We start from the raw sequence: 133,381 nt of genomic DNA, 5'->3' as shown, positions 1-133,381 counted from the left end.
AGGTGTGACTCTGCACCATGTACAATCAGAGGAAGGAGAAGTTGTGCTCTATTTGTGTACAATGTGTCAAAATGCATTATACTGTCATATATAACTAATTAGAATTAATTTAGAAATTTTTAAATATTAAAATAAAAAGCGAAAAAGATTAAATGACAGTAAATCACTTAGAGAGCTCTATGTTTTTGTTTGTTTGTTTTTCTGAAACAGAGTCTCACAAAGTTGCTGAGGCTCTCCTCCAAATTGCAACCTTCCTGCCTCAGCCTCCTGAGTTGCTGGGATTACTGGCATGTACCACCATGTCTGATCACTATTGCGATATTTTGTAGTTTTCCTTCTTTTTTTATAATATATATATATATATATATATATATATATATATATATATATATATATATTCTTATAAATTCATACACTCAGTATCCTCTGCAATATCTGAAACATCTTACATGTGCTTAATAAAATTCAATGAATAAATGAACAAATAAGTGGATGGCTATAATTTGATGTTTACACATTTCAATTTATACATACAATATGGAATTTTACTCTTTAAAATACTACTCAATAGTCTATGAGTATTGGGCTGGGAATATAGCTTAGTTGTAGAGTCTAGCATGCATGAGGTCAAGAGTTCAATCCCCAGTATCTCTCTCTCTCTCTCTCTCTCTCTCTCTCTCTCTCTCTCTCTCACACACACACACACACACACACACACACACTTTTTTTATATTATATAGATTTGCAAAGCATTGCACAAAAATGTTATGGTGTGTGATAATGTTGACCTGAGTGAACACCAAGTACATAAATCCTATATTTGCATCTCTGAAGATTTCCTTAGGATAGATTCCAATCCATAAAATTAATCAATAAAAGAAAATAAACTTTTCAAATTTTTATTTTGCAGTGCTAGGGATCAAACCCAGGGCCCTACACATGCTAGGAAGTGTTCCACTGTGGGGCCGAAAACTAGGAAGGTGCCTGGCTAAATGCCAGTAGGAGGACACTGAAGTTGTTTTGAAACCTCCCTGATTGGCTTACTTCTCTTCCTTGCTCATGCACAGCTCATGCTCTTTAATTCCTCCTGCTGACTTGACCTTTATGTTGATTGGTTCCCGCTTTTCCATGTTTTAAAATGATTGGCTTTTACTTCTTATATAAGTTGTGTGTGCTTCCTCAATAAACGAGATCCTGCTTTGACTGGTCTCCCCGGTGGATCTGATTGTCCTCCGGTGGGGAGGGCTGGGTGGGCGGCCAGCCGACACTCACCTTTCTTGATCCGTCTGGGTTGGGGCGTGCTCTCCTAAGCCTCTCTGCAGGACGGAGTGGAGAGAAGAAGCTAAAAACCCCAACATTCCACCACTGAGCTGCACCCCCAACTCAAGAATAAACTATTTAAGCCAAGCCCAGCAGCTTGGGAGGCTGAGGCAGGTGGATCATGAGTTCAAAGCCAGCCTCAGCAATTTAGCAAGACACTAAGCAACTCTGTGAGACCCTGTCTCTAAATAAAATACAAAAAGGGCTGGGGATATGGCTCAGTGGTTAAGTGCCCCTGGGTTCAATTCCCTATACCAAAAAAAGAATAAACTATTAAAGGTTCAGTAAATGTTCACAGACTTGAAGTTGAAATGATGCTTCATGTGGAAACCCAAGCAGACCTCTGAGAGCTCCCTGGCAGCTTGCAGGCAGTTGTTTTCCATCTGCTAGGTGATCCCCTTTGATGACCTCCTTCTCCTTTGGGCCATCCCTGGATGAGCTCCAATTCAACTGTTTTCGTCCTCCATAGGGCTCCAAGGAGAGGTCTCCTCCTTACCGTTGCTTTCCATTTAATTTCCCTTCACCGTGGTCTTCAATGTCTTTCTACTTTCTCTAACCGTATCTATTACAAACAAAGACTGTGTCCCAAAGTTATTTCTCTGCTCATTTATTTATTTTTCCATATTGTATGTAGTTGGGAATGGGATTTAAATGGGTATCTTTGTCTTTCCTCTAAACATAACTTCTTTGAACATAATTTGAATGTCATTGTGTGGTTTTGGTGACACCATGATATACATGCCATTTCAGGTGCTTTCATCAATCACATGTGAGTGTATAATGGAAAGGCTTTTTGTTGTGGGTTTTTGTTTTGTTTGGCAGTGCTGGATCTCAAATTCAGGGCTTTGCACATGCTAGGCAAGCACCTACCACTGCACCACATCTCCAGCCTTTTTCATTTTTTATCTTGAGACAGGTGGTTGCCCAGACTGGCTTTGAACTGGTAATCCTCCCACCTCCCACCTTGACCTCCCAAGTTGCTGGGATTGCAGGCATGCGTCACTGTTACTGGCTTCCTATTTGTTTTGTTTTGTTGTTATTATTTTTGGTTGGGGTCTGAGGATTGAACTCAGAGATGCTTTACCATTGAGCTACATCCCCAGTCCTTTTTATTTTTTATTTTAAGACAGGGTCTAAGTTACAAGTTGCTTCAGGGCCTCACTAAGTTGTTGAGGCTGGCCTCAAATTTGCAATCTTCCTGCCTCAGCCTCCCAAGCCACTAGGATAATACTGTTTGTTTTTGAATGATTATAATCCTGCCTTACAGAATGCAGATTTAACATGATGATGTCTTTACCCAAATGTTACTTCCTGGGAAGCCTATCCTGACCATCCTATTTATAGTTGCCAACACCCCATCTCTTCTTGCCTATTTTCATAGGAATTGTCATCTCCTCACCTACTATATATTTTACTTATTTATCTACTGTGTCGCACACTTGTCAAAGCATAACCCTGACATAGTTGTTCATTCATTCATTTATTCATTTGGTCTTCCAGTATTTAATGAACCCAGCCAGATGCCAAGAATTATGCTTAGCCTGGAACGGGAAACTACAAAATAAAAAAAAAAAAGTCTAAGAGTGATCTCCAGGAGATTGTAATTCAATTAGAAACATCAAACAGTTAAGCAAAGACATTGAGCAGGGTGTAATTTTTAAACATGAAAATAAGTGGGGCAGGACAAAGTAGGTGTGTTCCAGAAGAAGTGAGCAGAGGAGACAGTCTTGAATGAGGGCAAAGCTGTTAAGAAGTAGATGAAGCTTAAAGGCAGGTTGGAACTTGATGGAGGAGTTCAAGGAAGCAGCATCTGGCTCATCATCCTGTAAGCGTTGCAGATTTCAGAGCAAGAAAACGGCAGAATAGAAATAATTCATTCAAGCTGAGCACAGTGGCACATACCTGTAATCCCAGAGGTTTGGGAGGCTAAGGCAGGAGGATCATGGGTTCAAAGTCAGGCTCAGCAACTTAGTGAGGGCTGAATCGACTTAGGGAAACCCTGTCTCTAAATAAAATATAAAAAAAAGGGCTGGGGATGTGGCTCAGTGGTTAAGTTCCCCTGGGTTCAACCCTTGGTACAAAAAATAAAAAATTACTCAGACAAATCTGGTAGTCAAAGAATAATCAGGACAGAGGAAACTGGTCTGAGAATTCGTGGAGGTTGAGGGACTAAAGGAAGGTGATAAATGAGAAGGGAGGGTGCCGGTGGGAGGCATAGCTAAAGAACACAGCTCAAAAGGCATTCGCTTCACATCAGGCAATTTGCTAAAGAAAATGTTTAAGATCATCAACCTTCAAGAGGACCATGAGTGACTCACAGGAGACTCTGAGGTTGGCCCTTGAATAAGAAGAAAAGGAGTAGGGGACAGAGAAAGTCCAGGCTGGGTTGGGTTAATTTATGCAATGTTCAACCAACGCAAAGAGCCACATAAAGAGGGATAAAAATGAGAAGAGGGGGGAAAAACGAGAATTGCTATTTTAGATAAATCCCATATGCGTTAGGCTCTTAATTTACCTAAACCAGATGGCTAGGCCCAGGATGACTAATTTATTACACGCCTGCCATTCAGAGCCAGAGCTTTCCTTAGGTTCCTAAGCAACCCTGAAGGGAAATGTCAGCTGGCATGAGATTTCCTAAGCAGGTCACATGACCCAAGTAGGTCCCACGGAAAATGCATCCTTTCCTCAAAATCACATATTCCAGCCCACACCTGCCAGTCTGCCTCGCCTTGCTGGGGCAGGCACATGGCCCTCCCCTCTCTGCAGGCAGGGTAGTTGGGAGTTCTAGGAATAAGAGAGACCAGAATAAAGGGTGGGGAAAGACTTAGAACAAAGCTTTAGAGTTTGGGTTTCAGATTTTCTCTCATTGTGCTGTGTGCTCCTCAAATTTTTCTCTAAAGAAAGGAAAGTGTAGGGCTGGGATTGTGGCTCTGCAGTAGAGCACTTGCCTAGCATGGGCAGGACCCGGGTTCGATTCTCAGCACAACATAAAAATAAAGGCATTGTGTTGTGTCCATCTACAAAAAAGATTCTCTCTCTCTCTCTTTAAAAAAAAAAAAAGGAAAGTGGCCATGCACTTATAAAGGAAGCATTTTAAAAAACTATTTATTTAGTTGTAGATAAACACAAAGTATCTTTATTTATTTTTATGTGGTGCTGAGGATCGAACCCAGTGCCTCAACATATGCAAGGCAAGCACTTTACCACAGAGCTACAGCCCCAGCCCCATACATGGCAGCCTCCAGGGACAATTAATCGTGCCTCCAGGGACAATTAATTGTCCCAGGGACAATTAAGTGGCAGTCAAGTCCACCCAGCAAACTCAATAAGGGTTGAGATAAAAAGAGAGGATTGTAGCCAATCCCAAAAAAACCAAATGCCGAATGTTTTCTCTGATATAAGGGAGGTGACTCAAAGTGGGGTAGGGAGGGAGAGCATGGGAGGAAAATTACCTCTAGATAGGGAATAGGGTGGGAGGAGAAGGGAGGGAGAAGGGGACAGCTAGGATGGTGGAAGGAGACGGTCATCATTATGCAAAATACATGTATGAAGATGTGAATTTGGTGTCAACATACCTTATATACAAACAGAGATATAGATAAATGATGGTATAAAGGTGTATTAAGAATTGTATGTGGGCTGGGGATGTGGCTCAAGCGGTAGGGTGCTCGCTTGGCATGCGCGGGGTGCTGGGTTCGATCCTCAGCACCACATAAAATAAAATAAAGATGTTGTGTCCACCGAAAACTGAAAAATAAATATTAAAAATTCTCTCTCTAAAAAAAAAAAAAGAATTGTATGTGAAAAAAATAAGAGAGCTCATGTATAATAGCATAATTTGGAGTGAATATACTTTATACACAGAGTTACGAAAAATTGCGCTGTGAATGGATAATTATAAATGTAATGCACTCCACTATTGTCATGTTTGTAAGAAATAATTTTTTTTAAAAAATGAAAAAAAAAAAAAAAAGAGAGGATTGGACGGGCTGTGGCTGGGGCTCAGTGGTAGAGCATGCTTCCCATGTGTGAGGCACTGGGTTCCATTCTCAGCACCGCATATAAATAAATGAATAAAATAAAAGTCTATCAACAACTAAAAAAAATATATTTTTAAAAAAGAGAGAGGATTGGAAACACGGGAGGCTGTTTTAAAATCTGAAGAGAAAAGCATCACAATACAACAGAGCAATCCTAACAGTTATTGAGGAGAAACATATGTAGCAGGCCATGTAGGAACTATATTCTTCACCCATTTTGTAGATGAGCAAACGGAGGGAATACTAAGGATTTAAGTTAGGTCTAGCAGGTAGTAACACTGTCATAGCCCAGTTTGTTGATCTATCCCATAGTAAGAAAATTATTTGTCAGCCGGACACAATGGCACACACCTGCAATCCCAGTGACTCAGGAAACTAAGACAGGAGGATCACAAGTTTGAGCCAGCCTCAGCAATTTGGTGAGGTCCTCAGCAATTTAGTGGACCCAGTCTCAAGATAAAAAAAAAAAAGGGCTGGGGATGTAGCTCAGTGGTCAATAGCCCCTGGGTTCAATCCCTGGTACCAAAAAAAATAATAATAATAATTTAAAAAAATTAAAAAACAAAAAGGACTGCAGATGTGGCTCAGCAGTATAGCACCCTGTATTTAGTACTGTATCCCCAGTACTAAAACCAACAAGTCAACCAAAAAGGTGGGGAGGAGGAGCAGAGAACTGAGCATGCCAGGTTCCCTGGGGCGTGTCCTATGGGCAGAGCACAGAGAGGAAGCTAGCGGGAAATGTGGTTGCCAAGTAAGGAATGGAGCTGGTAGGTTTGGATACAGTCTGAGTGTGACCCCCAGGGTTTCCAATGGAGGGAGAGTGGCAAGGTTGAGAGGTAGTGAACTCTGATGAGGGAGGACTCAGCCAGGCACAGTGGTACACACCTATAAGCCCAGCTTCTCAGGAGGCAGAAGGATCACAAGTTGGTGATCAGCCTGGGCAATTTGTCTCAAAATAAAAAATAAAAAGGACTGGGGATGTAGCCTAGTGGTAAAGTATCCCCGGCATCATCATCATGATGAATGGATGGATTCATGCTGGTCTCAGAGTTGAGTTTAGAGGAAAGGAATTCTCACTCTCTAAAAAGTTCTCCCACAGCAAGTGGTTCTATGTGAACCTGGTCCCTCCTGGGAATCTGTCTTGCTTCCTACCTATCTTCCACATGTGCTTCCATTATTGTGATGCCATCTGCCATGAAGCCCTCACCAGAGTAACAGGAGTCACAATTCAAATCCCAACTCTAAAAGGCTTTCAAATCCCAGCCTCGCCACTTACTAACTTTGTCCTTGGGCAAGTTTCTAAACCAAAACAAGCCTAGTGTCATGGAGTGGATTCCAAAAGTTTGTTTAAAGTTACAATGATTTAAATTTTTAAAAGACAATTATTAGGACTACTGTTTGATAATTATATATGTAATTACACTTTAGCCAAGCATTAAATTAATTTTTAAATACAAAAAAAGGGACAATTCTTTATTAAATATCTCAAAACAGTTGAATTGAGTTGAATACCTTGAAAATACCCAGGCTGTTTAGTGCTGTATTGGGGATCCATAAAAAAGGACTGAAAAGAATAACCGTTTTTAAGAGTCCTTGGCTACGCACTTGGGTGCCCAATTGCCAAATAAGAACAAGCAGAGACAACAGGGGAAACTGTTAACTCTGTTAACCATGGAAGCCACAGGAGAAAACAGTTACGGACCCCCCTGGAATTGAATGTCTATAGCTCAAAGGACCAGGCAGACTCCCCCAGTGAGACGACTGCCTTAAGAGGGGAAGGTGGATTGCGGGGTGCAGTGGCACAATCCTGACATCTCAGTAACTCCAGAGGCTGAGGCAGGAGGATCCCAAGTTCACAGCCAGCCTCAGCAACTTAATGAGGCCCTGAACAACTTAATGAGACCCTGTCTCAAAATAAAAAATAAAATGGACTAAGGATGTGCCTCAGTTGTAGAGTACCCCTGGGTTTAATCCCCACTGTCATAAAAGAAGAAAGGAAGGAAGGAAGGGAGGGAGGGAGGGAGGGAGGGAGGGAGACTGTCTAGTGGATGCCTGGGGAGGATCATGAAAAATCAGACAATTGGAGGCAGAAAGAAAGGAGAGAAAGAAAATAGAATTCTATAAATAATTAAAATGCTTCTCATAAGGCAGTCAGTTTTTGCACAAATGGACCAAAAGTTGAAAACGTTGTATAATATGTATATCCACATTATTTGAATAGTCTTTGGTCTACAAGAGTGAGATTTATTGCTTTTGGCTGAAGAACTCTGCAAGATTTGCACAGCACAGGGTGAGCATATTATCTTCAATAGACGTTGTAAAATTCTAAATAGATGTAAGTTAAGGATTTTCTGAATCTAACAGTCTAATACTTCCTTATCCCTCATTGTCTGAAATTTCTGAAATTACCTCCTGTATTTGGGGTGATGGCTAAAGAGAGTTCAATCTGTGGAATTTTCCCTGACTCCACATGTCAACATTTACCAAATGCCCAAATGAATGTCTTATAATCCTCATAACAAACTTCGAGGTAACAATTTCCATTTTGCAGACCAGAAATCTAAAGCTCAGAAACATAGAATAACTACCTAAGATCGCAGAGCTAGTAAATGACTGAAGCAGGATTCACATGGGTCTGTTAAAGACCACAATGTAATCATATATTCAAGAGCTTTTTTGTTTTTGGCAGTACTAGAGATCAAACCCAGGGCCTCATACATGCTAAGCAAGGGCTCTATTCATGAGCTATACCTCCAGCCCAAGAGTTTTTAAAATCCACCCACTCGCCAACATGGTGGTATATGCCTGGAATCCCAGTGGATTGGGAGGCTGAGGCAGGAGGATCAAAAATTCAAGGCCAGGGCTGGGGTTATGGCTCAGCGGAAGAGTGCTCACCTACCATGTGCAAGGCCCTGGGTTCAATCCTTAGTACCACATAAAAATAATAAATAAATTAAATAAAGATATTTTGTCCAACTACAACTAAAAAATAAATATTAAAAAAAAGAAAATTCAAGCAAAAAATTTATTGAGGTCTTAAGCAATTTAGTGATACCCTGTCTCAAAAAAAAGGGGGGGGCTGAGGATGTAGCTCAGTAGTAAAGCACCCTTGGGTTCAATCCCCATCACCAAAAAGAAAAAAGAAAAAAAAAATGCAGAGACACACATAAAGCTATTTGTGTTGTCTATACCAGACAGTAATCCATATACCACTGTGAGTTGTTTCCAAGAAGAACACTAGCTGATATTAAACCCATGCTTTTTCACATTTTGTTGATACACAAAGCAGGCTAAAATAAAATGTGGAAAGACCTCTTTCTCAGGAATTCCACAGATTACCAGCTAGTTCATCAAGGTTGAGGTTAGTAAATGGAATAGATTAGACATAAATTAAGGCTGGCCAGCCAGAGAACCTAATGCCATTGTTCCTTAGACCATAACCAGACAGGTAGTGTCAAAAATGCATTTAATCTACAATGGACCCTCATTTTAAAAACATACAAAAGGCATCCATAAACCCATAGAAATGGACAACCCTTCATATGTAGAGCATTTACTTGGCCTAAAATAAATCCATGGGAACATGTTTTGTTTTGAAGCAAGGATTGAACACAGGGGCACTTACCCACTGCCCCACATTCCTAGTCCTTTTTATTTTTTTATTTTGAGACATGATCTCACTGTTGCTTAGGGTCTCAGTAAGTTGCTAAGGCTGGCCTCAAACTTGCAATCCTCCTGCCTCAGTCTCCCAAACCACTAGGATTACAGGTGTGCGCCACCATCCTTGGCTGAGAGCAAATTTTATAAAACAGAAAGGTTAAGTCAGAACTCACTGAAAACACCATATTCTTGTATCAGTCTCAATCAGCATATATGATACTCAAAAAAAAAAAAAAACAATCTGAGGAACCCCTAAGACATGTTAGATGAGCTCCAGGGCTTTGTGAAATGCAATTTAAAAACCCAAATCAAGTAAGCAATATTAATCAGCATTCCTTTGCATAAACTATCATTTAAATAATCTCCTAGGTGGGAACATTTGGTTAGGTTTTTTTTTTTTTTCACTTTTCTCCAGTTTAAATAATGCTGCAATTAATACCCTGCATATTCATTTTGGCATAATTCTTTATTTTCTTAAAATAAATTCCTAGAAATTGCTAGGTCATTGTATAGATACATTCTTGAAGCATTTGGTAGGTGTTGCCAAAATGCCTTCCCAAGATTCAAAGACAGGGTTGAGATTAATATCTCTACAGGAGTTTCTAGGATTCTTCTCAGAATAATTTAGAGGAAAAGGAATAGATTTAGATCCAGAAATCTGGGTTTGAGCCCCAGCTTTACCATTATTAGCCCTGCAACATTGGGCAAGTCACTGCACCCTTCCATTCCTCCATTTCCTTATCTACAAATCGGGTAAGCAGGGTGTGGTGGGGCACGCCAGATAATCCCAGCAACTCAGGAGGCTAAAACAGGAGGATCCCAAATTTGAGGTCAGCCTCAACAATTTAGCAAGGCTCTGTCACAAAATAAAAAACAAAAAGGACCGCTGGGTTCAATCCCCAGTATTACAAATTACAGAAAAAGAAAAAAGAAACCAATTTTAAATTATAAATCAGGTACGATATCAGTGCTCACCTCAGGGCTACTATAAGGATTTGATGGATTAATATTTCTTAAGCTCTTACAATGGAATCTGGATCACAGTAAGCCTTTCTTAAGTGTTCATGATTACAAATAATTGTGGTTCTTAGACTTGGAGACTTAAATAATTAGTTTGGGGATTTTTTTTTTTTCAGTACTGGGAATTGAACCCAGGGCCTCATGCATGCCAGGCAAGTGTTCAATCACTGAGATACACCCCACCCTTTTTTAAATTTTGAGACAAGGTCTTGCTAAATTGTTGAGGTTGGCCTCAGATTTTCAATCCTCCTGCCTCAGCCTCTTGAATAACTAGGACTACAGACATGCAGGACCATGCCCAACTTCAAAAATAAGTTAAAAAAAGAATTAAGGACCAGGCATGGTGGCACATGCCTGCAATCCCAGCAGCTCAAGAGGCTGAGACAGGAGGATCACGAGTTCAAAGCCAGCCTCAGCAAAAGCGAGGTATTAAGCAACTCATTGAGATCCTGTCTCTAAATAAAATACAATATAGGGCTGGGGATGTGGCTTAGTGGTCAAGTGCTCCTGAGTTCAATCACACCCCCCGACCAAAAAAAAAAAAAAGAATGAAGGAATTGTTTGATTTTTTTTTTTTACTTTTCCCAAATTTGGGGCTGGGGATGTGGCTCAAGCGGTAGCGCGCTCGCCTGGCATGCGTGCGGCCCGGGTTCGATCCTCAGCACCACATACAAACAAAGATGTTGTGTCTACCAAATAAAAGCATTTTTTAAACCCAGTACTTTCTATCATAGAAAAATATATATTTCAGTTACAACAAAAAATGAAAGGCAAATAATGTCAGAATAAAAATTTTATTATTATATTTAGCTTTGAGAGAATTTTTATCTTATACTTATTTTTCTCATTTCTCCTTGGATAGTGAACATGTTATCTGTTCACTGTATTTGAGAACCACTTGTCCCATATTTTCCAAGACCCTTACATTTCTATTTTTAATTAATTAATAGTTAAATACCTTTGATCTTTTAAAAATTAGTCATAGAATTTGGACAGTAGCTTTTGTGAGCTATGTGAACAAAAGATAATAGGATCATAAAGTGAGCTTACTGGCTTTGCCTGAGCCAATAATAAAGGAAACACACACATTCTTTTATAGGGCTCTGGAAGAAAATAAAAGTGAAGCCAAAATTGATTCTTTGGCCAGGAAATTTGGCATCCCTGCCTTAATTAAGATAAAGGAGTTTCTAAAAGCTGTTGAAGTAGAAGTGAAATTTCTGAGCACCTAAGGGGCAAATCATTCCTAGAAGAGCCAGGAATATAATTAACTCAAAGCAAGACCTGAAAAGAACACAGAGATGCTCAGAGAAACCACACAGACACCATTCTCGGTTGATCCATCTGTGACTGTGTCCATTTTGAAACAAATTTTTTAGATGAAGGAATATTGCTATCGCATTACTTACTGAGTGGTTCTCTAAGTGATTTGCTATTGGGCAGGCATCTCTATAACATCTCATAATCATAACTAGCATGTAATGAGAGCTTACACTCTTCCCTGCACTGTATTATCTCATTACACATCCCAGCCATTCTTAGTGATAAGAGAGTATTATAATTTCAATATTAAGAAACCAAGACCTAGACAAGTTAAATAATTTACTTAAAGTTTACACAGATGAAGCCAGAACACCAAGTCAGTCTGGTTGATTTCAAAGTTCTTATTCTGTGGATTTTCTTTCTTTTTTCAGTGCTATGGATTGAATCTAGAATATCACACATGCTAGGTAAGTGCTCTACCACTGAGCTACTTCCAGTCCTTTCTTATTTATTTTATTTTCAGACAGGTGTCAATAAATTGCTGAGGCTGGCCTCAAACTTGCAATCCTCCTGCCTCAGTCTCATGAGTAGCTGGGCTTACCGGCTTGTGCCACTATGCCCAGTACTAGACCCTATTCTTCCTCCCCTGCCCCATTGTGCTAGGGATTGAATCCAGGGGTGCTTTACATCACCAAGCTCTTTTAAGTTGGTTTTTTTTTTTTTGGAGGGTGGGGGGGGTTGTTGGGTTTTTTGTTTTGTTTTGTTTGGGGGGGGGGGTACCAGGGATTGAACTCAGGGACACTTGACCACTGAGCCATATCCCTAGCCCTTTTTGTATTTTATTTAGAGACAGGGTCTCACTGAGTTACTTAGTGCCTTGCTTTTTTGCTGAGGCTGGCTTTGAATTCAATATCCTCCTGCCTCAGCCTCCCAAGCCGCTGGGATTACTGGTGTGCACCACCATGCCTGGCGCCCTTTTAAGTTTTTATTTTGAAAGAGGGTCTTAACGAGTGGCTCAAGGCCTTGCTAAATTGCTGAACTTGGCCTCAAATTTGTGATCCTCTTGCCTCAACCTCCCAAGACACAGGGATTACATGCTTGAGCTATCACACCCAGCCTATTTTTTCCTATGGCACATGGGATTTTTTTTGCAATTACAATAAACTGCACTCTCAGACAAAAAGACCATTTATACCATTGAACCCAGGGGTGCTTAACCACTGAGCCATATCCCCAGTCCTTTTTTTTTTTTTTTAATTTTAAATCAGGGTCTTGCTAAGTTGCTTAGGGCCTCACTAAATTGCTGGCTTTGAATTTATGATCCTTCTGCTTCAGCCTCCAGTCACTGGGATTACAGGCAAGGGCCACCATGTCCAGCATTTTCTTTGTCTTTCCCCTAGATCCTTTAAATGTTAATTGCCTAAGGCATAGTTCTCCACTTACTCCCACACTCCAATTCCATGCACCATTCATAAAATGACACAATAGCGAAGGTTGGCTGCTTCACCATGAAGACAGTGACTTTTCCCAAACTTCTTTCACCCAGGTGCAAACACCAAACACTGATCAAAGGACATGGGCAAATGCAGTATGACTGAGAACTATATCTCACATATTGTTTTATAATGTCTGTGACAGAGTGAGCTATATCTGTGTCCCTGTGGTTTTGGAAACATAGCTCTAGGGAACATGAAATATAAAATGATGTCGCCTGATTTCAGTGAGGCTTGTTTGGGTGTGATTGAATGTGTGATTGAAAGCCAATTTTTGCCATTTTAAAAAACATAACAGGGCTGGGGTTGTGGCTCAGTGGCAGAGCCTTACACATGTGAGGCACTGGGTTCCATCCTCAACACCACATAAAACAAATGAATAAACAAAATAAAGATAAAAAATTCAATCAAATCACAGGTTGGATTCAAAAGAGATGTCATTCTCCTACTTAGAATCTCATTTTAAAAAACCACTAAAATATACCCTCTGGAGAACACTTAACAAGACCTAGGCTCTAAAGAAATTAAAGAATCTATAGAAACTACAATGGTGCACCTGAAAATAGTTTTTATCCTCTCCTTTGTGTGAAACTCAATTACATAGCAAGCAAACAAATGGAGCAAACAATGAAAATGGCACATGGGATTTTTTTTGCAATTACAATAAATTGCACTCTCAGACAAAAAGACCATTTATACAGCAATTGCATCTAATGATTTGCCTTGTTCTCCCATCAGGCTATTTCTGATTTTTAAAATGCTTTCCTTGGAGCCTCACACCACTAAACCCAGTCATTAACTCTGTTATAACAAAAAAATTCTTTTTCCCCATAAATGCAAACCAAACAATAATCTTGTTCTTATCTTGCTCATTCGACCAAAACCTTAAAAACTTTGACAATACTAAGAAAGATAATACAGTATTTGCATCTTTTAGAAATATGTCATTGAACCTACAGTGACTTTTCTCTTTGGTTTAATTTAACCACTACTAATATGTTGTTTTAGAATAAGAAAACAAGCTACTATACAGGTACAAACCTCCTAAAAAATACCAAACATACATCAACCAGGTTACACTTCAATACTTTAAAATACTGGCAGGGCGCAGTGTTGCACACCTATAATCCCAGAGTCTCAGGACGCTGAGGTAGGAGGATTACAAATTCAAAGCCAGTCTCAGCCATTTAGTGAGACCCTAAGCAACTCAGTGACATCCTATTTTTAAATAAAATATTAAAAAGGGCTGGGGATGTGGCTCAGTGGTTAAGCATCTCTGGGTTTAATCCCTGGTACAAAAAAAATAAATTAATTAAAATAAAAATTTTAAATACTAAACTTGGAATGGTGACACATGCCTGTAATCCCAGAGATTCAGAAAGCTGAGGCAAGAAAATGGTAAGTTCAGGGTCACTCTGGACAATTTAGGAAGATTCTGTCTGAAAATAAAAAGTAAAAAGGATATAACTCAGTGGTAGAGCACCCCTGGGTTCAATCCTCAGTACTATAGAAAATATATAAGTAAATAAATAGTAATCTCCTTTTATATTTAAAATATGACTCTTGAACAATTAGCCTCCAAAAGACAAAAAAAAAAAAAGGAAAAGAAAAAATTTTTAAACGTCTCTGTGAATTATACATGCTCAGAAGAATGATACAATGAGAAGTTGACTTCATTTAGAGGTATAATATATATTAGAATGAATATATATATATATGTATTCTAGCAAAATTTTGGGATGATCTATAAATAAAAGATAGTATAACCTTGTGTCCTACATTTTATTTTATTTATGTATTTACTTTTAATTATTATACATATTTTGGGTAGGGGGGACCAGGTATTGAAACCAGGGGCACTTAACCACTGAGCCACACCCCCAATTAAAAAAATTATTTTGAAACAGGTCTAAGTTGCTTAGGGCCTCACTAAGTTGCTGAGGCTGGCTTTGAACTTGCAATTCTCCTGCCTCAGACTCCCGAGCCACTGGAATTACAGGTGTACACTACTCTACCTGGCCTTGCATGTTATTTTTAAACATACTTTTGATGCTTTACTATAACAGCTCATGCATGAGGCATCCTGGAATTCTATGGAGCCTTTCTTTTCTGTGTGCTCCAGGTGGAGTAGGAACTTGTTACTATCAGAGTAGGAGGTGCGAAGTGAGAGTCACAAATATGGAAAGCACTGAGGTAGATCCTTAGTGCCTAATCTGATTTCATCAGAAAAGAAAAAAAATGCCTAAGGTTATACTTGAGATAGTAAAACAGGACCCGAGAAAAGTAAATACCATAGAAGTTGATGCTGAAAGGTATTTCAAGTTGCCTCAGGGGCGTTTTTCCTCCCTCTTATCTTGCTGCATGCTGCTTTTCTTTTTCTTTTTTTTTTTTTTTTTTTTTTTGTTTTTATGTTTGGTGCTAGACATGCAGCCCAGGGTCTTACACATGCTAAACGCTTGCTCTACCATGGAGCAAGCCCCTTTCTGCCAACTCTTTGATGTCCAGACCCAGCCTCTCTTCTGAACACATTGAATAAAACCATTCCTTTCTCTTTTGACTCTTCTGTCTCTAGGATCCATCCATCTTACTTGTAACTGAACTTTCTTCCTCTCATTGTTTGGGCTTAGACTCAGAAGATACCGTGTTAGGTAGCTTGCCATGAACTGTAACAAATACTTGAGATGATCAACTTATAAAGATAAAAGGTTTATTCTGGCTCACCGTTTTGGAAGTTTCAGTACATGATCAATAGGCCTTGTTGGTTTTAGGTCTGTGGCAGCACATCATAGTCAGGGAGCATGATGGAACAAAACCCTTCACCTCATGGCCTGGAAACTTAAGAGAGGAAGAGGAAGGGGTCGGGGTCCCATTATCTCCTTCAAGTTCACAATTGAATGACCTGAAGCTCTCCACTAGGCCCACAATTTAAAAGTTTCTACCATCTCTCAATAGCACCAAGCTGGGGGCCAAGCCCTTAGCACCTCAGCCTCTGAAGGATAGTTAAGATCCGAACTATAGGTGAAGTCTATGTATGTGAAGTGTAAATGGCTTGTCACCAATGCTCTACACCTCCAAGGTAGATTTATTGGTTTAATATGGAACAATTTCTTAAGCAAAAGGATACTAAATATCAATGAAAAATTGGTGGGACTTCCTCACCCTTTCCCACCCCCAATACTAGGGTTGAATTTAGGAGCACCCTATCAATGAACTACATCCCAGCCCTTTTTATTTTCTATTTTGAGATAGGGTCTCACTAAGTTGCCTGGGCTGGCCTCCAACTGGGAATCCCCCTGCCTCAGCCTCATGAGTAGCTGGGATTATAGGCATATGCTGCCTCACCTAGCTTGATGGTGAGATGTGAAGCTCTTCTGCCACATTCAAAATAGATTCTGCCATTTACTTTCTTCCATGCCTACTTTTTGGTGAAAGCTTTGGAGTAATATCTATACGATTAGATGGTAAAGTATAAGAGGCCTCATCCCCTGACAATCCTTTTTCAGGAGACAATGCAGTATGGTGGAAAGAGCACTGGGATTTGGAGTCAGACAAACCTGCAATCCATGGCATTTGCCAATATCGAGTCTTGGGCTAGTTACTTTATATTTCTCTGGGCTTCAAGAGCCTTCATCTGTCAAATGGACAAATGATGCCAGCTTCCAGGGTTACAGTGAAGATAAGATAACATGGAGAATCCCAGGCAGACTACAAGACCAAAAAGCAGGCATGAAGGAAGTTTTCTGGAGGAAAAAGTATGACAGGTTCTGAAGTTTGAAGGAACAAGAGGAAATATTTATGAGATCTCTGAAAACTTCATCTTGAGCCAGGTATGAACATAAGGACAGGAATCATTTGGTTGGTGCATTCTTTTGTACACTGGGTTAGCACAATTGAACTGCTCTTCTAGACCAGCAAGGGAGAGAGAGAGGCCCATACCTGACTGACCCCAATGCAGGGACATGATGTGGGTGCTCTTATTGTTGGGTAAGAGAGAAGGGAAAGCTGGAGATAAGAGAAGCTCACAAAACAGAAGCTTGTGTTTTGTGTTTCTTGTTTCAGGTTGAGTCACAATAGCCAGAGAGGGGATTAGAGAAGGACATTGCAGAGGAGTCTCAGAGCCACATAGGGTGGTTATGCAGTGAGGAGTAACTGCACTTGCTCTGGAAACTGGTGGAGTGGCGATCTGCATAGTCATTGTGGAAAGGGCTCAGAATGGCAGGGATCTGGGAAGAGGGTGCTTTCAGGTCACAAGACATTCCAGACCTTCAAGACTGGCTGGACCATCTCAATGTGAATGGCTTAAAAGACTGCCAACTTGAGAGAGTGGTTTAGTTAGAGGAAAGAATCTACAAGATTGTAGAGAAAGTATTTAGTTACTAAGTCCTCCCTGAGATGGAATAAGGAAATCATATTTATGGTATATTCGGCAATGCACATAACTAGTCTCCATGGGCATGAAAGTCTCTTCCTGTAGTCCCAGCATTTGGGAGGCAGAGAAGCAGGATTTCAAATACTTGAGCCAGGAGTTCAAGACCAGTCTGGACAATACACCAACCCCATCCCAAAAGAAAAAAAAAAGTTTTGGGGACTCTTTGTTTTGTTTTTGCAGTTCTGGGGATTGTACCAAGGGGCTTGCGCACACTAGGCAAATATTCTACCACTGAGCTATATCCCCAGCCCTCACTAAAAATTTATTTTTAACTTATGGATTTTTATTATATATGACAACAGAATGCATTAGAATTCATAATACACATATAGAGCACATTTTTTCATATCTTTGGTTGAATATAAAGTATATTCACACCAATTTGTGTCTTCATACATGTATTTTGGATAATGATGTTCATCACATTCCACCATCATTTCTAACCCTCTGCCCCCTCCCTTCCCTCCCACCCCTCCAAAAAAAAATTTTAATAATAATTTTGATGTTTCAAATATAAATATTTTTAAATATAGGTTATAGCAAGTACCATGTACTGGATATTTCCTGTGTGTAAGTAATGATTTAAGTGCTTTACAATAACCCTATAAGACAGACAGTGTTATTATCCCCACTTTACAAATGAAGAAACAGAAAGAGAGAGGCTAAATAACTAGCTGATGGCCGCACAGCCAGTATATGGTGGAGCTGCACTTTGGATCCAGTCTACAACTCCAGAACCTGAATTCTTACTTTGCAGCCTAAGTGCCTATTGAAGCTCTACATGGTTCTGTGAACATTCCAAAACATTTGCTATACAATGATAAACTTGGACATTTAACAATTTTAGCCAGTCACAGTGGCACACACCTGTAATCCCAGCAATTTGGAAAGTTAAGGTAGGAGGATTGCCAAATTTGAGGCCAGCTTCAGCAACTTAGGGAGATCCTCCCTCAAAAAAAAAAAAAAGGAGGCTGAGGATATAGCCAGCGGTAAAATGCCCCTGAGTTCAATCTTCTATACAAAAAAAAAGAAAGAAAAAAGAAAAAGAGTGTTAGGGCTGGATTTGTGACTCAGTGGAAGAGCACTTTCCTAGCATGTATGAGGCACTGGGTACAGTCTTCAGCACCACATTAAAAAAAAAAAAAAGTAAGAGTTTAGGTTTTGAAGGGAACTTTGAGATATTTATCAATTCCAATAATTCTACAAATAAGAAACTGAGCTATCCCAAGACATTGACTAAGCCATAACTCAAACACCAGTAGTTCTCTTAAAAACTGCAGATGTTTTGAAATAGACCTCGATGTGTGTGTGCTATTGTTGATGATGATGTTCTATGATATGTGTGTGTGTGTGTGTGTGTGTGTGTTTCTGTGTTTCTGCACGTTACATTCCTAGAAGTGGGGATTGAACCCAGGGTCACTTTATCAATGAGCTATATCCCCAGTACTTCTTAGTTTTTGTTGTTGCTTTGTTATTGTTTTGGTTTTTTTGAGACAGAGTTGTTAAATTGCTAAGGCTGGCTTTGAACTTTAGATCCTCTCACCTCAGCCTCCCAAGTTGCTGGCATGACAGGCATGTACCAGCACACCCAGTCAATGATGTCTTAATTTAAAGATATCCCTGGCAAATAAATTTCTATTTTAAAGCCTGGTCATCCAAAACTGAATTTATTTTTCTTCTTATGCAGAAGCAAAGCCTTTTTTAAAGTAATTAAAAATAAAAGCATTTGCAAAACTATTCAAAAATCAAGATTATAGAATAAGGCTATTGGCTGAAAATAATAGCAACATAAAGTTTAGCTTGTGACTTTTTGTGTTGTTTTATTTTTATCCTCATACCCTTAATGAGATCACTTTTTTCGTGATTAGTTTAATGATCATTTGTAAAGTTTACTTTTGTAAGAAAAGACCATTTATTTTTGCTGTACAATGACGAAATTTTCTTCATTAATAATTAAACAAATACAGATTAAAATTAGGTATCATGTTTAAACTATGAAGTTGACCAAGAGCAAAGATTTCCCCCTCTCCAGTTCTCAATGTTGGTCATAGTGTGAAAAAACAAGCTTATATATCCTTCCAGATAGAATGAGAAGATCAGATGGTATATTTGCTTGAGTGGTTCTTTGACAATTAAGAAACGAACTAAGGCAGGTTTTCTAGGTACCATTTGGCAACATTCCTTAAAATGTGCATTTATTTGACACAGCAATTCCACTTCTAGGAATGTAACCTGCAGAAACAATAAATCCTTACATGCAGAGACTTCTTATAATGATATTGATAACAGAGTTGTTTGTATTAAGAAGGAAGGAAGATAGGAAGGGAATAGATGAAATAAAAATCTCCATCAATAAGAACTGGTTAAATGAATAAATATGGGGCAGTGCCTGCATAAACAGCAATATTACTTTTCCAATGAAAGGGGTATTATAGTCGAATATAGTGTGGCATGGCTGTAATCCCAGCAATTTGGGAGGCTGAGGCAGGAGGATCACAAGTTTGAGGCCTCAAGCAACTTAGCAAGACTCTGTCTCAAAATAAAAAAATAAAAAGGGCTGGGATATAGCTTAGTAGTAAAACAAATCTGGGTTCAATCCCTAGTACAAAAAAAAAACTCATCAAGGACTAAGGTTATAATTTATGGTATAGTCTTTGCCTAGCCCACACAAGGCCCTGCGTTCAATCCCTAGCACTACAAAATGAACAGAAAACATAAAAATTGTTTGCTTAAAATATATACATTCCATTTTATGTAAATTATCTCAATTTAAATAAGAAATAAAAATCTTCAAATGTACAGCAAGACTTCAGTTTCATAATAAAAATTATATGAACATGCAGAAAAGGATTTGGACATTTTGAGTTGGTGGGATTGGGCCACTTTTTTTAAACATTGTCCCCCAAATTTTTCTTAACCAGCAAAATAACAATTAAGATAAAACAATGATAGAGATGTATCCAATGTGCTAAAATAACAATTAAGATAAAACAATGATAGAGATGTATCCAATGTGCTTCAGTGAGCCTCTCTTACCCTGACTAGATGTTCCTTCACCACCCCAAAGTTAGTGTGCAGTTACCCAGAGCATCATGGAGCCTCCCGGGATTTCATGGAGAAATACCAGTGGAGTCCTAGACCTTGTGGAGGTTCCTTATGGTGTACACTTGCAGGTCTTTTTTTTTGAAAATACAGTTCCAAATGCCAATGTCAATCCAAGAATTAGAGCATTTTGAAGCAACCCTGAAATAGATTTTATTTCTACAGCCCAAACCCCTTCCAGGTCCAGATGAAAAAGTTTCACATTCTTGAATGAGAATGTTTTATAGTCTGAAAAGTAGCTATTCCTTTGCGTGTGTCCTGTCAGGCTTCTAAGAATGGTTTTACCACTAGTTCCAACCCCACAAACAACCGCGCCTATCACTCCAGCAGGCTTCTTGCAGATAAGTCAGCTGGTTTTCATGTGACAGGGAAATCTTCTATGCCAGGTGCACTCACAGCCAAGGCTGGGTGTCCCTACCTCATGCAGGTGGCTGCTCATATTCACATGCCATCCACAAATCTCAGCACAGGCTTTTGGGTAAACTGTGCTGGCACAATTACAATTAACAATAACTGTGCAAACAAACATGGGACAGTTAGTTGAAAAGTCAGGGAGAGAGGGAACAGTCACAATAAAATAAGACACAAGTGTACTCCTCCTCCTCAAAACCCTTGCAGGATAGATAAGAATGGAGAGAAGGTGGGAACAGGTGAGAAGACAAATCTAGCTTTTCCTTGGGATGCAGACAAAGAAGCTGTTAAACAGTGCTAAGAGAAGCTCACCCCCAACAACCTGAACTGGGTCTGGACCTGGAGTGAAACCAAATGTCCGTGGGATTCAAATCTCTGACCCACAGTTTAATAAAAACTGTCCCACGGGGTCATCAGAATTATTTGACCTAAACTGCATTCAACTTCCATTTCCCACCCACCCTACTGCTTCTTTTGCAAAGTCCTGTCCCAGGGAATGTTCACCCACCAACCTCTTTACCAGAGCAGCAGCCTAGAAGGCTTTCAGACTTACTCTTCCTTCACATCGCATGCCACCAGGTGACAGGACTGGTGGATTCTGTCTTCTAATTATCTCCTTGATCAGCCCTCCCTGCTGGGTCATGCTGCCAACTGTCACAAGATCCATTCTCCACTTTGGTGATCCACCTTTCTATTTATTTCCTGGGGGGTAGGGTATTGATGATGAATCCAAGGATACTTTACCACTGAGCTACATCCCCAATCCTCTTTATTTTGAGATGGGGTCTTGATAAATTGCTGACAGTCTCATTAAATTGCCCAGGCTGGCCTTCTGGCCTTGAATTTGCACTCTTTCTGCATCAGGCTCCAGAGTAGCTGGGATTACAGGCATGTATCATGGGGCCCGGCCAACCTTTTTTAATTGTAAATCTGATCGGCCCACACCCCTATTTCCATGGCTCTCCATTAACCTCTCCCAGAAGTTTCTTTTTTGCAGAGCTGAGGATTGAACCCGGGCCTTGCTCCACCACTGAACTACATGCCCAACCCTCTCCTAAAGGTTTCTTTTTTTTGGTACGGGGAATTGAATTCAGGGGCACTGAACCACTGAGCCACATCCCCAGCCCTTTTTTGTATTTTATTTAGAGACAGGGTCTCACTGAGTTGCTTAGCCCCTTCACCATGGCTGAGGCTGGCTTTGAACTTTTGATTCTCCTGTCTCAGCCTCCCGAGCTGCTGGAATTACAGGCATGCACCACCTGAAGTTTCTTGACACAATCTCAAATGTTTGTGTGACCAGGCAGTTAAGTGTGTGAAGTCATGGGGTTCAGTATAGCAAAAGGAGGCTGTGTGGATCTGGAGAAGAGCTATACCCACGTAAAAGCATTCAATTCTAAAACTATATAAAAGCAGCTGCGCTGGCATGGGAAAATTCTTTTCTGATGTCATTCCGGTACTCCTGTCGACACTTCAGTACTAACATCCAAACTCCCCACTCTGCTATAAGGGAGGCCAGCTTCTCTGACTTTCTCTTCAGTTGCTTTCTCCACAAGCAACTTTCATTTTCCTGAAGCTTCTTTTTCACATAGCGGTGCCTGTGAACCTGATCTTCTCTGTCTGGGTCCCTCTCTCTCTTTCCCAGCCTTGTTTGGAAATTTTCATTTCAAGACCTCCTCTGCCAGTCTTTGCGGAGCCCCAGGGAGAGCTGAACCCTGGACATACATCTATCATTTTTCTTCTTTCCCAGCTTTCAAATATTTATTTTTCTTTCCTGCAAGTAGTATTTAGGAGACTTGTCTTATAATTGCACAAATTGTATGTTATGAAATAAACAGAGAAGGCAAAATTTCCTAGAGACAGTATTCCTTTCCAACATTTTAATAAGATTGAGAAAACATCATTTGCATCACAAGACATAATCTTTATTTTTAAAAAAATTTTGGTGTAGTTGGGGAGCTAATAGAGATTTCAAGGGCCTTTATGTCCTCAACTAAGCTTTACCCCCTAAGCTATTGTTGAATATTGTTACAATAAGCTATTGCCAGAAAAAGCTGCTTTAAGCCTTGATCAATTCACAAAGAAATATTAAGGAGGTAATATTAATCATTATGTAATTTTTGTCTTAAAAATAGAGAAAAGAGCTGAGTGTGGTGGCTTGGGAGACTGAGACAGGAGGATTGCGAGTTCAAAACCAGCCTCAGCAAAAAATGAGATGCTAAGCAACTCAGTAAAACGCTGTCTCTAAATAAAATACAAAACAGGGCTGGGGATGTCCATGGTCGAGGGCCCCTGAGTTCAATCCCTGGTACCAAAAATAATAAGGAAGAAAGAAAGAAAAGAAAAAGGAAAAAAAAAGAAGAGGTTACGCCAGGCACAGTGACACATGCCTATAATTCCACCTACTGTGGAGGCTGAGGCAGGAGGATCACAAGTTGGAGGCCAGCTTCCACAATTTAGCAAGACCCCATCTCAAAATAAAAAATAAAAAGGGCTAGAGATATAACTCAGTGTTAGAGCACCCCTGGGTTTAATACCCAGTTTGTGTGTGTGTGTGTGTGTGTGTGTGTGTGTGTGTGTGAGAGAGAGAGAGAGAGAGAGAGAGAGAAAGAGAAAGAGAGAGAGGAAGAAAGCAATTACATGCTCCAGTCCTTTTTAAAACTCACTCTAAGAAATAAAAGGGAGCTTAACTCCACTCCTACAACTGGGTTACCAGCTCCACTGGCTTAAGTACCTGAGTGCTTAGCCACATGAAATAGTTCTCTGTCTCAGAACTTGTCCAAAGGATCTCTCCTACCTGCAGAGATGGAAGTAAGGAAAAAAGAATCTTTCCTGTACCTTTAGGTTTGACCTGCCCTATTTTTTCCTTCCTTCCTGTTGATTGATTTAGGCTCTCAGGAAGGTAAAGAAATAAAATAGAAGTTGGAAAGGGAGGAGATAGTGAAGGATGAAGGGGAGGGCATTAATGGGTACTTCTGAGCCATAAATGCCTGTTGGAGGCTGAGGTTAAAGGAAGTTAACTGCAAAGCTGCAGTCACAGCGCCTCTTCTTGCTTTGCACACTAACACACTGAGCTCCTGGTTTAACTTGAGTGGTCTGCAGTGAACTCATTCAATGCACATCAGTTCCTCCAAGAATAGTATATATATTTTTTATCATTGTTAGGAGTATAAGTGTTTGTATTTTTATCAACCAATGTGAAAACACACACACACATACACATACACACACATACAAGAACCATTGGTATTCTGTTTTGCAGTACTGGGGATTGAAACCAGGGGCACTTTTACCACTAAGCTACACCCTCAGCCTTTTTAATTTGTTTGTTCATTCATTCATTCATTTTGGGTACCTGGGATTGAACTCAAGGTCACTTGGCCACTGAGCCACACCCCCAGCCCTACTTTGTCTTTTATTTAGAGACAGGGTCTCACTGAGTTGCCTAGAGCCGAACTTTTGCTGAAGCTGGCTTTGAACTTGCAGTCCTCCTGTCTCAGCCTCCCAAGCCACTGCGTTTACAGGCATGCCCCACTGTGCTTGGCTTTTATTGTTTATTTTGAGACAGTCTCTGCCTAAATTGCCCAAGCTCAGCTTGAACTTTTTTTTTTTTGTACCAGGGATTGAACCAAGAGGTACTTAACCACTGAGCCACATCCCCAGCCCTTTTTATTTTTTATTTTGAGACAGGTCTTGCTAAGCTGCTTAGGGCCTTGCTAAATTGCTGAAACTAGCCTTGAACTTTTGGTCCTCCTGCCTCAGCCTCTGGAGTAGGTGGTATTATACCACAGCTGACTAGAGGATTTTATTTTAATAAAGATGAACATGTTTATGATAGAAAGTTTGAAAAGTACAATAAAGTGTAAAGAAAAAAAATCCACCCAAAGAAAATAATATTAACAACTTTTTTTTTTTTAAACTGGGCACATACCTATAATCCCAGCAGCCAAGGAATGCTAGGGCAGGAGGATTGCAAATTTGAAGCTAGCCTCAGCAATTTAAGAGGTGTGCTAGGAATGTAGCTCAATGGTAAAACATCTCTGGATTCAATGCCCAATACCCACCACTGCAAAAAATAAGTAAATAAGTTCTTACATTGGAATCTTTACACGGATGTGAGTGTATTATGTTAACAATCTTTTATGCTTAAAAAACTTTGTAACAAATTTTGCCTTGTTTTTAGGAACTACTTAAACATTGTTTTATATAACTACATGGTACTCCTTAAAGTAGATATATCATAATTTTTTCAACTAGGCATTTAATCTTTAACCAAACATTCTGGAATAATAATATACAGTTTCAACTTTGTAAAGCCTCTCAATACAAGCAATGAGTAAATAAGAACTCTTGAAAGGTGCTGCAGGCTGCAGTAGTTAGGAAGTATATAAGTCACTGGTTTCCTTTAGCCAAGAAAAACAGGTACAATATCACTAAACTATGGACAAATGCAGAAAATACCCTGAAACTTCCTCAAGAATAATGTATGTCTTAAGCTTGTGTTGTGGTGAAGATCGGACTAGTCCTAGGAAGGCCTTGGGGGAAGAGAGGAGCCTTAAATAAGGAGAATAAATATTCTAAATATTCAAGAGATGGTCTAACTACAGCAACTTGGGGAAAAGTGGGAAAACCACAGGCTGTTACGTGGCACCTGAAGTTTCCCTTCCCATGGATGCCTTGGGTGGTAACTGGACCTGATAACCTTGCTGCAAATCCTTACATTTGGTGGGACATCTTTATTTTTTATGTATTTAATTTTTATACTGAGGATTAAACCCAGCAGCACTTTGCCACCGAGCTTATTTGTTTTTACATTTATTTTTTTGAGACAGGGTCTTACTAAGTTGCTAAGGCTGTCCTTTGTAACCGAAAGCTGTCCTTGTTCTCAACACCAATCCAATAAGGAAGACAGGTCTTAAAAAAAAAAAGAAGGTTTATTGCTTTGCAGGCAAAGGAGAAACACGGAGGACTCTTGCGCCAAAGGCTGTGATTCTGCCCATCTGTGGGAACAGGGGGGCTTTTATAGAGGTGATTCAGAGAAAATGAGATTAGGGAGGAGAGATCAGGGAAGAGAAGTTTAGGGTAAAGAAGAACAGGGAGGAGAAGTTTAGGGAAAAGAAGATTGGGAAGAAGAAAAAAATATATGTAGATTTCGAAGCCACAAGGGATATAGTCAAAGCACCAAGTGAACCTACCTTGTTATACCCTGAACTTGCAATCCTCCTGCCTCAGCCTCCTGAGTTGCTGGGATTGCAGACATTGTTCCACTATGCCCAGCTAGGCAGAATACTTTTAAATAAATAACTGAAACAACCATTTGCTGACATAATCTCCTGCCTACCCTAATTTTTTTTTCACAAAATCATTCACATTCTTCTATACTGTTTAGACTACAAGCAGCCAGATGTTACTACACAGAATCCATATGGCTGGTCATCATTACAGTGGAAATCCTTTCAAAGTGATTATAGGGTTTAGGCTTTTTTTTTTTTTTTTTAAGTATTTGGGATTGAGCCAAAGAGGGCTCTACCTCTGAGCTACATCCTCGGCCCTTTCTTAATTTTCTCTTTTTTAAGATGCCAAACTGGCCTTGAACTTGCAATCCCTCAGTCTGGATTACAGGCATGTGCCACCACACTCCTCTGGAGTCACCTTGTTCTAACTGGTAATAACTAATCTAGACTTTTATTGTCCTTGTTTGGGATTTACAAGTGGGTCCACTTAAGGTATCTTAATCCCTATGAGGAGTTCCTTGAAAATATTATGGAAGCTATAATTTCATCCTTCAAAAAAAAAAAAAAACAGGTATACTTACACAAACACAATTTGCACCCAGTTTCAAGAGGTTCATGATCTTTTTAGAGGCCCCATTTGAGGAATTTCTGCTGGGGGTTACCTATAGTGTTAAAAAAAAAAAATACAAAAACATTGCATATTCTATGATCAATTTTTATACCTGCCAATGAAGACTTTCCCTTTAGCTTTTAGATAGAAGGGAGAAAAAGATAAACTCAGACATCCAGAACCATAATAATAAACTTGTATGACTCTTCTATTTCTGATCAAATAAGCTTCTAAACAACCATTCTAGACTTTAATGCTTATACCATAGTATTTGAATTTACGTTTTAACAGTATAAAAATTTATTTCCATGACTATATGAAATAAAAAATAGGTTCTTCTTTTTTCTCCCTTCCTCCTCTCTGATTTTTCTAGTAGCATACAACCTAATTCCTGCCCCTGCCGGGTACTGGGGATAGAACCCAAGGATATTCTACCACTAATCTCTATCCCTAACCCTTCTTATTTTTAAATTTTGAGATAGGGTCTCACTTACTGGCCCAGGTTGGCCTCAAACTTACAATTCTCCTACCTCAGCCTCCCAAGTAGCTGGGATTATAGCACTTAACACAGTCCCTGGCTATAATGTAATATTTTAAAAATTATTTTATTATAAAAATTCAAAGATATGATATATATTATATTTATCTACCTATCTATGTATATCATATAAATCACCCCTTATGTACCTTTATCTCAAGTTCAATAATCAGTTCAATGGGTAATCTAGCTTCCTCCATAGTCTCACCCATTTTCCATGTTCCCAATAACCTATATTATTTTGAATCAAAGATATCATGTTATTCCAGTAAGTATTTTTAGTATATATCTCTAAAGAATAAGCAGTCCCCCTTTAAACATTACACTCCCCAAAAACAGTAACACTTGCTTAATCTCACCAAATATTTGGTCAGTAATTCCAGATATCCAGAACCAAATGATTATCCAATAAATGCCCTTTTGAATATTTTTAGTTTGTTAGAATCCAGATTAAAACAAAGTCTTTGTATTACAATTGATTAACATCTTATACACAAATATTCTTTTTTTTGTTTGTTTGGGAGTTTTTGTGTTTTAGTTTTGCCTTTATTCTAAAATGAAGAATTCCATCTCCAAATGAAGCAGTAGGTCAAAATGCTGGCCTGAAGAAGTTTGTGAAAATGTCAAGTCATGCCTTTGCAGAGAGATAACTCCTTGGCATACACCTTTCCCTGAATGATAAAGAAGGAAAGAACTGCTCTTCCTAGTAAACATTTTCAGCAGCCACAGAAAACTGCTTATAAACATAATGCTTGTGAAACAAAGTGTTCTGCAGTAAGTAGGAATTGATAAAAATAACAAATAAATTGTAAATCTGAAGATCATTTCTGTATTCTGAGAGTTTATAAACAGTCAAAACAAAAAGTCTTCATTTAAATTTTAAATGTTGGTTGGATTTTTTTTAAACGTTATAATTTAAGGCTTTTATTTTACCTATTTATTTGTTTTGTGATATACTGGGATTGAACCCAGATGTGCTCTACCACTGAGCTATACCCCCTGCCCCTTTTTATTTTATTTATTTGGAGGAGGTACTGGGATTGAACCCCAGGGTTGCTTTGCCACTGAGATACATCCCCAGTACTATTTATTTATTTATTTATTTATTTGCAGGGGGTGGGGGAGTTCCAGTGATTGAACTCAGGGGCACGTTGTCGTCATTACAGTGGAAAATATTTTGTATTTTATTTAGAGACAGGGTCTCACTGAGTTGCTTAGCACCTTGCAGTTGCTGAGGCTGGCTTTCAACTTTCGATTTTCTCAGAATCCCAAGCAGCTGGGATTACCGGCCTGCGCCAACACACCCAGCAGTTGTTTTTATTTTGAGACAGGGTCTCAGTAAATTGCTGAGGGTTTCACAAAATTGCTAAGGCTGACCTTGAAATTGACCCTCCTGCTTCAGCCTCCAGAGTAGCTGGGATTACAGACCTGTGCTGTCACATCCAGTTTAAGGATTTTTAATTTTTTAAATTTATCTATTTCATTCTCATTTGTGCCTTTGTAAAAGGGGGGGAAATCACTTCAGAGTAAATGAAATTGTAATCTAGATTTCCACTTCCATTCCCCACCTCATGAGCTTCTCTAAATCCCCATTAGATTCTTTTTTCACTTTAAAAAAATCAAAGACAATCCCTCCCCACCTGATGTTAGAATTTAACACATACAAATAATCACCATGGAACAGAAACGGTAGAACAAGTGCACAGTAATACAATGCAGGGGTTAAGAACTTGAGCTGTGAAGAAATATTGCCCCTGCGTTCCTCAGCCTGTAAAATGGGGACCATAAAAAGTAGCAGCCTCATAGGGCTACTGTTGGCATCATTCAAATGAGGTCATGTAAATCACCCAGGCACTGACTAACACTCAGTAAAGAATAGCTATTATTACCATTAGCAAGACATAGGAAGGGATTATTTGTCATTATCACAGGTTTTTTGTTTGTTTGTTTTGATACTGGGGATTGAACGGGGCACTTTTCCACTGACCTACATCTCCAACACTTTTTATTTTGTTCTATTTTATTTGTTAGGTACTGGGGATTTGAACCCACTTTATCAGTGAGCTACAGCCACAGCACCCTCACCCCGCTTTTTAAAGTATTTTCTTAGTTGTCAATGGACTTTATTTATATATATGTGGTGCTAAGAATCAAGCTCAGTGCCTCACGCATGCTAGGCAAGTGCTCTACCACTGAACCACAACCCCAGCCCATCCCCAGCCCTTTTTATTTTTATTTGGGACAGGGCTTGCTAAATTGCTAAGTCTGGCCTCAAATATGTGATCCTCCTGCCTCAACCTCCTGAGTTACATGTGTACACCATCATGAAGCCTCATATCACAGTGTTACTAACAGAAGGAACTTGTGTAACTTTCTGATACAAGAGAAGGCAGCAAGCCTTTGTGTTGGTCACTCTTCATTGAATACAGTCTTAAAAGGACTTGGGAAAAAATGTCCCCTATACAGCCAATGTTAAACTGTGTCTCTTTCTGAAAGCTCAGAAAATTTAAAAATAGTGGAAAAAAATAGCTCTGGGATAAAAAGTTTCAGGTAAGACAATACTGTGGTAAATGAACTAAACAGAAATTAATTTGAAACTGGACTTTGATCTCAAGTGAACCAGCCAGTGCAGCCCAGTCCTTACTGGCCCCGCAGAGAAAAAACAGGCCTGTGTCTTATCTCAACTGTGATCTGACTAGATATGATCTCAGCTTTGAACACTGCCTAAGCTCATTTCAGATGCATAATACATATTAAACAATACTTAGCAGGGAGCTTTGGTTTGGGGTATGCACCCCAACACTGAGGAGCTGACATAGGAAAATGAAGACTTTCATTTCTCTATTCTCTCATTTTAAAAAGTCATATGAGTTTCCTTTTCTGTCAGGTCTAGCTCAAATAACTGTAATATACAGATAAATAAATATTGTCTATGTGTGGAGGGCCACGGTTAATTATATTATCAAAGCATTCTTCGGTTTAAATAATTCACTGTAGCCAGGTACAGTGAGGCATGTAATCCCAGCAACTCAGGAAGCTAAAGCAGAATGGTCACAAATTCAAATCCAGCCTCAGTAATTTGGAGAGGCCCTAAATAATTTGGCAAGACAATTTTTCAAAATTAAAAAAATAAATAAGTAAACGCAGTGGTAGAGAGCCCCAGAGTTCAATCTCCAGTAACAAAAACAAACTCAGTGCAGCATTTCTTTTATATTAAGTCCCCTCCCTCATCAGGTATTGTGGCTCACACCTATAATACAAGCTACTTGGAGGCTAGAGCAAGAGGATCACAAGTTCAAGGCCAGCCTGGGTAATTTAGTAAGACCCTGTAAAAAAAATAAATAAGTAAATAAAGGGGAGTGGAGTTGAGGTTGTAGTTCAGTACTGCAAACAAAGTAAAACTAAAAAAAAAAAAAACCCTCTCTCCACATGGTCAAAATTTTGAGCCTTCTCCAAATGTCAGTCCATTACTCTTCTGGTCTTTAAGAAAAAGGAAAAGGAGGAGAGAGTGCTAATGAAACTTTTCTTGTTAATAACACGTGTTTGTCTAAATGTATTACAGTTCCAAAGCCCTTTTAGACTCACTGTGTTATCTTGGGTAAGCCTTGTACAAGGTGAGAAAAGCTGAGACTCAGAGATGAAGCAACCAAGCCCAGTGGCCTGGAAGCTGGAGAAAGCAGCCCCAGGGCTCCACTTAACTGGTTCTGTGCTGCTGCTGCTGCTGCTGCTGCTGCTTTTCCTCCCTTTAGCAATTTGGTTCCAGACATCCTCTCCTTTCCTTCTCAGTTAATTCTGTCTCTTTGTTCTTTGTTTTACAGTACTGGGAATTGAATCCAAGACATTCTAATACTGAGCTCCATACCCAAATGTAAAAATAAAATATTTACATTTTATTTTTAAAATTTTTTTATTTATGTATTTTTGGTGCCAGGGATTGAACCCAAGGATGCTTAACCACTCAGCCACATTCCCGGTCCTTTTCATTTTTTATTTTGAAACAGGGCCTCTCTAAATTGCTTAGGGCCTCACAAAATTGCTGAGGCTGGCCTTGAATTTGTGATCCTCATGCCTCAACCTCCCAAGTCTCTGAGATTATAGGCACACACCACCCTGCCCGGCTTTTACTGTTTATTTTGAGACAGGATTTTGCTAAATTGCCCAGGCTGATCTTGAGTTTACTGTCCTCCTGCCTCAGCCTCTCTAGCTGTAATCCCAGCAATTTGGGAGACTGAGGCAGGAAGATAAGGTCAGTCTGGACAATTGAAAGAGACTATCTCAAAAACAACAACAACAAAGGACTAGGGATGTGGCTCAGTGGCAAAGCACCCCTATTTCAATCCCCAGAACCTTCCCCCCAAAATTAGGTTAATCACTTTATCAATGTGAACCAATTATCTAAGAATAATATTTGCATATTAGCTGTACTGGAATCCCCAGTTAGATGTGTTCTGCTTCTGCTTGTAAATTCCGGAAATAGTTAAACTTCACATGACTTCAATAAGAAAGCTAAGGCTTAGAAAATGTCTCTGTACAGACTTGATTTTTAATTGTGGTGAAGCCCCATTCCTCAAACCACTTATTCAACATTAACTCATTCTATAAACTTGCATCTGTTAGGTTCAGTAGGTAAGATGAGTTAGATGCAGGAGTCTCAAAAAGAAAGTCAGAGTTTAAAAGGGGAAGGTCAGTACTCTGATCCAGTTCTCCAAGGGTCCCCCAGCTTTCAGGGGTAGGGCCTTGTCTGAGATGGAACCAGCTTCCCTCCCTCTCTTCAGCCACACTGGCTTTTTCTTTCTTTTCTTTTTTGGTCCTGGGGATTGAACCCAGAGGTGCTTTACCACTGAGCTAAATCCCCAGTCCTTTTTACTTTATATTTTGAGAGAGGGTCTTCCTAAATTGCAGGGGCTGACTTTGAACTAGTGCTCCTCCTGCCTCAGCCTCCCAAACTACTGAAATTACAGGTGTGCACCACTGCTCCCAGCTTTCTTTCTTTCTTTTTTTTCTTTAATTTCTTAGAGCTCTTCTCACTCCCTCCCCCACTAGCTTTTGCATAAATCCCAGTTCCCTTTACCTTGAAAGTTCATCACCTCTGGCTCCTCTCAGGTCCTTCTTCTCCTCCTCCCCCTCCACCTCCTGCAGGGCTCCCCACTACCTCAGGAAGTTTTTTGTTTTCCAGATTTGGCTAAATCTCCCTCCCTCTACCACCTGCCACCTCAGCACATTGGTGTTTTATAGGAACCCTTGTGATTAACATTTGACTGTCTGCTCTAAAGTCCCTAAGTACCTGGAAAGGCAGAGGCTGACTTGTTTTGTTAGATGCCAGCGCCTGGCACACAGGAGGCTCCAAGAATGAAAAAGAAACAGATGTGCATAGACCTAAGCATGGAAGGCCTCTGTGGAAGGAGGGGTAGGGGTGGGTTAAGGGGTTCTTTAATACCAGGCCTCTTGGCTTCTTTCTCCGGGCTTCTATGACACTGAAATTTTGAAGTTGTTTGCCTCAAGTCCCTAAGACTGCAAGTTGCCAGATAGCAACAAATTCCAGTTATTTAGTGTTTGTGGCCTCTGCACCCAACTGTGCCTGTTACTTAGCAGAAGACACACAGGAAAAACAGTAAACGATAGCCATTAACTAGAATTAACAGATACATTCTGGAGGGTAAGACAAAGTGGGGGGATCAGAACAATTTTCAAAACTATGATTAGGCTTGAGCTGACTCTAAAAGAGAACGCGAACCATCCCCAAGCAAAGAGAAGGAGACGAAAGAAAGAAGAAAAACAGTTAATGAGGAAATTTGCCCTTCTTCTCCCGTTTCGGGGGAAATAAAAAAGAAGAAGAAAAGAAACCCTTAATGAAAGTCTCAACCTTTCTAGGCCTTCACGACTCTATGGTCACCGCGGAGCCTCTACAGTCGCTGCGGTGCCTCTGGCATTTCCTGACCAGTGTGCAACTTTGCAGGGGCTCAATGTACTTAGCTCCCCTCTTGAGGAGAAAATATTTAGGGTCCTCAGAGGAAAGTCGCGGGAGGACCCTTGTAAATAGGGAGGGAGGGACGGGGGTCTTGGCTTCCTTCCATTCACTGTCATTGCACGGAGGCACGGTCACTCCACGCTCGATCTAGCCCCAGCCGCGAGGCCCCTCAGAACCCGAGTCCGCGAGCGCGCAGCCCCGCCCCCGGGAGGACGAGGCCCCGCCCCGCCGCAACGGTCCGGACACGCAGGCGCGGTGGCGCGCGCAGGATGGCGCGCGCGGGGGGCGGTGGCGCGCAGGGCCGCTTAAATAGTGGTGGAGGGGGCGGCGCGCAGCCGCCGCAGCGCTGCTGCTCTGTCCGCGCGAGTCCTCGCAACTGTCTCCGCGTGGCGCGAGCCTCGAGCCTCGAGCCTCGCTCTTCCCCCTGACGGCGGCGACAGGAGGAGCGCAGGCGAGAGGCGGCGGGCTCCATGGAGAAAGGCGGACGCCGGGGCAGAGGCGGCGCTTCCATCCCGGCACCCGGGCTCCAGTGACCCGCGCTCGCGTCCTGCACCGCGTCGGAGCGGCCGTCGGCCCCGGGACTAACCGGCCTCGCTGCCACTCCCCGCGCCGCCGCCTTTCTACCGGCGCGCCGAGCCACCGACTCGCCCTCGCCCCTACTCCCCGGCGGGGTGGCGGCGGCTGGGCCCCCTCGGCGGCGGCCGGAGCAGCCTCGGCAGCAAGAGCCCGCCTCTATGATGAAGTTCAAGCCCAACCAGACGCGGACCTATGACCGCGAGGGCTTCAAGAAGCGGGCGGCGTGCCTGTGCTTCCGGAGCGAGCAGGAGGACGAGGTGAGCGGCCGGCGCACGCTGCGCTCCGCGGGGCCTCGGGGGCAGCGGGCGGGTGGTCCTTCGCCGGGTCCCCGCCGACCCTCGGTCTGCGCCGCGCCGCGCCGGGGCGATTGGAGCCTCTCGCTGCTCCCTCCCACCCTCCTTCCTTCCTTTCTCCCGGCTGATCGCGGAGACAAAGGGGCTCGCCCAGTCCGGCCCTCTCCGTCGGGGCCAGCGTGAGGACGGGAGGCCGAGGCGCCTCCTGGCCCCCGGGAAGGTCTCACCTAGCGCGAGTCACCATCTTAACGTGCGAGTTGAGCTTAAAGCTGGATAAACCTCCGGTGCTAACGGAGGGCAGAAATGGCGTGTTGCAGCCGGGCCCTTCCTTTTATATTTCCTTTCCACGTTACTGCAGCTTGCGGTTTCGGATTAAATCTAGGTTGGTTTGTGGAACAAGTAGCAGGTCCTCCCCGGGCTTTAAAGCGAAATCGCCTTCGGTCTAGTCAAGTGGACCCATGAGCTCAGATACAGTTGGCATAATTATACTTCGTTTTAAAAAATGGCCTCTTAAAAGTTTTTCTGACTGCAGAAAGGTGGGTACTGAAAGATGTCGGATGTCACCCAAAGGACTAAAATAAACTAGAAATGGGGAAAGTTGCCATTTTCAGACAATAACTGCTAGTCTTAGCATATTTATCAAGGCTTCTTTACTTTGCTTTTTGGCTTGACATCTGGAAAAGAGCGGTCTTCTCCAAAAGCAAGCAGTCAATCTGCTACATAACTCCTCAGCTTTGGGTTCATAGGCTGGGGCGAGGTGGGGGGGTTTCCCAGAAGAGCGGTTTTTACTTATTTCACTTACGTTTACTTAATTTTAAAATAGCTCACTGTTTTGAATTTGCTTAGGGCAATAAGCCACTTGGTAGCTGATGAAAATTTTTAACACTGTCGTTCCTAAAATGATTTGATAGGAGAAAAGTTAACATTCAGATTTATGTTTCCATAATTGTGACCAATAAAATACCAGGCTAAAGCTGGAGATGGGAATTTAATGGCTTCCTTATTACTAGTCTCTATAGTTCTGGTAGGTACGACTTATAGTATACACTCAGTGGTTAGTTCTTGCTAACAAAAAAATCACGTGCCTGAAAATTGTACTCTCTAAACTTTTGCCACCCACCCCACTCCCCCTTTTTTTTTTATTTTAAAGACACTATTGCCTTTAGGGCTAATCAACCTTTGGGTTGGTTCATCAGTGCTCTTTTGGAGTCCTTTAAATGTTAAACCTAAGTTCTGAAGGTGTTTCTAGAGAAAACCAGTGTCTTTCAGATGAATCTACATAGAATTAGAAACTACCAGGAGTAGGATCTCTAACATTTGCAGAATGAACAAAGCCAACAAGCATCAACTGTGTACTACCAAAAAAAAAAAATTAGGTTTTTGAAGGAAGGATCATATTGGAGGAACACATACTTTGTAGAAGAATATAGCTAACAGTGATCACAGTAAGAATCAAGGATCTTGTCTGACTTATTTTATGATCATATTCTTAGTTGAGAGTTTACAATGTGCTAGGTACAGCCAGAGGAAAGTTTGTTACATGTAATCCCTTTAACACTTGGAGGTAGTACTGGTTTTTCCTGTTAGAGGTGAGGAAGACAGTACAGAGCATAAATGCTTTGCCCAAATGACACAGTTAGAAAGTGGTGGAGTCAGAATTCGGTGCCCAATCCGTACTTCTGATGCTGGGCTCCTAGGAGGGACTGGCCAATAGCAATTAGATGCACACATTTGTTGAATGAGTGAGATTTTGTGAGACCGAGCTTCAAAGTCTTTCTGAAAGTATTACCTTTGAAGTCTTGCCATAATGTGAACTTGGAAATTCAGACTTTGTTAATTTTTTTTTTAAGTCCCTAAGGGAATATATAGGAGATGGAGGAAGTCAAAGTGATCCATATTGCATATGGTAACTTAGTCTGACAAGAGCTTCAAGAATTACCTTAGCAGATAAGTGGGTTGTTTTTATGCTTGGAAATTGTTTATCCTTGGTCCAGGGGTATATCTCGGTGGTAGAGATCTTTCCTACCTGGAAAGAGGCCTTGGGTTTGATCCCCATCACTGCCAGGGTGGGAGGGGGGGATTATTTTTTTTTGTAAAATAACTACCAAATTCATAGCCTGTAGTTGAGTAAATAGTCTAGCTCTGTTAAATAAAATGAAGTAAGGGATAAGATTTGGTTAATATATTAGAGATGCCATTGTGTAAAACTTTGTAAGTAATAATTGATTTTTTTTTGTAAGTAATAATTGATTTTTTTTGTAAGTAATAATTGATTGAGAAACCAGTGAATCAGCTTGTTAGAGGATATACAGAGGGAAGACTCTGAAATTCTCTGAAGTAAAATGTACAGCCAACTTTAACATCTGTTGTAGCTCTTCAAAATCTTCATTTCTTTGGTTGTGTACAGTTGAGGCTCTGTTACATGGTAATTATAGAATAAACTCTAGCAAAACTTTTAGTAAGATGTCCAGGAACACTGAATTTGCTTCCACTCTGTTGAAATTACATTGCTAGCCTTCCAAGAGTAGGATGCAAACCAGCTTATACCCACCTCTCTAACTGATGTTTCCTTGTGCTGGATTAAGAACACCTAGATCTGGTGAGGACATTTAAATGCATATTTTGAGGATGAGTATAAGTTGAAATAAAAGTAATTGCTATTTGACCATAAAAAGCTGTGTAGAGCTCACATCTGGCTCTCCTGGTACTGAGTGAGTTCTCAGTAAGTTCTTTAGAACAGGTGGTTCTGGAAAGAAGATTGTTCTGATAGCAGAGTCTGTTTTCTTTTGAGGGTGGCTTTATATATATTTTTTCTCATTTTTATCTTTATTCTGCCCTATGAGGGAAATAAGTATTAGAATTTATACAGGAAGAAAATAGGTAACTTGTCCCAAGGTCACAGATGCCTTTAGAGCCAACTAGTGTAATCCCAACAACTTGGGAGGGTGAAGCAGGAGGATTCCAAATTCATGACCAGCCTTAGCAATTTAGCAAGACTGTCTCAAAAAAGGTCATGATGTAGGTCAGTAAGTAGTAAACTGCCCCTGGGTTAAATCCTCAGTACCAAAAAATTTAAAAAAATATATACATTTAGAGGCCAGATGTTTTGCTTTAAAGTCTTAGATTTATTCAATCAGCCTCTCCAGAAAATTATTTCTGTGGAGAACCACCTTCAGTTTTGGCAGTTGGGCTTTGAAACAAGCTCACAAAATAATTTTCCTGTAGACTGTGCTTGTTTAGTGAAAGATGCCAACACCTTTACAAATAGGTAACTGAAAATTGGTTAACTTTGAGCATATTTGCATATATATAGTTTGAACAGTGCAAAGATGAAGTCTCAATTCATATCCTGTAGTGGCAGGTTAGACAAATGACTGATTAAAAGGGAAGTACAGTAAGATAAAAGTGCTTTCAGGTGCTCTGGGATTCACATCCAAAGTGAGTCATTTCAGAATGCAGGAAAAGGACCAAGCATCCCAAACAGAGTAAGACTTGGGACTGTGGTCTATAATGCTACAGCTTGGGATACCAAAAAACAAGGAATAGTTAAAACATAGAGTGCCTTAAAATAAGGCTAAGGACTTGTTAGACAGGAAAGGAACTCTTAGTTTTGAACAAAGGACATTTAGAGTTTAGATTTATTTAAGCATGAATACACTAGCAAAATGCCAGCAAAATAGGAATACTGCCAAGATGAGAAATAGAAATGACTTGATCCTGGATGGAATCTAGGCACAGTTGCAAGAGAGACATTATCGGTCCTAAAATCTGACTACTACTCTGCCATTGGACTTGGTGCTGTAATTAGCTTTTAACCTCCCAGAGCCAGTGGCTGCATCTTCTGCAGATGGTCTGCTGTAATACTGAGTATATATTCATGGAAAATCTGAATTCTACAAAATCATAAAACAAAGACAAGGTAGTCTCAGAAAGCACTAATAAATAGTAACAGTACTAATTAGAATTATTAGTACAATTAAGCCTCCACTAGTACAATTAAAGTCTCCGTCTTTACACTTTAAATCAGTAGTTAGTCCACCCCTTTCATATATATACTCTGGGGCTAATGTTTCATTAAGATTAAATACTGTCCAAAGATAGCTTCCTCACACCCCTGCATCCCTTTATTGGTCTTGGGAATTGAACCCAGGTCCTCATACATGCTAGGTAAGTGCTCTACCACTGAGCAACCTCCCCACGCCTTTTTATTTTGAGAATTATTTTCTCACTGAATTGCTGAAGCTGGTTTCAAATTTGAGATCCTCCTGCCTCAGCCTTCCAAGTAGTTGGGATGACAGGCATGAGCCACCACACATGGCTAGTAACTTTTTTTTTTTTTTTTTGGTACCAGGGATTGAACCCAGGGGCACTTAATCACTGAGCCACATCCCTACCCCTTTTTTATATTTAGAGACAGGGTCTTGCTGAGTTGCTTAGGGCCTTACTAAGTTGCTGAGGCTGCCTTTGAACTCACCATCCTCTTGCCGATAGCCCTCCCAGACCTAAAAAAGGGCTGCTGTATAAGTCACTAACCAACTACCTTGTTTGAGGAAATGCACTTCTATAACATTTTCATCTCTTTTTTCCTTAGGGTCTTAGGTGTATCCTAGCCATTGTTAAACCTACAATCTTTTCAAATGACCGTTTGTGCATGGTGGATGTTCATCCCCTGCTGCTCACCTAATTTTGGTTAAATTCCTTTGAAATGGCTAACAATGATAGAAGTAGATTGTGTCAGAGTTTTTGTTTTTTGTTTTAATTGTTGTTGTTGTTTGGGGCTTTGCAGTGCTGGGGATTGAAACAGTGCTGCCGGGAGCACTATACCACTGCACCATATCCCTAGTCCTTTTTATTTTTGAGACAGGGACTTGTAAATAGCTGGGATTACAGGCATGTGCCATCATTACATTTCGAATGATGTTTTTCTGGTATTTGTCCAGGGCATGCAAAACAGGGTAAAGTAAAGAAGCAGCAGTGTAGTGTAGGTGGAGGAATGCTTATGTGAAGGTAGTCAGGTTGAATGGGGTAAGAGGAAATGTCTTGGTGTCCACCACTCTGGACAGTTTTGGCTTTGAGGTTTGAATGTGATTAAAGTCTGGTTCTGTATCTTGGTGGAATGAGTAGTCTTTAAATCTGTTTGGTCTCAGCCCTGGTTTATATGGAAGGTTGGATGTCTACTTTCATCTGTCATCTTATCAACGTGACATATCTCCTGACAGTGGATATGGAAAATAAATTTAAAACCTTAGTGACCACGTATAGCTCTGATAGCTGTTAGTCTTAATGAGATTTTACATGAGCTTTGTTAGGTCAGTTGTACCATTTTTAGAACATAATTAACATGCTAACTATCTTTTCAGTAGATTGAGGATATTATAGAAATGTTTATTTGCCTGTTAGTGTGCTTTGGGGGGATAGCAAATGATAATACTTTACGATGATTCTGTGGGGTTTAAATGCTTCCAGTACTTATGAGAAGGACTCATGAGCATCTGCCCTTTTTTAAAAAAAAATTAATGTAATTGTAGGAAACAGTATGTTGTGATTAGGTAATTGTCTTCACCAAAACAAACCAAAAAAGGCCTTTAAAATAAATTGTGTAGTGGGACTGGAGTGTGTAGCTAAATACAGTGCTTGCTAAGCACATGAAAGGTCCTGGGCTGAGTCCTCAGTACTTCAAAAGAAAAAAAATTAAAAAAAATCAATTGTGGAACTCTACATGTATATAAATAACTAGCTATTAATATTTTACTTTTCCCACTGACCTGTATTAGAAAAAGAATAATGAAGCTGAGAATGTGAATTCATACCTAGTAAAACAATCTGTGGTCAGTATAGTACTAGCATCCCAAAGGTTTATCTAGGAAACAAAGTTTCAGTTGTTCATTATACTAGACATCAATCTTGAAAGAAAATTGCAAAGAAGATTTTAAATTTGTACTAACAGAAAGGTGTGATGCTTTTTTTGAGACAGGGTCTCAGTTGCCCTGGCTGAGCTGGAACTTGGATCCTCCTGCTTCAGTCTCCTGAGTTGATGGGATTACAGGGTTCTGGTAATCCTAGGCTTTTTTTTTTTTTAAAGCCCTTTGTGTTATTTTTATGTGGTGCTGAGAATCTAATGCAGAGCCTTGCCTCTCACTGGGAAGCACTCTATCACTGAGCTACAACCCCAGCCCCAAAACTAGGCTTTTTAATTTAGTGAACCCTTTCTCTTGAAAGAGAAGTGGAGAAAACTCTAAGATGAAGTATAAACAAACTGACTTTCATATTGTCATTCTTAAAACCCTCTGAAATAGAGCAGGTGTTGGTACTTGGAGACAAAGTAGGAAGTGCTTAGAAAATACTGATAAATTCATGTGCATTAATCTTAATCACAATCTCCTGCCTAAAAATAGCCATTTTATCCTCTCTTGTTGGCCTAATTAAAATATGCACATCTCACAGAGTGCTGTCAGTTTTTCATCAATCCGTATTCATCTAGTGCTGTGGATGGTTTGTGGAATTCCATAGCCATTTCTCATGCCCATGATGGACCTAGTTAATTACAGAATTGCTTGGCTGTCCTAGTTGGCCTCAAAAATCTGACCACTCAGTTTGGGGGGCTGGTTGAGGGGGACAGGGGCTGTGTTAATTGTCTTTTTTTTTTTTTTTTGGCACCAGGGACTGAACCCAGGGGCACTTAACCAACCACTGAGCCACATCCCCAGCCCTTTTTATTTTTTATTTTGAGACAGGATCTTGCTAAGTTGCTGAGACGGGCCTTTCACTTATGATCCTCCTACCAAGCCTCTGGGATTATAAGCGTGCACCACCACGCCTGGCCAGATTTATTTCTTCCACCCTGGCAGACCTAACCTCTTGTGTATAGAATGCCTGTAGGAGATCCTATCTCAAAACAAAAGATAAAATATAAAATATTCTGATAGAGTGCTTGCCTAGCATGTGTGAAGCCCTGAGTTGAATACTTATTATGGGAGAAAAAAAAACAAAATAAACTGATTTCTTGAGTGTTTCTCCTTAAGTTCAGGAATTTATGCTGAATTACTATGTCTGACAAGAGATAGATTATTCTTGCCATCTAAAGATTGAAGATTATAAAGACAAAAAGTAAATGGATTTAGTTTGATGCCATGAATATATTTCTTTCTTACTAGTCCATTTTCACAAAGAACTTTAAAAAGGGAATCTTTTTGATGGAAATTATAAGTAAATAATTAACATGTTTTTCTTGCTCCGAAAAGTATGTGTCTTTAAGGTGCTGGATCTGTGTTTTCCAATACATGGTCCTTGAAATTACTAGTGGAATGAGAAACTGAATTTTAATTCATCTTAAAAAATCCATAAGATTTTGCTGGCAAATGTGTTTCATGCTCAAAAAGGCATGAATAGGTCAAAAGTCAGGCTGGAGGTAGAGGCAGATCAAGGGCATGTAAGAGCTCAGTTCTGGTCTAGTGTAAATTTTTTGTTTTGTTTTGTTTTTTTAAAGATACACTTGTATGAACAGAGGCAATCTTCATTCTTTGATTAGACTAAGTCAACTTGTCCAAAAAATTTATGTAGATGTGTTTCATGGAACTTTCTAAATAATTTATGAAAGGGAGATGTTGACCCACTCGGTGGTTCCATGAGTTGGTGACTTTTGGAAGAAAATTTAGTCATATGTAGATGTCCTATTGATGATACTGGTTTGGTTTTAAAATATGAGGCTAAAATGTTAATTCAGAAAAGCCGACACAGTCTATGCTAGGGGGTTTTCCAACATTAATAATCTTATATAATTTAGCTATTAAAGACAGTCTTGGAGAATTGAGAACATATAGTCATTGACCTAGATATGTGACCCTTGGAATTTTATTTTTATTTTTTTTAGGACTCGAAGGAGGATGGAGTTCAAGGTCAGCCTCAGCAACTTAGCCAGGCTGTAAGCAACGCAGAGAGACCCTGTCTCTACATAAAATATTAAGAAGGACTGGTGAAGTGGCTCAGTGGTTAAGTGCCCTGGGTTCAGTCCCTGGTGCCCCCCCCAAAAAAAATAGTTGCTAAGAAAGCATAGTATTGTATAGTAAGATAATAAAGCAAGTAAAATCAGGTTATATGTAACTCATACCTTGTGACCAGAAAAATAGGTCTCTAACCCTGCAGTCAGAACCAGTAGTTGCCAATTATTTTCCCAGTGGCATAAGATACACTTTAAATATTTTTTAGTTTAGCATTTAATTTGCAAGTATTGATGTAGGACCAAGACCTTGGATTGGCCTAGATACTCAATAGCTGCCCCCCAAACTTTTTTTTTTTTTTTTTTTTTTGCAGTGCTTGGGAGTGAACTCAAAGTTCTAACATTGAGATACATTCCCAGCCCAAACCTCCTTTATGAATACATTACAATGGTTTTGAAATTTGATTTGCATTTTTAAGAATTTGAACATAGAGACTTTAGGTTTTTAATGGATTTTACTTTTTCTCCCATTCTTTTCTATACTGGGGATTGAACCCAAGGGCACTTTACCATTGAGCTACATCCCCAGTCCTTTTCTTTATTTTGAGACAGGGTCTCTTTAAGTTGCTTAAGGCCTTGCTAAATTGCTGAGACTAATCTCGAATTTACCATCTTCCTGCTTCAGACTCCCTAGTTGCTGGGATTAAGGGCATACACCATTGCTCCTAGTGTCCATAGTAGTTTTAATAGCCTATCTTCAATTAATCTTTACAGTCTTTTTGATGCATCTTTTTCTGCCATGATAGCATCATTATTTCTCAGTAACTATAAAACAAATAGAATTAGTACCATTGGGTGATGCACCTAATTCTTGGTAAATTAATCCAAGTCAATAAGTGGGGAGGATAGAGAACTAGTTAGTAGTGGCCAAGAATGACCGGACCTAAGATTTTTTTATTTTATTTTTTTGGAACAAGGGATTGAGCTTAGGGATGCTTTCCCACTGAGCCACATCCCCAGCCCTCTTTTAGATTTTATCTAGAGTACTTTTTTACATTTTATCTGGACACAAGACCTTGCTAAATTGCTGAGGCTGGCTTTGAGCTAATGATCCTCCTGCCTCAGCCTTCCAAGCTGCTGGGATTACAGGTGTGTGCCACCACCCCTGGCTTTAAGATATTAAATTCTCATTAACACCAATCCTATAAGAATAATTATTTCTCTTTTCACACAAGGAAACCAATGCACTGAAGGTTGCTTATTAGCACATACCTTATGTGTATCAAGGAATGGAACACCTTGGTTATAATCTTCTGTGCAGTCACCTTTGGAATCAAACCTATGTCTTCTGATACTCACTACATTTCATTAACTGTGGCTGTTTAGCTTCTGATTTTGATACGTAACTACTTAGTATTATTTAAATTTAAAGCTGTCTTACATTTCATTTTATCAAAATTGCTAGTTTTGAACTTGCTACCCTCAAAGAATAGGCATCAGTAATTCCACTAAGACCTTGTCAGCCATCATGTTAGTTTTCAGTGCTTTCTCTGGTTTTGTTACTGTTTTACAACAAGTTATTTGCTTCAAGGAATGATGTCAGTGCAAGCAATAAAGCCGTGTCCAGATCTAGAGTGAAACAATGCTGACTCTCTTGTAAATGATCATTGGCTGTGATGAAGGTGTGTCCCTAGGCAAAGGTGTACTCTTTTATAGTAAGGGAGGTATATTGCCTAAATAGGCATTTTCTTCCTACTCAGCCGTTGGGGGATTTAGGGGGAAGGTAGAAGTTTGAACTACTGACAGTCTGAACTTGTCGTTGGGAAAGGTAAAGTTCCTGTTACCCTACCTCAAGTAGGAGGAGGCATCAGTACTGGCTGTGAACGAAGGAAAGAGCTAGGGAGATAGAACTGCTGTAGTGCATGTCAAAAATATATATATATCAGTACCCACATCGGAGATTAACTTTTGTTTAAATTTACTTGAAAGCAATATTCTGTGATAATTTTGCAACATTATTGTTGTGGTTAAAACATGTTACCTTCATAATATCATTTGACATTGATAAAGATTTTGTCATTCTTTTAAAACTTGAGTGGATTTTGACCTAACCTAGACCACAGATTTCATTTTTAAGACTGGTATGTAATACTATTCCAGGTACTATTAAATAGTTAACATCTAGGATACTTGTCTTGATAATATAGTGGGGGTCTGTTGTTTTGAAGAATTTATATAGTTCAGGCTTAATGGTGTCCTTGATGAGAGTTCTGTAGAGTGTTCCTATAAAAAGCCAGATAAGTATTTTAGACTTTACAGGCTGTATAGTGTAAATATAATTCACCTCTGCTCTTAAAGGATAAATCAGCCAGATTAATATGTACAAGTGAATGAGTGTGACTTGGTTCTAATAAAATTTTACCTATGGACACTGAAATATTTATAAATGTCATCTGTTTTAAAAATAGAAAAACCCTTCTTAGCTCATAAACTGTACCAAACAAAACAGGTGGTGATGGAATTTGCTAATGATGAGCATAAAAATGACAGTTCTATGTACCAAGCATTGATTATACATGCATTTCCCTGTTCCTTTTTCACAGCATCTGTAGTCTTCCAGGTATTCATTACATTTTAACAAGGTGACACATCTATGGTCATATCCTTATATGGAAGAGTAATTAAAGATTTCCTAACTAAAGAATAACTGATAAAACTGCAAACCCCAGTGTGTTCAACTTTAGGATTAGTAAATGAAGTCTTTGCTTGTATCCTTTGTTAGTATCCAAGAATTGGGAAATTTTACTAATTGAATCTAATATTTAAATTATCTCATTAAATACAGAATGGTTTAGTAATGTAGTTATATTGTTGGATTTTTGGTCTTTGGAAACACAAACCTTTTTGGTAGCATAAGGTGTACTCTTAGTAATTTTAAAGACATTTAAGAATGAACTACAACCTTGCAAAGGTTTGAGAATGTTGTTTGTATCCATAGTGCTTCTCAGGCTGGAAATACATGGTCACGGTGGGTCTTGCAGGTGCTGTTGGTGAGTAGCAGTCGGTACCCAGACCAGTGGATTGTCCCAGGAGGAGGAATGGAGCCTGAGGAGGAGCCCGGCGGTGCTGCCGTGAGGGAAGTTTATGAGGAGGTGAGGTGAATGGTCATTTATTCTCCTTTCACACACACTGTACATTGGGATTCTACAGAAGGGTCTTCTGTGTGAGGTGTACAAACAAGGTATTTTGCTCAGCAACACTGAGGAGAAGGCAAGAAGTTAAGCAGGTCCCAGCAGTGCTTTTTCGTTGTTTTCTGATAGAACACCGATAACCATGTGACTGTAGTTAGCATTTTGGTAAACCACGTGTTTTTTTTGTTTGTTTTGTTTTTTTTAACCTGGTAAAATTGAGGTAAAGTCAGTGTGGAAGTTGCTCAGAATCATATTGACATGTAACTTCCTGATTGTCCTGATTACTTGATCAGTGATCAGTGTGTAATATTATGGCCTTGGCAAGGTTAGTATTAACATCGAACAGGAATGCATGGGTCATAAGCTGTAATTCTATCACAAATGAGTAAGAAGCAATTGCTGGGGCTGGGGTTGTGACTCAGCGGTAGAGCGCTCGCCTAGCATGTGTGAGGCCCTGAGTAGAACCTCAGCACCACATATAAATAAATAAATTAAAATTTAAAAAAAGAAGCAATTGCGTTTGTTTTACTACTTTTGTCATCAAGATCAATAAAATATGACACTCCCTCATGTATAAAAAGCACAAGGGGCTTGCTTGTATTCTTTCAGTTGATAGAACTTAACTTACTCGAAGGCAAAACAACAAAGTGAGTAGTGGTGCTGTTATAAATGGGAAGGGAATGCATAAGCCCATTCTTAGGCTTTGTACATAAGGAGAGGTTTCACAGCAGTAGGTTGGTAATAATAGCAATTTCCTGAAGGAAGGACACCTTAAGTAGAGGGAACGGCATGTCCAGTGGTATTCATTTGTAGTATGAAATGGGGAACAACTGAAGTTGCAATAGGTTGGTTACAATGCTAGGAATAAATAATGAGGACTGTGTAATATAAGGGTGCATAGAAGAATCCTAAATCTAAGCCATGGGAAAAGAAGAAAGGGGAAAGATGGATCTTTAAGAAGACGAAGTGTGTATTTACAGAAGTCTGGTTTCATTCATGTTTGACCCAAATTGGTAGAAAATCTAATTTCTATCAATTCTTGCCACTTCTTATAAAACAATAATCTGATCAATAAGGAGTCACATGTAGAAAAAAATGAAGCCATTATTTTATAGCAAACCACAGGACCTGAATCTTGGTATGGCCAAAAAACTTCACAGAAGCAGGAAGATAGTGATTTGGTATGGGAAGGCCCATTCTGTTTAGATTCAAAAATTGAAAGAGACAGAATAACTTATGTAAATTACATTATTATGAAAAGATAAATATTTGCATTTCATCCTTTTTTTTTTTAATAGGCAGGAGTCAAAGGAAAACTAGGAAGACTCCTGGGTATATTTGAGGTGAGTTACAAAAGTAATCCTCACCTTGCTGTTTATAGCATTTATTCCTTTTGAAGATCAGCAAGATAATCTGGCAGCAGTCTGAACCAGACATTCCTCTAATACTATCTGTAGGCAAGGTAGTCATAAGGATTAGAAAAGGAGGAGGTAAGTAAAAGCCACTTCACCTTTTTTTATATACCATCCATTTTTATACAGCATTATTATGGTAGTAATTACCCCCATTGGCAGTATAGTAAAATCAGTGCATTTCCAGTCCTAGATATATGGGATACTAGAAACATGGGGACATTATTTTTTCAAGATAATATTTAAGGGATAGTTCAGTCTTTAAGGTAAAACCATATAATTTTATTTTTATGCTTTTAGGAAATTCAGAATTCCAGTTGTTCAGCACTTGGGAGAATTGATGACTCTCACAAGTATTCAGTAGTTTTTAGAGTAAAGTCCTAAAAGCATAAGCATTCAGACTTTTCAGAATTCAGCACTTGTTTTACCCAGTTTCATAGCACCATCTCCTGGTTAAACTGGAAAAGATTTGTTTTCAGTAATTCAAATATCATAGTTCAAGTGACATTTGTCAATATGGTGACAGGTCTTTGAAGAAAACTCATAAAGCTCAAAATATTGGAAGGTAACAGTATTGTTTTCCAAGTACTATTCAACAGAAAATGTCAATCAATATATCTTTTCCCTTAGAAAATAAAACAGAATCGTTTTGCCCTTTTGCCCCAGTGATTTCAATGAATTTATGAATGTAGTGTAACAGATAAATATTACTTGCTAGGCATAGAAATAAGAAAAACAATTTTAAAAAATAAAGAAAAATAGTACTGGGGATGTGGCTCAGTATTAGAGCAGTTGTCTAGCTTGTGTGAGGCCCTGGGTTTTATCCTCAGCACTGGAAAGTAGCAAATGATGATGATGATGAAGAGAAATAATAGTAATAATAAAAACTAATAAGTGACTTACCATGTGTCTAATTTGCTGTTCATACTCCTTCCCAAAGACACAATAAACTGATTGGATTATTCAGGTTATTTGTGGTAGGAAAAAAATCGGGGCAATTATTTAAAGTCTTAGACTACAGCAAACGACTAAATTTAATTGGAATGAAAGTGAGTCCCTTCATTTTAAATCCACCTTTTATTCAAATTTTTAGAGACAAGACTAGGTGCCAGTTTTAATAAGGACAAAATTGAGTTTCAAGCATAATGATTTTTGGGAGGGGGGAGGTACTGGGTATTGAATTCAGGGGCACTCTACCACTGAGCCACATCCCCAACTCTATTTTGTAAGAGACAGGGTCTCACTGAGTTGCTTAGCACCTTGCTTCTGCTGGCTTTAAACTCATAATCCTGCTGTCTCAGCCTTCCCAGCTGCTGGGATTAGAGGTGTGTGCTGGTTTAAAAGATAGTTTTTAAGAAGGGCATTAACCCAGGTATTCTGAAACCTGGCTGTGTGTATAAAAATATCAACACTTTGGCTTTATCCACAAGTGAATTTTCTCTTAAAACAATTTTCCCCCATTCTGAGTAATCAAGTATAACCAAGTTCAAGAAGCCCCAGTCTGGGTTGGTAGGACTGTGCTTTTCTGTGTATCTGGATAAACTGGAATATTCTATAGGAACTGGTACTTTTTCTCTACATATATCCTGAAGGAAGCAATTTTTCACAGCACTGAATGGTTGTCAGAATTAGCCCCAGGGAATAGGAGCTAGTGTAAAAAGAATATGGTTCTTTTAATATAGGTTCCAAATTATAAGATTTTATTTATGAAAACAATGTTGAATATATGTAAGTCAATGTTAAAAAGTTTACTATTAGGCCACGTGTGGTGTTGCACAACTATAATTCCAGCTGCGGTGGAAGTTCACAAGTTTTCTATGTCAGCATGGGCAACTAAATGAACCCTGTCTCAAGAAGAGGCTGGTGATTAGCTCAGTGGTAGAGCAACTGTGGGTTTAATCTTCAGTACCAAAAAAGAAAAAATTAATATTCGGAGCTAGTTTCATCATTGGTGAAGAAGCTCCAGTTCTCATCTTTTAAACTTTAATTTCTTTAAATAACTTTTGCTAAACTGTACAACTGAGAATAATTGACTGTTGCTTAGTCAGTGCTATGCCAGAACTGTTTATTTTTCCCCTGAAAATACATACTTGGCTTATTCCTGTAGATTAAAATGCTTTTCTTTTTATACTCAAGCAGAACCAAGACCGAAAGCACAGAACATATGTTTATGTTCTTACAGTCACTGAAATATTAGAAGACTGGGAAGATTCTGTTAATATAGGTGAGTTCCTATTCTTTTTGCTCTCTGGTCTTCTGAATTATCTTAAAACTCTTTCCTGAAACATTGTTTAAGCTGTTTCTAAAGAGTTATTTGGGAGGGTGGGGGTAAAGGTCATTGTTAGTAGAGTGCAGCTTGCTATTTAAAATTGACTGTATAGTAACTGTTGTCATACTATTCTCTAGGAAGAAAGAGAGAGTGGTTCAAAGTAGAAGATGCAATCAAAGTTCTCCAGTGTCATAAACCTGTACATGCAGAGTATCTGGAAAAGCTAAAGCTGGGTTGCTCCCCAAGCAATGGAAATTCCACAGTACCTTCCCTTCCAGATAATAATGCCTTGTTTGTGACTGCCGCACAGACCTCGGGGTTGCCATCTAGTGTAAGATAGAGAGTTTGGGGAGGGCCTCCCCGACCATGTGTGATCTCTTGGGGAGAGGCTTCTTCACTTTCCTTGGCAAACATCTGAATGATGCTCGCAACTGTCTGAATTTGCCATGCAGGGATTTCAAACAATTTGCATGTTTTTCAGATGCTTTCAAATCTTCTTTTTAAAAAAAAAGTGTAAAATATTTTTAATAAGCCAAAGCCATGTGGAATTTTTTTAGATGCCTTAACTGTGCCCCCTCATGTTATTTTTGTCATTTTTTTCCACAGCATTTTTTTAGGGTTTTTGTTTTGATCTGTCCATTTGGCATCAGTCTTTTATCAGATCAAATTACTTGTGGGTATGTTCCCCCTAAATTGTTTTCTCATTTGCAGCATTAATATAGTCAACAAATCTTTCTGTGGTGGGAATTAATGGAAAATATTCGTAGTATTAAAGAAATCCATCCATTCCAGAACTTGTTTCATAGGATAAGAATTTAAAATCATAAATTGCACATTTGGACTGTCTCTGTATGGTCCTTAACTGTTCGGGCAAAGGACTTCAATTTGATATTTGGGAAATTTGTCAACTCTTCTCTAAATTTGCATAATTAGTATTATTATGTTGCTGTCAACCTGAAATGGCTATTTTCCCTAAAATTCAATAGTAATTTAACACAAAATATTACTCTATAGTGAGTTGGTGATTTTTACGGAAATACTGTTAGCAAAATGCATGATGTAGTAAATACATCTTATCATGAAGACAGTATTCACGGAATTTATTTAGCATGCTCAGTTGCCAATTCCCTTTGTCATTGATCTCTTACATAGAATATCTTGGAACCATATTTCCCTCAATGTTAATTGCCCTTAAAACATTTTCAGTTTTAATTTAGATTTACCAAAAACCACAGGATTAGAATCTCACCTTCAGGGCCAAGTCAGTGATGGCTGCACCACAGTGAAATACAAAGGCCACCTTGCTGTTCAGCTGCTGTGGGCTTAAGATTGTTAAGGCACCTTCAAATGTCTCATCTTTTTTAGGTTGTCAGTAATTACTATTTGTCATAACTTTTGGGGCACTAAACACACCTGAACTAAAAATTATTTCATCTTACCCTTTATACTCACTTTAAAAATCAGGCATCCCATCTAAAACAAATAAGTACCTGGATTGAAACTCCTGCACTTCCCCCAACAAGGTCAGAAATAAGGGGAGAGGAAAAAAAAACACTTTTGTAAATATTGTAACTGGTGAGTATAAAGTAGAAAAGGTATAGTTAAAATATTTGCTCTCTATATAACTGCTAACCTTTAAAAATATAATTGCTGCTAAAAATAGAGCTCTTATATTTCAGGAAAATTGGTGCCGTTTTGAAAATGAGATCTTGTGCCATTAAAGGCAGCTGAACTAAATATAAACATAGTTCACAAATTAATGCTGTCAACGGAAGGAGTAAAGTAGAAAAACTTAACCAGTGACATTTTATCCTAAATTATGTAGTATAATCAAATGTGATCATCAGAATTTTTATATTTTTCTTTGTACAGAGGTTATGTATTCTGAGTGTTTTTAAAAAAGGAAACATTTTAAATCCCACAGATTTGTGTCAATCACCAATGGACTTAAGATTTTTTTTCTCAGTAATCTCTGAAATTTGTTTAAATTATACACTTAACACAGCAGACAAACTGGATTGTTTTTGTATATAAGACTGCTTCCACCTGAAATGCTGTCAAGAGTACTTGGGGGGTTTATCTTGTACATGATATTCTTAGAGGTAATAATGCATGAACTTATTTTATAAACTCTTGGACTATGTATTTGACATGTAAAAAATGTACAGTATTAATGTCAACCATCTCTTAAAAGTTAGCCTATAAATATTGTTGTATAATTTTCTTTGGTCAGAAACATTTTGGTCTAAGTAGTGCCGTCAGGATTTTCTTCAGTGCCATTTAGCAAAACATCTGTCATTCACCTATGCAACTAGCAAAAATGTGTATAATACTACAGAGTACCTTACAGTTTCACTTTTAAAATTTCTTCACTGTTCTTGTGGAACCTGATCTAGCAAAATTAGAGGAAAGCCCCAAGGAAATTTACTTGAAAAGCCAACATTTCCAGGTTAAATAGTGGAATCCACTACTAAAGATAACCAGTAAAATGTCTACCATCTCAACCCTCCAAAGTTTGCAAGGTGTTGAGGCTGTTAATTGTGCTTATTTGTGGGGTAGTTGAATAAAATTGGGCACTTAATTTTTCGGTTCCTTGTTCCTCATGAAAAAGCAGTTACTGTAAATTTGATTTGCAGACAAAGTAGAATCTGCCCTGCATGTTGTTTTGTAAAGATGACATTTTTCCATCCAAGCACATGCTATCCAATTTCCTGTCTATCACACTATTGTATAAAGAGCAGCAAAAACTGGAGGGGGAAGTAACTGCTGTAAACACTGAATTGCTCTGCATGGTCTTATTTGAGATAATTGGTATAAGAATCTTGACTTTTTTATATTTGGAAACATCAAATAAAAATGAAAACAATCCTTTGTGGTTTTGTTTTGTTTATATGAGCTTTCTGAAGTTTTAGGGTCAGGTAGGTACTTTTTTTAAATTTTGAAATGGGTAAAGTACATGTTTTTGCCTTAATGTGACTACCTAGAAGAAACCTATATCATTTAGGTAGGGATATTTTACTTAAGGATTCAGCTGAAAGAAAAGAGAAGCTCTGCAGTGCTATCTAGGTAATCACTAATTTATTAAAGTATGATTTTAAGAATTAGTTGTAGGTAATTACTGTAGTTGACTGAGGTGGTTTCAACTGTTTCATGTATTTTTCTTCAATATTTACCAATAGCCTCACATACTCAGAATCTGCTCATACAGAAATTTACATTATGGTGGCATAAAGAAAGTGACGTAGCTTATGTAGGTTTCTAAAATCTTTTGAGGCTTTATAGCTTTTTATGTACACTTCAATATAGGTTTTTATTTTTGATACTGGGGACTGAACCCCGGGGTTCTTAACCAGTCACATCTCCAGCCCATTTTTTTAAAAAATATTTTAGAGATAGGGCCTCATTGAGTTGTTGAGGCTGGCTTTGAATTCACCATCCTCCTGCCTTAGCCTCCGAGACACTGGGATTATAAGGTGTGAGCCATCATGCCCAGCTCTATAGCGTAAAAAGCAATAGATGTTTATGAAATGTCATGCAAAGCAAGTGCTCTGCTACTGAGCTACAACCCCATCCCCTCCCTTCTATGTAATACCATCCTGACTGATGCCATTAGCTAAATTCCAGCAAGATGTTTCCCAAAGACGTATCTTAGCAAAATCATTACAGAGCAAATACTCAAAAGGTTCTCTTTTTTTGGTGGGGGTGGGTGGGGGAAGGGGAGCAAGAACAAAGGAGTAATGGTTAACCTATTAGTAGAACTCAGTGCCTGATTCGTGAGAGGCATGTGCTACATACAACCTCAGCCCCGCCCCCCCAAGACACTCTTATAACCTAGTCTTAGAATTCTGTGTCATGAGAATTCTGCCATCTTTTGTTCATGAGAATGTAAATCTGATCCATGTTCCAAAATAATGGTCCCAGCCAGGGACCATGGTGCACACCTATAATCCCAGCGGCTCAGAAAGCTGAGGCAGGAGAATGGTGAATTCAAAGCTAATTTCAGCAAATAGTAAGACAGGCCCTAAGCAACTTAAACTTAGCAAGGGTCTAAATATAACAAAAGGGCTGGGGATGTGGCTCAGTGGTTAAGCACCCGATTCCTTCCTCTGTACCTAAATTTATGGTCATAGATGTATTGCAGAATTTATGAAATTGGTATTAAAAATGGAATTAAATTATGGCAGTCTATTTAATAGATACTATGCAGTTCCCTCCCATAAAGAGGTCCAGCCACATGTCAAGTTCTTAGGAAAGTGCTAACCGAAAAGAAGTCAGCATGTTTTGTGCACATATTTGTTTATATCGGAAAAGTCTAACAAAATTAAAGATCACTTTTTAAAAAGTTGTACGAATTTTAGATTTTCAATAAAAGCTACCTGTTTAGATTCTTAAAAATGTTTTGAGAAATTGTCAATGTGACACACATTTTTTTTTTAATTTGTTGTCTATGAGCCCTTGTTTATTTACATGTGGTGCTGAGAGTCAAACCCAGTGCCTCCCACATGCTAGGCAAGCACTATACCACTGAGCCACAACCCCAGCTTGTGACACATTTTTGATACTGGGACTTGAATCCAACGCCTTGCACAAAAGCAGTAATCACTTCCAGGGGTTCCACATCTTAGTTAATTTTAGTTCAGATCTCAATTTTGCAGCAAGTGGAAACACATCAAAGGCAATTCCTAGACTACTATTCTTAGCCTCAATGATACAGAAAATAATGCAGGAATAAGTGTATAGTTGAGGAAAGAGACAAAGTATGACCAGTTCAATTGGTGGAACTACTGGTGGTACAATCTACTGGTCAAACCCAGCCTACCACCTGTTTCTGTAGTTCACAAACTCAGATATGTGGTTTTTTAAAACATTTTAAGTGGTTGAAAAAAATCCATTGTGAAAAAGTTTTATGAAGAGCCCAGCATTCCCAGCTGTTTACAAATTATCTATGGACGCTTCCTCAATATAATGGCAGAATTGAGACTGAACTGTGGCTCACAGATCCCAAAATATCATGTTTTATTAGTGGGAAAAAAAAGAACTGCAAAAAATTGGTCCTACTCTCCTTTGATTAGTCACAATCCTAACCCTTCTTCCTTTCCAAAACTCAAGGAAAACAGCATCAAGTTCAAATCTGGTGTAACCAGGGCTAAGGCTATAATAGCTCAGTGACAGTGTGCATGAAACATGAGACAGCCCTGGATTCAATCCCTAGAATTGCAAAAGGAAAAGAAAAAAGTTGGTGCGACCATCTTGCTTTTGCCAAGGCTGTCTTGAGTAGCTTATTCCAGAACTTGGTTGGAAGACCTTGCAAACTTGCAAGGTTATACTAAAATGTACGTACTACTTGGATTTACTAATCTAGATCATATTTCAAAAGTATTCCTGTCAGAATATGTCAAGTATGTAGTTACTCTAAATGATAGGCACAGGAGGTTATTCATCTATTCTAAATTTTTAAAACGTTTTTGTACTGTACACAAATGATAGGCAGAGGGAAAATGTTGCAGCTCCTTATGAGCACCATAAAGTTGTACTGACTTAAATTTCAATTGATGCTGTCAGGAGTCAACAGGTCTAGATATTAGGGTAGTTACTATGCACTCCCATCAGAAAAGTTCAGCTTGCTCTGCTTGACATCAAATCTACATCCACATTCACACAGTGAATGTTGCCCCAACATGTACATACGAAATGAGATTAGCTCAAGGAGGCAAAGACGGAGTTGGAGGAAAAAGAGACTAATTTTTCATGTTTAGTTCTACACCTAAGTTAATTTTGTTCAGATACCAGTTTTGCAGCCACTGGGAACTTGCCCAATTGGTGTCATAAAAATATAGCAAAGCCAATTCTTAAGAAAATACTATTCTTAGCCTCAATGATAAAAACAGAAAATAATGCAGGAATTAAGTATATAGTTGAGGAAACAGACAAAGTATGACCAGTTCAATTGGTGAATTAAAGATTTTTATTATATTTATTCAAATTATTACATTCAACATGTTTTTGCTTTGTGTTGTCATATAAACCCTGATAAAACTCCTTAAGATAGGCAGCATGCTAAATGGTAAATGAAATGTTACTCCCAGCCCCAGAATACATTATTTGATGAAATATTACATTATTCTTACATAGATTGATGTATTAGGTGTCCTATTTTTCATTGCGTCTGGATTTGGGGGATAGCTTTTCTAAATAAGGTTGTAATTCTAAACCTTTGCAGTAACAAAAAATGGATATGGCTAGAGTAACCAGAAAACATTCCTAACCATCAAATAGAAAAATAAAGCCAGTTTGTTGTCCCCATGATGCCACTTAGTGCTATTTAGCTGCTTATAATGTCTCATAGACCAGATTTTCTTCCCCACTCTTTTAAGTGCTAAACCATAGCACCACCTGTGGCTTTTACAAACTGATTTGTACTTAATCTTTAAATGCATCTTCTGAAATTTATTTTACAAATATATTCCTGATTTTGGGTAAGCTTGAAGTTCTATAAACATCAGGTCTAAGATCTTTCTAGGTGGACTCTAGAAAGACCAAGGATAACTGCTCCTCTCAGAGTAGAAGCAAATCACAGCAACATAAACTAAAACAAATCAAAAGAAGCAAAGCCCATGTCGACATCTCAGGATTTCACAAAAACCCAAAGTGGCAGAGTGGATTTTCAAAAAGTCATTTATTGATAGGTTCAGATCCTTTGCTTCTCTCCCAGAGTTTTGCATATGTTGTTCCCTCTGCCTTGAATCCGGAAGAGTGGACTCTCCAAATACTTCCCTTCTTGACAGAACTATATCTACTTGTCTGTGTCCCCTCCGTTGTTAGATCATGAGGTCCTCAAAAGGAAATCCCTGTGCCACTCCACCTAATCATCCTCAACCTGTAGCAGGTACATATTAAATATTTTTGTCAAACTGTTTGGCTTGGGCTACAAAGTCAAAGACTTAGAACAGGACTATACAGTTACAGCAGATGGGCTGGGAAGGATTCTAACTTGCAAATGACATGCTCTTCCTTGGAGTGACTGCTACCCAATTCCTCTCAACAGGTGTCAAGCACAAAGGTAGGTCAGCTCCACTAGTGCCAGATCTTCAGATCCTTCAAAAAATAACAAATTCTGGATTTTTCAAGGGAATTTCTGGAGTTTAAAAAAATGGCCAACCACTTGGTGTGGGCCAAGGGAAACAGGTCCATAGGCCATATATAGCTGCCAGTTTTTAACCTTTGCCTAAAGCCTCTCCCAGATCACTAAGTCCCAAGAAATCTTAGTCATACACTGGCTCTTGCTTTCTCCCACTGGTTGAGAAGATAGGTTCTAGCAAAACAACAGGGGTGGGTTGGGGGGGTCTCTTAATCTTACTTTAGACAGGTTTTATATTGCAAAAAATTTAAATCTGGAATTTTATAACTTGAAAATCACTGACACTAGCTAAAACCATGAACAATGCTATCTATAGTTCTTATGCTGGTCTTTAATTACTTGGAAGTCTTACTAAGTTCAATCATTTTCTAGAATGAGACTATTTCATTAGCTGTGGTCCAAGAAGTCCTCAGCCCAAGAATTGTTATAAGTGACAACTGTTGTTAATATTAGAGTTATCAATTTATTCTGAAAAAAATTTTATTCTGAATTTAACATTCATTACCAAGCAATGCATTTATTTGGAAGGATACCAGTTACCAGTCATAGAAAGCTTTTGTATGTTGAAAACGTAATTTTAATAGATAATTCTTCATCTTACATAGGAGCACAATAAAATACACCACATTCTGAAGAAACTCCAGAAATTATGAGAATAAGAGTGAGGAAAATTCAGATGGGGCTACAATATCCATTACCTTAAACTGCAAGAGACAAAAGATTCCAAAGTGAAGGTTAACATTTACATATTTATGACTGGCTACATTTATGACTTGAAAATAAGAATCAGGCATTAAATGTGGAGAGAGGTGAAAAAGAACAGTTTTGTGAGGGAAGAAACTGTCAGTGAAGAAAAATTTACTAATAACAAAGAATAAAAGGAGCTCCAAAGCAAATACGACGGAGGTGAAAGCACATTAACGGAAGATTTGATGCTCTCAAAGGAAGAAACCTTTCTGATGACACTTATGCAAACTGGTTGCTTGAGATACACTCTTAGGTCTATAAGGAAGACTCAAATGCCTCAGCAAACCCCAAATGAATACCAGATTGGTGTTTCCTAATAACACACACCAGTGGCCACATAGGAAGTTTAAAGATAGGAACCAAGAAAAAGGTCATACTCCACATCTGAGGTAAAAATGTGGCACGACATGCGAAAGTCCTACATGTCAGTCACTAATGCTTTCTTTGCTGTGACTATCCCTGTACAGTAATTTGTCAAACATTGTGGCAAGACCAATGATAGCCTAACTAAATCAGACAACGAACATTTATTTATTTTTAATTTCTAGGAGGTTAAAAAAAAAAAAGTCAGACATTGATGCTTTATGCATGCTCAGGGCCAATTTATAAATAATCCATTCAGTAATTCTTATTATTATTAAGTTTGCATCAGTGAAAAGAAACTGGCAAAAATCTCTTGCCATTCAATTTGTCAGATGGTGAAGACCAAAACAGAATGTTTCATCAGAGTTTTTTAATTTTTAAATACGATTGTCACATTGGGAAAATGAAATAAACACAGTAAAATAAACTGTACAAAGGCAAAGTCGAATAACAAAAAATATTTTACTAAAACATAAGATTTACAGAATTCCAGACAAGCCATACAAAATGGTCACACGTTTTTTCTTTTTTTTTTTTTCTTTTTTTGAAGGGGGGAAATCTACACCTGACATCAAAGTCACAATGTTATTAGTGAGGGCTGTGATGTTTGTTTAATGTTCCCATTTTGATTCAAACAATCAAGCTTGTCCATCTACAGAGTCTAAATAAAGTTAGACTTGGCTAGAGAGCATATTCTAAAGAACTGGTTAGCTGCTTTTAACCAATGCAATTAGCTCACCATAAAGGGGAGTGAAAGGAGTCCATAAAATTAAAATAAAACTACCTTTCCCCTCAAAAAAATAAAATAAAAAATAAACACACCCATACCCCAGGCAGCTAACCCTGACAACTACCTTCATTCACAGTGCTTTATACTTAAACCATGATGGGGGAAATGAATAAAAGCAGAGAGCCACTGCTTTTAAACTTTTCACAACCATCCAGATGATACTTCTAGCCTCGGCTCATGCTTTACAACAGTAAATCAGGACAAGACATAGATTTGCTAATGTGCATTTAATCACCAAAGGACTGAAGATGTCTGGGCTTTTATTCTGTAATGTTTCTATTAAGACTGTGTCCATTAAATGCAAACAAAAAAGGAAGAAATCTTGGCAGAACAGGAGAAGTGATGCACACTTGATGATCGGATCGATTTAAATATTATTCATGGCATATAGCCTAGTCCATGCTCTAGCTGCAGACAAGAACAAACATGTGATTAAGTCAGCTGTGGAAATGTCATGCTGTGATCTCTTAGATTTATGTCATCTCCTATAAACAATCAAGGCTGAAACATTTTCTGTATGTCTAATTACAATACAATGAAAATAAAGTTTTACAAAATTCATCAGGATGAAAAAAGTTGTGTCCCCTTCATTTTTGGATAATAACATTCCTCAACAATTTTGTTCAAATTTTACAGGGAGAAGGTTGTTGATTCTAAACTCTCTAGCTATAAATTGCTGTATGCTTTAATCAAAAGGATTAGAAAAACAGCATAAAAGAGTTCAATTGTTCCAGTATGTTTACATATTACTAGATGAATGATGTACACTCAGTATTGGTTAAATTCAGTGTTGTTAAATCCAGATTCCAAGATCTCCCAGTTATATGCTATGCATAAAATTTTGGCGTTCCATAACAGGCCATGAAGTGGAGCTTGAACATCATACTTGTGTACTGTAATCAGCATCTAATTTAATACAACCTTTTCCCCTTGCCCTTGCCAAGAACTTTTAAAAGCTTTTTATATGGTAGCATAGATTTGTTTTAAAAAGTGGAAGCAGTGTAAAGGAGAATGAATATTAAATACCTGTTTCTATGGCTTGGGCTTCGTTGGTCTTCCACTGCTCCGCTACATCATTTGCTAATGGATCATCTGGATTAGGAGCACTTAACAAAGCCTGGATCGATAGCAGAACTGTGCGGATCTGCAGTGCTGGGGACCACTTATCTATGAAGGCAACAGGCTCAGTATGATATATGATATATGATATGATATAGCATGAAAAAAACAGGCCCAGAACTGCTGCATCTCCCTCCCACAGACCACTGTGGTCTTATTATTAGGTTACAAGTTACAAGGTTACAGTGTTTACATTCTAAATATGGAATGCATAAGAAAGAAAGAAATACTACTTACCTTTCAATATATCTAAACATATTCTTCCCAACTTGTCTACATTAGGATGATAAATTTTGGTCATGAAACGTACTTTAGGTGCTGCCATTGGGTATTCTTCTGGAAGGAATAGTTCAAGTTTAAAAGTCCCTCCCTCAAAGGGGGAATCCTGGGGGCCAGCAATGACCACATGAAAATAACGGGCGTTGCTCTCATCTGGTTCTGCTTTAATGCCAGGAACTGGTTCTGCCAGCAAACGCTGGGTTTCCTACAACAGAAAAACACATTTGTGAAACAAACGTCAATTCATTGAACAACAAAATTAAAGTTAGAAAGTTCATCTCTTGGATTTAGACATAACAGAATGTCTCCAATCTCCTGATAGGTTATTTGGTGTTTATAAAATGCAAACTTCAAAGAAAAAAACACTTTAGTCATTACAACCAACAAAATGCAATGCAAGAGAATACTGATGGCTTATCATATATTTTAGCTAGAAATATGCTGATAATAAAATTAGGTTAATGAGCCAGGCTCGGTGGCACACACCTGGAGGCTGAGACAGGAGGATCATGAGTTCAATGCCAGCTTCAGCAACTTAGCAAAGCACTAAGCAACTCAGTAAGACCCTGTCTCTAAATAAAATACAAAATAGGACTAGGGATGAGTGTCCCTGAGTTCAATTCCCAACACAAAACACACACACACACACACGAAAAATGCTAGAGGGGAAATACACATCTCCATGCTTACTGCTCTCTAAAATTGAGAAACCTCAAAGGAACCTTTAATAATTCCCATTATAATCATACTATTAGTTCTATTTTTTCATCAGTCTCCTGGTCTCCTAAATAACACTAATATTCTTCTCTTTTCAAATCTCTAAAATTCTCCAACCTCACCCTCACTTCTGACTTAGGCCTTGCTTTCTATGTCAAAAGAAAACAAAAATTTCCCTGAGTTCTCATGGTAGCATTTGCACCTCTACCTGCATCTGCGTTGCCCAAATACTCCATCCTCTCCTCCAATGTTATATATGCACTCTTGACTAAGTCCAACCTCTCAAGCATTAGATCTTGTTTTCACACCTGTTTAAGGATGCTACTCCAGTAATGAATTATCAACTCTCCTCTCTGTACTGGCTCTTGTCCTAAACCACACAAACTCCCTACTATTCCTCCAAGAGTAAATGACCATAACCCACTGCTCCTCCCATCTCTCCCACACCAGTTACTGCCCCACTGCTTTCCTACTCTTCCAAAGTGATGTACCATTAATTGCTCATTTCCCATTTCTACCCCCTCCTCTTACCCCCATCATGAACACTCTCTCCAACTGGGGTATAGTCACTAACCTGCTTAAGTTCACCAATGAGTCCCACAACAGTTAGACCAAAACTGAACATCTCCCCCATCCTATCTCCAAATTTTTCCTCCCCAAAGTCTTCCCCATATTAGTCAATCCCACTTCATCCAATTGACCGTCATACCCTTTTCTATATGCCACACATCTCATGTGATCAGCAATTTCTGTTCTGAAAAACCTCAAACTCCTGCTGGGGTAGGTACAGCTCAGTAATAGAACTTGTCTGAGGCCCTGGGTTGAATCCCCAGCACCAAAGAGAAGGTGTTTGGGAGAGGAAAGAATGAAGGAGGGTGGACTTCAAAATCTACCATGGTTCTCACCACTCCATTACAATACCCCTGACCCAAGCAACCAGCAGCTCTATCTGGCATAATGCAATAACCTTTAATTTTCTCCCTGATCTCATGTTGCTACCTACTAGCTCTGATTCTATTTTCTACAGATTTTGAAAAAGCCAAAACCCTTATCATGGACTTCCCCCAAAAGGTTTAATATGATTACCTCACTCTGTCTACTTCTCTAACTTATTTTCACCTATTCTCCTCCCCATCCCCTTTGTTCCAATCAAGTCAGTTTCCTTTTAGTTCTTTAACCTACTAGGCACACTTCCATCTCAAAGGCTTTGCACTTGCTCTCTTCCCCCAAATTTCTACATGGCTTTTCCCCTCAGATGCAAAAGATCTTCAATCAATCATGTTTTCTCAGTGAACCACCATAATTAAAATTGCAGACCCCATTCTACCTTAACCCACACACTCCCTTGTCCGCACCCCACTTCACAACCACGACAAACAAATCACATCTCCCTTTTATTTTGCTCAGAAAATAGCACTATAAGAGGAGGAATTTGAATTTAACCCACACACTCCCTTGTCCCCACCCCACTTCATAACCATGACAATCAGATCACATCTCCCTTTTATTTTGCTCAGAAAATAGCACTATAAGAGGAGGAATTTGAATTTATTCACTGCTATATCCTCAGCATCTAGAATGATACCTGTCACCACAATGGATGTCCAATAAATATCTGTTTAATTTTGAATAAATGAGTGAAGAATAAACTATCAGAGTTGCATCTTTACTCAATAAATCTATGGGGAAAAAAAGAAATGCATCTCAAATAAAGCAGGTTTTTTTCAAAGCAGGATGTGTACATCATGGGAGGAAAACAAAAGGATCCATTTCAGGTGGAGAAGAAACAGTCTAACTTCTACTTATATCTAAACAGAAAAACATTAATATTTAATATGCAAGCTGACAATGGTATATAACATATATTACTGATGCATTTTCAACATTCTAAAAAGGCAGATGTAGTTAAACTAAACTGTTATACTCAAATTTTTAGGTATGAAAACCAACAAATGCTTTACTTAAGAAAGTTGTACACCTTATCCTTTTGTCCTACAAAAGGATACACACACACACACACACACACACACACACACACTTTTCCTTCAGCATAGTTACATACTGATATAGCTATCAGATATAGATACAGATTTTCCCTCCCTCAAATGTGAGAGACCCACAGCCACTGAAAGTAATGCCTTAGGTACTTTTATTCAAGACTAGTTTTTGTTATGATGATGGCAATGCAAGGACAAATGAGAACTCAAATGTGAACTACCTCCAGCAAAATGTTCTTTAGGTTCAAAGTAAAACATTTTCAGATCATTAAAAAGTTCAAGAAGACAATAAAGAAGCCTCATACCTTGAAAAGTCAAAATGTGACTAGAAAAGGGGGAAAAGTACAAACATTAAGAAAGAACAGTAGAGTACAAGAATGGAAAAAGAACTGGATAGGAAGATTTCTTGAATTCTGGGGTCTCCTCACCTCCATCTTCCTTTTGTTTTACCTCTAGTTTATAAAGGTGGGGGACAGGGGTGATCAGGGTCCAAGAATCCCAAACTACCCCCTCCCTGGTTATACAAAGTATAGCAGTTCTATTTAAAGCTACTAAAAAGGCCTCCAAGATCAGATCCCAAAAATAGCTTCAAAATCACACTGAGTACACACTGGTGACACTCATTAGTTAGTTGATCTTCAAAGTCAAGATATTCTTCTGCATACTAAGTACATCATATAACTTGATCAATCTTAAGATTACCTGGAACACATTCTAGAATATATTTTTAGGTGTGGAAAACATTTTGAATCAGTTTTTATATGCACCCAGGTTCCAACAGACTTAACACAGTCAACAGATATATAACTGAATAAACATTGTTGATTTTCCAAACCCACAGCATAAACTGTGGGATGAGAAAAGAATAAAATCCAAACCAAATGGAACCAATCTCAGACAACCCAATGTTAAAGTCTTACCCACAGAAGTTGATGGCAACTTTTTCCCTAAAAAGGGAAAAACTAGGTAGGAAATAAAATCCTTCTTGCTACTATCCAAAAGACAGTTAACTGTGAAATATCTCTAAGTTTTATACTATTCTTTGACAAAAAAGACAGAAAAGAACAGCATGATTTCTTTAAATCCAAAGGTAAAAGTCTCAAAAATTCCTACTGCTTCACTTATTTTTGAGCAAGCATGCTCTGAGCTAGAGCAGGGTTTAAAGCAATCCCCACAACAAAATTTGTCCTTTCACAGTTCCAGTTGTCCTTAGTCTCAGCCAAAAAAGATTAAATGGAAGATTCTAGAAATAGAAAATATGTAAGTTTAAATTATGCACCATTCTGAGTAATATGATGAAATCTCTCACTGTTCCACCTGGATATGAATGAATCATCCCTCCTTGTACAGCCTATTCACAGTGAATGCACTCCTGGCCTGTTAAGTCACTTAGCAATCACTTACCAGCAGTTTCAGTTATCAGATCAACCAGTACTTGTCAATCAACCAATACTTGTATTCAAATAGCCTTCATTTTACTTACTAATGGTCTCAAAAGTGTATCAGCAGTAGTAATGGTGGTAATTTGGACATCTCAAAGATAAGTCACATACACTGTTTCCTGTGAGAGAAAAGGTAGCTGTTCACAACTTAAGGGAAAAAAATAAAATGCTGAGGTTGCCAAGATTTAGAGTAAGAACTAATCTTTCATCCTTGAAATTGTGAAGGAAAAGGAATTTGTACTAATTTTCCTGTCACACCTAAAACTACTAAAGTTATGGTGCTTCATTAAGACAGTGCATATTAACCGCTTAGTTAAGATAGAAATGGCATTAAATTTGTGTGTGTGTGGAGAGAGGAAGAGGGTTCATGAGAGAACTGGAGAAAGAAAGACAAACAGTGTATGCAGAGTTGGGTACTATCTGTAGTTTCAGGTATCCATAAGGGAGAATTCTGTAAATATGGAATGAGAACACTAAAAGGACATCACAGAAGGCCATAGTCTGATACAAGCAACTCAACAAGACCGTAAGGTACAAACAAAGCAAAACAATAAACTTAAAGCTTTATTTATAAGATACTGCTTGTTTTTAAAGAAAACAAAATAAGGCCAGGTATGATGTCAAACACCTGTAATGCGAGTCACTCAGGAGGCTGAGGCAGGAGGAAAGTTCGAGGTCAGCCTAGGCAACTTAGAATTGTCTGAAAATGAAAAAAATAAAATAAATAAGAACTGGGGATGCAGCTCAGTGATAAATTGACCCTGGGTTCAAACCCCAAAACAAACAACAACAAAAATCCAACCAGAAGAGCCACTGACTGTACTTTGTGATCTCACTAGGTTTAAAAGCAATCCAAGGATGAACCTGGGTAGAACTGCACTTAGGACCATAAAAAACAGAAAGTACTGCAGAAATTCAGGAAATTGGTTACTAAAAAGTAGAAAAGGAAGTATGCAAAAGAGCAAAGTAGGAACTTAAATGACAACAAGATACAAAGGAAAATACATCATCTTACAAAATGTATATACAATAGTACATGCCACAAGTATTTTTAAAGAGTTGAACACTGCATCAAATTGATCTGATAATCAATAGCTCTATTAAGACTTGAAAAGCAAACCCTAGTATCACTAAATCCAAACATGTGACATTCTGTCAACCAATTTCTTCCTTTTATCATAGTACTGGAAATGAACCCAGGCCCTCATGCATATAAGGCAAATGCTCTACCACTGAGCTACATTCCCAGATCTTTTTTATTTGTTTTGAGATAAAGTTTCAGTAAACTGTCAACCAATTTTTATGAAACAAAACTGTTCTCATTTTTAAAAGTTCAATAATACTTTGTGCTCACTATGAAGTAATGAAGTTCTATTAAGTTCTGTGAGGCAATGCTTAAAAGATAAAAGATTAAATAGAAAAGTGGAGGTAAATTTGCATGAGAAATGGTGAAATTTGTTGATGAATATATATTTAAAATATTATCCCAATATGTAATTAATATAAAAATTAATAACATTTCTATCTTTTTTCATACTAAGTCTTCAGAGTCCAGTACATCATTTACACTTATAAGATATGTCAAAAAACTAGCCACATTTCAACTACTCAACATGGCTAGGAGCTACTATAGAGTGAACCATAAGACAATCATATAATGATGTTATTAACAGATCATTAAGAATAATTCATCTTATATCACATACTGGGCAAAATTTTGTGGGGAAACTTGAATCACAAGTTTGGGGCCAGCCTCAGCAAAAACTTAGAAAGACTCTGTCTCAAAATTTAAAAAAATAAAATAAAAAAGACTGGGGATGTAGCTCAGTGGTAGAGCATCCCTGGGTTCAAATCCCAGTATTATATGCATACACAAAGTAATGTCAGAACACTTGGAGCCACTACTAACAGGAATGCATGTATGAGTTACTGTTTGCTACAGTCAAAAAGACTGTTTGAAAATAGTTTTGTAGCAATTTAGAAGAAACACTAAATGACAAAACTTAATTTCAAACAAGATAACTGCATGAAGAAATAATGGCTAATTGCCCAGAAATAATTTTAATTTTTACAGTGTACAGTACCCCCTAGTGGACATAAGGCATCTCTACTTCAAATATCTTTTTAAGAATTATACCACATGATCCCTTCCTACAATACCAAAACTAAGCTTAGCATTCATCTGAACATGTCCTTGAAAAAGCTCTATCCTGATATAAATTCTAAAAGCAAATAAAATAGAAATAGCTCATAAAAGCTGATACACAAACAGCAAACCACGCAAAACTAAGCTAATTTTGTATTTCTTTCAGCTTTAGCCCTTTGGTGGCATCTTGTCACTAACTACTTACAATCCATGCCCTAACTTTTCTCCTCAACATGAGAACAAACAATTCTTATATGAAATTTAGGGGAAAATATGAAGACTAGGGAGCCAGAAGAACCTCTGAAAGGCTAGAGTATTTATGACCAGTTTTTTTCTGGGGTCTAAATTAGTACTTCCAGTTTCCTATTCATTATCACCACTCAACTTACAACTAGTAAATAATTGGTTTACTTGTCAGACATTAAACTATCTGAAGACAGGAATCTCAATTAGCAAAAGGTACTATATGTTGAAGTAAATGCTTGTTCCAAGTACCACACAGAACTGATCAGGATTATTATACCTGCTGTGTTAACTGGTATCCTCCACACCTCAAGAATAGTATTTAAGATCAATGCAATCACTAACAATGGACAAAATTTGAAAAGTACTAATAACAAACTGTCCTCTCAGCAAGAACAGTTAGGCTGAATTCCTTGACTTCTTTATGTACTATCTCCCAATTCTCTCAGCGGAACACACACAAACCTAAACTAAGCACACCTAAACATACCAGGGCTTTGTTTATGCCCCCCAAGCCCAATAGCCTGTAAGCTCTATAGGGCAGGGATTTTATGCAATTTTCAAGCACTATTCCCAGATATTGCAGAAAAGTCCAAGTATCAATATAAAGAACTGCCAAATACTGATTTAAGCACTCCACATGTGTTAACTTATTTAATCCTTGTACTCATTTTATAAATAAGGAACTAAGAGTAACCAGTTACATTGTGACCAAAGCCAGCAAAGGCAGAGTGTCAAGATTCAAATTCAGGCTGTTAGACTCTACTAATTCTGATTTCAGAGCCTGCTTTTTTATCTCAAGGGTGTGTGTGTGTGTGTGTGTGTGTGTGTGTGTGTGTGTGTGTATATATATATATATATATATATATATAGAAAATTAAATATATGAGCTATAAATGTCAAATGTTTGGCAGGGACGGTAAGTAGCATAAATTAATAACAAAGGGTTATTTTTGCCCCTTTATAATCAGGAAGAAGTACGTCATCAAACAGGTAAATTTAAGCTATAATATTAGTCATTTTTTTTTCTTTGAAACTGGGAACTGAAAGAATATAATCTTAAAGGCAAATAAAGCAGAAATAAATCTTCTTCAATTTAACAAGTGATATGTATCATACTGACCTGGAATTAGTGTTATTACATCCAAAATGGCAAACCATTTTGCCCATCTTTGATAGTCACTGAAACCACTACATTCTTCTGAAATGACTTTGGACTTTGAACCATTAATTGGTATGTCAACATCTTAGAGAAGGTACAAGAGGTGTGAGGAGGATAATATATGAATATATTCTTGTTCATTTCTAAAGACATTTTTAACTGAGTGGTAGAGCACTTGCCTAACATATGCTCTGGATTCAATCCCTAGTACCACCACACAAAAAAAAAAAAAAAATTTTTTTTCAGAAAAATAAAAATTTTAAGCCAGACACAGTGACACACACCCAGAGACTGAGGAGGCTGAGGCAGAAGGATTGCAAGTTCAAGGCCCTCAGCAACTTAGCAAGACCCTGTCTCAAAATAAAACATAAAGGAGTTGTAGCTCAGTGGCAGAGCGCTTGCCTCGTACATGTGAGGCACTGTGTTGGATTCCCAGCACCACATATAAATAAGCAAATAAAATAAAGGCCTATCAACAACTAAAAATATTTTTAAAAAAATATAAAATACAATGTAAAAAGGGCTGGGATATAGTTCAGTGATAAAGTGCCTCTGGGTTCAATCCCCAGTACCCCCCCCCCCAAAAAAAAAAGTCTAAACTAGACAGGGAAAAAAAGAGTGTTATCAGACCAGGGGTAAAATGCAGAATTTGAAGTAAATGTCTCTTTAGGACTAAATGGGGCCAAAGGAGAAGAACACTGAAGATGAAAATGTGTAATCTTTTTCTTTCCCTTAGGTACTGGGGATTGAACTCACAGGTACTCAACTACCCTCAGCCACATCCCCAGCCCTATTTTGTATTGTCTTTAGAGACAGGGTCTCACTGAGTTGCTTAACACCTTGCTTTTGCTGAGGCTGGCTTTGAACTCACAATCCTCCTATCTCAGCCTCCCAAACCGCTGGGATTACAGATATACGCCACCCCGCCTGGCCACCTAATCTCTTTATCAAAGAACTTCTTCATGGTTTAAAAGTCTTTAAAGATGGTACTAATTTTGTAAAGAGAGCTATTAAATATAACTAGGCAAATAAGTGGTATTCTATATCTTGTAGAGAAAAAAGCTCAAGAGCCAGGACACTGAAATTTAATTTCAATTTTAATTGGACCAATCTCCTATATAACCCGCCACAAGTCAGTTACCTCTCTGACCTTCAAAAAGTTAAGTCTCCAGACATTTCAAAGATTCTCTAGCATTGAACTGACCACACATTTTATTATTATTAGAATGATTTAACTGTTAACTGCTAATGAGATGTCCCCTTTCATAACATCTTTGAGGCTTACAATTACTGTTCAGTAGTCTTCCCTGCTGAGGAGAGGGATATTTTGGACTGTGTCTCTAATCTCTAACATCTATGCTAATACTCAATATTTAGATAAAGAAGTAATGTGTTACCAATGGCACTTTCCCAAGTTTTTTTTTAATATTTTTTTACTTGATTAAAAGAAAATACGAAATGAAATTAACCACACTCCTAGCAACCAAAATCCAGTGTTGTTTTCTTGTTCTTGTTGTTCTGATAAAGACAAAAGCCCTTACAACTTTAATGTGCACATTTTTTACTCATTGTGTTACTGCTGCCTGCTTTCCTCACAGCTGCTTATTTTATAGATAAATTAATATTCTTTGGAAACTGTATGACATAAAAAGGTACTTTTCCTGGCCTACCAGCTAGTGGCTCTAACTTGTATAGACAGCTATATCATATATTACTTACTCACTCATTTTCCTTCAGGTTAATTCCACTCTCAAATGCAGCAATCACAATAAAATGTAATGCCTAAGGATCCTAAAAATAGAAAAGAGCCTGTGTATTTCATCTGACAAAAACAGATGAAATAGAGAAGCTGAATTTTCAGTCAAACAAAGACAAGTTACAGTTGGTCCAGACTTGCATTCTCAATCCAACTGTGCCACCACTGGCACAATTTAGTTCCAGGAAAGAAAAATCAAGAATCTTTCCCATTCTGCATGCTAACTGTGAGATAAACTAGGATTCAGGGATAACAGGATTGTCTCCCTCCAAATAAAATTCCTTTACTGTACAGCTTCAGGAGACAACCATTCACACTGAAGTATGCATGAACAGCACCACCCTGGAGTTATACAGTTAAGAGCCCGGATACTTGTAAATACTGGGGATTGAATCCAGGGGTGCTACCTCCCCAGACCCTCTTAATTTGTTATTTGAGACAGAGTGTGGATAAATTGCAGGTGCTAGCCTTGAAATTGTGATCCTTGCTGGGTGTGGTGGAGCATGCCTATAATCCCAGGGTTTGGGAGGCTGAAGTAGAAGGATTCTAAATTCAAATTCAAAGCTAGCCTCAACAACTTAGCAAGGCCCTATGGTGACAACCTCTCTCTCTCAAAAAAAAAAAAAAAAAAAAAAAAAGGCTGGAGATGTGGTTTAGTGGTTAAGCACCCCTGGGTTCAATCCCCAGTAGCAAAAAAATTAATCCTCCAGTCTCAGCCTCTTAAATCTCTGGGATTACAGGCTTGTACCACCATACCATGCCTGATACTTTAAAGAATAGAATTCCAGTTTAGCAGCTGCAAAAATCAACTTTAATAGTTTAACTCATGAAAAGCTGATTATACATAATTCTAATAAAATCAAAGTGTATTTACCCAAAACATTCCATTTTCCCTACCCAATGTTGATAAATAGGCATTCACTGTGCTTTCAAAATTTTCTCCCTCATAGGGTATGTGTAACATTATTTATTTTGTGAAACTAATACATAAGTGACACCCATAATTTTTCCTCTCAAACATTTACTCTCTTATGGTGAATCAGTATCTTTGCAAAATCAGATAACACTAATAGCCAACACCACACAGGGCTCAGTACTATTAAGCTCTGTTCTTTGCACTCTAATCCATCCAACCACCCTAGAGCTGGATTTGTATAACTTATACTTCTCCACATTCCCTAAAATCAGTATTTTGCTCTGGAGAACTAGGAGGAATGTCCAGCCATTTTGGCCACAAAAAACAGTGTTTCTGACATTGCTTTTGTTGTTGTTTTGGGGGGTTTGAGAAACCAAGCTCCACAACCACCTGAAATACCAGCTACTTGGGAGTCTGAGGCAGGATGATCTCAAATTCAAAGTCAGCCTAGCAACTTAGTCAGACCTTGATTCAAAGGTTTTTTAAAAAGAGCTAGGGATGGGACTGGGGTTGTGGCTCAGTGGTAGAGCACTTGCCTGGTACATGTGGGGCCCTGGGTTCGATTCTCAGCACCACATATAAGTGCTCTCAGTGAAAGAACACTTGCCTACCAGGTGAAAGGCCCTGGTAAAATATCCAGTACCAGGAAGAAAGGGGTAAAAAAGAGGTAAGCAATTAACCAAATGCCACCAAATGCTGCTGGGAAAGTAAGTATGCATCTTTTGTAGGGCGTGATGGCACACACCTGCAACCCCAGAGACTGAAGAAGGATCACAAGTTCCAGGCAAGTCCCAGCAACTTAGTAAGGCCCTAAGCAATTTAGCAAGAGACCACGTTTCAAAAATCAGAAAGATAAAAGGCCTGAGGATATGCGTGGTAAAAAGCCCCTGGGTTAAATCCCTAGTTAAAAAAAAAAAAGACAAGGCCCTTCCTTTAAACACACTTTTTGCCACTTTATTCTTATCTCCACAACTAGCCTGGGTCCAATGCTGAGGCTCACAAGTGTCTCACATTCCATACCAGCTGAATGAAAAGATCAACTACACAATTACTGGAGACCACAGAGAAAAGAAAACAGTATTACTGAGTTGGTAAAGTGCAAATTTCAAGAACTTCCAAAAATGGTAAGCTTTAAGAAGCCAGTGCAGAAAAAGGGAATTTTCAAACTTTCACAAACTATTGCACACACTTGCTCAAACGCCTTATCCTTTATATTGTCTCTATGGTTGTACACTTTCAAAGGGACCAAATGCTAAGCACCAGAGATTATCAGTCTTAAGTTTCTTTTGCCCTTTCCTGCAGCTTTGATAATCTAACCATCATTTTCCTTTTATTGTTTTATTAATGAGCACTGCCCTCAAGACTAGACTGGTTGAGATACTATCCACTACCTCGGGTTTTTAGAAGATTCTGAAATTAAATTGATCAAGAAATCAAATTCACAAGGTTACAGACTTTAGTATTTCAGAGATTATCAATTTGGTCTGAAAGCTGAATAATCTTAAAAGCTCAAGACTGAGTAAATAACTTGGTAGATTTTGTATTCTTCTGTGATTTCAAAAGATATTATCTGTGCTAATATGCCAGAGGAGGGAACGATCTAGGAAACTTAGATTTTATTATAACTGAAGTAAGCATAGATTTACATACTGTAGCAGATGTATTATAACAGAACACTCCTGTACAATACTGGGTCAAATTCATCCACTTCATGAGGATAGCTTGAGTCTCTGAAACAATGCAACAATATATTTTAAAAATATGAATGTTGTTCTCCATTGTTGCTAGCAATGTGAGCCTGCAATATAAGACTATGTTAATAACAAACCACATACACACAAAAAAATTACCTTTAAAATAACTGATTTAGATAGTGTAACTAAACAGTGTCTTTTTTTTCTCATTAGCCCTTGTTTTAATAGTTATACATAGTAATGGCATTCATCTGGAAAAAACTACGGAATTGGATTTCACTTCATGATCCCTTTTCCCTCCTATCCCCCCCTTCCCCTGATGTTTCCTTGTTTTCCTTCCCCTACTAGCCTTTCTTTCACCTATTTATTTATATTTGTTTGGTTCTTATACATAAACAATGGTCTGCCTTCCTTCCCTCCCTCCCTCCTTCCTTCCTTCCTAGAATTGAACCCAGCTGTACTTAATCACTGAGTCACATCCCCAGCCCTTTTTTATATTTTATTCAGAGACATGGTCTCCCTGAGTTGCTTAGGGCCTCACTAGGTTGCTGAGGCTGGCTTTGACCTCACCATCCTCCTGCCTCAGTCTCCTGAGCCACTGGGATTACAAGCATGCAAGAGGCAACAGTGGTTTTCTTAAGATAGGGAATTGAACATCTAAGACAGAATTGGAAGATATTTTTCAATGAGTACCCTTTTTGTTGAACGTTATAATATGTGCATGAACTACTTCATCAATCAAAGAAAATAAAATTACCTAGGAAAATTGAAGATTTTTGTCCTATTTGACATCTCATTATTAAGACAATTGATATAATAATGAGAATTAACAAATATAAAGAACAAAGCTAGTATTTTAGGTGAAATTGGTCCTTAGATACATAGCTGGTGAGACTCCAATCTTTAACAGTTCTATTTGGAATTTATCCTAAGGAAAAACTCTGAAAATGCTCAAAAGTATACCTCCAGAAATAATGATCACACTAAAGCCTATTTTCAGATACTTTGAAAGTGTCATGTGCAACATCAAAGAAAAATTCTGAAAAGTGAAAGCATACTTTGAAAACAGTATAATCTTTTAATGAAGTGTTGACTGCAGTAAGGGAATATATTCTATATTTTAACTGAAATGGTGATTTCACATGTGTATACATTCGCCAAAACTCAAATTGTAAACTTAAAAAATGTCTACATTTAATTATATATAAATTAAATCTCAATAAAGTTGATTTAAAAAGAAAAAAATGTTAAGTGTATCTTGAGCTCACTGAGGGCAGGAAATATTTATTAATTTGAGAAGAGTAACAATTTGGATTTGGGGGCAGGAGCTATATTGTTTGCTAGACATTCTGTTAAGAGAATCTGATTGGATAGGGCAAAGGGGAGAGAAGGGAAGGGAGGGGGCATGGGGGTAGGAAAGATGGTGAAATGAGATGGATTATCATTACCCTAAGCACATGTATGAAGACAAGAATGGTGTGACTCTACTTTGTGTACCAGAGAAATAAAAAATTGTGCTCCATTTGTGTACTATGAATTGAAATGCACTGTTGTCATGTATAACAATTAGAATAAATTAATTAATTTAAAAAAGAGAATCTGAGCAATGGAATAACACAAGATTAAAGAAATAAAATGGAGGAAAAACAGCAAGAGCCAATGTGGTAGCTTACAGCCATGAGCTACATTTACATTGTGTACACCAATCCAAACCTCCTAAATTTTCAATGAAATTACTAAATTTGCAAAATGCTTGCCATTAGTAGGCTCTTCTGTGGAAACTGTTAAAAGAGCTGAGCAAAACGTTTCAGTTAATAGCAATCCCAGAACCACAGACAAAAGGAAACTAAGATCTTAAACTACTTGATAAATAACCAAACCTAAGCAAGGCACTAGACTTTCAGAGGCTAATGAATTGGACAGATAAATTTAGCCAGAATTTCAAAGTGAAGGGCTTGACACCTGAATTAATCCTTAAAATTGAGTTATTTCATTTAATCTTCAGAATCAACTCTGAAAACATTTTCTAAAAATATGCACAGAAACCTCCCAAGTGACAGAACATAGATTAGTATCCCACTTTAGAGTCAAGGCTTTTCCCATTACAGGTGTGCACCACTATGCCAAGCTCAAAGTTTCTTTTCAAACTTCACCCAGCTAGAACTCAGAATCTCCAGCAACCACAGTATTTTACACCTATCTGTATTTGGTGAATGACAAGAGTTACAAATTAAAGGCATGTCAAAGCTAAAAACAGAAAACATTTCTTAATTCGTTCTGACAGTTCTTGGACTGCTGCAGCAGTCAACAGGGTAGAGGGTAAATTCTTCAGGCGCACTCTGATTGCCTCCCATGGCATTTTCTCCCTGTAATCCTTCTTTCTTCTCTAACACTCTTACTTAAAGGCAGAACCACAGTCCTGTCTTTTCTCAGATGTGATGGATGCCCCAATGAAGTGAGGGAAAAGTTCAACTGATACGAAAAAAGACATTTCTCTATAGTATGTCAACACTAGGGGGAAAAAAACCCTGTAAATTGGCCGGGTGCAATAATAGACACCTAGAATCCCAGCAACTTGGGAGGCTGAGGCAGAAGGATCTTAGCATCTTAGTGAGACCCTATCTCAAAATAAAATAACAACAAGGGCTGGGGATGTTACTCAGTGGTTTAAAGTGCCCCAGGGTTCAAGCCACAGAACAAAAAAGCAAAAAAAAACAAAACAAACAAACAAAAAAAAAAAAAACACTGCAAGTGAAACTAGAGTGAAGGAAGCCTTTCTCCTAAACATACTTAAAAAAAAAAAAAAAAAAAAAAGCTATAAATCCCAGGTACTTGGAAGCAAAGACCTGTTTCAAAATTTTAAAAAAGCCAGGATATGGCTCAAGAATAAAGTACCACCTGGGTTCAATCCTCAGTACCACAAACAACCTAAAAAATTCTAAATTCTGTAGAGCTGAATCAAGCCAAGCACTGCCATATCTCAAGGGCTTCTAATACTTCCCTACCTATTATGTAGGTTTGTTGGGCCACGTCTGGCAGTTTTCAACATTTAAAACTTGTACAATGGGAAATTAGTGTATCAGGTATAAAGTCAGTGTCACTTGTTCTTTTATATACTTTGGGATTCCGGAAGTTAGAATCTGCCCGGGGGCTCTGTTTACACTCTATAGATAAAGAGGTACTAAAGGGAGCTGCAAAGACTTGCCTCTTCCAGGGTTCTTGTCTGCTGGAGGTGCCTATAAGCACCACCCAACATCCCTGCAGCACATTAGTCCAATTTGCAATTTATCCAATAGAGAACCAACTGATGGCCAGACATGGATAACTCAGGAGAGAGGAAATTCACCATTGTGACCGGTAAACACCATAAGAGACTGCACAGAGTATGGAGTACAAGGAAGTAAATACCAATGATATGATTATGATAAAAAGGAAGGCTGTGAAGAATACCAGGTTAAGCCTGGCATAGTGCCTCACACCTGTAATCCCAGTGGCTCGGGAGGCTGAGACAAGAGGAGGATTGAGAGTTCAAAGCCAGCCTCAGCAAAAAGCGAGAAGCTAAACAACTCAGTGAGACCCTAAACAACTCAGTGAGACCCTCTCTCTAAATAAAATACAAAATAGGGCTGGAGATGGCTAAGTGGCCGAGTGCCCCTGAGTTCAATTCCCACTAAACAGTGCCCCCTCCCCCAAAAAATACCAGGTTAAGGAGTCTGAACCCAAAAGAGCTACATGATCACATCTGTTTTCAGAATAACCTGTCAATATGAAAAATAAATTGTGTGTGTGTGTGTGTGTGTGTTTCTAAATAAGCAAAGAAAAGGGGAGAAGTTCTGAGATCACTGCCAACAAAATCCAGAAGAGGAATTAAAAGCTCACACACAAAGATGTCTAGAGGAAGGGAAAGAGATCTCAGGCAACTGGGTTAATACTGATGACATGAATACTGATGACATGAATAAAGTCTCTCTCTCTCTCTCTCTCTGGAGATGGCCCACATTCTTCCCTGAATGTATAGCTGCTTCCCCAAATAAATCTCTCAGAGAGAAAAGGGGTGGGAGGATACTACCAGTGCTGATGTATACAAGAGGGACACCAAAATGAAAACATTTCATGGTAAAAAACAAAGTTGCTTTTTAAATGCCTGCAAGACATCTAAGTGGAAATAAAAAGCCTGCAATTGAGGAGACTTAAGGTTTCAGAATCAATGACTAAAGCCAGAGAAGTGAATGACAGTGTTTAGGAAAGTCTTTAATGAGAAAAAGCCCAGTTTGAACCCCATGAGAACACAAACACTCAAAGGATTAAAAATTAGTATAACAGATATGACACAAGCTTTCCATTAGTTATACTGGAAAGCTACACACTTATTTTAGAATACCGACACTCTGAACATTTGTGCCCCCCCCCCCTTTTTGCATGTCGGGGTGGGGGGAAAGACCAGAGATTGAACTCAGGGGCACTCAACTACTGAGCCACATCCCCAGTCCTAATCAGTATTTTATTTAGACAGGGTGTCATTGAGTTGCTAGTGCCTCACTATTGTTGAGGCTGGCTTTGAACTTGATCCTCCTGCCTCAGCCTCCCAAGCCACTGGGATTACAGGCATGGACCACCACACCCGGCAAACAGCCTCATATTGTTTTAAATTACCCTACTGGATCACAGAATCACCATTCATTTGTTTGTTTTTGCAGTGCTGAGGATAGAACCTAGGATCTTGAGCATGCTAGATTGAAAGTGTTCCACTACTGGACCACATCCCCAGCCCAGAATCATCAAATTTTAAGGCCCAGGGAGTGATGTGGACAACGTCACAGACTCTTAAACACAAAGATAACCCAAATCTGATTTCTACCCAATATTCAACATGACCAGCTTAAAATTTCTTAGCCTACAGCAATCTACTCTATAAAGACAAATATTTACTACTACTTAAGACAAATATATATATTATATATATATATATGAGAGAGAGAGAGAGAGAGAGAGAGAGAAATCTCCCTCACAAGGCCTGAAGAGTATTTCTTAAATGTTCTAGAACAATGCAGGCTTCAAATGTGACTAGTTTTATGAGAGCCAGTATAGACTCCCTACCTCCTAAAACTGCCTTGCTTTTTGTCATTTCTCTAAAGTATTTAGAAAAAAATGTCAGCTAAAAAAAAAAAAAATTATACAGGAATGGTACAATATAGATAAACCTTTGAAAACATTGTTAAGTGAAAGATGCCAGACAGAAAAAGTCACATACTGTATGATTTCTTTTACATGAAATATACAGAATTGGCAAATCCAGAGACTGAAAATAGATTAAGTTTCCAAAGTGGGAGAAGTAGAGATGGAGACTAACTCCAGCAGGTACAGGGTTTCTTTTTGGAGCGATTAAATCTTTTAGAATTAGAGGTGATAGTCATACAGCTTTATGAATATATTAAAAACCACTTCACTGCACACTTTAAAGCGATGAATTTTACGGTTTATGAATTATACCTCAAAAACATTAAGTGAAGCATTTAGGTTTTCCTTGAATATTCAGTGAGACAGTAGCATTTTGCCTATGAATTAGAGACTGGAATAGCAAAACAAAGTGAAGGAGTAATTTATTATTTTGACTCCTTTTAGTATATAACATATATGGCATATTAACTGAGATTTTAGTGATGAGTATGTAATTCATGAACTACTCTGAAGAAAAAAAAACTTTTCAAATTAAATTTTGATCTATAGTCTAAGCAGAAGTGCTGACTCATGTTATAGTTGTAGCATTACTCAAACATCTTCCTAGGGTTTGATATGTCTACAAAGAATGACATACTACCTACCCCACACCCTACCTTCCTACTTCTTCAAAATTCAGTTCAAATGTTACTCTCTAACGAAACTCTTTCCCTAAAATAATTTTGAGGATTTCCCTACTTAGTCTGTCACTTTTTTGGTGTTCCTACTCTTTTGCCTTTGTATTTTATTAAAGGCAATACTGGCTATATGATTGTGTCCCCCACATCCCACCCATTTTTGCAGGGAATAGAAGCACACATAAATACCAGTGTTTCTGCCAGATGCACACAAAAACCATCTGGAAATCTCAAAACAAAACAACGTGCCAAATTGTCAAACTTAACAAACACCCTAGACCCATAATTGAATTCTGCATTTGAAAATGCAAAATTCTAATAAACACAATCCCTCAGATTATAAACAAGTGTTCAGAGAAAATATCACTTTGTCCCTACCATTGTCATCAATACATCAGCATCCCTACCAACAACCTGGGAGAAAATTCTGATAAGAAATATGCAAAATTTGGCCTCTATAATCAGTCAGTGGCAGGCACCTAAACAGAACTCCCAACACTTGGGTTGAACCATAACAATAAAGACAAGGTAGACACTGCTTTATTTGAAAAAGTGTTACTTAATGACAATAGCTCTTACAGACAAGCATAAGAAGTGTCAAGTATTTTAAGTATAAATTATTATGTCTTCAACTGAAAAAAAAAAAAAAGCTTTTTCTAAAAGCCAAAGCAAAAATTATATTTGCAGGCACAGGGGAACTATAGTGGAAAAGCACTTTTCCTTATTCTCCCCAAATGGGAATGAGGAAATTAAATCAGGTACAGATACCATTCCCCAAGCTGAAAATGCAAAATTCAATTTAATACATAAGTGCAAGATAATTCTAATCTATTTTTGTGCTTACTGAGTAAAAAAAATCCTTGCTTAAAATTACTACCATGTTTTTCGTATGATCCAGTAATACTACAAATATATTTTGCAGGTAAGAAATAACAGGAAAGGGGGCTGGGGATATAGCTCAGTTGGCAGAGTGCTTGTCTTGCATGCACAGGGCCCTGGGTTCAATCCCCAACACTGCCCCCGCCCCCCCAAAAAATAGTACTGAGCTGGGGTTGTGGCTCAGCGGTGGAGCACTCGCCTAGCATGTGCAAGGCCCTGGGTTCGATCCTCAGCACCACATAAAAATAAATAAAGATACCGTGTCCAACTGCAACTAAAAAATAAATATTTAAAAAAGAAAAAGAACAGGAAAGGGAAGAACAAATGTTCTCTAGTCCCTTCCTACAGAACCACAAAAATGTACCCAAATCCAGGGACCTAAGAAGGCAGAAGACTATGACACCTAACCAGAAGTGTTCCACTTTAAGGACAACTATATTACTGAACAGTTTTATTAAACAGGTTAAACTGCATTGACAAGATTTCTGATAAGAAAAAAAGCTAAGCACTTAGATCCTGCAGGTGGACATGTTTCAACTCCTTTTGTACAAATGATATAAAAATTATACATGCATTACCAAAGAGGCAGATATGTTTTGGCACATTCCACAAGCAGCACCTGAATGATGTCTAGACAATCAAACCACCTGGGTTCATATCACAGCTCTTCAAATTACTTAACTCCTCTGGTGCAAGATACCTTATGTATAAAACAGGGAGAATACTAACATTCATATCATAGGATTGCTGTTATAATTAAATCAGTGCATGTAACATGGTTAGAAAAGGGCCTACTATACACTTTCAATTAAAAAATGTAATTTTTTTTTTGGTACTGGGGATTGAATTCAAGAGCATTCAACCACTGAGCCACATTCCAAGCCCTTTTATTTAGAGACAGGATCTTGCTGAGTTGATAAATGCCTCCCTAAATTGCTAAGGCTGGCTTTGAACTCCCAATCCTCCTGCCTCAGCCTCCCCAGTTGCTGGAATTACAGCCCTGCACCACTATGCTCCCAGGAAGATGTAAATATTTTACATAATAAAAAACTATGACCATGGGCATGCAATGCAGTGGCAGGGGCTGGGGATCTGGAGGTCAAGGCAGGAGGATCAAGAATTCACAACAAGCCGGGCATGGTACAAAAACAGGGCTAGTGTTCAGTACCCCTGAGTTCAATCCCGGGTACCAAAAAAAAAAAAAAATTCACAGCATACCTCAGCAACTCAGGAAGGGCCTAAGCAACTCAGCAAGACCCTGTCTCAAAATAAATAAAGGGCTGGAGATGTGGCTCAATGGTTAAGCGACCCTGGGTCAATCCCTGGTACCAAAAAAAACCTAGCTGGGCACAGTGGCGCATGCCTGTAATCCCAGTGCCTCAGGAGGCTGAGGCAGGAGGAATGCGAGTTCAAAGCCAGCCTCAGCAAAAGCAAAGTGCTAAGCAACTCAGTGAGACCCTGTCTCTAAATAAAATAGAAAATAGAGCTGGGGATATGGCTCAGTGGTCGACTGCTCCTCAGTTCAATCCCCAGTACCAACCTCCCCCGGCCAAAAGGTATTGTGTCCAACTACAACTAAAAAATAAACTCAAGACCCTGGATTCGATCCTCAGCACCACATAAAAATAAATAAAATCAAAGTATTGTATTCAATTACAACTAAAAACTAAAATAAAAAAAAAAGAAGTCACCATACTATACTCTAATGAATATAATCTGCATACTAAATCTGAATTTAACAATTTAAAAAATCAGCAACGCTTTGTTTGCCCAAAAGTTCTTGATACCAATGTTCTTAGCTTAGTAATTAAACAGTAATAGTTTTTCATAGCCCCCTAAAAATTACAAGGCATTATCTATCACACATGCTTGATTTCTAGAATGTACCATTCTCACTCTATCACTCCTTTCAGCTTTCATACTGAAAGTTATTTCCTTCTCCCAAACTCAATTTCCTTCTTCTCTTGTCCAGGTCAACTCCTACTTTTCAAATATAAAACACTCAACAGTCATCTTTCCTTGATCTTTAGACTATGGCAAATCCCCTGCTTTTCCATTTTCAAAATACAACTTACAGTAATTTGTTTTCCATTAGACAGGGATGCCTATCTTATTCACATGGCTTAGTGCTGAATACATATTGTGCATTTGATAAATGTCCAATTAATTTAACCAAAACATATCATATGAGTGGATATCAGAAAGGCAAAAAAGTCACGAAGAAAGACCGAAATTTGGCCTTGTCTTACCTAAAGCCACTTTGCCTCTACTTCACTGTAAGATGATTATCCAACTGCCCTTTACGTATCCAAAAAAAAAAAAAAGTTTACTTGTGAAATAACATCCTCCTGAGTGTGAACTATAATATAAAGGTATCTTAAAAAGTTGTAGAGAAATTAAAAAATTATCCACATGATGACACAAGGATAGTATTTAACATTTCTTTCTAGTGCTTTTTTTTTTTTTTTTGATACCGGGGATTGAACTCAAGAGCGTTGAGCCACATCCCCAGCACTGATTTATATTTGATTTAGAAATAGGTCTCACTGATTTGCACTGAGGGTGGCTCTGAACTCTCATTCCTCATGCCTCAGTCTCCCAAGCCACTGGGGTTACAGGCATGCACCACTGCGCCTGGCTCTAGTGATTTCTTAACAATGTGCTAAAATCCCTAGATTTGCAAAGACTGAAAACACAAATTGATTTGCCCAAAACTACCGAACTGACAGAAACTGCGATGATACACAAAGCTGAAGATAAAATAGCCTTTTTGTTTAAAAAAAAAAAGTTAACATTAGATTCTGAAACCGATGTTTCAAAATACTTTAAGGGTTGAGGGTGTAGCTGGGTAATAGTATAACAGTGCTTGGCATGTGTGAAGTCCTAGGTTCAATCTCCAGAACCAGATAAAAAAAATTTTAAAAACTTTAAATTATAGCAGAATTTTAGGTATTCAGAAACATCTGAGTTAAAAGACAATTCAGAATTATAAAAATATCTATACCTAGGTACCCTTAGGAAATTTTAGAATAGCTTCATTTGAGATTTTAACAAACCTAACAATGATGCTAATAGGGTCATTCAGCTCTTAAAAGAGTGAATAACAATTTTTTTCTGTTGATTCTGAGGGCTCTTACCCAGTTATACATTCTTTGAACCAGTCATGTTTCTGCCACAGGACCCAAGGGCCACAGTTTTCAGTCTCTTGGACTATTTTGATTCTACCACCTATATAATATACAAAATGAATATTAAAAAAAAAAAAAAAAAGAGGCGGCAGCAGCAGCAGCTTTACTTGGAGGAACCTTTAAGTTAAGAATTTAGCTGAAGTAGCTGACCAGTTACTATCAGATTTCCTAATTTGTATATCCATTATCCTTTCATATACATTTGCAAAAAAAAAAACCTTCAATTGCAATAAAGCAAGAGTCCAATTCATTTTACACACACACACACACAAACACACACACCGTGTTTCATATAACATTACAATATTAGCATTTCAGATTTGTTTTTAAAACAATACTGTATACCATAACATTGAAACTGTTGATGACAACTGTAACGTCCAAATCCCCCGCTTGATACTACTGTCCTCATTTCCTTGTTTCTGGTATTCATTTCCATAAGTCATGTGCAACCAAAACTCACTATAATGAATGTATGAAATAGTATGGACCAAACTGTAGTATAAGTTATTGTCTTTTTCTTTTTAATACCTTTATCTTACTTATTTATTTTTATGTGGTGCTAAGGATCAAATCCAGTACCTCACACATTCCAGGCAAGCACTCTACCACTGAGCCATAACCACAAGCCCAGTTATGGTCTTCTTAAATGCATTTATACAGATAAATCATTCTAACAAAGTGCAGAGAAAGAAAAGGTATTGAGCTGCCAATTCAGAAATCCTGGTCATCCAATTTATTTGGCCTATTAATTCCTCATGAAGAAAAAGAAAAGACATTCTCTACTATATGAAAATCTAAGGTTATAATTTAGAGTGATCATGACGTATATTGGAAAAAAACTCCAAACTTCAAAAGCAAATGCTTGCTGCCTTAGTGTGGTGGATACTCACGAAGTGCTTGGTAATTTCACAAAATTCAATTTCTACTGTGTGGGAGTTGATCAATCTGGACTGAAGGAAGAGCTGAATACAGACTTAAAAAACTCAACTGCCTGCTATTTTTAATTTATTTTCAATTATCCCCACAGTTCATAATCAAAACATTAAGTCTTATATTAAACATTATTCTTTTTGAAACCTAAAAGTTTAATCACTACTAAAAAGCAGTCCAGGGATTCTTAACATGAAGCCCAAGGAGACTTAGGAAAGCCACAAATAAGTTTTAACAAGAAATCTAAATTCCCAGAAGTTATATGTAAAAATATTGGTTTATTTTCCTAGGAAGGTCAGAAAATTTCTGTATGGGACACCAACCAAAAGAGCTAAGAATCACACCGTTTCTGGTCAAATTTTTACTATACAAGCCTATCTGTTTCCAAAGGTGATTTAATTACAACTGATAATGCACTAATCTTCACCTTAAGCTTTTGTGTTTTCTTTTTTATAATGGGGGAAAACCAATTATCAGTCAAAAGATTTTCAGGGCTTAAAAACAGGACACTTTTCTGAATCACTTTTATTATTAAACTATACAAGGGAGTAAGAGTGACAGGGAAAATCATAATTATTAAAAACTAAACAAACAGAATTCTCTAGTCAATGCAAAACCAGATACTGAGGACTGGGGTTGTGGCTCAGTGGTAAAGCACTTGCCTAGAACATGTGAAGGCAGTGGGTTCGATTCTCACAGCACATATAAATAAATAAAATAAAGGCCCATCAACGACTTGGAAAGCCTTTAAAAAAAAAAAAATCAGATACTGAGGCACACTGGTGCATGCCTGTAATCCCAGTGCCTCAGGAGGCTTTGGCATAAGATCCTGAATTCAAGGCTAACCTCAACAACTTAGCAAAACTCTGTCTCAAAAACTCATCCTCAGCTATTAGAAAAGACAGTATGTGCAGACCGGTGGAATTCTAATCTCAGGCGACTAGCTTGCTACGCTTTAATTAAGCAGATAAACTCCTTGATTTTAACTATTTCTTAAGACTGCATTTTACGGTTTTCATGATTAAAGACAATTAAAAGAATCTCACTATTCAATGTAACACATAAAGGCCCTAACTATAGATCTCATTTGTTCCCAAAATACTTCATGCATTGTAAGCCAGCACTCTACACTGAGCTACATCCCCAGCTCCCAACTCTAATTTTTCTTTATGAAAGATAGGGAAAAGGGAGGCTTTCTCATTTTACAGATGTTCTACCATATTTCACTGACATAATGTCGCACCTTATTTTTTCCAGTCCAAAGATTGGTTTATATGCTGCATGGGATAGTTCTGTTTGTCACTCCCCTTAAAAGGTAAACAGAACAGCAATGTTTTCACCAGTAGCATATGGATACACATTTGTCTTCTCTTGCCCAATAGTTCTAGCCTAAAATTCTCAGCTCATGCGCATCCGTGGTAAATTCGCGAAAGCCAACTTGCCTGGTTTGCTTAGAGCGCTGTGCTGCGGTACTAACCATAAACACATCTTGTGTGCATGGTGTGGTGCATCAGATTACGAAACCACTGATAGCACAAAAATTTTGACACAGAAGATTAAATTGTTAAGTTCATGCCTCACAACACTGTAGTAAATTTTCTCAACTGTAACATTTAGACTATATAATGCACAAATCAATAACAATTAACGTACCTATTTTTCCTCACACCAGAAAAATGTCTGCTAAACTGTCATGAAAAGATGATGTACATCAATTTGGTCTAGTCAATTTTAATGTACATCCATAAGTATTCTGTGCATCTTAATCTCACACCAAAAACAGTTTAGTAATAAATGGATAATAAGTGAATTTTAAGTAACACCAGCAAAATTAAAAGGAAAAAACGCTTCACATAATACATCTCATTTTTTCTGAGAAATACATTTTTTTAAAAAGGCATAAAAATCTGTGACAATTATGAAGTGAAATACAATAGGTGCCTCTGAGCTTTTATGACTGTAAATTTTAATTGCTCAGCCACTCAGATTCAAAGAGCTTTAGCCCAGATGACAAAAAAACAATTTTAAATCTCTATCAAAAACAGAACTACCAAGACTCAAGTGTCACACAAAAAGTCACATATATTAAACATTCATTACAGCATTTTTTGTATAGCACAATTTTGGGAACAATCTAAAAGTTATCAATAAACAATTAGTTAAAGTCTAACTGCAAAACTTCACAAGGTTGTCCTTAAAAAAAAAAAAATGAGTCACCTTGAAGATATATTGTTGCTTGGACTGGGGGCAGGATTGGGGAGGGAATTTGCATAAGGAGGGAAAGAAGCCTAACACATATTCACTGAGTCACTCTGGTCTTTCTGGAAAGACATACAATAAAAATGATTTTCTGAGGAAAGGGAACTAAAATGCTGAAGACAGATAAAGGAGTCTTGATTTTTTATGTACCTTTTACAGCCTTTCATACACTGTGATTTATGTCCTAGTCAACAATGTAAAAGACTGATGTATTTTGGTTTTACAGATTGAATAAGACTTAACTGTAAGCTCAGACATTGGTTGAGGGAGAATCTACTAAGCAAAACAACATCACATTACAATATAGAATAACTTTCCTAAAACTTTTCCATTGAAACTAAGGCTCCTTCATTTATTTTGTCAATAATTCAGTGCTTTGATTATTCTAGGCATTAACGGAGCCATACCCAGGTCATCTGAAATTCTTCATAACTTTGAGCAGTAAAAGGGGGATACAGGAGATAAAAGAAAACTGTGGTTTACATAGGGCAGGTAAGGTAGATATTAGTGAGACAAACAACACACCATGTGAGCAAGAATACAACAAAGGCAAAATGAGCAATGCAACAAACAGGAATTAAGTCCTGTGACTGTAGTAAGTGCTAAGCCAGTTATTGTTCAGGGTACAGCAAAGCAACAGTGTGACTACAGAGAACAGAAGTCCAGGAGATGCACTAAGAGATAGGCAGATCTCAGGTACTTGTAGAGCCTTGCATCTGGGGGAGGGGAGGTGTCAAGATCTTTTAAGTGTGACAGAGAACTTCTGTAGAGTAACATGATCTGTATTTTAAAAAAGGTAACACTAGCTGCCACTTAGAATTAGGCTAACACAGCAAGTCAGGCAAAGAATGATATATTACAAATGCAGCTCCTACAGAATTTTCTACTGGATTGGATATGGAAATCCAAGTGAGACAGCAACTGGGTGAACAGTCATTCAAAAGAAGTCATATTTTTATAATTATTTACAGTTAGCAAGGTACTTGTACATACCTTAAGTCATTTCCCAATAATAAGAGACAGGGGAAGGTCACACTGGTCAAGATCCAAGTTCTGCCTCTTGCCAGTTTTAAGACCTTAGGAAAGTCATTTGAATCAGTTACTAGAATGTAAAACATACTGTCTAGATCATAAAATTTTTTCAATGGATCAAATGGCTGAAGGAATGTGCAAAAGGAAATAACGACCATTATGAAAGAGCATCACGTTAATTCTAGTTGTCCAAATCAAGCTATCTCATTTTACTATTTCCATCAGATAAGAATAATCAACACTACATTTCATCATTTGAAAGTCAAAAGGTCATGAAATCCCAGCTGCTCAGGAGGCTGAGGCAGGAGGATCACAAGTTCAAAGCCACTCTGAGCAATTTATCAAGGTCTTAAGCAAGAGAGACCCTATCTCAAAATTAAAAAAGGACAATGATTCCCTGATACAGAAAAATAAAAAATTTCAAAATTTTAAAAAAGAAAAAAAAAAAGTCAAAAGGTCATAAGAAATAAATTAACAGTCCAGTAAAGCTGGGCACAGTGGTGCACACATCTGTAATACCCTAGATCAGAAGTCAGTAGCCAGTCAGTCCTGGTAACTTATACCCTCTCACAAAATAAAAAATAAAAAGAGCTGGGGGTCTGCTTTGGTGGTAAAGTACCCCTGTGTTCAATCTCCAGCACTGCCAAAAAGAAAAAAAATGAAAGTATTTTCAATGATTATAGAACAACCTACATAAATACACGCTTGGACACTAAAAAATTATAATCTAAAACTGTCCTTTATAGCTGTAAATATATTAAACCGAGGCCACTAATTTTAACCTTTTTTCTTAAAATGTTTTTAATTGTAGATGGACATAATATCTTTATTTTTATGTGGTGCTAAGGATCGAACCCAGTACCTTCCACATGCAAAGCAAGTACTCTACCACTGAGCTACAATTCCAGCCCACTAATTTTAACCTTTACATGACAAAAATCAAGGCAAATTCATTAGAGATGTTATCAGTAAGATACTGTAAAATTAAGGTTATGTTACAGTATAAGTTATCATTTTAAACAGTAAAATATAGACGCTTAGCATAAATTTAATGAATGCCAAATTATTTTTTTTTTTCCTTTGTGGTGCTGGGGACTGAACCCAGGGCCTTGGGCATGTGAGGCAAGCTATATCCCCCAGCCCACAACAAATTAATTTAATTATGAGAACTCCAACTTATTGCTTTCAACCATTTCTGCAAATTTATAAACAAGTTTACACAAAATTTATTTTTCCATCCAAGGCTTTTGTATGACTGATTCACCTCTTCAAAATCAAGCAAAAATGGGAAAAATGCAGGTAAATGTTTAGTTCGCTATGTATTTTAGAGAATTGCCTTTAATGTCAATTTCTGATAGGTACTTAGACCATAACCTAAGTAACAATAAATAAAAACTCGAAGATATTTGGTGCACAGTTCTCACTTTTCAACTGGGCCTCCATAAGCATGATCGTTGGTGGATACGTAACTGCATCATAACCAAAACCACACTGTAAGAACCTTCCAAGGTATATGATAATTAAACCTCCTTGGACAGAGTCTAAGACAAATCCATAATACAACCATGAAGGTTCAGATTATTAGACTCCAGTGCTCACTGACAATCTGTTCTTCCCTCATTTCTAAGAATTTCTACCTTACAGAAGTGTTTTGGGTTTTCTTTTCTTTTTTTTTTTTGCTTTGCTTTTACGGTACTGGGATTGAACCCAGGGACCCTCTACTGAGCTACACCCCCAATCCTTTCCTTTTTTTTTTTTTTTGAGACAGGGCCGTTAAGTTGTCCTTGCTGGTCTCAAACTTGAGAACTTCTGCCTCAGCTTCAGTCGCTGGGATTCCGGGTGTTGTGCCACCGTGCACGGCATAAAAGGTCTAAATTTTCTAAATCAAGCACCTTCTGGTCAATGACACACAACCCTCCATGTCTAACATATTGAATCGTGAATGCATGAAACACTACCCAATACATCCTTCGACGCCTAAGAGGTCTTCCGCCTAGTATGCATCTCTTCCCCAAAAACTTTGGACAAAAAGAACACGATTAAATATGTTCACCAGTTCATATCGAGCAAAATCAAGCTGCAAATTTAGTCATTTGCTGGCATAGTGAGCAATGTAGATGTTCAACTAATTTTTTATGAAAAAAAATACAAATTTTAGTTTTCGTGGAATGCAAGAAATTTATCTGGTCTGAGAACTCACTGATGTTATGTAAAGAATTTACAAAACCAAGACATCAATCAAAATTTTTCATGGTTTCATATGTACTAGTCAAACTATAGGATTCATAAACAGGGGAAAGACGGTTTAAACAAATAAAGCGCACAAAATCGAGAGGCAAAAGATTTCATAAGCTCTCCCTCAACTGCGGCCCTCCCGCAACCTCGTGTTAAACTATTTCCTCGTAACAGAAACAGCTCACACAGGAGTTTGCCAACCAGAGTAAAATCACTTCATGGAGATAACGAGCGGAAATGTATTTAGGAGAGAAGACCGCGGAAGCCGGGGCAACTCTGCGCGGAGCGCCTCCGTCCCGGACCCCGCCAGCCAGAATCGAGCATGTGCCGACCGCGGCAGGACGCGAGGCCCTCCGGGGGCCGTCTCCCGGGACGCAGGGCCCCGCCCGGCCTCACCCTCCCGGTTCATTCATTCTGCACCCAGGGCTGCCGCACCCCCGCGCTCCTAGCCCGGCAGAAAAGGAACTCCGGGGCTGAGCGGCCGTGGTGGGCCACAACCCTCGCGCAGAGTCCGGGCCAAGCCGCGATTCCCGCGCACCCGCGGCCGCCGCCCCAGGGTGGTCTGAGAGACCGCGGAGGCCCGCGCCTGCCCGCGCCCAAGACCAGAGCCCCGCAGCACTGCAGCCTTGTAGCCCCACCCTCCGCCCGGGCGCGGGCCAGGCCTCCCCGCCCGCGGGGCGGCCTCTTGGAAGCCCCGGTGCCCGCCGCCCGGCTGCCCCGCCGCGGCCGGAAGTCTCCCCAGCGCCCCCTCCCCAGCGCCCGACTTCCCTCGCCGCGGCCGCCAGACCCTCTCCGCGTTGCCTCGGGCCTCTCAGCGAGGGCCGCGGACCGGAGAAAGCCTTGGGCCACTCGACACACCACTCCGACAGACCCAAGCAGAGTTTGAGAAGCCGGAGACCGGCCTGTAGGTTACCTTGATGATCCTGCGGGGTAGCCCGGCCATCTTGTCAGATCCCGAGTTCGGCCTCTGGTTTCGTCTCCGGCTCCGCTCGCCTCACGCACGAGTGGAAGTCCCGGGCTCCACTTCCGGGCGACGTTGCCGCGCCCGCCGCCGCCACTGCCGAGGCCCCTCGGGAAATGTAGTCCCTGCTCGGGTGTGGGCTCTGGCGGGTTTCCCTCCGACCTGGCCCCCTCCCCCGCGTTCCCCGCCCCAACCCCAGCTGTGGGTGGCGGAAGTGACGCGCCGCGATGGGGCAGGGACTTGGGGGAGGCGGCGCGGAGCGGCGCGGAGCTCGGGCGCCCGCCACCGAGCCTGCGGCGTGATGGTGGGACTAAGCGGCTAGAGCCCGCAGGCCCTTTATGCCGGGCCCCGCCCGCGCCGGTGGACGACGTAACAGAGGCCCGGCCTCCGACGTAGCCCATTCATTCCTTCCAAGGTTCATTCAGCTTGCCTGCATTGCCACCGCCTGGCTGTGGCTGCGGGGACACACACACACAAAAAAAAGCTTCTAAGCATGGGTCTCGCTGGTTGTCCAGATCTTGGTGGTGGAGTCTTGATGTTTAAATAAACTCGGCCCCTGGGTAGGCTAAAGGAGAAAGGGTTTAGAGCGAGTTAGACTCGGGAAGATGAATGGTTTCTGAACGCTTGGACCTAGCAGTTGAGATGCAGAGTTGCTAACTTGACGAATGACCAAAGAGAGAATTAAAGAACGCAAGGGATTACCCACTCTACCCAAAAGGAGGATTACAATGAGGGTGCCCGAAACAGGAACTGGGGAAAGAAAGCATTTTACTGTTAGGCATTGTCACTTGCTAGGCATTTTACTGTTTGCAAGCATTTTACTTCATCTTTATAGCAATCTTAAGAAGGTACTGCCTCTATTTTAAAATGAGGTTTAGAAAGATAACTTTTTACAATGTTATAGCAGAAGAAAGTGGAGCTGTTTTGTTCCTAGGCAGGTCTTCAAAGACATGGGTACTAACTACTACTTAACCAGAGAGTCTCCTAGCACAGTAACAAAGAAAATAGATGGTGAATGAATGAACGAAGATATGCCAGGTATGGTGTTAGAGGATTAGAATACAAAAAAGAAAAGGCTGGACATGCCTTCCAATGTAAGAGAGAGACAAGTAATTAATTACAATCCAGTGTGTTAAGGGCTATCATAGAGGTTCCTCCAAGATACTATTTGAGCACAGAGGCATTAACTGCATTAGAACTCGGAGAAGACATCTTAAAGAAGTAAAGGTTTGAATAAAGAGTAAGTACCTACCAGATCCGGCAGTGAGAGCATACAGCCATAGAAAATAGCCTATGAAATAGCATTGTGCTGTGAGAAAGAAAAAAATAAGGCTTTAAATAAACTAGAGATATGAGTGCAGGAAATCTAGTAAAAATAATGAGAAACATTTCAAGCTCGGCACAGTAATAAATGATTACATGGATTATCTCATTTGATCATAAAGCATACAAGGAAGGCTTTATTATTTCCATTACCTTTAAAATGAAAAACTACGGCTCAGAGGTAATGAGAACTTGAAAATGAGAACTTCAAATAACCAGAAGTCTGAAATGGGTTGTTCTGTGATAGAAGAACCTGAGAAGGTTAATGACACTGGACAAAGATAATTTCACAATATTTTAGAAAGGGCCCGGGATAATTCACCCTTCTAGGAAAAAAAGTCAGAGCAGCTATTAGAAGTACACAAATCTAGCTGAGCGCAGTTGCAAACCCCTGTAATCCCAGGGGCTGGGAAGGCTTATGATGAGTTCAAAGCCAGCCTCAGCAACTTAACCAGGCCCTGAGCAACTCAGTGAGACTCTATCTCTAAATAAAATACACATACACACACAAAACACAAACACACACGCACGCACGCACGCAAAAAAAAACCGGTGAGGTGGCTAGGCACAAGCCTGTAATCCCTGCTGCAGGGGGTGGGGTGGGGGGGAGGGATGGGGGGAGGCTGAGACAAGAGAGTTCAAAGCCTGCCTCAGCAACTGTGAGACGCTAAGGAACTCAGTGAGACCCCGTCTCTAAATAAAATTCAAAATAGGGCTGGGGATGTGGCTCAGTGGTCAAGTGCCCCTGAGTTCAATCCCTGATACCAAAAAAAAAAAAAAAAAAAAGGTATGCAAAACTGCAATTTGGGCTGGGCTTGGAAAGGAAGACACATCTCTGCTCCATGCTGCATTCTGTGGTTCAAATCTGGAATGTCCCCCTAAACTCCTGAATTGAAAGCATGGTTCCCAAAGCAATAAGTTTCAAAGGTAGGACTTTTAGGAAATGATTAGATCATGAGGGCTGTAATTTCATCAGGTGATGATCCATTTTTATGGATTAATAATTTGCATGGCAGGTGTGTGGCTGAAGGAAGAGGGTCACTGGGGGTGTTCGCTGGAAGAGTTATCTTTTCCCAATCTCTTTCCCTCTCCTTCTCCCTTTCCCTCTGTGTCCCTATCTCTCACTCTCCCTCCTTCCCAGCTGACATGAGCCAAGCAACTTTCCTTTCTCTCACTTGGGGCCCAGAACAATGGAGTAGGCTGACCGTGGACTAAGACCTCTGAAGCCAAGAGTCAAAATAAATATTTCCTTCTCTAGGTTATTCTTGTCAGGTATTTTGGTTCCAGCTACAAAATGGCTGACTAATACAATGTGTCAGCCTAGACAATTGACAGGGGCCAGAAGATCCACTTCCATGATGCCTCACAGGTCTGGCGAGTCCTTGCTGGCTGTTATTCCATTTCCATGAGGGCCTCTCCCTGGTGTGTCATGACTTCCCCACTGCAAGATGGCTGGGTTCAAGAGTGAGTTATAACAAACAAAAGTAGAAGCTGAATTGCCACTTTTGACCTAATTGTGAAGTTACACCGCATCACAATCGCCACAATCTAGTGGTCAACCAGCAACAAACAAAAGCCACCTAGTTTCAAGGGTAGAGAACACGGAGTTTATCATCCCTTGAAAGGGGAGTGGCAAGATTCTAGAAACTGAGGCCAGGTTGTGGCTCAGTGGTAGAGGTCTCACCTAACACATGTAAGGCTCTGAATTCAATCCTCAGAACCACATAAATAAAATAAAGGTATTGTGTCCATCTGCAACTAAAAAAAATTTTTTTTAAAAGATTCTAGGAACTAGCAGAATATGTGTGATGGAAGGTTTAATTGTAGACAATTTTAGAAAACACAAACAGCCACATGTACAACATTTGTCAGAGTATATTTATAGTCATCTACCTTTGCATCACCTAGGGTGCTAGTAAAATAAAAGCATTTCCAGAGCCTTTCCTCCAGAGATGTAAATTCTCCAGTCAGTATGTAAACCTGAAAATCTGCATTTATTCTTTTGATATATCTCAGCATTTGTGTGTGTGTAAGTGGTACTGTGGTCAAATCCAGTGCATCATAAATGCTAGGCAAGTGTTCTAACAGTAAGCTACATCCACCCCTTTTTAGTTTTTATTTATTTATACTCTTTTTTTTTTTTTTTTGATACCAGGGATTGAACTCAAAAGCACTCAGTCACCACTGAGCCACATCCCCAGTCCTTTTTTTGCATTTTATTTAGAGACAGGGTCTCACTGAGTTGCTTAGTCTTGCTGTTGCTGAGGCTGGCTTTGAACTCATGCTCCTCCTGCCTCAGCCTCCCGAGCCACTGGGATTATAGACCTGTGCTACTCTGTCTGGCTTATTTATATTCTTATTTTATTTTTGTTTAGTTATTTATTTTGGGTACCAGGGATTGAACACAGAGGTACTTAACCATTCAGTAATGTCCCTAGCCCTTTTAATTTTTTTATTTTGAGTCAGAATCTTGCTAAGTTTCTTAGGGCCTTGCTAAATTACTAAAGCTGGCTTTGAACTTGTAATCCTCCTGCCGCAGCCTCTGGAAATGCTAGGATTCCAGGCGTGTGCCACCATGCCCAGCTATAGTGTTTATTTTGAAACAAGGTCTTACTAAATTTCTCAGGCCGGCCTCAAATTTGTGATCCTCCTGCCTCAGCCTCCTCAGAAACAAACTATAGGTGTGGGCCATGCCATTGTAGTAATAGTATCTTAACATTTGAAAATAAAAGATTTTTGGAAAGCAAGAACCCCCCAAAAAGTATAAACAAAGTGTTACTGATTGTTTTATTTTGCCTATCATCTATCAGAACAGATAATGACTACCACATAGATTAAGAATGAGGACTCCAGAGCCTCAGCCTGAGTTTGAAAACTTACATTTTGCTTAATTTCTTCATCCTTAATTTTCTTCACCTATAAAATACATATAACTTCATGTAGTTGTAAAGTTGAAATGACACAATATATAAAGTACTAGGAACAATACTTAGCCCTTAGTAAGTGACATTATTGTAATTTGGTAGAAACAGATATAATTTTCTTTAGGAAATCAAATTTTAAAAGCTTGACAGTATAACTTTGGCAAAGATTCGTTTGATGGTATGAAATTCTCTTAAAATGTTAACACTTTAAAATATATATTTTTTGTCACATTTCTTCTAATTATTTTCACGTTCTTTTACCCTTTGAGAACTGTTCACACTAGAGTCATCTGGAAAATGAAATCTAAACCTCAAGTTCATGTTAATCCTGTAGCACAGAATATATTCTAGATGAATAGATTGCCACAGGGCTGAGATGGGGTTTATTCTCAATTAAGAAGGCTGATTTAGAAGCCTTATTACTATATTCAATATAGAGATAGAGAGCAAAATATTGATGGGGAGGAGGAGATAAGTCAGAGGATACCAAGTAGCCAATTTGTAGGGTGAATAAATCTAGACATCTAATGTATAACATGAGGACTGTAGGTAATAAATAAATTGTGCTGTATATGGAATTTATGCTACTAAAATGAGTAGATTTTAGTTGCTTTTGCCATAGAAGTAAAATAAAAACATGAATTAACCAGTGTGATCAAGAATATGTTCATTTACTTCACTATAGTAATCTTTTTACTACATATATGTATATACAGGTATTTATATGCCTTTATAACATTATGTTATATGCCTTAAACATACATAATAAAATTTAGTTTTTTGACTGCACAGATGTTATCCCCCTCCCCTGGTGCTAGGGTTGAAACCCACAACTACTAAGTAAGCAATATAAATTTGAGCTATATTCTCAGCCTAAGAAGCATATTTTTTTACAGAATTTTATTTATGCAAGGTGTGATGGTGCATGCCTAGAATCCCATTTGGGAGGCTAGGGCAAGGAGGACTGTGGGTTCAAAGCCAGCCTCAGCCTTAGAGAGTCTCTAAGCAATTTAGCGAGACTCTGTCTCAAAAGAAAAAATAAAAAAGGGCTGGGGATATAGCTCAGTAGTTAGGCACACTTGGGTTCAATCCCTGGTGTCAAAAAAAAAAAAAAAGAAAGAAAGAAAAGAATCGTATTTACTATATCCATACAATATGGATTAAATAAGTATACCTTAAAAACAAATTTAATCCATTCCTTCAGGGAAGAAGTATTGGGTAGCTGGAGAACAGAGATAAAAAGGGGAACTTTACTGGGTTAGTAAGCTTTCTGTTACTAGGCCAAACGCCTGAGATAATGAACTTTAAAAGAGGAAAGTTCTATTTTGGTTCACAGTTATGAAAGTTTTAGTCCATGGTCAGTTGGCCTGTTGCTTTGGGACATGTGGAAAGTCAGTTACGTCATGACAGGAGCACACAGCAGAGGAAACTGCTCTTTTCATGCCATTAGGGAAGAGGAGGGGCTCATGTCCTGATGTCCCCTTCAAGGGAACACATCTTGATTGAAAACATCCCACTAAGACAGACCTCTTTAAGTTTCCACCACCTGCCAATATCATGGCTGGGGACCAAGCCTTTACTACTTGGGACCCGAGGGGGCACTCATCCAAAACTTAGCATCTGTCAGCCTCAGTCACACACACACACTTGTAATCCAGCAACTCTGGAGGCTGAGAGAGGAAGATCTCAAGTAGCCAGCCCTAGTGAGACACTGTATCAAAATAAAAAACATTTTTTTAGAAAAGGACTGGGGGATTGCTTCTCTGCCTTTTGGCTAAGATCAAGTGTAGAAAAGGACTGGGGGTATGGCTCAGCAGTAAAGCACCACTGGGTTCAATCCCCAGGACCAGGGGAGGAGAAAAAACACCAAAAAATAGCATCAATATTCATAACTTTTGAATTTTGAGCCATGTGAATGTTACTTATTCAAAACATAAAATATTAATTCACTAAGTTCACTAATTCCAACAGTCCTCTCTAAAAAGTATTCAAAGTTCTTTCAATGGTGAAAATGGTATAAGATACTCAAAACAGCAGAAAGATGATAGTCCATGGTATTGAATAAACGATTACAGTGGCCAGACAGCTCTGCTATACTGAAAAGTGCTAGGTAGAATTCTTAGCTAATTAACATATATATTAGCTCTTTATCATGCTTCACTCTTACTTATTTCTTTCCTGTCTCTCTTCCTTCTGGATCTCAAACTGCAGTTGCCTTTGCAATATGATATAGAAAAAGAGCAAGTTAGCAGTGGCCCACGCTTGTAATCCCAGTGGCTAGGGAGGCTGAGACAGGAGGATTGCAAGTTCAAAACCAGCCTCAGCAATGGCAAGGTGCCAAGAAACTCAGTGAGACCCTCTCTCAAATTAAATACAAAATAGGTCTGGGAATGTGGCTCAGTGGTCGAGTGCCCCTGAGTTCAATCCTTGGTAGGCTCCCTCAAAAAAAAAAGAAAAAGAGCAAGCTACAACGCAGGCTGTATTGGAGGAATTAGAGGAGTTTTGTTCTATGCAAATAACTTACTCCCATGAACACTATTTTACCGCCTCCTGCTTCTTACTCCTCCCTCACCCCAAATATTCCACATTTTCCACATTAGTCCCACAATAGCACATGCATAACTACTATTTACTCTACAGTCAATAAATTAGGACATTCATGACTGACCTCCTCAGCATCAGGGATCTTCTCCATCTTGGTCCCTACTGTATCCCTACCTTAGGGTCTGAACATGGGGGCTCTCAAAAAATATTTGTCAAGGGAATTGGTCCATGAATTCAGGCTAAAAATAAATCTGTGGTTGACACAGATTCATGATCCATAAGTCAGCACTTACAGAAACACAGGATGTTTATGTTCAACCCTAAACTTTTCAGCTTGACTTCCTGAAGGGTAACAAAGCTTTTCTATAAACTGTCTTATCCTTTGCAAAGACAAAACAGTAGATCAGTTTGGAAAATGATAGATCAGTCACCTTTAATTGAGGTCTTGTTTCAGTTCACAAGCAAGAGTCATCAGGCAGAAGTATTTGTTTACAAGTTCCCTCATTGTTTCTTGCAGAGTAGGGAAACTGTTTCGTAGGCGATGCAGACAGAGGTATCTGTGAGAGGAGGGTTCATGAATACTGACTCAGGCAGGCAGTGGGTGGGGAAGAAGAAAAGGCTGAACAATGATTTAAAAGAAAAAAATGCCTGCTGCCTCATATTGAGGCCTCCAACATAAGTAGTTGAGCACCTTATGAAATGTTAACCAACACAAGGCCAATGTGTAAGAACCTGAGTAGGGATGGTTGGGGTCATCAGCTGTCCCTGAGGAGCATTATCTTCAAGATAGAAGGACCTGGGGAAGATAAGAGCCAGGAGATTCAAAATAATAAAGTCTTACCTTTGTTTAGTGCTTTATGCTTTAGAAAGTGGTTTTGAATGCTTCCTCACCCAAGGAGAACCTTTAAGTGCTGTACCCCGGGGGTGATTCTGTAGAGTACCTCACTGACTCTACCATGTTCCTACAAAGGTAAATGGAGAGATGTTCCACATACACATTTGTCTCCTTTCTCTGGGCCAGTTCCCAATGGAAAAAGGGTTCCAGAGGATGACTCAAAATATTTGGCTAGAAGCCTGGCAAGAACAGGTAAAAGCAGGGCTCTTTTCCCTGCTTCTGTGCACCACCCTTTCAGGTTCCCAGCACTGTTGGTATGTCATGTCTTTGGACTTCTGCCTGTGACTGCATACTCAGCCTGCCCAGCCCAGGCTGTGCTCTCATCAACTGCCACCTGGTGTACCTGCCCAAGTTTGTTCTCAGTGCCCTCCCATCACCTTTCTTCTTCCCCCACGATTCCCTGTCTATCTCGAGGCCTATCTATTTCTCACATCCTTCTTAGTTGCATCAGTATGGGCAGGAACTGTCTGCCTAGTTCTAATATGGTTAGAAAAGTTTCTGAACGCTTTGTTTTCTTCCGAGTACCATCATTTAAGATCAGATATACTCCAGAGCAGAGTTTTTCAAACTTTGAAGTGATTTCCAACTTCAGAGGCTGTTAAACACACAGGTGAAGGGACCCAACCCAAGATCTGGTGAGTTCAAGGCCTCCAGCATACAAGCTCTGAAGGCCCCAAAAAGCCTGGGAGTCAATGTCATATTATCTGATCCCATCAAGAAAAAGAAAACTGTTCCATCAACAACCTTGACTTATACTTTACTTATTCCTGTTTATCCAAACACTTCCAAACTATACCAGTATCTGTCTTCCTGCTTAGTCAAATTCTCTTGGTTCAATTGCTAGATACTTCAGAATCTTGGGGTTTAAGTTGACCCTCAAATGTTCAGCATTCTAGATTGTAGGATTTTGGGATGAGTGGGGAATAAGTAATACCCACTTTTACCTCCTGAAATTATAACAAGTTGAAAGATTACATGTAGGATTCAATAGACAGAGATCAAAATATTGCCTTCATTATTAACAGAGCTGATTGGAGAACACAACTCTACATCTACAGTGGTCTGGATTGATAATATTCCCCACAATAGTACCTATGCAGGCATAGCCACCCAGTCACTTAACACATCCAGACACCTACAGTCCCCTTAACCCAGGGCAGAACAAATGGAAATGTGAGAGGGCACAAGGCAAGAAGAAGAAGACAGAATAAAGGAGAAGGAAGAAAAGGAGGAGGGAGTGAAAAAGGTAGAGGAGGAGGAGGACATAGAGAAAGGGGAGAGGAGAAGGAGTGGGGAAAAGGAGAAAAATAAGTAGAGAAGGGGCTAGAGGTATAGCTCAGTTGTACAGAGCCAGCTTAGTATTTATAAGACCCTGAGCTCAGTCCCCAGCACTAACTTTATTTTTAGAACCACACACGCCAAACAAAATAGCCTCTCAGGAAAAACCCTCAGAGCCTCAACTGCCACCACCGGCTTTCCACAAGCCTCTCTCTCCCACACAAGCTTCTCTCCACCTCCCCCAATCCTCCTGCTCTTGAGGCCGATTGGCTGGGTCACGTGGGCGGAGCCAAAAAAGCCCCCCAATGAGCAGCTCCGTGGTCTGAAAGGGCAGGGAAACAGCCCAATGAGCATCACCGCAGAGGAGCCAATCAGCTAGATGTTGCTGGGGCCGAGGAGCCAATCAGCTAGATGTTGCTGGGGCCGCTGTGAGTCAATCATCAGCCAGCAGCTGGAAGTTTGCTGGCAGCTGGAAGTTTGCTGGGGCCCCTTTGGCTGTGGCTCTCAACATCTCCCCCTCTCTGTTTAAACAACAAGCATGTGGCTTAGGGACCGTGCCTGTTAGGCAGTCCAATTCAACATATGGTCCTTACCCGTCATCGGATGAACTGACCTCTAGGCGTCCGCCTCCTGTCTTAGGTTGGTACCACTGCAATTGGATCATACCCGTCACTGACTACCGGTCCAGCATACAGCCATACTTGTGGATAGGCCTTTGCACCTGTGGGGGGGTGAGGTTCTTTGCCTCACCTCTGTTGGCCCCCAAATTTTAGACCATCACTAGTAGAGGAGGATGCAAAATGCCATGACATTAAGCCAATTGAGGGCTCCTTTGAAAAATTGTACCACCGGTGACACCATCAGCAAAAATACTCCAGCACTACCACAATTCGCTGTACCAACAGATAGTTCACAATGCATACAGGTGAGCTCACAATGTGTCCAGGCAAGTTCTGCAAGCAGTTCAGTTATGGCTATTGTAGAAGCTGTAGATTGGTTTTATCTTTGACTTCACCAGCACTGGGATGAAGATAGGAATTCTGGCAATAATGGCTAAAGAAAAAATTATGTAACATTACAGAAGGCACTAAAAGAAAACAATTTTCTTAACAATTTACATTGTCTTCACCGACACTGGGATGAAGATAGGAATTCTGGCAATAATGGCTAAAGAAAAAATTATGTAACATTACAGAAGGCACTAAAAGAAAACAATTTTCTTAACAATTTACATTGTCTTCACCAGCACTGGGATGAAGATAGGAATTCTGGCAATAATGGCTAAAGAAAAAATTATGTAACATTACAGAAGGCACTAAAACAAAACAATTTTTTTAACAATTTACATTATCTTTAAGAGAGTTATTAAATATAATGAAAAGGAAAGGTGAAAGTAAACAAACAGATCTGTTAACCTTCTTTTTTGTTTACATATTAAAACAATCCTCAACAGTTGTTTACCCAATTTAAATTAAACCATATAAATCACGTGAAAAAAAAATATTTGGATCCATTTTATCATGAGCGCTCATCATATATGATATATGGACATACGTACATTCAAACATATAACACAAAACACAAGTGTGCACACATAATATAATACATACAACACATAACATTATAGTAAAGGCCTTATAACTTTTTACAGGTGAAATCTCCATTGCAATGCTTAAAAACTCTATAGTCAAAAAATAGAACTGATCAGCAAAACATTAACCTAGGTCTGTATGAGCTCAAAAAACAAAATAGAACTTCATGATATGGCAAAGGGCAATAATAAAATAGATATTGAAAAAAGCATCCTGGTTCTGTTGCAGATGTAAGAATAGCCAAACTGGAGTTTTGGATATCAGTTGTTATGGATTTGAGCCAAATCATCTTCTTTTTGGTCTGTAGAAATCGATTTAGTTAATCTTTCTGGAATCCAAATCGGCTGCCGTTCTCCCTGTGGAAACACATAAACAGACCCCCGACTCCAGACAATCACTGGGTCAGGACCTTGGTTAATCTCTCTGGAATCCAAATCGGCTGCTGTTCTCCCTGTGGAAACACACAAACAGACCCCCGACTCCAGACAATTACTGGGTCAGGACCTTTCCATTGTCCTGTTAGAATATCCTTCCAAAGTACCTTGGGCTTATGTACATTTTTTGGACACATATGCCTTTCCGCAGCACTAAGTCCTGATGAATCCAAATTTAAAAAGTTTAGAGTAAAAAGGGTTATTTTAAGTTTATCTTTGGGGAATATATACCCCTTCCCAATTCCTTCTTTTTGCTTTAATAAGTACATTTTAATAGTTTGATGAGCTCTTTCAACTATGCCTTGTCCCTGTGGATTGTATGGGATTCCTGTTATATGAGTAATGCCAAATGTTGAGCAAAATTGTTTAAAAGAGGTAGAAGTATAACCAGGGGCATTATCTGTTTTTAACTGTTTTGGAACACCCACAGTGGCAAAATTTTGTAAGCAATGAGCTATAACATCTTTAGTTTTTTCTCCGGCATGAAGGGAGCCCATCAAAAATCCAGAAGAAGTATCAACTGTAACATGCAAATATTTTAATTTTCCAAATTCTGGCAAGTGTGTGACGTCCATCTGCCAAATATGGTTAGGTATCAATCCTCTAGGATTGACTCCAAGATTAACTTGTGGTAAAAAGGTCACACAATTTTGACATTGTTTTATTATTTGTCTAGCTTGTTCCTTAGTTATTTTAAAACGCTTTTGTAAAGTATTAGCATTGACATGGAACTTTTTATGAAAATTTATAGCTTCTTCTAGTGTAGAGAAAATATGTATGTCATGTGTAGTTTTATCTGCTAAATCATTGCCCAAACTAAGGGCTCCAGGCAATCCTGTATGTGCCCTGATATGTCCTATAAAGAATGGATCTTTTCTGTCCCAGATTAGACTTTGTATAGTGGAAAGCAAAGAGAAAACAGTAGAAGAAGGGGAAATCCTACCAGCATCTTCAAGAGATACTATAGCATTAACTACATACTGACTATCAGAAAATAAATTAAATACAGAATCTTTAAACATCACAAAAGCTTGTAAAACTGCATTAAGCTCTACCTTTTGAGCTGATTGTTTGGGTACTAAAAATGTAAAAGTTTGATCAGGGGTAACTACTGCTGCTGTACCATTATTTGACCCATCAGTGAATATATTTGGAGCATTCATGATAGGTGTTTTTCTTGTCATTTTTGGAAAAATTACAGGATGCAATGACCAAAAAGACAATAAAGGATTAGATGGTAAGTGGTTATCAAATGAAACATTAGATTTGCACATGATTATTGCCCAAGTATTTAACTCATTAGCTAACTCATCAATTTGATTCATAGTATATGGAGTAATAATTTTATTGGGAGAAATTCCAAACACTCCCTTTGCTGCTTTTATTCCTTTGAGTATTAATTGTCCTACAGCCTCAGGATACCTAGTAAGAATAGTGTTAGGAGAATAAGATAAATGTATCCATAATAATGGACCTTCTTGCCAAAATACTCCTGTAGGAATATTTTTTGTTGGTAGTACAATAAATAATAAAGGCAAACTTATATCAATTCTATCCAAATGCATATTTTCCATATATGTTTCAATGATTTTTAATGCCTTTCTTGCTTCAGGCGTTAACATTCGGGGTGAATTTGGATCTGATGGACCTTTTAGGATATCAAATAAAGGTCCCAACTCTCCTGTTGGTATACCTAAATAAGGCCTTATCCAATTTATGTCTCCTAATAACTTTTGAAAGTCATTAAGTGATTTGAGTTGATCTACTCGTATTTGAATTTTTGGTGGACGGACCATGGTTGAGGATAATAGAACTCCTAAATAATTAATTGGAAAATTTAATTGTACTTTATCTATTGCTATCTCTAGATTATAATTTTTTAATAAGTTTGTAAGTGTGGCATAACATTCTAGCAATGTGTTTTTATCTTTGTGTGCTAATAATACATCATCCATATAGTGAAATATTTGTAGTTCAGGATTTTGATTTCTAAGTGGCTGGATTACTTTGTTAACATAAATTTGACACATAGTTGGGCTGTTAGCCATCCCTTGAGGGAGTACTTTCCATTCATATCTCTGATCAGGACCTTCATGATTCAGTGCAGGGATAGTAAATGCAAAACGTGGACTATCCTCAGGATGAATTGGAATTGAAAAAAAACAATCTTTAATATCTATAACTAAAACATACCAGGTTTTTGGCAAAGCAGACAACTGAGGAATCCCTGATTGAGCAGGTCCCATAATAACCATCTCATTATTAATGGCTCTTAAATCTTGCAATAATCTCCATTTACCAGATTTCTTTTTGATGACAAAAATGGGAGTATTATGGGGAGATACAGAAGGCTGTATATGTCCTTCTGCTAATTGTTGTTTGACCAGGTCATGGGCTGCTTGTATCTTTTCTTTAGTCAGGGGCCACTGAGGAACCCATACTGGTCTTTCTGATTTCCAAGTAATTTTTATTGTCTCAGTGGCCCTTTCTGAAAATCCAACCCATGTCTGTCTGTTCCTTGATCTATTTGTATTGGTGCTGCTATACCTTGTTCTTGTTTTTCTAATCTTTTTCCTTTCCTAAAACCTTGTCTAGTCATAATAGTGGGTGCATTTTGGTTGATGTTATTTGTTAATGTCAAACCTAATTGATCTAGGACATCTCGTCCCCATAAATTTACGGGAAGATGATCCAATACATATGGCTGTATAGTTCCTTCACATCCTTCAGGATCCTTCCAATCTAATACCATTGCACTTCTATGGGGATTAGTCGCCACTCCTAGGCCTCGAAGCGTTTGAGTGGCTTGTTGTAATGGCCAATGTTTTGGCCATTCTTGACGAGAGATGATGCTAAGGTCTGCACCTGTATCCAGTAGCCCATTAAATTCATGTCCTTGAATATTTAGTTTTAGCATGGGGCGAGAATCTAAATTTAAAGAAAGCATAGCCCAATCTACACCTGTGGAGCCTAATCCCTTGGAACCTCTTTCTACAGTACGACTGGAAAATTTATCATGTAGGCTGGGTATTATTAGTAACTGTGCTATTCTATCTCCTGGTGAAATTACTGATATACCCTTTGGAGAACTGGCTATAATTTTTATTTCACCTTCATAATCGGGATCAATTACCCCAGGACTTATCATAAGTCCTTTTAGAGTAGAAGAGCTGCGTCCCAATAATAAGCCTACTGTTCCTTTGGGAAGAGGTCCTTTCACCCCTGTGGGAATGATTTGAACTCCCATCTCTGGAGTTAGTACTGCTCTGGCGGAGGCGCAGATGTCCAACCCTGCGCTCCCTCTGGTTTGTCTGATGAGGGATCTGATGGACAATGTGTCCTGGGCACTACCCTGATGGGGTTGCTGGGTTCCTCCAGTGCTCCGTATATTTGTGGTTTTGGGCCCCGGAGCATTGGGCCCCCCTGTCCGTTTTTTGGCAATGGAGCCCGATGCCTTTCTCCACGATATCGTGGATAAACACCTGGTCCTTGTTCGTTTTTTGATAATGGAGTACCCTCTATGGTGGTTTGAGAACGGCATTCATTAGCCCAATGTCTCCCTCTACGGCACCGTGGGCAAATACCTGGTATTCTACTCCTTTGATACCTAGTTTTGTTAAACCCTCCTCCAATGGGGCAATTCCTTTTAAAATGTCCTGTTTGTTCACAATTGTAGCATGTTCTTGGCCTGGCATCTAAAGCCTGTTTTACTGCAGCTGCCACAATTTGCCCTTGTTCATTAATGTCTCTGGCATCTAAAGCCTGTTTTACTGCAGCTGCCACGACTTGCTCTTGTTCATTAATGTCTCTACATAATTTAATATATGTGTTTAAATCTTCATGTTTCCATGGTCTAATGATATCTCTGCACCAACGATTCGCTTGCTCATAAGCCAGGTGTTTTAGTAATGGCATTGCTTGTTCTGTATTCCCAAAAACTCTGGTAGCTGTTTGAATAAGCCTATCTACAAATTCAGCATAAGGTTCATTAGCTCCTTGTATTACCTTAGATAATTGACCTTGTAAACCTCCATGTCCTTGTAAAGTCTTCCATGCCTTAATTGCATCTGCAGCAATTTGTGCGTATACGCCAGGATCATATGCAATTTGTTGCTGCTGATCCTCATAAGGTCCCTTTCCTAACAACATATCTAGATTTCTCTGAGGATAACCAGCTGCTGCATTTCGCCTAGCCGTCTCCTTGCAAAATTCCTCATTGGCAACCTTCCATAACAGGTATTGTCCTCCATTTAGCACAGCTTTACACATATTAGCCCAATCTGCTGGCGTCATGTTCAAGTTGTTAATGGATTCGACCATGCTTACAGTGAAGGGTGCTTGAGGACCATAGGTTGTTACAGCCTCTTTTAGCTGCTTCACTGTTTTGAAATTTAAAACTTGGTAAAATCGCTGCCCTCCTGCCTCAAATACAGGGCATGTTAGTATTTGAGATCTTGTCTCAGGATCCCAACTATCAACTGCGGGGGTTGGGGGCCTCCCAGCATATGGAGGTGGCGCTGTTGGTTGGACACTTACGTCCTCTGGTGATAGAAAGGTGTTAGTAGCAGTCTCCTGTAGAGGTGGTGCTGTTGGTTGGACACTTACACCCTCTGGTGATAGAAAGGTGTTAGTAGCAGTCTCCTGTTGTAACTTTCCCCCTGATGGCTTTTTCTGTTTTACACTTTCTTTCTCTGTCTGACTAGCTTGAGAGGCCTTCTCTTTTACTTGAATCTTTTCCTCTGTCTGACTAACTTGAGAGACCTTCTCTTTTACTTGAATCATTATGTCTTCTCCTTCCTCTACCATTGTCTGAACTGAAGGCTTTGGACTAAGCAAACAAGATACGAATGTCCACAATGGCAATGTGCCAACTGGCAGAGTCCCTGGGCTTTTCTTTTCTATTCTTTTTAAATCTTCACCATGATGGTTCCATTGTGATATATTTAACAACTCCTCCTTAAAAAGCCATGGGCTACATTTTTGTATTGTATCAACGTATGCCCTGACTGCTCTTGATTTTACTGGGATGCCTCCTTCCTCTAACAATTTACTTAACACTCTTTCAGTTTGTTTTTTACTAATTTCTGATCCCATATTTCTACTATAATACAACCCAACAAGATGACGCCAAACAAAACCGAGACAGAATGAAATAAAAAGGGAACAACAAAAAGTCATTATAGCCTTTCTATCCTCCTGACATGTGCATCCGTCCTTTCTCCCTATCTGTTCCTCAGACGTAAATAGTTTTTCCTCAGATGTGAGCGGTTTTTCTTCCGTCTCACTCATCTCCAGGGACAGGCAACTTAAAACAAAAGTGAAGCAAAATAAAAGAGGAATCTTAAAATGGCTACCCATCCTCTCGCCCTGCCCTCAGGGGCGAGCAGTTTCACTTACCCTCAGTCGCTCCCCGTGCGAGCCACCAAATGCCGCAGTCTGGCTGGGCACAATCAGGAGCCACTTGTCAAAAGAAACTAACTTTATTTTTAGAACCACACACGCCAAACAAAATAGCCTCTCAGGAAAAACCCTCAGAGCCTCAACTGCCACCACCGGCTTTCCACAAGCCTCTCTCTCCCACACAAGCTTCTCTCCACCTCCCCCAATCCTCCTGCTCTTGAGGCCGATTGGCTGGGTCACGTGGGCGGAGCCAAAAAAGCCCCCCAATGAGCAGCTCCGTGGTCTGAAAGGGCAGGGAAACAGCCCAATGAGCATCACCGCAGAGGAGCCAATCAGCTAGATGTTGCTGGGGCCGAGGAGCCAATCAGCTAGATGTTGCTGGGGCCGCTGTGAGTCAATCATCAGCCAGCAGCTGGAAGTTTGCTGGCAGCTGGAAGTTTGCTGGGGCCCCTTTGGCTGTGGCTCTCAACAATAAGACCCTGAGCTCAGTCCCCAGCACTGGGGAGGGATGGGGGAGAAGGAGACAGCAAGAATCTAAGCAGACCCAGTTCATTTTTCAGTCCACCAATCAGAAAACATAATCCTTTTCTAATCATAAAACCACTTGAATCTGACCTTGGTTTCCAAAGGACAAGGTGTTTTTTTTGTTGTTGTTTTTAGTTTTGATACCAGGGATTGAATTCAGGGACACTCGACCACTGAGCCACATCGCCAGCCCTATTTTGTATTTTATTTAGAGACAGGGTCTCATTGAGTTGCTGGCTTTGAATTCGCAATCTTCCTGTCTCAGCCTCCTGAGCTGCTGGGATTATAGACTTGCGCCACCGCGCCTGGCTGGACAAGTTTTCTTAACCTACTGTTGACTTTCTAACACAACTTCTTAAAGGCAATCCCAGACCACAGACTGAACAATCTTTCTGTTGCTTTATTGTTTTTGAGATGCTGGGGGATTGAACCAGATCTTCACACACACTATGGAAGTGCTCTACCAGAGCTGCATCCCTTAGCCCCTCACTGTGATATGTTGTTCCTGTATTTTCTCTAATGCCATGATTTTCACATTTTACTGCCTTTTGCCATGAAGTTCCCAGCTCCGTTGCCTGCTGGTTTCTCATTTTCTTCCATGAAGTCTTCTCATCCTCTTCAAAACACATGATGTGCTAACAAATGTCCACTTCTAATAATGGTTACCTATTTTCCTCGCCACACAGTGCACCCCTTCAAGGCAAGGAGCACCATCTTTTTTACTGTGTATTTGGTGGTAACATAATATCTGTCATATGTTCCCTCCTTCCCATCTTCATTAATTCTCTGCCTATGATATACTAGACCCTACCTAGGAACTGTTTTTTTTTTTTTTTTTTTTAATGAACAAGATAGGATATCTAATCAAATTCTGTTAGTCTTTGATCTTATATTCTAATAGGGAAAACACATTTAAACAAATTAATTCAATTTGATGTGACAAATTTTGAAACTGAGCTATTCTTATATATTATTATTATTATTATTATTATTATTATTATTATTATTATTTTGATACTGGGAATTGAAATCAGGGGCACTTGACCACTGAGTCACATCCCCAGCCCTTTTTTGTATTTTATTTAGAGACAGGGTTTCATTGCATTACTAGTGAAAATTTCTTTTTGCTGAGGCTGGCTTTGAACTCATGATTCTCCTGCCTCAGCCTCCCAAGGCACTGGGATTACAGGCGTGCGCCACTGTGCCCGGCTATATATATTCTTATATATAGTATATTATTACAGTGAGGACCATGTATAAGATATGAAGAAGGCTTCATCCAGTCAATTATTCAATAAACATTTAGTGAGTGCCCACTAAGTGAGAGGCACTATAACAGGTTCTGTAGGCAAAATGATGAGCAAAATCAAACATGGAACTATCCCTATGGGCAGGGGATAGAGACATATCAATGAAATTACCGCAAAATTTTATTTTAGTCAGGGTTTTTGGTTTCATATATAGAAACTGACTCAAGCTTACTTAAACAGTAAAGGAAGACATGGGGGTAAGAAACAGATCTGGCATTCAGGAGCTGGACGAGGGAGAGAACCAGGGGACTCACCTCCATTGTTGGCCACTCTTCCCCTGCTCTCTTCTAGGTACGGTGTTCCTGGGTCCAGAGCCTCTTGGGTTTGTTTAGATTTCCATTTCTGATTCGGGCGGGCTGATGGATACAGAAGTCCAGGGTCCAGCTGCACCTTATACCAACTTTCAAACATTCCATCAGTCTTCAGCCCCCTTGTCACCTGCCTTCCTAAACACTTGGTTAATTTCTAAGCCTTGGTGCAATCTGCAGGCTTGACCTTTGCTGTATTCTGCCAAGTCAAGTGCCTCCTGTCTATGCTGGTTTCCACTCCTCTCTCATTTCCCTCATTGAAAGATGAGGGCAAAAACATCTATATGTTGATGTATTTCAGTGTCTTTGAGGCAGCTTCCCCGCACAAGGAGAGCATTCACAGTTTGGTTTTATTTATTCAAGTAACTTCAACTATTGAAGTCTAGTTAGTCTTAAGCTTTCAAGTTCAATTAATAAATTTTATTAATCTATTTACAAGACTAGCAACTACAGTAATACGGGAGTCAATTAAATACATATACCCATTTAAAACTGTATTTGTAAATTTAATGTGTTCATTTTTCAAGTTCTTCAACTTTCTGATAAATACTTCCAAGTACCTAAATAATTCTTATAAATTTAAAATATAAATTTAAATATCATGACTGTTATGGTTTGGATCTGGAATATCCCCTAAAGGCTCATGTGTTAAAGGTTTAGTCCCCAACGCAACACTGTCCAGGTGTGAGAATTTGGGGAACTGATTAGATCATAAGCGTTCTAACATCCTCAGTGGATTAATTCATTGATGGTTTCGCAAGTTGATGACATTATTGGGAGTGGTGGAAATTATAGGAGGTGGGGCCTAATTGGAGGAAATAGGTCACTGGGAGTGTGCCCTGGAAGGGTATTTCTTGTCATTTGCCCCTTCACCGCCCCCCCCCCCCCAGGCTTTCTGGCTGCACGAAGTACTTAAATACATAATGTACATAGTATATATATATATATATATATATATATATATATACACACACACACATATATATATATACACATATATAAATATTATTTATGTGTGTGTGATTTATTGAAGTAAATCAAACCTATCAAAGACTCCTAATAATACTATTGTCCAGTTGGGTTTGAGAATACAACACAATATACACTATATCCATATTTATATCTGTATATCTATATCTAAGTCTCACATTAGTATCTGAAGTGGGGGACAGTCTTGTGGGACTGAGCCTTAATTCATAGGAGAGAGGAAGAAAAGAGAGATCAGGGTAATTAGTCTCTGTAGTACTCCTATAAGGTCACCTCATGACAGCTATGTTATTCATCTGAAGATTACTGCTTCTCTCAAGGAGTCTGGCAACTAGTGCCTCTCTCTCTGCAGGCCTGGGTGGTATAACTAAGTGGGGGTTAACCACTACTACTTGTGATTCCCATGTATATCACTCATATCTCTGTGAAGAATCTCTCCTGGAATTATTCCATCTTGAGTGTGTCATCTGTTTTCTGCTGGGACCCTAAGACACACCAACTTCAAGTTAGAAATCGTTACTGTTTATTTTAAACTAAACTTATTTTTTCTTTTTCTTGGTACTGGGGATTGAATCCAAAGGTACTTTACCACTGAACTACATCCCCAGCCCTTTTTGTTTTGAGACAGGGTCTCACTAGGTTGCTTAGAGCCTTGCTTCGTTGTTGAGGTTGGTCTTGAACTTGCCTCAGCCTTCCTAGCTGCTGGGATTATAGGCATGAGCTGCTGCACCAGATATTTTTTTTTATTTTTAATTACATTTGTTATACTATTGCTGATAGTCAAAAGGGAAAGATTTTATTTGAATGCCTTAGAAATAAGATATCTCCTTAGGGTAGATGTTCATAAAAGTAAGTTATTCAAATTTTTATTAAGCACCTAAAGGTACAATTTTAGCTAGCATGGAGTGCTTACTGCATGCCAAGTATCTTACTAAGCATTTTGTGTACTTTCTGTTTTTTGATTCACTTAACATTACTATGGAGTAGAGAACATCATTATTATCCACCTTTCACAAAGAAAAAACTGAGACTCAAAAAATTTAAATAAATAAATTGCCCAAAACAACATAGATAAGAAGTGGGGAATCAAGATTAAAATTAGGCAGATGGAGCCTCAGAACTCATTTGATAACCTCTATACTGCCTCCCTAACATTAGCTGAACTAATGCATGAAGTAAGATGGTCCTATATATAGTAAGGTTTTAGCTTAAGGGTAGAGAAGATATAAATGTAAGTCCCATTTGGAGTGTTCCTAATATAGCTTTTGAAATGAAAGTAAATTATAAATTGTGATCTGAATTGTAGTTAATAATGTGGAAGAACTTACATTTTCACCAGTAGTAATTTTTTAAAATTTCTTTATTAGTTATTGTTGAACCTTTATTTATTTATTTGTTTATATGTGATGCTGAGAATCTAACCCAGTGCCTCACACAGGCTAGGCAATTACTCTACCACTGTGCCACAGCCTCAGTTCTTACCAGTGGTAATCTTTTTATTTTTTTTAATTTTTATTTGGTACTGGGGATTGAACCCAAAGATGCTCCACTGAGCTCAGTTTATTTATTTATTTATTTTTAATTTTGAGACATGGTGTTATTAAATTGCCTGCCTCAGCCTCGCGAGTCTCTGGAATTACAGGTGCACACAGTACTAATTCATATTCTCTCTTTCTCTCTCAATATTTTTTTTTTTTTTTTTTTTAGTTGTCGATGGATCTTTATTTTAATTACATGTGGTGCTGAGGATCGAACCCAAGGGCCTCCTTCATGCAAGGCAAGTGCTCCACCACTGAGCTACAACCCCAGCCCAGTACTAATTCTTTTTATGTATTTTTCTTGAAACATTTGTGATTTGAAATATGTTGATTCTGTCATTTCAGTTAGTATTGGACTGTTAGTAAAAGACCATCAGAAAAATAGTGGCTTACACAAGATAAAAGTTTACTTCTACCAAGGAATAATCTAGCGGTTCTCTGAATATGAACATAGTTAATAAAACTGTACTCGTTACTGTCAACGGATGCGTGCTGGGGCAATGATTTAGTTCTTCTGAGCACCTTTGGCAATGATGAGCCCAAGCGGCTGCAGCCAAAGGCGGGAGACTGCGGCAGGTTCCCAGCCTGCCCTCTGCGCTCGGGCCACTTTCCCGAGGAGACTACCGCTCCCAGAGTGCTCCGCGGGCCGGGAGGGCGCGGGGGCGGGGTCGCACAGTACCCGGATTGAGGCAACATGGCGATCTCCTGGTGAGTAGCCTGGGAGGTAACTGCTGCCCTCTCCTCCTCTGGTGGAGGAGTCCCTCGAATTTGGGCAGGCCCAGAAGGCTTATCGGCGGGTGTTGAGGCCTTCCGCTTGTCGTAGCCTGCAGGGCGAAGCTGCCGGCATCTCCAGATGTCCATCCTGTAAAAGGGACGGCACCTGGTCGCGTGCTTCCTGTAGCGCCCCTGTAGTGCCCTGACCGACACTCGGCGGGAGCTGAGTGACCTTGCGGGTCCGCGGACTCCTCCATGTCGAAGTCCTTCGGATCGCTCCCTGAGTGTTATTCTCTATGTTGTTGGGAGTCTGTTCCACGAACCCCAGCGCCCCTGAAGCTCTCAGTAGCTTTTGCTTTGGGTGGAATTCTATGCCAAGGGACTTGCTTTCTGAAATTTGCTCCTTGAGCTGAATAGTTTGACCCTCCACTGGGTATGCTGGCCTCGGGTAGAGGGAACCTAAAGGCTTCTAAAGTCCTATGTTCTTGCTCTTGTCACAAGACGTGGGTTTGCGTTCCACCCATGCCATCTACTGAACGGTGAGAATAGGGGAGCGAATTAATCGTTTGAGGTCCCTAAACTTTGTTCTTAATATGTAGAACGAAGATGCCTACTTTACAGATTTATGAAAGTCAGAACACATAATTGCATACGAAAGTAGGTTGTAAACTGTAAATAATACTCTTATGAACTCAGGGTTAGCAGTACTTAAGTACTAACAGGGCCAGGAATCCGCCTGTATACTTTAGTCCTGCAAAGAGGATCTGTGTCTTAATTCCCTTTCATCGTTCTCCACTGGGAGAAGGGCACGAATAGTCACCGAGTTCAATTAAACAAAAGGGTATAATAGTTTTGTTATTTATTCACAGCAGCTCATGAACATTGTGCTTGTTTCCCCCACTTTACCAGTGAAAAAAAATGGAGGGTCATTTAGTTAATGATTTGCCCAAAGTTTCCCAGTTTGTAACTGATCAACTCTAAAATTCTTGGAAGTAAGTCCTTCAAATTTTGTGTTTCTTCAAGGCTCAAAATAAGGAAACCACACATGGTTAATATAAGAGTAAAATGAAATGGTCGTGAAAACACCTTGGAACCTTATGATGATGACATTTGTGTTTCTCTAAGTATGTGATAGGCCAAGGATAGGCCTTCTTGTTTAATATTTAGTTGAATCAGAAACAGAATATTACTCTGCGTGATGTAATAAGGTCTTGTGTGTGGTACTAGGAGGTGGTACAGGCCTGCTACTAATTATAGATGGGATGCTCAATGTACCATTGTAAGTGACAGATTCTAAAAGCAATTACACATTTTCTGAGTATTCAGTAAGTGGAAAAAGCTGCACTGAGTGCTGAGATGTTTGCATTAAAGAAAAATAATAATGGGGTTATTATATATAAGTGGGATTTCTCATCTTAGATTTAGATATTTTTTATGTCCTATTAAATTATGTGGAAATGCAAAGTTGTTGGAAATCCTTACTTCAAATGACTGTCCTGTTAGGGAATGCTTCCTGTCTTGTTCTTGTAGTTTATGATAGGTAGCATTGATTTTTCTTTATCTCTTAAGCAGGAATAAAAATTGATGTGCCTAGAAGTAGATTTGAAAGGTGGTTGTTCTTCAGAACATCTTTCATCATATCGTCTGATCATCTTAAAACACCATGGCATCGATAGCATTCAAATGGGTGATATCAAAGAGAATTCTCTGGAAGCATTTATTTCCAGTTCAAAGTGAGTTATTAAATTTTTAATGTTTAAAAAGAGTTTTAAACTTTTTCAAATATAGAATATTTAACACTTATGTATGCCTATTTGCAGGAATGTTTGCAATAAAGAAAAAGCGATGAAAACCTAAATGTCAATCAAAAGGGGGTGGATTACTATTGCTACATCTTAACTATAAATGTCATGCCACTGTTTCCAACATGAAAAGTTCTCCAAATACAAGAGAGAGGAAAAGATGTCAGAACAGTATCTATCATGTGATTCTGTGGTTGTTTTTTTTTAATGTTTTTTTTAGTTGTTGATAGACTTTTTAAAATTTATTTATATGTGGTGCTGAGAATCGAAGCCAGTGCCTCACACATGCCAGGCAAGTGTTACCACTGAGCCACAACCCCATCCCTCTGTGTTTTAAAAAGATAATGTTTGTGTGCACAGGAATGTGTGCATATGCATAAATGCAGAGTCCAATATGGTTATTTGTGTAGACCACAAGTGGTTTTAGGTGATGGACTAATAAAGGGTAACTTTCTCTCATTTGGATCATTTATACTTCGTATATTTACGCTCGTTACTTTTTTAAAATTGCAAAATAAGTCTAATCTTTTTTTGGGGGGTGGGTGTGGGGTGGGTGCTGCCCAGAATTGAACTCAGGGGCACTCAACCACTGAGCTTCATGCCCAGCCCTTTTTTGTATTTTATTTAGAGACGGGGTTTCATTGAGTTGCTTAGTGCCTCACTGTTTCTGAGGCTGGCTTTGAACTCAAAATCCTCCTGCCTCAGCCTCCTAAACCACTGGGATTATAGGCATGTACCACCACACTCAGCTCACAGTCTAATCTTAACAACGATAATCATTGTTAATATTTTTGTGTATTCTCCTTGACTTCTTCCTATAGACATAGCCATTTCAAAAAACAAAATGTAATTTCTACTTTTGTTTTCTAAAGAATTGTTTAATTTTAATTATCTTGAAAAAGCCTATTGATATATATTTGATAATCAGAGCATGGACCCATATAAGTAAATACAATAATCTTATTTCTCAACCAACCACAACTGTTTTTTGCTTTCCTGTTTTTTTTTTTTTTTCCTGGAAATTGAATTTAGAGGTGCTTCAACACTGAAGTGTATCCCCAGCTCTTGTTGTTTTCTATTTTGAAAAGAGTGTCACTAAATTGTTAAGGCTAGCTCTGAATTTATGATCCTCATTCCTCAGCCTCCCAATTAGCTAGGATTACAGATGTGTGCCACCATGCCCAACTTTTGCTTTCATTTTTCTCTGTCCCACAGTACAATTTACCTACTTCCCTCCATCCCCTCCTTTTGAGACAGAGTCTCACTAAGGTGCTGGCTTCTTGCCTTAGTCTCCTGAGCCTCTGGGATTACAGGCATGCACCACCATGCCCAGCTTCCTTTTCCTGTATTAATTCTGTTTACCTATTTCTAAAGTACATATGGTTACAAAGCTACAGTAGGTATGCTTTTTAATGTTTAGCTATGTTAGCCAACTTTTCTTTACATCTCTGCTTGACTTTAATCTCTCCTTCATATTTCCTATTTACTACTCTTTGTAATTGAAAGTTTATTTATTGAGTTAGAGGAAGAGAGCTATTTGAAGACTAGGGCAAAAAAGCAATGAATAGGTAATTTGGGGGCTTTTGAGGCAAGGAAAAAATCGTTTGCCCACTAAACTTTTTTTTTTTTTTTTTTTTAAATAATGTTCACAAGTTTACTAAATTCTACTTTTATTTTTTATTTTTATATTTTTGGTACTGGTGATTGCACTTGGGGCACTTTTCCACTGAGCTATATGTCCTGACTATTTTTTTTTGGAGACAGCGTTTTACTTAGTTGCTGAGAGTTTAGCTAAAGGTTCTTGAGGCTGGGTTCAAACTTGCAATCCTCCTGCCTCAACCTCTGGAGTTACTGGGATTACAGACATTCTACTAAATCCTTTTATAGGAAACCAGGAAACCTTTGTCCTTGCACACCGTTCTTCCACTTCCCCTCTTTATAAAGGCTCAGAGCATTATAATTATCATATCATTGAAAATATAATCAACTTATAATTAATTAAATACAGAAGGAGATTGCTGAAGACTAGCTATAAACTAAAACAAGAGTCAGAACAAAAATTGCAGTCATCTTTTGAATTTCTAGGAGCATTTTCATTGTTGAGAATTGGGAGAAGGGCTCCTGCTGTTTAGCTTCCCATTTACCTTTACAGGAACCTGGACCTAAAGTGGATGAGGAGTTAGACCTGATCAGCTTTTATATAGCCCATGCCTTAAAACAGCAATTAGTCTTTATGCAGGTTACCTGAGAAACGGTTACTCCATCCCTGGATAACTAAAAATTATTATGTGTCTTTTTACTACATTTCCCCCTGCATATGTATTGTGTCTTTTTTGATGTCCCTAGTTCCTCATATATTATAATAGAGGATAAATAAGTGATTGTTTAATTTATATGAATGGATTGGAATTATTGTCAGATAATTTTAAAGAGTTAATTTAGGTTCCTCAAGAAAATCGTTCTATTATCATTCAGTCATCTCAATACTCAGGGACTATCTACCTTCTTTTATGAATCTATTATCATTTATGCAGCTATTATCATTAATATTATTATCAAAGGTAAAGTATTATTACTGATATTGTTGTTTTATATGGAAAGGAAGGACATTAAGATTGGAGGCAAAGCAAAACCCATGATTTGGGAGAGAAAGTATAATGACTAAAAAAAATAAAAGGGCCTCCGCATATTCCAGAAGAGCATTTAAGACTTTCCAAAATATATAGCCAACATGGAAATGTAGAATTTTATAGTTTTAAAAAACATATTAATCCATTTAGTCCTTATAATAATTAATATGGGTGGAAAAGGGGTTAAAAAAAAGGTATAGCAATGTCATATGAAGCATTGATTTAGGGTCATGTAAAAGAGACTCCCCTATGATAGAGGTTAGCAGGGAGGGAGAGTAAAAAGGATTTCATGGATGAATATACAACTTTGAAGTTGAGTGATTGTTGAGCAAAGTGTGAATGGTGTTGTATACTGGAGACATGGAGAGGAATGGAGGTAAGTCATAGTCCCATGTAACTGGAACAAGATGCTCTGTTGAGAGATTGATTCTTGGCTAAAGCCAAGACACATTCAGAATTTGCTTTTAATTATACTGAACTTGCCAGGCACTGTGGTGCACGCCTATAATCCCAGCAGCTCAGGAGGCTGAGGCAGGAGGGTTGCAAATTCAAAGCCAGTCTCAACAACATAGTAAGGCCCTCTCTCAAAATAAAAGTTAAAACAGATTGATGATGAGACTCAGTAATTAAGCTTAATCCCTGGTACAAAAACAAAAAACAAAAACAACTATATTGAGCTACCTCTAATTTTGTGTGTGTGTGTGTTTAAAGATATCCTTTCTTTGAACATAAAAGGACTTTCTGCAAATTTTTAAAGTAATTGAAGCTCTTGAATTTCTAAGTATTGTAAAAAAGGAAAATATGCTTAAAGTTGTACAAAATTAATTTTCTTAATCAAAACATACTGCTCCTCTTTTATAAACTATGCACCTTGGGATGTCTAAATACTTCACATTCTTTATTGGAAACATTAGAATTCCCAAATACTTTATTTTCCTTTATCATCTTTGATCTTTGTTCTTGTTACTTGCTCTAGAAGGAGCACTGCTTACCCCTTATCAACTCCTCATTCCTTTATCCTTCAGAGCACCTTAGACATCATTTCTACTGGGAAGGCTTTCTTGAACCTGCACATTTGCATTTGCTAGCCTGTCCCTGTGCCATTTCTCTCCCACTGCTTACCCATGCTAACAACACTTAACCTTTATGTTGCAATTGTTTCTTGTCTTTCTTACCCCCAGACTGTACCCTTTTAAGGATAGGGACTAAATCGTGGCTCTTTCTACAAACCTTTTTCACAGTAAATAGTAAATTGGTTAAAGGAGTAAAACTAGCTTTAAATTTATGTGAGAACATATGCCCCAATTAACTAAATCTGTTTTACTGTTTGGGTTTTTGCAGACAGTGCTTTATCTGGTGTTTGTCATAAATCCACATTTTCTTCTCTTCCAGATGACTATAATTGGTATGTATTAAAATTCAATTAAAAAATAACAGTCTTTAGCTGTATCTGAAATGATTTCATTTGATTTTCTGCTTGCTTTTTTGATTATTCTTTCTTTAATTTTGTTTCAAAAAGTTATTTCCATTCTCTTATTTACTCAGTATCTGAGATTATAAACGTTTTAAATGAAATCATTATCATTGTGTTTCAGTGAGTATTTAATTTGTTATAAGACAGACATGTTGTTAGAAATGCTATCTTCCTGAAGCCTGCCTTAGCTTTTTGGAGAAGTTAATTAGTTTTTATAGTTTTCTCTTTGGGTTCATGTCTATTAGCTTAAGTCATTATTTATCTTTTGTTTGACATTGAATAATCCCAAATTACAAATTTTTAATTCAATACCTTTTATTTAATTCCAGTCACCATGCTAAGAATTAAGAGTAACATGACATTGTCTTTGTTCTCCACAGAAGTCTGTTGTGCAGAAACTGCAACATATTTTCTTAAACCATGTGATTTTTTTTTAATTGCAAATTTTAGTAAAAGCATATCTGCTTCTCTTTCGATGCATTTTAATTGCACTATGTTAAGTAGTTGTAAGTTAGACTAGGTAACATTTTTTTAACCTAAAAATTTAGGTTGAGTCCTATAAAGTTTTTGCATTATATAAGATTCCATCCTTCATCAAAAATCATTGGTAGTTGAAATGTTCATTGCGTTGCTGTCATGGTATGTAATCTTAAAGTCATGATGAAATAATATGGTGTGTTATTTTCTGCTAGATAAAATATACTCACAGTTTAGGTCCTAGCCATTTTGTTGTGGTAGTAAGCTGATATATTCTGTGAGATAGTCTTGAGTTGTCGCCTATGTTAAGGTTACCAGGTTTGCTAATCCAGTGATATAGCGTCTTCTCTTTAGCAATTTGTGATTAATTAGTTTTTGCTGTAAAAATAATGATTCTGTCCTAAATAACAGTATAACTCTATTTTCTAAAATGTTCTTTTTTAGCAAAGTAGAGCTTGCTTTGACATCTGATGGCAGGACAATAGTATGCTACCATCCTTCTGTGGATATCCCATATGAACATACACAAGTATGTATGACAAAATCTACTAATAGTTTTTAATTTTCTGTTAGAAATGTACCTATTTCTTACAAATATCCAAAGAGAAGGGGATTGTCTGATTTTCTTTGTTTAATTTATCTTCTTTTGGCTTTTTTGAAAAACAGTTTTGATTTTCTTTTCATTTTTCTTTAAAGGTTTTTCTCATTATACAAAATAAACTTTTTTTAAAAAAATATTTATTTCTTTAGTTTTTAGGTAGATACAGTATCTTTATTTCACATTTATGTGGTGCTGAGAATCGAACCCAGTGCCTCACGCACACTAGGCGAGCACACTGCCACTTGAGCCACATCCCCAGGCCACAAAATAAACTTTTTAAATGCAGTTATGACATCATTTTTCTGGTCTAAAAAATTTAGTAGATATCTAGTTAAGGATTATATACATCTAGTATAAAACTATAAAACACATTATTCATCCCATATTATTATTTAATAAATTTTGAAAAACTTGCATTTTAGACTGTTAGTTCATAACTTTTGTACTGTTGATTCTGATAATCTTTTTTTTTTTTTTTAAATATTTATTTATTTATTTTAGTTTTCGTCAGACACAACATCTTTGTTTGTATGCGGTGTTGAGGATCGAACCTGGGCCGCACGCATGCCAGGCAAGCGCGCTACCGCTTGAGCCACATCCCCAGCCCCCTGATAATCTTTTTAATGTTTGATTTTTTTAATTTAATTTTTTCTAATGAATCAATATGGGTATATAGTTTAAGTGGTCCAATTTAATTTTTTTCTGTCTTCAAAGCCAGAGCACTAGATAAGAGGTTTGGGTTTATTTTTGTGTTTAATACAATTTATTTTAGTTTGACCTGTTTTTATTAATTTATATTTAAAATGCTTTTTTTTTCTATTTAATATAATATAGCATCCTCCTATATTTGGCAATGTTTGGTCTGCTCTCTGAGGAAAAAATAATTAGATTATACTTAGTGGCACCTATTTTTAAAAATCATTAGAGCCAGAGTGCTAGTTAATTTGACAAATTAGATTATTCTTTGCTAATTTCTATTCCATTTTTTAAATCTCACTATGTTTTCTTCCTGCCTCTGCATCCTAGCCAGATATAGGCACTAATCCAGTGCTCTTTTTTTTCTTAATTTCTTTGGGCAGTATATACAAAAATAGGCCTCAGTCACTGAGTTTGAAGCTGTATAATCTCCAGTTCACAATGTGTTATGCCTTCTTCTGTTGTTATCTTATGCATTCTTTGATGACATGCTTAATTCTTGTAGCAGTTATTCAAAAGAAGCAGAAGATTGTCAGGTCATTTCTTAGCATTCACATTCTTATCCCTAGATGACTCTTTACATCCCTTCTGTCCTCAATTCTGAAAACTTCCCCACCATAATATTAGTATTTAACTATCATTGATAAAATCTTTTCTAATGTTTTCTCTTCTTGAGTGTTGCCTTTACCTTTGTTCTCTAATATACCTGAATGTTCTCTGGGGACATTGTTTCCCCAGCAGCCCTTTTAAATAACTGCTGTTTGTCTCCCACAACCTTTGCCGCTGGGCTTAGAGGTGTAGTAGGTATTCTGTAGTTCTTCATCTTCATAACCAGATCATTTCTCTTTTCTCTGACAGTTCCTAGCTTTATAACTTGTATCATCAAATCATACCATCAATTATTTTTTTCTTTGTTGTCATCTCCAACCACCAGTTCATTTCTCTTTCACCCTCATACATTTCTTGAAGGTTTGAGGCTTATATCAAACATTGTTGAATCTAAAATGTGTTGGTTATTTTTCATAGATGCAGATAAAAAGATCCTCCTTTTTATTTCTCCTGATGTGTGTTTGATTAAAATACTAATATTTAAATTTTTTTTTTTTTTTTTTAGAATTTAGTATTTCTAGTTTAGGAAAACAAAGAGCAAAAAAATAATGATTTAGAAAACAAAGTAAAAATGTAAATAAAAATTAAGTTTTTTATTGTTGTTATTTTTTGTTTTGTTTTTGCTCTTGGGGATTGAATCCACAACTACAACTGAGTCACATTTGCCTTTTTATTTGTGATCCTTCTGCCTCAGCCTTTTGGAGGCACTGGATTACAAGTGTGCACTATCACGCTTGGCAAGAATGTCTTTTTAGTAATTGATTTAGTGGAAATTTTCAAAAGTCAAATTTTACAATTCTTAGGAAAAACAAGGGAAATTCAGGATAACAGTTCTGAGTATTTCATACAGTTGGCATTCGGTTTTATTTCATTTGTTTTATTGAAACACATACCCTTTCTTTGAAGTTTGATCAAGGAGTACTGCATTAAAGAATTCTGAGTGCCAGAGGCACTGTTATAGACCTTAAAGAATCCATTAATCTCAATGTCTTCTTATCTATGCACATAGAAATTTTTTTAAAACCACACAAAGCGGAGAGAATTTTTGATAAATTAGAATTAGACCTGCTTAGGATTAGGAAGACACAATAAGCATTTATTAATATGTGACAATAACTTTGATAATATTTAAAACATTTGCTCTTTAGCAATAGGTGTAAAAGACTTAAAAAAAAAAAAAAGAAAACTGTTAATTATAGGCTCTAAATAGCAATGGGGATGGATTCTCCAAAGATAGAGTTTATTAGAAAATAGCAGAGCATTGCAATGAGAATACAATTGCCATAGGCCATAGTCAAATATGAGTTTATTTAAGAGTTTGAGACAAGGGGAAGTTTCCAGAGGCAAAAGGAAGAGGATTACCAAAGTTGTTTTGAAGCAATCCTTACCTATGAGGATCAGTAACAAGGGTGGAGTCAGTCCAAGGTTGACCAGACTTTAGTTGGGCAGATGGCCTGATGATATAATTTTTTGTGTAAGGTTACAGTGGCCTTTGTGCAAGGTTGTGGTTCTGGCAGAGGCTCTTGTGTTAGTTCTTGTCAGTAATGTGTGCAGAGATCCCCTTCTGAACCTCCCAGCTTTATTTATGTACTTATTTTTCTGTCAGGGTTTGACACAGTTGACCCCCTTTCAATTCTGACAACTTTCACAGCTCTAATCCCATGTATATACTAGTACCTCTCAGGGTATAATAGTAATTTTCAAAGACCTTTACTAATATTTCACTTTATACAAAAGGATGATCTTTTGCATTTACATTAAATGTCTAAGGAATGCTTCCTCTTTAAAATATATATATATATATTCTCTCCCTTGTTTTTTTTTTTTTTTCCCCTTTCCCCTCACAAACTCTTATATGTAATTTTGTGTAACAATGAGGGTCTCCTTCCATTTCCATAGTTTCCCTTCTCTCTCCCTTTCTCTCCCCCCACTCGTCTCTGTTTAATGTTAATCTTTTCCTCATGCTCTTCTTCCCTGTTCTGATCTTAGTTGCTCTCTTTATATCAAAGAAGACATTTGGCATTTGTTTTTTAAGGATTGGCTAGCTTCACTTAGCATAATCTGCTCTAATGCCATCCATTTCCCTGCAAAATCCATGATTTTGTCATTTTTTAGTGCTGCGTAATACTCCATTGTGTATAAATGCCACAGTTTTTTAATCCATTCATCTATTGAAGGGCATCTGGGTTGATTCCAAAGTCTAGCTATTGTGAATTGTGCTGCCATGATCATTGATGTGGCAGTATCCCTATAGTATGCTCTTTTAAGATGGGGTAGAGAGGGAAGATGAGAGGGAAGGGGAGGGGGGATAGTAGGGGATAGGAAAGGTAGCAGAATACAACAGTCACTAATATGGTATTATGTAAAAATGTGGATGTGTAACCGATGTGATTCTGCAACTTGTATTTGGGGTAAAAAATGGGAGTTCATAACCCACTTGAATCAAATGTATGGAAGATGATATGTCATGAGCTTTGTAATGTTTTGAACAACCAATTTAAAAAAAAAAAAAATATATATATATATATATATATATATATATATATATATATATATATATATATATATATATCTTTATTGCTGTTTGGGGCCTTAAAAGAAATGTTAATAGCTACCTACTGTTTATGAAACTCTTAGAGCATGAGGGACAGCAAAGCATACTATGAATTATTATTTCACTTAATCCTCATTAAACTCTAATGAGACAGATATTACTTCCTGATTTTATAGAAAGGAAAAGTATGTTTAAATAATTTGCCCGAGGCCACAGAACTACTCAAAGCAGAACCAGAGACCAAAATGCATGTTCTTAACCTCTCTGTTATACTTCCTTATTCTCTCCCACATTCAGAGGGAATACTAGACCACTAATATGCAAGTGGTTTCTTTTTGGTCTAGTTATAAAGGCTTATCACAATCTGATTTCTCAAGATTTATTTTTTTTTAGATCATCTCTTAGGTGTTCTTGCATATGTTTCATCATTTACTCATCTTTCTGTGCCCCGTAAACTTCTGTCTATATTAGACTATACTATCTACCGGACTCTGACTCAACTACTTCCACTTCCACTGATATCTTCGTTACTTTGCATTTCTGAAGTCCTTATTCAATTGTGCCCTCTCCTTGTGCATATATATATATATATATATATATATAGCCTTTTACAGAGGTCTTATTGTTTCCTGAACTTAAACTTGATATAAGTATGTTATAATATTTAATACAGTGGTAGGATATAGTAGTTGTCAGTAAATAGTGTATGAATATAAAGAAGACTGTTTAAATGTTTCACATCATTGCAAAGTCATATTTGTATTGTACTATAATTACTATGTATGCCTTACTTTGTAAAGTACTTTGTAAAGTAAGGTATTGTTATATATGTTATCATTACTAATGTATAATTTCATCAATATAACATTATTGAATGTTATAGTCATTGTTATGTATATTAATATCATTATTTATTTATTTATTTATTTTTAAGTGTGTAGGGGTACCGGATATTGAACTCAGGGGCATTCAACCACTGAGCCACTCCCCAGCCCTATTTTGTATTTATTGAGAAACAGGATCTCACTGAGTTGCCTAGTGCCTTGCCATTGCTGAGGCTGGCTTTGAACTTGTGATCCTCCTGCCTCAGCCTCCCGAGCTGCCTGGGATTACAGGCATGTACCACTGTACCGGCTAATCATTTACATTTTAAAATATAGGTAACTTGACCCTCCAAGTCAGTGATTTTTTTTTTTTTTTTAACTGTGCTGCAGTTCAAACCCAGAGTCTTGTGCCTGCTAGGTCATACTCTATTACTGAACTACATATCTAGCCCAAGTCAGTGATTTTTTTTTTTTTTTAATGTGCTAGGGATTGAACCCAGGGTCCTTTATCTGAGTTACATTACATCTCTTTTTACTTTTTTTTTTTTTTAATGATTTTTAAAAATTTTTTTTTTTAAAGAGAGAGAGAATTTTAATATTTATTTTTTTAGTGTTCGGCAGACACAACATCTTTGTTTGTATGTGGTGCTGAGGCTCGAACCCGGGCCGCACGCATGCCAGGTGACCGCGCTACCGCTTGAGCCACATCCCCAGCCCCTCTTTTTACTTTTTTGAGACAGGGTCTCAAAAAAAAAGTTGCCCATGCTGGCCTTGAACTTATTTTTCTTCTGCCTATGTCTTCTGAGTCACTGAGATTATAGTCATGTGTCACCATGCCTGACTTTAAGTCATTGTTTCTTAAAGGCTTTAATGAGCTGCTCCTACTGATAGAAATATATTTTATCACTCTTATGCATTGGGAATGCAGTTTAGTAACTAATGTCTTTGTGGGGAAATGATCCACATTATCATGAGGCATTATTTGATGGCATTTCAGTTACCTGAAATGAAATCACTGAAAAATTTCCTGCTTCCATTGAATATGGGAGCCACATCCCCAGCCCTTTTATATATTTTACTAGAGATAGGGTCTCGATGAGTTGCTTATGGCCTTCCTAAGTTGCTAAGGCTGAGTTTGAACTTTTGATCCTGCTGCCTCAGCCTCCCAGTCACTGGGATTATAGGCATGTGCCACCGTGCCTGACACTTAGTCCCTTTTTATGTTTTGGGACAGGGCCTCAGCTAAATTGCTGAGGCTGGCTTTGAATTTGCAACCCTCCTTTCTCAGCCTCCTGAGCCACTGGGTTTACAGATGTGTGCCACCCTGCCCAGTAAGAATTTTCATTTTCAATGAAAGGTTTTGCATTGTGTCTCACTGTAATGATTGAGATATATAAGGATTTTATTATTGGAAAATTAACCCAAAATTTGTGAGAGGAAAAATATTTCTGATCTTGTTGAGTAATACAACTAAGCAAAACTGTTCTGATAACTTCTTTACCTACCCTGAGTTACTGTAATGAATTACTGAGTATGGAAATTATTTTATTGTAACTCAATCAAATCCTGGCTAACCTTTTTCTACATTTTGATGTTGTTTGTTTCTAATTATTTTGTAGCCTATTCCTCAACCAGATCCTTTGCACAGTAATGAAGAAACACATGATCAAGTGCTAAAAACCAGATTAGAAGAAAAAGATGAACACCTTGAGGAAGGACCCATGATAGAAAAACTTAGCAAAATGTTCTTTACTACTAAGCATCGTTGGTATCCTCATGGACAGTAAGTTTTATTTTCTTTCTTCAACTCTGACTACATACACTAAAGGAACATGTAACTATCCTTGCATTAACAATTTCTGAAATGGTACTGCACGAGAAAGTTAACCCCAAGTACAATCACATATTATATTGTACACCACCCTCCCTACCGCCATCCCCGTACTGAGGACTCAACCTAGTACCACTGAACTGTGTCCCTAATCCTACCCTTTATTTTTAAGAATTTGAGACAGGCCTTTTACAACATTACCAAGGCTGGCTCCAAACTGTGATCTTACTGTGTCAGCCTCCTGATAGAAATATCAAGACAATCTGCTCCACTAAGTTCTACACAATCCCTGTTTGTAAGTTTGGGTATTTGGGTAAATAGCTGAATTACCAGCATGCACCACCATGCCCAGCTATATTATATTTTTATATCAATATATATACTATAGTTAAATTGAAATAATGCTTTTTTAGCAATATTATGTTTTTATATCAATATATATATATTATAGTTAAATTGAAATGCTTCTTTATTTTTCTTTATTTTAATGAGAGAATTTAAACAAAGCTTTCTGTGAATTTTATAAAAGGCCTTGAAAATTTTATTCTATGATAGTCATTAATTAATGTGTGATTTTTATTTAGCTTCCTAATAAGAAATTAATCTCGTTCTCAGCCCTTTATCTATTCTTTTAGTAGACTGAGTTGTTGCAAAAATAATTGGGATGCAGCACACAATTTGGCAATAAATATTGTTTTCAATTCTCTTGCCTTTCTCTCATCAACTCTTATCCTCTATCTCTGGCTTTAATTTTCATATTTTGAATCATTTTCTTTTCTTGTGGTGTTAGGGCCTAACATATAGTGCTTTTATGCTTAGCTATACTCCAGCTCCAAATCTTCTCTCTTTCATGTCTATTATCTTCCAGACTAAACTATGAGGGCACTTGGTTTATAAATATAAACAGTGTTTGTTTGAGCAAACTTTGTTCTCATTCACTTGTGTAACTGCCACTGGGCTGGCACACTTATAGCAGGATACATTTATGGAACTAACAAATATACATTCATCAGTCTGTTCTAGTGCTGGGTGCGGTGGCATATACCTGTTATCCCAGCATCTCGGGAGGCTGAGGTAGGAGGATCATGAGTTCAAAGCCAGCCTCAGCAACAGCGAGGTGCTAAGCAACTTAGTGAGACCCTGTCTCTAAATAAAATACAAAAAAGGGGATGTGGCTCAGTGGTTGATTGCCCCTGAGTTCAATCCCTGGTATCAAAAACAAAACAAAACAATCTGCTCCACTAAGTTCTATACAATTCCTGTTTTTAAGTTATTTATACTCAAGGAGTGAAGATAATGAAGTAAATACACAATTAAAATCAAGGGTGATTAAGCCTCTTGAAGGATGGCTCAGCGATACCTACGGGAGTGGGAGAAAGCTCCATAGGCAGAAGAGACAGCAAGTGAGATAAAGTATGCTGGGGAAGTTACCAATAGTTCATATTGGATGGAATCTAGAATATGTGGAGGAATATAGAAAGAGTATTGTGAAGGAGTTTGTGCTGAGCAGTTTTAACATGTGAACTGACTTGTACATCATTTATACATTAGAAAATCATTAAGAAGGCTCTGTATTTGGGATAAAGTGATACAATGAAAGACTAGAGTTAGGGAGACCTGTTAGGAAACTATTAACAGAAGTCTGGTGAAAAATGTTGATGATCTAAATGGACTACCACTGAGAACAGAAAGAAGGAAAAATGAAAGAAGATTGGTATTTAAGGACTTTAATCAGCATTAGTAGATGCATGGTAGGGAGAGAGGGAAGAGATAGGAGGCCTCTCTGACAGGGGTGTTTGGGTAGATAGTGATGCCATTTATGTGAATGGGGAAACAAGTTTGGGAGTAAGGAGGATGAACCCACAGTTGATTGAGTTTGAAGGGCCTGTGGATCATCTGGTGGGGAACAGTTCTAAAGGGATAGATCTAGGGATTCTGGAGCTGTGTTCACTTTTTAGTTTAAAAGAAGCGTCTTCCCTTAACTTTAGTTATGGCAGAGATTCTCCAGGGTACTGCTTTTTATTGTACATCTTGGTGAAATTCACTCTGAGAGTTTTAATTATAGTTGCTGTGCAGCCTGTTCTGCCATGTTTTTTTCCTCAGTCTTATTAGCAGTATCATCATCCTTAGAATATTTCAAACAACTTCTTTCCAAAGTTTTTGATTCATTAGAATAAAACAAAGTCTTTTCCTGTCTAAAAAAGCCCCTCTTTTAACAATCTCAATATTAAAGGTGATATTTCTATGTCAATTTCCCAAGAAAAAAATTTGTGTTTTGTTTTTGTTTTTGTAATGACCAACATGGTCTTTCAATTCCTGCTTCTATTTTTTATCTCCTTCCTTGATTCCTTGATTTTTTTTTTTTAAACTTAATACTCAATTTTTATGCATGCTATCTGGGTCTGTACCTATCTTTGTAATTGTTAGGGTTTTGTAAATGTTAGGGTGTATGAAAACAAATTAGCAAGCATTTCCATACTATATTTAAATCATTAAATCATTACTATATTTTAAGATTTATTTCCATGATTTACAACGTCTCTTAAAGTTTATCTTTTAGTTTTGTCATGTTATCCAGATATTTCAGTTAAGCCTAACCCTGAACTTTGGTAATGGCTTTTAGTATTTGTTGCCTTCCTCTATGTCTCATATTGCTACAATCTTTTGTAATCGTTGCTCATAGCCAAGTCACTGAGGATACGAAAATCCTCTGAAGGGAAGAAAGACTAAAGGCAGTATTAGGAATCTTAAAATCAAATATGTGTTTCAAGAGTTTTTATTTATTTATTTATTTATTCCTTTTTGTGGATGGATCACAATTTGTTTATGTTCCAGTTATGAACATTTTGAGTACTTCTCAGTATTTGGCTCATATGAATAAAACTGCATAAATGTTTAAGTCATGGTATTGACATGTTTTCACTTCTGGTTTTTTTTTTGAGTTTAATTTTTCTTCTTTTTGTTTCAATATTTTTTTAGTTATAGGTGAACACAATATCTTTTTATTTTATTTATGTGGTGCTGAGGATCGAACACAGGGCCTCACACATGAGAGACGAGAGCTCTACCACTGAGCCCCAGCCCCAACCCCTCTTGTTTTTTTTTTTTTTTTTTTTTAATACCAGGAATTGAACTCTGGGGCTTATCCAATGAGCCACTCCCCCAGCCCTTTTTTGTATTTTATTTAGAGACAGGGTCTCACTGAGTTGCTTAGCACCTCGTTAAGTTGCTAAGGCTGGCTTTGGACTTGCAATCCTCCTGCCTCAGCCTCCCAAGCTGCTGGGATAACAGGAAAGCACCATTGCTCCTGGCTGTGTTTTCACTTCTTTTGGGCAAATCCCTGTAAGTAAGATTACTGGGTCATATGATAAAAAAAGACACATTTAAATTCAGTAGAAACTGTCAAAGTGATATTTCCACCAGTAGTAAGTGTGAGTTCTACTTGTTCCACATCCTCCCTAACACTCGGTATTATTGTCTTTTTACTTTAGTCATTCTGTTGGGTAAGTAGTAGCGATTAATTGTGATTTTTAACTTATGTTTCCCCAATAATAATGATGTTGAACATTTTTTCATGTGGCCATCTGTACATTTGTAGTGGGTATTTGTGTATGTGTGTGTGTGTGTGTGTGTGTGTGTGTGTGTGAGAGAGAGAGAGAGAGAGAGAGAAAGAGAGAATTGTCTGTACAGATGAGTTGTCTTATTAAGATATAGGACCCGTGGATTGAAGTACTGTGTGAGCTGTGTGCTTTATAAATATTTTCTGCCTGTGGCTTGCCTTTTCATTTCCTAAATAGCTTTTGAAGATACTAGTGTTTTTTAATTTCGATGATGTTTAATTCACAAATTTTTCCTTTTGTAGTTCAGGAGTTTTATGTTCCACTTAAATTCTACCTAACCCAAGGTCACTAAGAATTTCTTCTAGAAGTTTTATTTGGGTTGATTTTTATATACAGTGTGAGGGCATTAGTTGAGGTACCTTTTTTTACATATGCATATCAGCTATTCTAGCATCGTTAGTTGAAAATATTATGTCCCTTTCCATTAAATTGGTCCAACTCCTTTGTTGAAAGTCAGTTGACCATATATGTTGGTACTGGTAATCTTGTTCAATTAATCTCTATTTTTACAGTAAATAAGTTTTAAAATCAGGTAAAGTCCTCTGTATTGTTATTTCTTCAAATTTTCTTAGTCATCCTATGTCTTTCGCATTTCCCTATGAATTTTAGAGTCAGCTTATCAATTTATAAAAAGCTTGGTAGGATTTTAAAGAGTGTTGAATTCAGTCTGCAGATCAATTTCAGGAGAATTAATGTCTTATCAATATTCAGTCTTGGGGCTGGGGTTGTGGCTCAGTGGGAGAGTGCATGCCTGGCATGTGTGAGGCACTGGGTTCAATTCTCAGCACCGCATTAAAAAAAATAAATAAATAAAATAAAGGTATTGTGTCCCATCTACAGCTAAAAAATATTCAGTCTTATCAATATTCAATCTTCCTATTGAAAATGGCATATTTTTTTGAGACAGGGCTCACTGTGTTGGTCAGGCTGTCCACAAATTCCTGGACTTAAGCAGACCTGCCCTCTCAGCCTACTGAATGTCTGGTACTATAGGGGCATATCATGGTGCCCATATATAGGATTTTCTTCTTTCTTTCTTTCTTTTTTTCTTTTTTTGTGGGGGGTGGATACTGGGGATTGAACTCAGGAGCAGTCATCCACTGAGCCACATCCCCAGCCCTATTTTGTATTTTATTTAGAGATAGGATCTCACTGAGTTTCTTTCTTTTTTTTTTTTTTTTATAACTTTTTTTTTGAAAGGGAGAGAGAAAGAGAGAGAGAGAGAATTTTTAATATTTATTTTTTTTTAGTTTTCGGTGGACACAACATCTTTGTTTGTATGTGGTGCTGAGGATCGAACCTGGGCGGCACGCATGCTAGGCGAGCGCGCTACCACTTGAGCCACATCCCCAGCCCCATCACTGAGTTTCTTAATGCCTTGCTTTTCCTGAGGCTGGCTTTGAACTCACAATCCTCCTGCCTCAGCCTCCAGAGCCACTGGGATTACAGGCGTGTGCTGCTACACCCTGCTAGGATTTCTTAATAGATGATCATAGGACCTATGAATAAAGGCAATTTTACTTCTCTTTTTATAGTGCTTCTTGTTTTGTTTTTCTTATTGCTTAGAACCTTAAGTACAATGTTGGGTAAACTGCTGAGAACAAATATTATTGTCTTTCCCCCAGTTTTAGTGAAGGAAGGCACTGAATCTTTTAACATCAAAAAGTCTAGTGTTCAGTAATAGGTCTTTATGTAGATGCCTTGATCAGGTTCAGGAAGTCCCTTCTAGCATAGTTCTAGGGAGTCCCTAGCATGGAGAAGTATTTTTGTTTTGATTTGCTTTATCATGAATGGGTGTTGAATTTTCTTGGATGCTTTTTTTGCATTTATTAAGATGATCATTTGGTTTTTCTTACTTTTTAATATAGTCAATTATATTAAATGATTTTAAATAGTAAGTTTACTTTTTATTTCTGGGGTAACTGATGCTTGGTCATGATGTATTATTATTTTTATTTATTGTTGAATTCATTTTGCTAAAATTTTGTGTAGAATGTTTACATCTTTATTAGGGATACTGGCCTGTAGTTTTATCTGTTTTTGGTGTCAGTAATGCTTCCATCAGAAAATAGATACGGAAGTATACCTTCTTCTCCATTTTTCCAGAGGAATGTGTAAAAATTGGATCCTATTTCTTTCTTAAATGTTTGTTAGAATTCACCAATGAAGCCAAATTACAAGTGACACACACTTGTAATCCCAGCAACTCGGAAGGCTGAGGCAAGAGGCTCACAGGTTCAAGGCCAGCCTCAGCAGTTTAGTGAGACCCTAAGCAACTTACTCAGACATTGTCTCAAAATCAAAGAATTAAAAAAAGACTGGGGGCCTGTAGCTCAGTGGTAAGTGCCTTGGGTTTAATCCCCAGGGCCAAAAAAAAAAAAAAAAAAAAACAAACCAAGGAATTCACCAGGGAAGCAAGCCATCTGGGTCTGGAGTTTTCTTTATGGGAAGTTTTAATTACACATTTAGTTAGTTTAGTTGATATGTAAAGGCTCTTTAGTTTATCAAAAGTTTCTTCTTGAGGACACTGTGTTAGTTTGTGTTTTTCAAAGAATTTGCCCATTTCATCTAAATTGTTGGGTTTATTTGCATATTGTTGATCATTGTATTTCCTTATTGTCTTTTAAATATTATAGTGATGTCACTTCTCACATTCTTTTTCTTTTTAATTTTTAAAATTTGTTCTAATTAGATGTACATGACAGTAGAATGCATTTTGACACATTGTACACAAATGGAGCATAACTTCTCATTCCTCTGGCTGTACATGATGGAGAGTGTCTCATTCTACCTCCCTTCACAGCCCCACATCCCCACCCCTCCCTCTACTCCCCACCTCTCACATTCTTTTTTTTTTTTTTTTTAGTTTTCAGTGGACACAACATCTTTGTTTGTATGTGGTGCTGAGGATCGAACCCGGGCCGCACACATGCCAGGCGAGCGTGCTGCCGCTTGAGCCACATCCCCAGCCCTCACATTCTTGATATGATTAATTTTGTTGATCTTTTCCAAGAATCATCTTTTTGGTTTTATCAAGTCTACTGTTTTTCTATTTTCTATTTTATTGTTTTTTTGCTCTTTGTTATATCCTTTTTAAACTTTCTTTTGGTTTAAGTAAGTTGTGATCAAAATATCTGGAAATAAATTTGTTCATGCTGGTTATTATGCTCTAGGTATTTTCTGCAACTTACTTTTTCATGTTAGCATGCAGAGGCGTATTTTATTCTTTTCAACTTAGTTCTTTTATACATTTTCAAAAAATCATTATCACCCAGCACTGCAAAAAAAAAAAAAAAATCAATATCAGAAAAATCAGGAAGTTTTCTATATGAAACTTTAAGATAAACAAAACATGCTTAGGTATTGTGATCACAAACAAAACTAAAGAGCATGAGATACATATCTTATCATTTGTGGAATAAAAATTTTTAAATGGAATTTCCACATTAGCAAAAAAGCAAAGAAAATTAACTCCTGACCACCTTGCCAAAAATCTTACTATACGGGAAGTTTTGAAGAGAACTAATCAATCACATTTGTACTCTGTATTTTCTTTTTTAAAATTTACTTTGTTATAGATGGACACAATACCTTTGTTTTATTCATTGATTTTTATGTGGTGCTGAGAACTGAACCTAGTGCCTCACACATGCTAATAGGCAAGTACTCTACCACTGAGCCACAACCCTAGCCTGTACTCTGTATTTTCTTAACTCAGTAAAGAAAATAAAGAAATATGAAGAAACAAAAAGAAAAATTCTCCACAGTGAAATCACTCAAAAATAATCACTGTTAACAGTGCATTTTTTTTTTTCTCTAGATCTATTCATAAGCTTGGTTAGTTGCTTATTTTTACATGGTTGTAATCATATGTGAATTTGCATCATATATCCCTGTCTTAATATTTTAATTATTTTTCTGTATTACTTTAGGATAGATTTCCAGAATAGTGGGTTGAGCCTCCTTAATCCGAAATCCAAAATGCTCCAAAGTCTGAAACTTTTCAAGCACTAATGTGGAAAATTTCACATCATATGTTAAGGATTGTAGTAAAAATGCAGGCACATTAACAATATTATACAAAATTATCTTCAGGATATATGTGTAAGCTGTATAAGAAACCAACAAATTTTTTTGTTTAGACTTGGGTCCTATCCCCAAGATATTACGTATATGCAGCTATTCTAAAATCAAACTATTACAAAAAAGAAAAATTCCAAAATTTGAAATATTTCTGTTCTCACGTATTTGAGATAAGAGATGTTCAACCTGTACTAAATGAAGGTTGTGAATATTACCATTCTGCTTTTCAAAAGTATTGCACCAATTAATACTTGAATCAGCCAAGGCTGATTTCACCACACTCATGCTTGGATTAGACATTATAATTTTTAACATATTTGTGATCAGAAACAAAAGTAAACTGTTCCTGATGATATTAAAATATAATTTTGTAGATCAAGTGGCTTCTGTTCAGTTTTTAAAATAAAACTGTAATAGAACATGCTTATGATATAGTGTTTTTTTATTATAAAGACAAATTTTATTATTAGTTTTTAATTAAGGTTACCTTGAAAATGTCCTCAAGATCTGAAAGAAGATTTTCCAAAATGCTTAATTGATAGGAAGCAATTTTCACACTGGGAGAATGTAGTTTAGTAAGAAATATCTGAGATGTATCCAAAAATGTATGTATAAAGTTTCATTGATTTTTTTCAAATAGTTCTAATAAAAATAGCAAAATAATCATAGACATTTGAGATTTCTATCAGAAGTAATAAACGTTTACTAAAATAATTTATCTCAGATATATTCTTCTTTTCAAGGTATCATAGACGTCGTAAGAATCCGAATCCTCCAAAAGACAGATGATATTGAGACTCCTGGGAGAATCAAAGAAAAATGTTATCTGGTGTCTCATTTGCCATTTGAGAAAATGCAATCTGGTGTATTCACTAATATGTTATTTAGTAATATAATAATAAAATGTCTTTTCATATATTAGAATATGTATTTATTAATCCTGGACTTTACATTTTTATTTAGAGAAATGATTTCATTTATTTTCCTTTTGAGATATTAAAGGCTACCACTTATTTTTATGTGTCTAGTATGAGTATTTTTACATCATCATGTAAACATTATCATTAGTGTAAATATGGTTAATAAAATATGCATGCTTCTTCTGAAGAAATTTTTCAAATTTATTTTCATTGGTGCATTAGTTTTACCTAATAGTGGGAATCATTATGCTGTATTTGTACATACACATAACATAATTTGATCAGTTTCATTTCACTGTATCTTCCTTTTTCTCCCTACCCCATCTGCTTGCTCTATCCAATTTAATTGGTACGTTGTAATTATATAGAAAAGCTGTAGTCACTGCGGTTATATTTGTACCCGGACATAGCATAATTTGGTACATTTTGCTCCCCAGTACTTCCCCGTGTCCTCGCTCTTCCCTCCCTCTTGACTTCACGAAGGTGTTTCCAAGTTGCCTTTGAGAATAAACTTACGAAGACAATCCAGAAAATAGATGTTGCAGTGTTTCCATTGGCTTTAGGAAATAATTAACTTAGTTATATTTTAATCAGTTTTTACTGTCTGCTAGACTCTTTGCAAATTTTATTAAATTCTGACAATAATTCTCTTAAGAGGGAGCATCAAGGCTGGGTTGTAGCTCAGTGGTGGAGTGCACATGTGAGGCACTGGGTTCTATCCTCAGCACCACATAAAAATAATATAAATAAAATAAAACTTTTGTGTCCATTGCCAACTAAAAATAGTCGGGGCAGGGGTGGGGAGGTTGGAAAGGAGCATCATTATCATTATATAGATAAGGTTGAGAGTCCTGAACTCTACCTAGCAGACTGGGGAG

At 38.3% G+C, this 133,381-nt stretch overlaps 3 protein-coding genes across 9 annotated transcripts; 2 read left to right on the top strand and 1 right to left on the bottom strand.

Annotated features, from left to right (window-relative positions):
* Positions 1–33,399: 33,399 nt before the first annotated feature.
* Positions 33,400–51,627, top strand: Nudt4 (nudix hydrolase 4). Of its 2 annotated transcripts, none has more exons than XM_046419251.2 (5): positions 33,400–33,915; positions 44,929–45,039; positions 46,377–46,421; positions 48,627–48,714; positions 48,897–51,627. In XM_046419251.2, the coding sequence occupies exons 1-5, from the start codon at positions 33,817–33,819 to the stop codon at positions 49,097–49,099; spliced, it is 546 nt and encodes a 181-aa protein (XP_046275207.1). In that variant the 5' UTR covers positions 33,400–33,816; the 3' UTR covers positions 49,100–51,627. The 2 variants fall into 2 exon arrangements, with proteins under 2 accessions (XP_046275207.1, XP_046275205.1); XM_046419249.2 differs by having other exon boundaries at positions 33,403–33,915; positions 44,886–45,039.
* Positions 51,628–57,450: 5,823 nt separating this feature from the next.
* Positions 57,451–89,163, bottom strand: Ube2n (ubiquitin conjugating enzyme E2 N). 3 transcript variants are annotated; one of them, XM_046419254.2, is made up of 4 exons: positions 88,563–88,763; positions 59,154–59,400; positions 58,824–58,964; positions 57,451–58,205 (listed from the first exon to the last, which is right to left on the bottom strand). In XM_046419254.2, the coding sequence occupies exons 1-4, from the start codon at positions 88,590–88,592 to the stop codon at positions 58,165–58,167; spliced, it is 459 nt and encodes a 152-aa protein (XP_046275210.1). In that variant the 5' UTR covers positions 88,593–88,763; the 3' UTR covers positions 57,451–58,164. The 3 variants fall into 3 exon arrangements, 2 of the variants coding, with proteins under 2 accessions (XP_046275210.1, XP_046275209.1); XM_046419253.2 differs by lacking the exon at positions 88,563–88,763 and adding an exon at positions 71,225–71,302; XR_009224465.1 differs by lacking the exons at positions 57,451–58,205; positions 58,824–58,964 and adding an exon at positions 85,376–85,458 and having other exon boundaries at positions 59,281–59,400; positions 88,563–89,163.
* A 21,153-nt stretch (positions 89,164–110,316) lies between these two features.
* On the top strand, positions 110,317–133,038 carry Mrpl42 (mitochondrial ribosomal protein L42). 4 transcript variants are annotated; one of them, XM_058571305.1, is made up of 6 exons: positions 110,317–110,376; positions 111,955–112,115; positions 116,156–116,219; positions 117,210–117,294; positions 123,669–123,832; positions 130,367–132,006. In XM_058571305.1, exons 2-6 carry the CDS (start codon positions 112,046–112,048, stop codon positions 130,482–130,484), a joined length of 501 nt encoding a protein of 166 aa, XP_058427288.1. In that variant the 5' UTR covers positions 110,317–110,376; positions 111,955–112,045; the 3' UTR covers positions 130,485–132,006. The 4 variants fall into 4 exon arrangements, with proteins under 4 accessions (XP_058427288.1, XP_058427289.1, XP_046275341.1 ...); XM_058571306.1 differs by having other exon boundaries at positions 110,329–110,376; positions 111,952–112,115; XM_046419385.2 differs by lacking the exons at positions 110,317–110,376; positions 130,367–132,006 and adding an exon at positions 132,327–133,038.
* Positions 133,039–133,381: the final 343 nt, after the last annotated feature.

Source organism: Marmota monax, unplaced genomic scaffold, assembly GCF_021218885.2.
Source record: "Marmota monax isolate L192 unplaced genomic scaffold, Marmota_monax_Labrador192_F-V1.1 WCK01_AAM20220418_F8-fsc00036, whole genome shotgun sequence".
Lineage (NCBI taxonomy): Eukaryota > Metazoa > Chordata > Mammalia > Rodentia > Sciuridae > Marmota > Marmota monax.
Note: the sequence above shows the minus strand (reverse complement) of the source record. Positions and strands in the feature narration are given on the sequence as shown.

What these genes read in the sequence shown, in the direction of transcription:
- Nudt4 (XM_046419249.2), top strand. Translation starts at nt 33,851, where the DNA reads ATGACCGCGAGGGCTTCAAGAAGCGGGCGGCGTGCCTGTGCTTCCGGA. An exon ending in TGAGGGAAGTTTATGAGGAG is followed by an intron (nt 45,040 to 46,376) that starts GTGAGGTGAATG and finishes TTTTTTTAATAG; the next exon opens with GCAGGAGTCAAAGGAAAACT. An exon ending in GGAAGATTCTGTTAATATAG is followed by an intron (nt 48,715 to 48,896) that starts GTGAGTTCCTAT and finishes ACTATTCTCTAG; the next exon opens with GAAGAAAGAGAGAGTGGTTC.
- Ube2n (XM_046419253.2), bottom strand. Translation starts at nt 71,287, where the DNA reads ATGAAGTGGATGAATTTGACCCAGTATTGTACAGGAGTGTTCTGTTAT. An exon ending in ATGTTTAGATATATTGAAAG is followed by an intron (nt 58,965 to 59,153) that starts GTAAGTAGTATT and finishes TTGCCTTCATAG; the next exon opens with ATAAGTGGTCCCCAGCACTG. An exon ending in AGCCCAAGCCATAGAAACAG is followed by an intron (nt 58,206 to 58,823) that starts GTATTTAATATT and finishes TCTTGTCTGCAG; the next exon opens with CTAGAGCATGGACTAGGCTA.
- Mrpl42 (XM_058571305.1), top strand. Translation starts at nt 112,046, where the DNA reads ATGGCATCGATAGCATTCAAATGGGTGATATCAAAGAGAATTCTCTGG. An exon ending in CTTCCAGATGACTATAATTG is followed by an intron (nt 116,220 to 117,209) that starts GTATGTATTAAA and finishes GTTCTTTTTTAG; the next exon opens with CAAAGTAGAGCTTGCTTTGA. An exon ending in CGTTGGTATCCTCATGGACA is followed by an intron (nt 123,833 to 130,366) that starts GTAAGTTTTATT and finishes TTTTTTTTTTAG; the next exon opens with TTTTCAGTGGACACAACATC.